We start from the raw sequence: 144179 nt of genomic DNA, 5'->3' as shown, positions 1-144179 counted from the left end.
CGTTTGTTTAGCCTTCCATTCAGGTTGATGTCTGATCTATGCCCACCCATACGTTTGTTAAGCCTTCCATTCCGGTTGATGTCTGATCTATGCCCACCCATACGTTTGTTTAGCCTTCCATTCAGGTTGATGTCTGATCTATGCCCACCCATACGTTTGTTTAGCCTTCATTCAGGTTGATGTCTGATCTATGCCCACCCATACGTTTGTTTAGCCTTCCATTCAGGTTGATGCCTGATCTATGCCCACCCATACGTTTGTTTAGCCTTCCATTCAGGTTGATGTCTGATCTATGCCCACCCATGCGTTTGTTTAGCCTTCCATTCAGGTTGATGTCTGATCTATGCCCACCCATACGTTTGTTTAGCCTTCCATTCAGGTTGATGTCTGATCTATGCCCACCCATACGTTTGTTTAGCCTTCCATTCACCGACGTATAGCAATCCACATAAACTTTTCGTGACGTCATATAAAACGTGTTCCTAAAGTAATTCAGTCTTTACTCATATTTGGCTTTCATTTTTTTTGTGTAGGCGTTTCTTGTGAATCTAGAAAGACGTATTGGACGAAACTAATTTATATTGTGTTATTCTTTATAAGTCCATAAGACTTAAAACTGTAATGTACAATTTACTTATGAGATGTAAAGAAATTTCTTTTAAGTTATGACCAAAATACAAATTAAATTGAGAATGGAAATGGGGAATGTGTCAAAGAGACAACAACCGGACCAAAGAGCAGAAATCAACCGAAGGTCATTAATGGGTCTTCAACACAGCGAGAAAATCCCGCTGAATAGTCAATGCAGTTAATGAACAAAAGTGTATCCAAATCATATACTCAAGCGCCTGTGGATATAACATTCCTAAAATGTACTATTTTATGAATACCACTGAACGCCTCATGTGGTATTCAAATAACAGCTCGAACAACAATGAAAATACAGGAAGACAAGTATAGTAATAATTCGTCTTAATCTTCAACGACGAAAAAAGTAAGTAACTATCGAATCAATGCAATACTTTGGAATGCCTTGGTTTGCCACAAGATGTTTACATGCACATCGTAGTCGTTGCAGTAAAACTGTTCAACCAATTCGAATATTTAATTGATGAAGATTGATCTATATCACAAAAACATTATCAATTTGACATTCTAATGTTGTATTGTCGTCATTAAAATAAAATGAGTCTACCACAATGAACCATCCTTTTAAGATTTTATTTCCGCCTCCTTCTACTGAGAAACTGTTTTTGTCCGCCGGTGTAGCGCAAGTAGCAATAGAAGAAGATTCAGTTTCCCTTTTTTCGGTATGACAATTCAAATCTATGTACAGGTCCGTAATAACTGTCCTTGCAAACATAGATGGTTATAATGTTAATGGCGTTATTGGTGCGGACAGAACAATTTTATACATCATACTCTTACACATTTCTTTACGTTTCCTATATTGTCAAAACACTATTGTAAATGAATTAATCTGCGTCTCTTTTAAATATTGTTTTTATCTAATATGAATATTACACGCCACAGCCACGTTGATTTTGAAGTGCATATAATATCTGGATTTTTTTTAAAAGTATATCAAAAATTGAAAATGCTTGTTGCTAATAGTCAAAGGGAGATAAGACATGGAACCATTTCCGAGGAATGGTTGTATTATACCATTTAGTCTATCTTTAATTAAACTGCAATGTTGTCTTTTCCTCTTTCTATATTTAGTTTTAACATGAGTATAATCAGTCATAAAATTCAATGAAATAGCATTTCTTAAAACAGTTGGATACACAGTTTAAGCCGAGACAAAAAACAAAACACTTTAATGTTTAAGCAAAAAAACAAAACACAATTAAAAACAAGTCCATTTACTGGTGGTTCAACATTGCGTGATATTGACTTTAATCTAACTGTTTTTATCCCTCGATGATTGACCGGAGTATAGAAATATGGTCATCCTTGCACATTTCTCATCCGGCATTAAAACTAAAGGAGGTGTATTTTTAACTGTGCGGGGTGTATGAATACGCAGTCACGTCAGATCAGAATTTGGAAGTCTAATCCGTTCCCTCGGAAAGGGAGTGTGTTTTTGAAAACCTATGAAGCCACTCTTTCAGGGGTCCGTATATTAACTGTTGAAATGAGGAATGCCTTCCTCTATCCATCATATCATATTCACTCCTTTTGTAAAGAATAGGGGATCGGATCGTAACTTTTGTCCATCGAAGATATCCCCAATCCAGCATGCCCTCTTCATATTGCAAAACCTACTTTTTTTTATTTATTGTTAATTTTTTCCCGAACTGAATGCACAATAATTGATCCAGAATAGAAACATGAACATGTTGGGAAGTAATATTTGTTAGTTATATATTTCAACCCTCATCCTTTTAATCTCGATCATTAGAATACTAAGTAAGAAAGGGTACATAAAACAACCATATTGATTCGGTTCTGTATTGTTTGCATTTTTTCGTTGTCGATTTTCTGGTTTCTATAGGTCAATGTTTGTTTGTCCAATTTATGAAAAGGTTTTCATCTTCGGTTCGTATTAACCTCTCTTAACGGTAATGTTATTACGAATTATAAATAGTTGTGTTGTAATGACCTATAATGACTTTACTTGTATGTCATGTTTAAAGGTTAAGCACCTTGAGTAAGTATTTTAAAGACATTTTATAGTAAAATCATTTTGTTGAATAAAGTCTCATCTTCACATATGAATACGTAAGAATTATTTATGGCGTGCCAAGAGTTTCTGGAGTTCTTAAGTTGATTTTGTTTCAATGAACAATTTCAAAGGAAATTTTCATGTTATATCACTTCGTAGCATGTTTTACCAATTGACCTTCAATTTGTATTTTTTTCAAGAAAGTTTTAATTGTATTATTCTTTTATCCGGTACACACGGACGTATTAGCTAAACTATTGGTATCATAATTCATGAATGAATAGTGTACCCATCATTTTTGTATCTTTGTATATTATTGTCAAGACATTCCTATTTTAATCTCATACAGATACACATATTTTGCTTTGTTCGCTTGATTACTTAAGGATTTGTTTCACCAATTTCAGACATGATGCTACGATAACTTAAACTGATTCAATGTAACATTGAAAGTAGCTATAGTTCATCTTTGTCAAGATTTTGTATGTCTGATGGTTATAGTGTTTTTTAATTAAATCACAACACACAAATGTTGTTATTAAATTGTATGCAACAATATTACAATATACGTTGCCGTTTTAGGTTTTTAGTCAACAAAATGATTAGGGTTAAGATGATTGAGTGAATATTTTTATATTTTTATATTTTAAGTTATTAATGATTGTGCAAAGCGGAATAACTCAATATTGATTGATGAAAACCAAAATAATGGAAAATTTTACTGTATTTATACGACTGAAGAAATTACACACCAATTGAAAAAAAAAAACAGTCGATTTTTTTTCTAATCTTTATGTACTTACAATCAAATGAAGATATTTAAGGCATGGAATATACCTACATATTACACTAAAATCCACCTCAATTAAATCTAACACGTCTCTTATTGTGTTGTAATTTGCCAGTTTTGACAAAACTGTGGACGTTTCTTTAGCATAATGTATAAATATGTTAATAACAAGTTGGCATCTTCCTGAATAGTATAAACATAAATTTTATTCTCGTTTCAGTTCGAGGGTTTACTTTTGGATAATTTCAGTTGTGAAGTATTATATTGGCCATCTATTTACAGTCTGAAAGACTAGGTCTTAGATGCGTAATTATTTTTATGAGTTGTTAGTGGATTTTAACTAGCATTCAGTAACTGACGAGTACTCTCAGATCTGTACTTAGTGTCTTTTTGTTGTTGGAATGTACAAGAACCCGTCAACGTCCGCTCTGAGTTTTTGTATGATGTATATCTATGTGTATCTGATGAGTTTTAAGCCGTTTCAACTGATTTTTATAGTTTGTACTTATGGTGTATTGTTACACCACTGTCCCAGGTTAGGGTGAAGGTTGAGATCCCGCTAACATGTTTAACTCCGCCACATTCTGTATGCATGTTCATGTTTCAATTAAGTTAGGAGACTGTAATACTGTAGTTGTCGTTTGTTGTTGTTTGAATACAAGTATTTGTTTTTCGTTCATCTTATGTACATAAATCAACCGAAAACACGACAAGATAGGCATAGTAGTGTAAAGGGTTTGGTATAAAATTAGAAAACTAAATTTTCACAGCAATTAATGATCAAAAGTATATCCAAATCCTGTACTCAAGCGCCTGTGGATATGATATTCTCAATATATTCTCTTATGAATACCACTTAATTCCTCATGCATTGCTTAAATAAAACATTGAAAATACGACATAAGTCAAGCATAGTAACAATTTGTCTGTATCTATTTTTTATAAACCACAAAACAGGAAGTAACTATCGAAACAATGCAACGCTTTGGAAAGCATCGGCACACCACATGATGTTTGCATGGATCGCAGTCGTTGCAGTAACACTTTTCAACCAATTCGAGTATTTGATTGAATAAGATTGATCTCAATCACAGAAACAGTATCAATTTGATTGAATAAGATTGATCTCAATCACAGAAACAGTATCAATTTGATTGAATAAGATTGATCTCAATCACAGAAACAGTATCAATTTGACACTATAATCTTGTACTGTCATCATAGATATAAAAAACAATGGACCATCCTTACACAATTTCATTTCCGACTCCTCTACTTTTAAACTGAGTTTCGAACATGCGTAGCACATGCCGTAGTCGAACAAGACTCCCTTTTTTAATGTTGTATTTATCTTGTATGAATATCAACATCCACTTTTATTTTGAAATACTTATAACATCTGGTTGGTTTTTCTAAGAAGTACTTGTTGCTAATAGTCTAAGGGAGATAAGCCATGGATCACATTTCTAAGGAATGGTTGCATAATACCATTCAGTTAGGGTATGTCCTGTCTTTTACGTTCCGTATATAGTTTTGAAATAAAGGTTATGATCACGTTCCCTCCTTTAATAAATAATAGGGGAACGTACCAATTGTCAGTGAAGATATCCCCTATCCAATATGCCATATCCACATTGCAGAACCTACTAATTGTATTACTAGAAGTTGATGATTTGTTATCGTACCAAACGTGCATGAATTATCACTGGTTTTAAAGAGATAATCGTAACTGGAATTACGACTATCCCAATATGGCGACGGCAGATATAGGTAAAATCTTTCCAGTCATTTTTCTCAAATGTAGCATGTTTTTGTTAATAGTTACTCAGCTGCAAGGTTTTTCCATACCATTACATCATTTTTGAATCGTAACGGTGCACTGGAATTGTTTAAGCGCTTTGAAAATTGCCGTTGAAAAATTCGGGATAAGATATGAATACGTAAGAATTAGTTATGAACTGTCAAGAGTTTCTGGATTTCTTAAGGGGCTCGCGGGTATAAATCAATTTTTTTAAATATAGGATGTCAGTATATTTTCTATAAATGAACTTAATCATATACTTAATAGAAAAACGAAATAAAAAAATGGGGTCACCGTTCATTTAACCTCACAATCTGCCTCCGAAAGAAGCATACCTTTTTGTTAATGTCCTTTTTTCTGTTGAACTGATAGGAGAAATAGAGGTAATATCGAAATAAAAAGGAACTAAATAACAGAAATCGCTTAAAATTTATGAAAATTAAGTTTATGTAAATTTTTATAGGTTTTACCTGTGTATATACCGCAGGGAATGTAAATACTTATAATTTTCATCATTATTTTATTTAATATTTGGTTGACTGTTATATTCTAGTATGTTTTTATGGTATTCATTGTGATATATATTTCCCCTTTCGATGCTTTTAACTTACGTCATTATTCTATTTAATTTCTGTTTCATTTTATGTTCATATATATATTTGCTATTATTGTATGCATTGTGATATATATTTTTCTTCAATTTTATATGTTAAAAGCGCTTAGAGTATTATGTTTATTAGATAGGCGCTATATAAAATCTATGTAATAAAATAAATTTATGTACAGCTTATTTGAAAACAACAATAAAAAATATAGGTTGCTGATGAGTTAAAATAATATTTCAATTTCAACGCCAAAAAATGGCATTTTGCATCAAAGGGAGATAATTTGGAGGTTTTGCAATGATATGAACATTTTAAAAGTCATCTGGGGCCAAACCGAATCGATGTTTTTGGTTGATTTTTGTACCATATCATAAAATAATTACTAATAGTGTGATAGATAAGATTTGAAATGAAAAAAAAACAAATGTTTAATTTTTTGCTGACATTTTTGTACCCGCGAGCCTCCTTAAGTTTAATTGTCTCAATCAGCCATTCCAGAGGACATGTTCATGTTCTATCACAGATATTTCGTAGCATGTTTACTAAATGACCTTTATTTTGTATTTATTCTATGTTACTGTATTGATGGTTTTCTGTTCGATCGGCAGTGTATTGATGTGGCATAAATAATAAATTAATGTGTAAAGAAAGTTTGAGAAACAGTATACATTTTATTAGGTATACTAGGACTAATTGATAAACTATTGGTATTATAGTTTATGAATAAATTGTGTGCCTATCGATTTAGTATCCTTGTATACTTTAGTCAACAAATTCCTATTTTAATTTCTTTAAGTTTTACATATTTTGTTTTGATCGCTTGTTCACTATAGGATTTTTTTTCATCAATTTCAGACATGATAAATAAACTCATCATAGATAACAGTATTGAACATTTATATTTACGCCAGACGCGCGTTTCGTCTATAAAAGACTCATCAGTGACGCTCAAATCAAAAATGCTAAAAAGGCCAAATAAAGTACGAAGTTGAAAGGCATTGAGGACCAAAAATTCCAAAAGGTTTTGCCAAATACAGCTAAGGTAATCTATTCCTGAAAAGCCTTAGTATAAATTCAAAAATTCAAAGTTTTGTAAACAGTCAATTTTAGTTATAAACATACCAATGTCAATGATAACCTGCCACGATAGCTTAAATTGATTTGTTATAACATTGCAAGTAGCTGTATTTCATCTTTGTCCAGATTTTCTATGTCTGATGGTAATATTATTTTCGAATAAAATTACAACATAGATCGTTATTAAATTGTATGCAACAATCTTAGAATATGCCATGCCGTTGTATGTTTTTAGTAAAAAACTGATTAGAATTAAGATGAGTGTATTATTTTTTTTTATTTGTATGTACAAATGTTGTTACATTTTGTTGGACTTGAATATGCTCTCTAGATGGGTAACGATTGTGTATAAAAAAACGCCTCATAATAAACATTTTAAGGTTGAATTTTCAAAGTTATTGGTGACTAAATGATTAGGTTAAAATTAATTTATTTTTTACAGATTGGTATCTACAACTGCTGTAAGATTTTGTGAAAATTGAACATGTTCTCTGTAACAATTAGGTATCCAAATATACGGTGCCTCGTTATAATCAGTTTTTAAATACTGCTTTTTTAGATTCAAATAAATGTTTTACCAGTGTGTTGTCGAATTTTCAAAGACATTAATGATTGTACAAAGCGGAATAACTCAATATTGATTGATGCAAACCAAAATAATGGAAAATTTCCAAGATTTATAGAATTTAAAAAACAATTGATTTTTCCATTGCCGACAATAGTAATGTTTCTTGCTGTACTGATTTTATTGAGTTGATTTTTATTATAAAACCTTTTTTAAAATAAAGAATATTTATTGTGGTAACATATTTCATAAAAAAATGATATGGTCGCGTTGCTTTTCTAGGTGTAATTTACAGTTGTCAAGGGTGACCGTCAATCTCGCACAAAAATAACAGTAAATTTTATGCATTCAACAACAGGAAGAAAAATTTTGTCATTGCTACAACCAAGAATCAATAAGGTTTCAGGGGAAAAAAATTATTTGTGGCATACTCCACCCAATCAAAATCTGCCATGTTTTTGTTTCTGAATACTATACATTTTCGACTGGTCCCAAAAGAGCTAATGGTAGATTATAACCTAAAAGTATACGACTGAAGAAATTAAAAACTAATTTAAAAAAGTCAACATTTTCCTTTAATCTTTATGTACTCACAATCAAATGAAGATATAAAAGGGGTGAAACCTACATATCACACTAAATCCATCTCAATTAAATATTAGTGGAGTGACCAACGAATTTTCAACTTTAATGGACCACCCTACCTGCAGGCTAAATTATGACTTTTTGGAAAGAGAAATGTTTATTCTTTAAATTTTGCCTGGTCGTAGATTTGAAATATGGTGCAATTTTTTTTAAATTTTAGGTCAAAGGTCACTGCTGGTGGACGTTTCGTCCCCGAGGGTATCACCAGCCCAGTAGTCAACACTTCGGTGTTGACATGAATATCAATAATGTGGTCATTTTTATAAATTTCCTGTTTACAAAATTTTGATATTTTCAAAATACTAAGGATTACCTTAGCCGTATTTGTCATAACTTTTTGGAATTTTGGATCCTCAATGCTCTTCAACTTTGTACTTGTTTGGCTTTATTAATATTTTGATATGAGCGTCACTGATGAGTCTTATGTAGACGAAACGCGCGTCTGGCGTACTAAATTATAATCCTGGTACCTTTGATAACTTTTTAGTGATTGAGTTTTTCACCATTGTCAATTTATTTCACAATAGGTTATAAAAAGTCTCAAAATAATATCTGAATTGTTACTAAAGAAGAAATGTATCATGAAGTAAACTGTGACACTTCTTTTTCAATTGAATGTAAAAAAAAAGAATAAACCACCAAATGCACCTTTTAAAGAGAATTCAGACTAGCAACAATAAGAAAATAGAAAATGGAACAACCGACTCTAAATTCATTTTTTTTTAATCGCATGAACTTCTAAAGATATATTTCTGAATTTTACGGCTTGTTAATAAAGAATCGAAGTCAATTTGGTTTTTGCTTTGATGTATATTTATTGCCAGTCACAAATATTTCACAAAGCAATCGAATCAAATGAGTTTAATGATGGACTACAGTTTCAGCGTATATTATATCTCTGTGAACTTTTTAGGTTTTATATGCCTTTGCCTTACTTAAATACAAATGGACCTATCAGAAATCAGTATGGGGTATTTTAACAACCAAAGAGCATGACAATTTCGAAAACTCCGACATAAGTCATCGTTTTCATCGTCGTCTTCTTCCAATATTGCTCGGTGAATTTATTAATTTCTACAACCATTAGACCCTTCACATGAAAAAAATTTGGTATAAGTTGATTTCTGTTGGTTGCATACACAGTTGTTATTGCAAGCTGGTTTCCACTGCCCGTACGGATACGTATAAACAAAGTTGTGAATGGAAATCTACTGAAGAGGTCCCTCGAAAAAAAACCGAGAGCAAACCATGTTTGCCTTCTTGCGAACCAGATTCTTAATACATTGTTGCAATGACCTAGAATGACATTACTAGAATATCATGTCTAAAGGTTAAGCACCTTGAGCAGGTATGTAAAAGACATTTCATGGCAAAATAACTTTATTGAATAAAACCTCATCTTCAGATATGAATACGTAATAATTAATTATTACATTCAAGACCTAGACATTCCTGTTTTTGGTAACACAGAGAATTTTTGTCCCAGGAATAGATAACCTTACCCGTAATTGGCACAACTTTTTGGAATTTTGGGTCCTCATTGCTCTTCAAGTTTGTACATGTTTGCCTTTATAACTATTTAGATTTGAGCGTCACTGATGAGTCTTATGAAGACGAAACTGGCGTATTAAATTATAATCCTGGTACCTTTGATAACTAATTAGAGGTTATAAGTTGAATTTTCTCAATCAACAGTTCCAGATAAAACGTTCATGTTCTATCACTGAAATTGTCACTGTTTTAAATGTTTCAGATCGATCTGTAGAATGTTGATGTTGCATAAATGATAAAGTTAGGTTTCAAGAAGGTTTGAATTGCATTACGCATTTTATTCGATACTTCTTTGAAGTTCTACATAGTTTGCTTTTTTCGCTTGTGCACTAAAAAAATCATCAACTTTAGACAGGATGCCACGATAGCTTAAATTGATTCCATATAACATTGCAAGTAACTGTATTTCATCTTTGTCAATCTTTTTGTTATGTTTCAAGTGTTTTTGAATAAGTTGACAACACACATATTGTCATTAAATTGTGTGTGACAATCTTACAATTTGCCATTCCACTATTGTTTTACTCAACAATATGATTTTGGTAAAGATGTGTGTACTTTGTTAAAGTATGTATAAATGTTGTTGTTACATTTTGTGAGAATTGAACATGCTCTCAGTCAAAAATGCGACGCTTCATTTTAATCAGTTCAACTGTCTTATCAATGTTATGTTTAACTTTTCAAAGTTATAAATGATTGTACAAAGCGGAATAACTCAATACTGATTGATGAAAACTAAAATAATAGAAAATTTCACTATTTTTCAAAGATTTAAAAAATTAAACGACTGAAGAAATTGCAACAGTGTATATGTTCAAATGAAGATAGTAAAGGAATGAAATATACCTACATACTACACTTATATCGATCTCAATAAAATCTAAGACGGTTGTATACCTTTCTTCGGAATTTTGAATAGATATGTTAAGAACAAGTTGGCAACTTTCAAGATACTAGTAATTCAAACATAAGTTTTATTCACTTTGCATTTCGAGGTATTTACTATGCTCAACCTATTGTATGATAATTTTAGATGTGATGTATCATATTAGTCATTTATTTACAGTCTGACATGCTTGCAAATGTTTAGTTTTGTATTTGTTGACGTAAAATTGATATCGTTTTGTCGCAATTTACATGTGCCTAAATTGTCTTGTCTTGACTTGTAAATATTGATAAATAACATCATTCATATAGTGTTATTTGCAGTATTTCATTTATAAGATTACAACAGTCGCAGACAAAAGTATTTAGCAGTAATATTATATAGTATATAAACTCATCATGAATTGAAGATTTTACTTGATAACCCATATATGTGTTTTTTGTTTTATATCAGTGTATGTAAACTATCTCGTTGAAATTAAGCTCTTGCTCATATATTATTTGACAAGAATCTATGTGTAGAACAACCTTGACTATACACATGCTGGTCTTGCGCAGCTCTAATTATATCTCCTCCTTTTATGTCATTAAAACGGAAGTGATAAAAGCAATTATATTTCAATTTCAAATAAAATTAAGTGCCAGGACAGGTTTTCGGGGATGACTATTTAAGTTTGAAATGTATTATTGGTCAGTTCTACTTTATTACTGAATATTATGATATACATAAGGAATATAGTAACGATACTGTTGTCAAGTGATTAAAGATGGCATTTAAAGAAAAACATTGATTCGCTCATAGTCTTTGAATTTGAAACAAACATATTTATTCTAAAGCAAGTTGTCGGCAAGATACAGGTTATGTTATTCTCATATAATCTTGATGGCATGATACTAAACTCCAAACGGGAAGGATTGAGGTTAATTTATATATGATAAAGGCATAATCTTTCGATCAGTTAAATTAGGGCTGAAGCTTGCATGTAAGTAACTGCTAGCAGTTAGGTTGTGTTGATAATTTTTCTTAGTTTCTTCTGTTACCTTGTTGAACAAATGAGCAGAAGCGGCTTTAGATGGGAGCCTAGCGAACCCGGCCTTAGTAGTGGAAAAATTTGATTGATTATTTAGGAATCACTGATACATGACAGGAGCGGGGCCCCTCTAAGGCATAATAATAGAATATGGTAACTTTTTTTCAATTGATATGCCCAAAAAACTATACTCAACCAAAACTTTAACCTAACCTTAATCAAACCTTGAACATATCCCATACCAAAGCTCCAGCCCTATACAAGATTGACGGACTGATGCACAGAACAGAAAAGCATAATGACCCTCTACTATTGTAGACCGGTTGCTCGCTCATGATACCCCCACTTTTGAAGTATTTGAAAAAACAGAAATTTGAACTAGAAAATTGGGTCTGAAACGCTGTATACGGCAAAGCATGTTCACATGAAGCCTGAAAACAAATTTTATGTTTGGCTTTCTTTAATTTTTTGATTATAGCGTCACTGGTGAGTCTTACATAGACGAAATGCACGTATGGTGTATTAAATTATCAGCCTGGTACATTTGATAACTATTAGACTGTCGAAATGTCCTATTATAATGTTTATTTGTGGATTTATTTGTCCTGAATGTTCTTGCATTTATTTGTACTGTAATCCTGTCATGTAATGTCATTTTAATATTATATTTAACATTGTCATAAAAGCGCGAGGTTTGGCTAGCCGCAAAACCAGATTCAACCCACTTTTTTTTAATCGAGCATCACTGATGAGTCTTTTGTAGACGAAACGCGCGTCTGGCGAAAATATAAAAGTTCAATCCTGGTATCCATGTTGAGTTTATTTCTTAAAATGTCCTGTACCAAGTTTGGAAAGTGACCATTGCTATATTATAGTTCGTTTCTCTGTGTGTTACATTTTAGTGTTGTGTTATTGTTGTGTTGTAGTTCTTCTTTTATATTTGATGTATGTACTCGAGATTCCGCCAATTTAGACGCACCCCTTGATTGACTGCAAGGATTTGATGTGTTTCTTCAGTTTCAGTTTGACACCGGATTTGTTTTTTTCTCAATCGATTTATGAATTTCTAACAGCGGTATACTACTGTTGCCTTTATTTATGGCGCTCATATTTGTAGGTCCGTAGAAAAGTATAACAAAAGTTACATCAATGGCCATCATGTGTTAGCATGTATTCGGTTAATTCAGAAAACGGAAGTTGATAAGAAATGAAACTGAAAACTATCTCACACAGTGTAGCATACTAACAAGAAGATTGATAACAATTTTCCGGAAGCTACTATTTGATCTTTCCCGGGGAAATGCGACAAACATCACATACATAGCCACAATATATAGATAAGGTAAGATAAACCAAGCCAGACAGACAAATACAACTTCCAATCAGTCTGTTGACCTATTACCAGTAAACTTAATAATGAGGTCAAATTTAGTTGAACCCTGCCATACAGATATGTACACCTTATAGTCGGCAATCTGATGGACAGCAATGTTGATCCATAAAATGAGATTGAGGTCAGATGGAACCTGACGGACATGTTGACCTTGCAAAATAAACTTATAACCAATCTAATTATCGCACAACTCATAAATGAAAGATGACGAAGTAACTGCACACAATAGTTTAACTTAAATTAAGCCACTGCTGCTGAATTGTAGGGTAGACAAATTGAATTTAAAAAAGAGACGAAAGATACCAGCAGGGGATAGTCAAACTCATAGATTGAAAATAAACTGACAACGCCATGGCTAAAAATAATAAGACAAACAGACAAATAATAGTTTAGAAGACATAACATAGAAAACTAAAGACTAAGCAACACGAAACCCACCGAAAAGTGGGGAGGGGGATGATCTCATGTGCTCCGGTAAGATAAGCAGATCCTGCTACACATGTCGTGTTGCCTATGCTATTACAAATTTCGGTAAATAGTCTAATTCGGTAGGTCACATTCATGAAAAGGAGAGGGTAGGTACGACATAAGCAACATATCATATCTGATAACATCTGTGAAACGGTTATTCCATAACGGTCAACCAACTCGTGATGGCGTTCATAAAATTTACGAAGGAATGATTTCAACTTTACCATTTGGAACTCTTGGTTTAATAACTTCCTTGTGAGCAGCAATCCTCTATCAAGGAAATCATTATAGGAAATACAAGCCCGTGCATATCGTATTAATATTGAAGTTGTTACTCCGTATGCAGGCGCTGCTGGAATGTTGCTACATAGAAATGTAAAGTTCTCTATTGGGAAGCTGAAATCATTTCTTTTGTTTTCAACCGACCCTCATTGTCAATTTCTATGAGTGTCACTGATGAGTCTTATGTAGACGAAACGCGCGTCTGGCGTACTACTGTTGATTCATTTATTTTCGTGGGTACCAATTTTCGTGGAGTGAGGAAAACTTACATTTTTGTTGATATTTAATTTCGTGGTTTTGGCGAAATCTGTATACAAGCCTGTAGATAATTTGGTATTCGTTTAACATTTAATTTCGTGGTTCATCTATTTCCACGAAATCCACGAAAATTGGTATCCAACGAATAATAATGAATCCACAGTAAATGATAATTCTGGTACCTTTGATAACTATTCTAGATGTATTCAAGATATGACGCAGACTTAACTGTATCAGTAGTATCCTTTTTCTCCAGTTCGATGGGATGGTTCGTTCAACATAAGTCACCAAATTGTGTATTATTTAGTGAGAGAACATCATCTATATAGCGGAACGTAAAGATAAAGGATATTGCTAACTTCTTATCTATCTTCCTAAGAAGTTCCTTTTGAGGTCAGCCCCATAATAATAAAGAAACAAGTCGGCAAGAAGAGGGGCACAATTGGTTCCCATTGGAATTCTAACAGTCTGTTGAAAAACATGTCCTCAAAACGTAACAAATATGTTGTCAATCAAGAAATCAAGCATCTTGATAATGTCAGTTTAAGATAATTTTTTGTTTGAATCGGTGTGATTCTTTACAATAGTTATCAAAGGTACCAGGATTATAATTTAGTTTTTTTACAAAATAGGATTTATCCCTCCCCAAGACAAGATACTTGTATCTACTTTCGTCATTTTTTTTTAAATGAAACAAAGTAATACCAACTCTTTTCATTTTGTCTTTTAGTTTGGAATGGGTAATACTTGTGTATAGTGTAGGAAAGTCAAAATGTTTTAATACTATGGCAAGATGAGAAAGTCTTAGATAGTATGTTCTCTAAAAGATATTTGGATTTTTATAATATTCACATCCGATTCATGCCACCTCTAGAATAGGCAGTTTCACAATAACTTTGGAGCCCAGCTTTGTTTGCTGATAAAATAGATATTAATAATTTAGAAAGAAGTTTAGTGGAGCACTTGAAAGACCCAGAAATATACCGTTGTTTGTAAGGACACTAATGTAGCTTAGGTATCCAATACAGTGATGGAAGATCCAGTTCTTCCATCTTTGGTTGAAATTCCAAAGGAACATATAACAGACATATGAATATCCAGGATTTCCTCTTTGGTAAGTGTCGTGAGGGTATAGGTTGAGTTTCCAAGTGAATTGTCAATAAAAACTTAGTTTATGACCAACTCATTGTTGAAGGCTGCAGGCCCTTTGACCTTTAGTTACTTACATCTACATCATTTGCTCTCTTTTAGATACTGTGGATTCATTATGATTTGTTTGAGAACAACTATTGTGGATTTCGCTGGTACAGGTGAACCACAAATGTTCTACAAGGTTTACTTTTATGGTTAATAAAGATATCACAGTACTGTATTCGTTTAATACTACTTTTTAAAATCAGTTTTCAGTCTGGGTAAATGAACAAGGGATGAAGTCTAACCTGAAATCTTGTATCAGTAATGTTAATTATGTCAACACAAAATTTAATGAAACAGTCTTCTAGTATCAAATAATGATGTGAAGCTTAATAAGAAATTTCAAGACGATATTACTTGATGCTACTCAGAAAATTGTCACACAAATTTTAAGGGACAGATTGACAAACAGGAATTTTCAGTATATAAAGCATGATAACAAATTTCAGTCAGCTATTGTTTATTCACGATCAAACAGGTAAAACAGTATACCAGAGCTGGTGTATTCTTTCAGTCAGCTATTGTTTATTCACGATCAAACAGGTAAAACAGTATACCAGAGCTGGTGTATTCTCAAGCTTATACACCAGGGATATAGGTCAAATATTTTACATTTTGTCCCAAATATAGACATACAAATTGCGACTCGGATGGAGAGTTGTCTCATTGGCATTCATAACACATCTTCTTATATCTATATACATGTACTGTTTAAATGACAGAAATAATTTCATTACTATTTACTTTTACACCAGATATATCAACATCTTCCATTGGTGAAAAATGTCTTCTTTTTATCACAAACTTCAACTTATTTAGGTGGAAGAAAGTTTAAGTAGCAAAATATGTTGGTTGAGGAAGGGAACAGAATATTTGGGCGTCACATTTTCAAGAGAAATGATTTAAATAATATTTGCATGAGAAGTGTGGCAGTATAATACCATTTACACTAATGACTGGCCAATGCTGTAGGATGGCCATAAAATTTAATATAAATGTCTGTATTGGTATCCATGTTTATTTTCTACAAAATACATAAACAGTTAACATATCTATGAGATTTCTACCGTGATATTAGTAGAAGTTTCATGGATATTACATATCTGATCAGTGAAATATCCACCATTGATGACTGTGGTGGAAACACCACTAATTCTACATCACATTCACTAGATAAATATACAAAACTCCCATCAGAAAATCTCATCATTACAGCTTCATGACAAGCAGTGTTATTAACATTGTAGATTAATATAGGCTAAATTAGAAGACATCTTTATTAGAACATACTCAAAATGACAATTCAATTTTTAAATACAATTGTATCTGGTCTGATATTGATGTCTATTATTTGAATTCTTCAGTGTATATTCTCGTCTGATATTGACGTCTATTATTTGAATTCTTCAGTGTATATTCTCAACTAGACAGGTGCTTGATGGAAGTGAGGCTATCAATCAAATTGTATTTCCATTTACAGTTCTAAACATTTAATGGGAACAATGGCAGTATATTCAATCCATCCTTTGTAAAAATGTTAACATAGAGTTCAAAGTTTTACATCAAATTAGAAATTAAATGCATGCTATGTTCTTAATTCATATAACCTTTACAAAAAATATTTTGACTTTTTAACAATTTATCTAATTAATAAGTTGAAAGAAAATATTCCCAAATGGATTAAGCAAATTATATGAAATATAAGGGATAAATAGTTTCACTTTAATACAGTTGTGTATTAACATACATCATTCATCCACTTGTAAAATGAAAACAAAAACAAAATGATAAATAAATGAATAATACAATATAAATCAATTTCAAAACTTAGTGAATAATGTCACAATACAGTATGTACATGTTTAACACTTCAGGTCCAGAACATGAAAGATTTTGTTCACAAATACTATCATTTGACTATCTCCAGATAAAATAAACATATGTTTTGTTTTTTGCTGAATGATAATGTACATGAGGAAAAATTGCACACATCCAACAATTGTTTGTTAAGAATTATATCCACTAGCAATAACAAATCATTGGATTTCCTTTATCTTAGTGTCCTGTATTTTATTATGTTCTTGTACATATTTGCTGTGTGAGAAATATTTAATATTTGATAAAACCAAATCAAAGTAGCAAACAACATTTTAATAGTAAGTGAAAGGGCATCCTGAAAAACTTTTCAGTACAATTAGGAACACTGAAAAGTAAGGGCCAACACCAATATTCCTTGGAATGTTAAATCTTTGAGGCTGAAAAATATTTCAGTTGGTTCTAGTAGAATATTGATAAGTGATAAAAACAAGATTCTTAGTGACCCTTCATCAAAACAATTCTGTCCATAAAAACACCTTGAAACATACTTATTATTTTATCCTCAACAAAAACTGATAATAAATTATATTATTCCCGACTGTTCATTTTACATATTTTTTTTGAGTGTATTTGATAACCAATCAAGTCCTTCATATAGTCCGTCACCACTTGTAGCACAGGTTGCCTGGATGTACCATCCACGTTGACGCAGACTATGGAGACCTAGTTTATCTGTCACTTCGGCAGCATTCATTGCATTAGGTAAATCCTGAAGAAAAAATGTTATTATGATATTTAAATGATCCTTTGTATTTCAACAAGACCTTTCAGGTCAGGTGAGCTAAAAAACAAATTTACCTGTGCGTAATGTGAGTTATCTTCAAGGTCTTCAGATCTTTTAATTACATAAATTTGTTGTCAAGCTAAATACTTTTGACATCAGAAATTATTTTTCATGAAAAATTAGTTAAACCGCCAAAACATGACTTTCAATTCATCGGGCTTTGCATTAGCAAAAGCCAATTTTGTTTGGTATGGAACCAGTCTATGATTGACAAAGGGAAGTATTTTGTTTAAAAAGTGTGTAATAACAGAATCCAATCGGTAATTGTTAAATGGACCATTTACAACGACAATCACATTCAGATATATATAATATATATATCAATATCAGACAAAATTATTGATTCTGACCTTTATATGGATTTTTTTTTACCTTACAAAGCTAAACAAGAGTTGTGTCCCTTTGTCAAACTTCTGGTAATTGTTTGATTAATCTAAAAGGATCTTAAAATATTTCTATGATATGATGAGAGTGGACTATAATAGTGTTTAGAAAATATATAATGGTGGCCGCAGCAAACTCATCAACAACAATGCAGAACTAAACATTACAAAATCTGTTTTTTTCCCCTTTAAATTCTTGATCTATATTGTATAATCGGCATCCCTGTCTGGGTATTTATTTTGATTAAGAGGTGACATTGGGGAATTTTACTGAAAATCAAGGTCGACATTAAAGCTTCTTTATACAATGTCTGCATAACTAAGAGGATAATACCTCCAGGGCTTTCCATTGAAGCCGGTAGCCGGCGGAAATCCGCCGTTTGCGGTGGCTTCAAGTGCCGGCTACTTCACTGACAAAAATATAAATTCAAAAAGAAAATAATATCTTTTTCAAATGTTTACAGGCAGCCGAGAGACGTATTTTCGCAAAGTCGCGGTCACGATAAACAAGGATGAAAAGTCAGTGTTTATTTACCTTGGGCTAAATATAGTTCACATGAATTCAGGTCACTGATTGGTTGTCTATTTAAAGTCAGAATGCATCGTTTCTTTTCAAAGATAACAAGAGAGACATTCCATTGGTCATTGAATGAAAACAATAGAGACGTTCCGAGGGTCATTAACTCGTTGGCCTTTTTAACTTTTAAAACGTGAAGACAATCAGATAGGATGACAATCTTATGTTATGGAATAATATCAGTCAAATTAAAGAAAGTGTAGTAGATCATATTGTTCAGAATCTGGAAAACAGTATCTTTTGAAGTTCATTTTTCAAAGCCCACGTGGTGTTCAGAGAATCAAGGTCAAAAACGAAAGTAGAATATTGTCGACTCGACCTCAAATAAATAACATTTCCAAATGATTTATGTATCCGACTTATTGAACAGTTTACAAAAAAGAGAAAATCAGAGGATATATCAATTTTCTGTCAATGCTTGAAAAATAATTGTATGATTTTAGTTACGCGTAACAGTCTTTAGAGAGAAAAGGGGGTCATTTGTTTACAAATGCACGTAGTTCTGCAAAATAAATCGATCAAGACTTTTAACAAACCGGATTATTATATAAATAAATCTTTTCTAAAAGTAAATGAATTTTAAGCATAAATAAATGAAAATAAAAAACTTTAACATAAAAAAAAAAAATTCTTTGAGATTTTTTTTTTTCTTTAATTTCATACATAAAAAATGGTCATTTGAAAGATGAAATTAGGTGCCAGGAGATTGCGAGAATGCAGGATTTTGCTATATTTATGGCAGAGCTTCTGGGGGCCTTAAGCGGCCCCCAGACCCCCTGCCGTAAGGCACCAAGCTTACAGCTTGGTGGACGTCCGGCTTCGCCGAACGCATGTTACAGCCGCCTATAATTTTAATTCAGCCTTCTACTTCAATTTCAATGGAAAGCCCTGTACCTCTACCTTTGAATATTACCCACCTGTTTGTTACAGAAGACTAATAAAACAGCATCCCTAAGTTCATCTTCTTGTAACATTCTGTGTAATTCTTCCCTAGCTTCATTAATTCTTTCCCTGTCATTACTATCTACTACAAATATCAAACCTGAAAGAAGAAAAAAACAGGGTTCAATTCATTCTGATTTTTTTGCAATTATATATCGATTTTCTTGCACACATTTAAATTGATTTACCGTAAATTAGTGATCTGAAATTGCATGTTTGTGTACATGTAGATAATGCCTGCAGATGTTAAGCTAACAAACAACTACCAAATGTTAGCTTGTAGTAGCACATACAACCAGGTGCTCTGCAGGGTGCAGCTTTATACGACCACAGAGGTTGACCCTGAACAGTTGGGGCAAGTATTGACACAACATTCAAGCTTGATAGTTGATACAGCCCTGAATTTGGATTGCGACCAAATTTTTGACCTTATACGAGTTTCTGACACAAAACAAATGTCAAGATCTTACAAATCTATTGCGCAATATTGTGCAATTAAAGATTTCTTCTTTTAACTTTTCAAAAATTTGAAGAAAAAAAAATTGAACACAACTACCACCCCCCCCCCCCTTTTTTTGCGCAACTAGTTTGAAACCTGACATTTCTTTATACATAATATACAAGTAGTGTAAGGGAGATAAATCCAAAAATACCCAACATTGTATGTTAAATGTTTTAGAATTACCTCCCTTACACTGCTTTTAAATTGTCCTATATTAATTGTCCATTGACCAGAAATATCTAGCTTTTCCCCTTTTTTGCCCCTAATACCTAAACACTTTGAGCCATAACCTCCCAAATTCAATACTAACCATCCCTTCATGGTATGGAAACTTGTGGTTTAAATTCAAAGAGATTCATACACTTAAACATAACTTATTGTTTAACAACTACAAATATTATTATTTATTGCCCCCAATTCCTAAACTATTGGGACCATATAAACCCCAACATCAATCCCAAACTTCCTTAAGTGGTATTGAACCTTCATGAACATATTTATAGAGATCCATACACTTAAACAGAAGTTACTGTCTGTAAACTAGAAAAGTGCTTCTTTTTGGCTCCTTATTCCTACTTATTCGGGAAAATAAACCCCAAACTATATCCCAGCCTTCCCTGTGTTATATGGAAAATTGTGGTACAATGTCAGAGAGATCCATACAGTTACACAAAAGTTATTGTCTTGAAACTAGAAAAATGCTTGTTTTTGAACCCTTTTTGACTCTCAATTCCTAGACTGTTTGCCCAATAACCCCTTAAAATAAATCCCAACCTTCTATTTATGGTATTAAACACTGTGCTATAATTTCAAAACAATTGAAATACTAATACACAACTTTTTATCCTGAAAGTAGATAAATGCTGTTTTGGCCCCTTTGAGCCCCTAATTCCTAAACCTTTGGGACCATAACACACAAAATCAATCCCAAGCTTTCTTTTGTGGTTATAAACATTGTGTTAAACTTTTATTAATTTCTTTTTACAAAAGTTATTATCCGGAATTCTAATATGACGTTCTTCTTCAGGTTTGGATACAAAGCCATGTTCTAATTCCAATAAAACATGGGCTGCACGTGATTGACGTCACAATCGAAATTGCAACGTCAGATGCATTTATAACAACAACGGAGATAAAATTTGACACTTTTGTTAGTGTTGCTCGCTAGGAAATTAAATAAAAACATTTCTAAAAGAAAGTTTGAATGTTTCTGTTCTTATTTTTTATTGTTAAACTGTTGATTTTCTATAAGGTTTTTGGTTCATCAAATCAAAATGGCCAACGCTCGGTATTAAGATATTGACAAATATAATGCCTACCAATGTTAAAATGAGCATTGAGCATGGCATGAAAGAATTATTTCTTAAACAATCCGTCTTCGGACAACGCTGAATAAAACGCAGACGAGGACATGAAACCAATATATGACCAAATTTTAAAAAATATTTGCGGTCGTATAAAAAGTAGGAATAAAAAAGGGGGATAATTTTTCATATTTTAGGGATATCATATTTTAATTCACACAAAATTGTATGAGCTGAAACCTATTTACTTTTTAATGTCATCCCAAATGATATCTTATTCACACGTTAGTTGTACATACCTTGTGTATTTTGGAAATAATGTCTCCATAAAGGTCTGATTTTGTCCTGCCCACCTACATCCCACACTGTAAAACTTATATTCTTATATTCTACCGTTTCTACATTAAAACCTGAAAAATATACACTTTTATATTATACATAGATTTTAAAAATAAAACTTCATGCAATCATTCCATACACCTTAATAAAGTTGACCTACAATATATTGGTTAAAGTATCTGACACACAGACCAATTCTGACAAATAATTATAAACCAATGAACCATAAAAATATGTTGGTCAATTTTAATCAGCAAGTCAAGATGCAGGGGTCGAATTTAAGCTTTTTTATTAACTGGCCAGTCTGACCAATGGACTGAAAAATCTACTGGTCCTGCAAAAATGACATTCATTTGACAAACACTAAATTACATAAATGATAGATGTTTACTTTTATTGTCATGCCATCTTTTACATACATTTGTATGTTAGACAAGAAAGTGCTTTCCTCTCCTTAATTCCCGTAGATGCTGTTCTTATTGTTCATGAGCAAGTACAGAATTGAACTTAAAACTTCAAGATTCTGTTACAAAAAATACATTTTTTATCTAGGTCTGTCACTGCAAATTTTTCACATGTTATACAATTCATTACACTGTGATCTGAGGTACAACAAAATGTATGGACTTGACTGCTTAAACAAAACCTTCATCATTGATCCATGAAATAAGGTCAGCTTATATTATAAGATATACATGTACATATATCTCAAATTCTTGGACTTTTGTCACAGATGGAGACAAAAACCTTAATCACCTTTAACAATACTGCTTAGTTTTATATATTATACAAATATGAAATTTAGGGTGAAATAAGCATATGAACCAATTAAATATGCTCTTTCAGTATGGTCAGCTGCAGTCATTTATTTGGAGAGGGTTTTCTGAGAGTAAAAAATATGTCTATCGTCAGTCTTCTTTCACAAAATTAATGCATACCAATACTAGTTTGTATCAACCAAAGACAAGAGAGGAACATCATTATCACTTGCCCTATGGCCAAAAGGTTTAATGAGTTAATGTTGAACCCTGTGTGTGCTGTACATGTACACAACATACATGTAGATTTGAGCACACATCACAAAAACAATGTTAGCAAATTGACAAAATACAATTATAGTATAGGACACAGTCACAGAAGTGACAGAACATTTCTCACTACATTGGTATTGATAAGGACATAAAATTCTTGGAAATATTTAAGGATTCATTTGCATGAATGCTATTCTTACCTATAGTTGGTATAGTTGTTACAATTTCTCCTAACTTCAACTTGTAAAGGATAGTAGTTTTACCAGCAGCATCCAATCCTACCATTAATATTCTCATTTCCTTTTTACCAAATAACGAAGAGAAAAGTTTTCCAAAAACTGACCCCATGTTGATGAATTATTTATATTAAAGCGTCTATATAGATTTCCAATGCTGTGTTAACTGTAATACAAATGTCATTATGAAATTACCATCTTAATTCTGAAAATTTTAGCATCACATCCATAACATGCATTACAAAATCTATAAGAAAACCACTTCTGATCATTGCATCACATTTAAGATAATAGCATCACATCACCATGATGTTAAAAAGCCCTGGGGAGAACACTGATATTACTGTCATAAATATCAAAAGGACATTGCTCGACTGTAAATATATCGTTACATGTACATTGTACCTATGTACATATAAAATGTACATGAGATACTTGACAAACACTAAAATGGTTGAAAAATACTCATTAATTAGAATCAAAAGTTGTAGTAAAGACATAATTGTGTACAGTAGATCCTATAAAGATTTACATTTTTACTGGTTATACTTAAAATCTTCTTAAGACACAATGTAAGATGGTGCTCTTGTGTCATGAACAAATACACATGTACTTCAAAAGTCTACTCTGTATTCCCGCAACTATTGAACTGTTGTACTATGTACATGTACAGTATAACAATTATTTCGATCTTGAAATGGAAAAATTTTGCTTCCTACAGTCCCTGTCCATTATTTTTTCCAGATAATATTGCTAATACAAAAATACAACTGTTAAATATTACATCTGATGAAACATGTACAACATTTGCAATCATACCACTAAATAATATGTGATGTTTACAGTTCCGCATCTGACATGTAGTCATGGTTATAAGAAATGACAGAAGAGTGTTCATGTATAAAATGTTGTAACAAATCACATTTAACATTTAAAGTGTTAAAAAAGGAAGAAGTCATTTAAAACAGACAAAACCTGTCTCAAATAAGGTCATACATGTATCTATCAATAAAAGCAATAATATCTTCAAGGAAAGTTTTACATCATGTCTAAAACTTGTATGACAGCCTCAGAGCCTCCCCTAAACGAATCATGTTAAACCAACCAGGCTAGTTGATTCATAAAAAAAAAGTTCCCTTTGCCTTCTTAATATTCACAAAAAAAATATTCTGCAGTCAATTTATAGCCAATATTTCAGGATTTGTTTGATCCAATCTAAAGGGGGTCTCATTGGGGGGTTCTGATCCAGGATCCCGCTTACTGTTTTGTCAGATTACCATATCCCGCTCACACTATGTATGTATGCAATTCTCTTCCCATGTCCCGCTAGACTTCGTTTCCTGTTTTCACTTCACAAATTATAATTTGACTGTCACCTGTAATGCTTACAAAAAATCGGCAATCCCGCGTCACTTTTACACCCAATGAGACCCACTCTCAAGCCCTCCTACAAGATTTAAGATTGATCACTTTTCTCAACCTTCACTGGTTTCTGTATTATTGATAAACTTCTGTCTCACAAATAATTTCCTTTAACATGTTTAAAGCAAATGCAATCGGTGAACAGCCAACTGTGTACACACCTTAATAATTCTAATATTGTAGCAAAAATTGACTGATTTTAATCTATAGTCGCCGTCAGCTGAAATTCGTAGCGGTTATCGGTAAAAATAATCTAAACTATCAATCGCGTTCACTCGAGATATAGTTTTTCACATTCCATTCATATATCGCAAAAAGAAAAACCACTACTGACCTACCTTATAAGTGATTGCACTGTAATAATCCTGACCTTCACTTTTTCATAGACAATTTTGAATGGTGGAATCAGCCATTGTTTTTACCAGAAGTGTTTCCGTGGAGTTCAATTTCATAAAATTTGCATAAAGCGCAGGAAACCTTATCACATCAATGAAAGGAACATTTCAGGAAACTGCGTACAGTGTCGAATGTCGTATGTAAACAAATTATCCTCATAGAAACGAAGATGGCGGAATTACAATGGAAAATATTCTGGAAAATGTGAAGGTCAGGATTATTACAGTGTGATCACTTAAAAGGTAGGTCAGTAGTGGTTTTTCTTTTTACGATTTATGAATGAAATGTGAAAAAGTATATCTCGAGTGAACGCGATTGGTAGTTCAAATGATTTTTACCGATAACCGCTACGAATTTCAGCTGACGGCGACTATAAACAGGAACAAACATGCTGGAGATGCTGAAAGTCTATCAGGAGAGTTTTAAATGATTTTTATGAAAGGAAATAATAGGAACAGATTTTTAACCTTGTCTTCAAACAGGTTCTAATTTCTGTCAACTCTAAAGTTGTTACTTTGAAGCCGGTAACCTCTAATTTAACAAAAATGTTGATGGGCGGAGGATAGTAGAATTTTATGTTATCAATGTTTAATATTGCCACTTCGACAAATTGTTTCACAAAAACAACCTTTATACTTGCACTGTTAGTATTTCGATTAAAAAGTAAGTCCCAGCTTAGAATTGTCTCTTAACAAATAAACTTACTAAATGTCACTTCGTTAATTTTTTCCTTTATAAACCGGAAGTTCACATTTTCTTTAGTTTTTCTGTGATATTAAAGTTATATTGTACATAAATATATAATTTTCATCAACAAACCTGTTTAATGTACCTGTCTGCCCAAACTGTTGCAATGAAAGAGTTTTAGTGACAATATATGCTTGATTTCGTATCTAAGACCTGTCAAAACAATGTAAAATGGCGGACGTGGAGAATATTTCGTTGCACATGCCACGTCAATATCCCGCATTTGGGTTATAACAATTGGTCAATACAAAGTACCCTGTCATGTGATCATTACCGTGATCAAAGTACTAAAAGTCCTTTAAATCAGTTCCTGTAGTGAATAACATAGGCCAATTTTTCATTCATTGATTTAGTTGATAAATTAAGTGGCCCCATGGCATTGCTAAATTTAATAAGGATGTCCGAGGGCCACCATGAGTGCATGGTTTTATAAAAAGCGTATCCTGTTGTTGCGTAAGAGGCATTATCTTAATTGCCGGCTCCTATACATTTCTAGGAATATGATTGGTTAAAATTGTCGTCTTTGAAACTGTGTATATTTAATATTAGGTTAGTTGGGAGGCGGGGCTTATTTCATACACGGTTAGTAGTGGAGTTGCGTCCCTTTATATTCCATATAAGATAATAAGGAGGCGGGGCTTATTTCATACACAGTTAGTAGCAATCGGAACAACTCGGCCTTTCTGGTTGCACGAAGAAATAATTATTGTACTGCATAGCGAGAGTGGCCAAGTAGTTACGATTGGGTAAGTAGTGGTGTTACGTTCCTTTAGAAAAACAAAACAGTACTGAGAAAAAATCTCAAAGGTTTCAACAGACGAAGAAAGTGATGATAAAGTGAAATAAATTCATAAAACACATTTAAATCTAACAAGTTGTCATTGTTGGCATCTGTTTTTGCAGGATCAAAGGAAGTAGTTTCTTTATCATGTTTATGCTAACTGTATTAAAAACTTGCTCATAAATGATTTTGATAGGTCACTAGTCTAAATTTTACACGTTAACATAGTCGGTAAGATAAATTCGTTACATAGTATGCTAGTGACGTAATACGGTATATATGGGGTCAGTAAATTCCATATAGGGATTCGAGCTTCGCTCTCGCCCCATATGGAATTTACTGACCCCATATATACCGTATTAGGTCACTAGCACACTATGTAACTAATATTTTATTTGAGAACATATTGTCAAATTACTTCGTATTTATACAATGTTTTATATTGCAATGTTTGTCAGTTTGAAATATGACACTGCTGTAAATTCGAGACTCACATAGATGTATCATCTTTTACATTTCATACTATAAACTAAACAGAATCTACGAACCGCACACCCATGATATCTCGGTTGAATCTGTGTCATCAGCAGGCCAAGAATAAAAGCAAAAACCCCCAAGATTAAACAGTTCTAGGGGCAGCAAAAGAAGAAGATTACAAAGTAACAAAATATTAAACTTAAACAAAAAAAGAAAGCACAGAGTACGAACAGTCAATTGCAGAAGCAATAAAGACAAGAATTCAAAGAGCAGTAAACTACATCAAATTTGACAAAATCTGTGGAACATTGTTCAATGAAGACAATAACAGGATTAAATCCAGCGAAGTAATTCGAGATGATTACAGGAACGACAGGAGAGAAGTTGAAGTTGGAATCTTCATACTAGTTCACAAAGACATCATACAAGTAGAACAAACTAGCATAGTCACGAAACAAATTGTGAAATAGAATGTGTAATCAAGTGTCATTTGGTCTCTTGTGGAGAGTTGTCTCATTGGCAATTATACCACATCTTCTCTTTTTATATGCACAGTAAATAAAAACAAAAGTAGAAACCATACAATGAGTCATTCTACATGCCACATAGAAGGATGAAATGCCTCGATCGATGTACTATAAAGATCTTTACAAATAACAATAAAGTAAAAACACCCATATCATGCAAACTGAAGATTTTTACTGCCCAGATAAATATAAGCTGGGAATCAATGTCTGAACCAAACAAATCTATTGAAAAGGATATTCGAAGCGTCAGGACCAATCTGATTAAAATTCAGATATATCTTATATCGCGTGCTCGTTTATATAAAGACATATGAGGATAACGAAATCGTAGATCTATATTTTAATTAGGTTGCATCTGGACAAGACAGTATATCAAATAGAATACTTAAAGAATCACATATATAACTTCGTTGTCCAACAGAAATAGCTTTTTTTTAAAGGAGAGACTAAAGATACCAATAGATATCCAAACTCATACGTCGTAAATAAACTGACAACCCAATGCAAAAAAAACGAAAAGAACCAAAAGAAAAACCATACAAAACACAAAACTAAAGACTGAGCATGACAAAGCTCACCAAAATCCGGGAATAATCTCCGGTGCTCCGGAAGGGTAAGCAAATATTGCTCCACATGTGTCACCCATTATGTTCAAACCTTGATGATATATAGGTCTAATTTGTTAGGTCACATTTGAGGAAAAGGAGACATGATTGTAAAGTTACTAAACTGGAACATGTCCGTCGTCAGCTATGAAACTGATATTCAATAGCAGCCAACCAACTCGTAATGGCGTCCGTACAATTTTCGGACGGATGATTTCAGCTTCAATATGTACTAAGTACTTGGAAATCTAGGATAAAGTGCAGTCTTTCAAACTTTGTATACACTGGAATAATGCTAAAAGACTGACTAAATGCAAACATCTCGTTTGTATTTTAAAAAGCAGATAACTCGCAAGTGAAAATGCCTGTTTCATTGACGTCGGTAAACCTTGCAAACTGAAAAACACATGACATGCAGGCACGTCTCAAAACATATTAAAAACACCGAGTATTAACACTACTCAACCATGGATTGTGAAACAAAAATACTCCCACAAGGAACGGTACTTGGGCATTTGAATTGTGAAACAAAAATACTCTCACAAGGAAGTTTCCGAACGGTACGTGGGCATTTAATATTTTATGTAACATTAATATAACGACCTCTCAGACGCCGTCAAATCTTAAGACCGGCCGTTTGTCGATTGTGGGGATGCTACATCATTAGTATCAATAACAAAAGCCATAGATTTATGCGTTCAATGGTAACAAGTATAGATCAATTAATCCATACCTCGGAGCGAAAGAGTAGAAGATATGAGGTAAACTATATGCACACAACAAATGTAGCAAACAATTTGGTCTAGGATGTTCTCGTATGGAACCTGAGGTAAGTTACCTGAGGTAAGTTATCCGAGTTAACTGCATGCATTTTACTATAGTACAAGCACTAATGGAATATACAGAAACAACAGTATGAAACACCTGCAGTGTAGCAGATACCAGCAAGATAGAAAGAATACAATTACAAGAGGCAGACTCACAAGTCGCGACAACAAAACAATATGGAAAAGACGGAACTAAGTTGAAAAACTTCTGTCTAATCTATTTGTTTTGAACAATAAAATATGTTTAAACTAACAAAACAATGGAAGATGGATTTATAACAAACGTGATAGCCAAACTAGAATTTCAAGAAGATTGATTTTTTTCCTAAGGACCTCTCGATATAACTTGTTGCTTAGGACCCATGACATTTAATAGACGACCGTGCAATTGTCATTATAATATAAATAGATACTAGTCCTCATATATCTATGTTTTTTTCTCCTAAGGATTTCTTTCTAAATTTGCTTTGTACCATTGACATTTAATAGATGACCAATTGTCATTGTAATATAAAAGCAGTTCAACATACAAATAAAGACTACCCACTGTCCTGCTTCGGTAAATTTAAGTGACAAAAAATAAGGAATATAGTCAAAAGGTGTCGATACAAGCACTTCTTCTCTCCACGTATAATACTAGTATAGAAAGGTCTTCTGCTTACAGTAATTCGGAAGAAATTCCAGAATAAGTTTCTATAACAAGGTTTTATTCCATTCTCAATTTTATTTCTTCATACAGTCACTGAGTGTTTTATGTTATCTGATTAAAATTCAGATCTATATTAACTCGCGTGCTCGTACATATATAAATTCCAGAATAAATTTCTACAAAAAAGGTTTTCTCCATACATTTTTTAGGATATCTGATTAAAATGCAGACCTATTATATATTAACCCTCGTGTTCGTTACGTATATATAATTTCATGAGTATAACGAATTATGAGAACTATATATGTTTTAATCAAATCGCGTTTTATATTGTTGACTAGGATTAAACTTGTTGTGAATTTTTGAGACTTTTGATTTGAACATATTGATTCCAGCAAGATATACATTCAGTGTAAATAATCACTTATGTTTTCAACATTGCAACTATATATATTAAGCTTCATGTTCTTGTGCGATTTCAAACTATTATTAAGCTCTGCATGGTATAATGAAACATTAATGAGTTTATTATGATATTTGACCAAGGACTTTCCGTTTTAAATTTCCCTTGTAAAAAGCTTATTCCTATACAAAAATTAGTTACGTTTACCAGTTAAACAAAATTGAGTGCACCAATCGATGTGTCCTTTCGTTCCTCAAAAGTTTGCTGCTTCCATTTGATCAGACAAGGATTTTATTTTTTCACTGTGCGCAGTGATGCCATACAATATATATGTATACCTATATAAGCTGTATTTATTTTGCAATAAAGAATATATGTTATATAATTCCTACAATAGGTAAATCATAGACACCTGCCAATTCCTTACTCTAGACTGAGGAATATACTTTTTGGGGGCTAAATTTGACTCAAGTCAGTAGCTACCATATATATACTAACTTTGCGCCCTACATATCGCACTTATTAGGCACGAAGGACTGAACACCCTTATGGTGCGTCTTTTCATCATCTGAAGGCCATTTAAAATGCAAGAACTGAATAGGTTATAATTGAAGCATGACACGAAGGTCAGATTTCTCTTACTTTCGCAGCAGACACTTATCTTTACACCACGTTATCGTTATGTGGTTGTAGTCAAATTGAATGTTTTTCATAGAAAATAAATGCCAATAAATCTTTGTAATTATACGAGACATGTATTGTGAACTGTAATTATTTGCTCTGTTTACATCTGGTCTATGTAAAATTGAGTATGTAAATGGGGAATATGTCAAAGAGACAACAACCCGACCATAGAGCAGATAACAGCCATTAGCCAGCAATGGGTCTTAAATGCAGCGAGAAAATCCACACCCGGAGATGGGGCTCAGCTGGCCCCTAAAACATGTGTGTACTAGTTCAGTGACAATGAACTTCATACTAAACTCCAAAACATATAAATGAACTTAAATTTAAAAAAAAAAAACAACATACAAGACTAGCAAAGGTCAGAGGCTCCTGACTTGGGACATGCGCAACAATCCGGCTGGGTTAAACATGTTTTGTGAGATATCAACCCTCCCCTATACCTATAGCCAATATAGAATAAGGGAATGGTCATTATTTATCAGCTGCGGGGGTCGGTTCAATTTTTCACATCAAAAAGTTTTGTTGGGACACCCCCCCCCCCCCAAAAAAAAAAATATTTATGAACCACATAATAACACCCCTTAGAACGATGTTTCATAAGTATGACCCTCCCTAAAAAAAATCCCTATTAATTTACAGTGGGCAAATAGCTATGAGGACTATGTGGACATTGACACTATCTGTTACAGAGTATGGCAGAAAGAGATTTTCCTTGATTGCAGTCATTTTCTTTGATTTTGTACTGATTTTTTATAGTACATGCTATAAATTATAGTTCTATTATTTCATATACGTATAGTTTGGACTTATTAATTTGATAAAGATAATTTAGTTTGTCGGCATGTTAGCGATCATTAATAATTGATATCCTCTAAATATTTTCAAATATTTTTATTGGATAAAGCGCATAAACTATATTAGGTAATTATTAGATTGCCTTGATGTTCATCATAATCTTCCATGTTCTTTGTTTTGAAGCTGACGGAACTATTTTTGGTTAATATTTTCCAGTTTTATTCTGCTTTGAGAAAACCCTGAATATATGAAATATCACATCGATTTTTCTCCTTTTTTTCTGAAACATGAATATCTGACACATGCAAGAAGAAAAATGGACAAAATAAGCTTTTAAATGAAAAACAAGTGAAACTGCGAGCTACTGCTCACTGATGATACCCCCGCCACAAGTGGATAATTTTAATAGTGTAAAAATATGCAAGTGTTCGGTAAACAGGAAGTTGTTGAGTGATGAATCTGAAAACGCATTACACGGTATAGCTGACTTGTATAAATCCTGAAACCAAATTTCAGAAATCCTTGTATAGTAATTCCTGAGAAAAATGTGACGAAAATTTTCAACTTGGCTATCATATGTAAAATCATACAAGTGTTCGGTAAACAGGAAGTTGTCGAGTGATGAATCTGAAAACGCATCACACAGTATTGCAGACTTATATAAACCCTGAAACCAAATTTCAGAAATCCTTGTATTGTAGTTCCTGAAAAAAATGTGACAAAAATTTTCAACTTGGTTATCATGTGTAAAATAATACAAGTGTTCGGTAAACAGGAAGTTGTCGAGTGATGAATCTGAAAACGCATCAAACGGTATAGCTGACTAATATCAAGTCTGGAACCAAATATCAGAAATCCTGGTAGTGCAGTTCATGAGAAAAATGTGACGAAAAATTTTCAACTTGGCTATCAGGTGTAAAAATGATACAAGTGTTCGGTAAACAGAAAGTTGTCGAGTGATGAATCTGAAAACGCATCACACAGTATAGCTGACTTATATCAAGCCTGAAACCAAATTTCAGAAATCCTGGTAGTGTAGTTCCTGAGAAAAATGTGACGAAAAATATTCATGGGACGGACGGACTGACGGACTGATGGACTGACGGAAGGACAGACAGAGGTAAAACTGTATACCCCCCCTTTTTTTCAAAGCGGGGGTATAATTATCGATTGCAATTTAACTTGTTACGTACCTTATTATACAGAATGAAGGAAAATGTCTCAGAAATTCATTAAATGCCTTTATTAAAATTTTAAAGTTTTATAAATGTTTCGTGGATTTTAATTTTCTAATCATAGTTCTAGAAAGTGCAACTTATGGTTCTGGTCCTTCCTGCTTCAAATATGGACATGCTTTGTTTGAGCTTATATTTATACATATATATATATATATATACGTAGGTTTATAATTATAAGAACATTCAATTTCATTTCAATGTGGAAATGTTTTACAAAAACCGCGAGTGTATTGTTTTGTTTGTGTGAATGCCATGCTGCCCAACAAAATTAAAGGCCCTTAATTGAAACATTAAATTATCTTTTTCTTAATCGATAACTTTGTAATAATTTAATAGATTAATAATACCTATTTACAAATGATTCTAGAATGTACACACCTTTTACAGTCCTGCTTCTATTATGTCTATCCTAAGAAATATCATCAAAATGATTTTAACACTTTAGAAAATTGAAATACACATGTTCCACTGCATGTTCAGAAATTTTTCATGTTTTATACCTTTGTTAATCTTAAGAATTTAAGATAAGTCCGGTTGTAAATTTACACATCCTATGGATAATGAACCATAACAAATGAGTGATTAGATACACTACCCTTGAGATATTGGACATCCTACTGGTGCTGTACAGGATCAAAGATTTAAAAATGACAGAAATTATACAAGCACGGTTTCTTCAATATCGTCAACAATTTATAAATGACAGACATAAAAACTTTCATTGTGTGACCCCCCCCCCCCCATAATAATTTTTTTTTGATAGCAACCCCCAGCTGTGTGATATTTTTGGTAATGACCCCCTCCCCCCTCTAAAATGCACCGACCCCCTCAGCTGAAAAATAATGACTGTTCCCTAAATAGTAGTTGTCTGAATCATAATCCTATTACATCACATTATTTTTATTTATAGTAGTGCAGCACCAGTAATTCATCTTTTTGTTTCGTATTCATCCTTCCCTAAGTTCACTTATTTACAAATATTGCTGGCCCCAAAAGTGGATGTGAAATCGGACTTGCAAGCAGATAATCGTCCAATGACCATTGGTATATTGCCCCCTATCTCCACTCACTTCAATCTGACAGACCACAGAATAACGATAACACATCATAATTTAATAACAAAAACAAAAATAACACAAAAAAAATATATCTGATTAGCATTTTAAGAATTGGCACAGAATAGACATAGTTTAATATAATACTGTATAATGACAAACGTGTATGTCAATATGTCTTCACAATAACCGTTACAGATATAGAGCAACAGAAAAGTGAAAAATCTTAATTAATGTTTCTTGTTAGACAAATTATATCAAAACCTATATCTTAATAAGAAAATCGCAAGGGTTCTGCCTTACCAGTGTCTCACCTACTTTTGCTGTTGTCTAAGTTTTCATAAACAAGCTTCTCTCCAAGTTTGATTTTAATAACTTTCTCGAACTATCCTGAATTTTTAACAGGAGCTTGTTAATGATCATAAGATTGTATCGAAATAGCATATCATAAACAGCTTAACCATATTGTTGAGTTCTAAAAAAGCAATCCTTATGTCTTGACCTTTGCGACTTTCGACGCATTGTATACGCAACACGGTGAGCACTATATCTTGATTAAATAAAATGTCCACATGAAGAAAATATTCCAATTTAAACATAATAAATAATTATTCCATTGGTTGTTCTTTTTTTGAAAATACACAAACTGTGAACTAGTGTACTAAAATAAAGTTATCTACACTGATTCAGTGCTAATGTTCTTAATTAAATAATTTCAATAAATGGTGAGCACGTTCAATAAAACTAATTCTACATTGCATATAAAAAACATATCAATACATAAACTTAAATCATAAAACATCTATTGTAAAACATTGCACAAGAGGAACGTGACTTGTGGACAGGTATTCTTTTCAACCCAAATGTAGAAGTACTGGGCATATTTAACAGGATTCAAACAGCACATTACTGATACCGACCGTGCAAGGGCTGTATAGCCAGTCAAGGTCGTTAAAAACTTCCATTTGCATTACTGACAACTGCTATATACCGCTTCAATAATATATACAAAATATTGTAGAACAGAAAAATCGAGTAAAAAGGAATATAAAAAGAGAAAAAAACTGAGGCAAAAAACTGGCAGTAAAACAGTATCAATATATTCCTAACATGAAATCTATAGTGGCTCATTTTTCAAGCTTTGCTAGAAATAAACAAACTCAAAGACGTAGTAGGATCCGTTTAAAAAGCTTGTTATATATAGACTATGGTTTGGTTAACACTCGGTGGCAAAAGAACTAATACATCGTCAGGACAATATACAACGACACTGCTACTTTCAGTGTAGTAAAAACAAAAGTTCGAACGAAATTTATGTCCCGAATGCTTAGATTTGATTTATAGGCCTCTTAATTACTATATATGCATACCGTTTGATATGGTACAATTTCCTACAAATAAATTTCCTACAAATGATTTTCCCAGACCCTTTGTTTTATAAATTTTACATAGACGAATCATAAATTAATAAAGGAAAAAGAAAAACACAAATGTGAATGGAATGGATATTTCTATTCATAATTTACTTTTCAAATTATTAGTATTTAAATGCATGTATGAATGTACGGGAAACAATAAGCTATTTTGAAATAGATTTATTGCACTTGAAAAATAGCTACTGAGGGTTCTATCTATTTTTTAGCTAACTAACTCTAGTCGTGCAAGAAACACATAACAAACCTTTGCTATAGAGTGTACAATCGACTAAGCTAATAGTATATAAATAACGTGCATATTGTAGCGAGAAACAAAGTATAGATGTATTGTGACGGACAATTATGATCCTTTTACCCCTATACTAGAAATACAACATTATGTACGTATCTGTGTGATCTAATGTATCAATACAGACATCACAATGAATTAATCATTGAATAATTTTGTCCAAAAAAAAATTGATTCAATATATGGATTCAGATAGCACTATATATATGACAAATTTTTTAAAAGGATAATGCTTTCAGGACCAACTGGTCGTACAACTCATACCTCATTGTGGTCTAACGAGCTGTTTACATAATTTGTATGATAAGTCTTTTTTCTGATAACAAACTTTATATTCACAAGCTGTATCCGTTAAAAAATTTGTATTCTATGGTTTTCTCGATCGCTAACAACCACATTCCCGTTTGCTAAGATGGCGACACCTTCTAACCCTTTGAATTGACCATTTCCACTTCCATAAGTTCCAAACATACAGTAGAACCGTCCGTCGCCATGGAAAACTTGAATACGATTATTGCCACTATCTGCCACCACAACAAAGCCTTGATCGTCAATAGCAATTCCCTTGGGGAACTTGACTTGTCCTTGCATTGTGCCTGGCGATCCAAAGCTAAACAAGAAGTCACCATACATACTAAAGATTTGTATCCGGTGATTACTACTATCGCTTACGTATATGCGATTGTCGGGGCTTATCGCTAGATAGTGAGGGTTTTCCATTTGACCAAACCTATGCCCAAGCCCGCCTAACTTACGAACAAAACTACCATTCGCTTGAAATACTTGTACCCTATGATTTTCTTTGTCACATATATAAATGAAACCCATTTTATCACATGCAACGCCCCAAGGATACAGAAGTTGACCATTGTCTACACCTTCCTCCCCGAACATATGCTGAAACGTACCATTGTGATCAAATACTTGGATTCTATGGTTATAGCGATCAGATGTGATTATTTGTCCAAAAGTGTTCACAGCTACACCAGCTAAGCAATCGAACTCGCCATCACTTTGGCCGTAAGATCCAAAAGTTTTAATGAAGCGTCCTACTGAATCGAAAACGTGCACTCTGTGGTTGCTGCTATCTGCAACAAGAATTGTATTATCACGACCCGAAACTGCAACACCACGTGGCCATGTGAACTGCATTTCATCACTACCTCTTGTTCCAAACCTTATAATAGCCCGACCTTTGTCCTGATAATTATTTATCGCCTCAGAAACCATTGTACTTTCATTTCCTTGAAAAGACACACGTTGCAAATTCATAATTGGTTCTTCTCCGGAATCCGAATCTCCAGAGCCATTAATATCAAATCTTACAGCAGGCCTTGATCTAAGTCTCGCTTCAGCCGAACTAACACGAGACAATTGATGTCCTGGCTCTTGACCTTCCTCTTCTTCAAAAGTCCGACTACGTGCATTAGCATAAACTTGCGAGGGTTCCTCTTCTTCAATTGAGTGTTGTATGGGCCTTTGGTAAAATCCAGATGCTCCTTGAATATCCATCAATGTCGCACCTGTGGTTAAACTTCTTTGTCTTCTTGGCTGAGTGGCTGTTCGATGATAAACGGAAGGAGCACTGCCACTCAACAAACCTGCTATTCTGCTATCAGTCATGTGGTGTCGCCTGCGCTCTTGCAAACTTCGACGATATGTTGTGCCACCATTTGGTGGAAGGGGTCTGAATTCTGGAGTCAGAGAGCGCCCAGGACTTGGTGTTTGAAAATTATCTCGGCCTCCAGATCGTATCAAAGCGATTGCGCGATCTACCGCCTCCATTGAAGGCGCCCATGACGTCGAAATCGATGAAGGCGTTGAGGTCATAACAGATGTTATTGTCGAAGAAACTGGTATTGCTGGTGACGAAGTGACGATAGGTGTTGACTGTGATGCTGGTGCATCTTGGGGCGATTCTTCTCTTGACGGAGTAGCAGATTCTGGTGGAACATTAGAAATAACCACCTCTCCGTAGTTAGTTATTGCATTTAAAAGCCTGTTTTCTTCAACAATGAACTGTAGATATCGCTCTCTGGGAACCTCGAAATTGCCATTCTCGTAGCCTCTTAGGGCTTCCATGTATTCTACACATTGTCTTCGTATATCGACTAAATCCTGAATAGGAATGTTTGCCTGCGACCGAGCGAGAGAAGAATCCGTCGTATCACTGAAACTCGAAATACTCGCTATTTCAACTTCAAGATTTTCAACATGCATTGACAATGATCTGGTCTCTCCTTGCAAAAACATTTCAACCTCACCATGAAGAAGACGTTGTCTGTTTCTAATTTCATTCATGTAACGTTCGGTTGCTTCTGAAATATCGGATTTGATAGCTTCAGTTCTCTGCCGAATTTGTGTAGACTTTCTCTCAATACTACTAATAGCGTTAGATATAGTAGGGAGACCGCGTCTTATCTGTCCCGTCAGACGGACAATATCTAGTTTAATTTGTTCAGTGTGAGAATTTTGACATGAAACACAGACAATCATGTCACAGTGATCACATCGAGCCAAAAACGCTTCGCGGCCACAAACTGCACAACCACTTCGTGATGCCGCAGCTACTGCGGGTGCCTGGTCATCAACTACGGCATTGATATATGCACTTGCGGCATCTGCTGCCGCTTCCGCTGCGGTATTCGCCCTGTGATGTCCCTGATCTACTTGTCCAATTGCTCCTCCCGTTTGTTCTTGGTGCCTGTTTTGGTTTCTTTGGGAGCGCAGATCAAGAAATCCTTGAATGGTAATGTTATTCGGAAATCCTCTTATTCCTTCGTACGGTACACGATGCTCTGCACGGCATTCTGGACATTTGATGTATCTCGTGATCGGATGGACGAGTCCTTCTAAGCATGGAGTAGAACAAAAAGTATGTTGACATGGTAATATTTTTGGATTGGTAAATCTATCGAGACATACTGCACATTTTAACAGTTGTTCTATTTGTCCAGCCGAGTATAAAAGTTCGTCATCCATGTTTTAAGTCTGAAACAAAAAGGAAAGTGTGTTACACGTAGGAATCTGTCACAAAGATGGCAGCTCGTCTCTTTCTGCGGATTAATTGCTGACACTGAAAACACACAAACTGTACTCCATGAAAAAGTCGATTACTTTCAGTTAGAGATTATGTTTGTCAAGGAACTATTTCTCAATTTAGCAAAATATACATGCAATACATATACACAAAAATCAGAAAAATTAATAACGAATTTATGATGTTTTATTTGTTTATCCGACTTCGTAGTTTGACAAACGATAACAACAAAATATATACCAATCACAATTGTTTAGAAGGAAATGTATTCCAATGATAAATAGTTCAGTAATATACTTTTTATAATAAATACATTCTGTAGTATAGACGAAGAATTGGCGTGTTACAAGTGCAACTGTCATGTCACATTCCCCTTTGCTAACCGTAATGCACGTGTAGGCGTCGAATGATATATAGTTGACTTGTATTATAAATCTAAGTAAAAGTATCAACCATCCATGTGCTTTTTCATAGTGTCTTAGATTACATAAGTTGATGTCTTATTTAAAACGAATATAGTGTGTTGGTACAGCAAAAGAAAGCTTATACTTTCCTACCAAATATTTAATGATGAAAAAGTATTGACAATAATTATTTTATTCAAAAATATATCTCACGTTTTAGTGATGTTCCTCATATGTAAAGATGACGAACACGCGACCATGGAGTTGCACTGCTTTATAATAGATCCTCTTTATGTCTTTGCACGTGGTTTGTTTCTGAAATGATATAGATCTGTAAGTCATAAAAAAATAACGCATATAATTCAAAGGAGTTTTACTAGTATTCCAAACAATTTATACCTTACTTAAAGCATTGGTTGTGATCATTATTGAAGGCCGTATGGTGACCTGCAATTCTTCACAGCGTTCTTTTTTGTCGTTATGGATAAAGCTATCTTAATGACAATCAATTCACATATCCTTATTTTTTAATGATGTTATAACAGCAAAATTTAAGGCTTCAGTACTGTAGGAACATCACATGATCATGCAAATGAAAGTTCTGACAGAGAAAAAAAATGAATGAACCCGTCGTGGTATGGTATCAAATAAATTAAAATTGTCTTCATTTTTATTTCATATTTATTTTATGCTAAACTGTGACTGCTGTTGTTTTCTCTTCTTCTTTTTCTGACTAATGGTTGTAACGAAAGAACCGACAGACAGCCTGACGAACCTTACACATAGGAAGCTGTACACACATTATGACACACCCTCTAGTGTTGGTTAACATAAAGGTCAAGTGTAAACTTTAAAATCATAACGGGTCTCAAGATACAGAGCGGACACGATCTTTACCATAGGACATGGGGTTGTCAACTGAAAGTTGTTTACCTTGAACTTTATGAGTCGACACACTCTCTGGTGTTGGTTAATATACATGTCAAGTATAAAGTATAAATTATAACGATTCTCTAGATTAAGAGCGGACACCAATTGACACGGACAGACGAACAGATTGATCACTATTGGGCGACCTGCCATGCATTAGGCGGGCCCTAACTAAAAGAACATTTCCTGTCAAATTCGTGTTCCCCCAATCTAATTAAAAACCGATCTCTCATCGCTCCTGTTTCTGATACGCGACATATCAGAAACAGGAGCGATGAGAGATCGGTTTTTAATTAGATTGGTGTTCCCAGATTGAAATCAATTTTCATATTCGATTTATAACATACTAAAACGTATATCAATTTATAAAAAGTCCTAAATAAACAATTTACGATGAATGGACTCGCTTATATCTATCAGCCTTTCGTGTGTAGTTTAGTCTAGATGTCATTTAATTAACCTATATTTTCATTTGTTTAAGGTGTAGAAATCAGATCGTTACAAATCAACTTTAAAACAAACCAAAGAATTAAAAACATATTTGATTCAACCTCGTGTACATCAATCTAGCAACTAACTGGATTACTTACAAACATTCTGCAAATGATGGTTTAGTGTGTACATGGTTTCAAGTGTTTCGTTGCGTTCTATTGTCCATGTAGACGCAATGGAATTGACCTTTTGGTATTTTTAAAGCAGATCAAATATTTCATTGATGCAGAATTATTACGCAATCTTTAATGATTCCTGCGCGTGCTTACACGTCTTAGCAAGATATCTGTAACTGTAGTCTATGGTAACAGAAGGATATACGTCTTTGTTGTGAAAATGTCAATTATAATCAATCCAATTAGTGAAAATTTATAATAAAAGAATGACTCATGTAGGATTTCTTCTGGGTGTAAAAAAATACTGCCAAAATATTTGCGGGCTTTGCATCAATATAGAAAGAGCACACAGAAACCAAAACGCAATTAGCAAACTTCCTTCTAAATCTCCTAAGAATTGTAATAATTTCTGCATTCAAACAATGAATATTAAAAATAATTAACTCGCCTAGTTATAAATAAAATCAAAATTATGTTTTATAGATCACAATAAAAAAAGTTGCATTTTAAAAATATATTAGCAAGCAACATATAGATATAAAATGGAAATCTTGGAAGGATGTAAAATTGAAAAAAATAGGATAAATCATAATTTATCATTGTTACTATCAGTGAATTAATATTAATTTGATGCAGGAAGAAAACATATTTATCTCATGCATAATCAAACATACCTGAACCTAGTTTTGTTAATGTACGCAATGTCCTATTTAACAATGCACACTTATCATCATTTGCATCTTTTGATAAAGCATACACACACATAAAAAATACAGTTTTTTTGATAATGTTTCACACAATCTTCAGGTAACAAAGGAATTCCAATTCACTGATTTAAAGACTATTTTTTTTTATCAAAATACTTCCATTCCAGCTCACATGTTTTTGTTTTTGAAAGATCTGACCAGGTCTGCAGACTTAATTAGCAGGTTTGTTTTCAAACTAATTAGAAAACTACAACTGAAATGTATACGGATGAGGATAAAGACTATACTACTGTGTTAGTAAACAATTGAGATATATATAAACGCACATCATATGATCATACGCAGTTGCTTTTTTGGCATCACAGCTATAATTTGAGGCTCTATATGCAACAGGGTAGTCACATGCAATGTTTAAGTTGATACACAAAACAATCGAAACAACTAATTAAAAAATAGACACCCAACTTGAAATGTTACTGGAACTAAATGTGTCAAACATATTTGAACTTGACGACAAACCAAACCACCAAAAAGGTTTATCTTTTCTAAAATGCAGCTGGAAAGAAACAACTTGAAATTGAGTACCACCTTTAAAACACCAATGAATCACATCAAATGAGACAGTCGACAAGGCAAACAAACTCAACCATCAATTACAATCAGTGTTTATTGAAGACAATAAAAAAGAAGTACCAGAAATTGGAAATAACTTTCAACTCTATGTGAATAATTGTTATAAATGTAAATAGAGTAGAAGCGCTGAATAAAAGAAAAAAAAACCCCACTTAACCCTATCAAAACAGTATGTCAGAAAACTCTACCACGAACACTGAAAGAAATTAGCCATTAACTAGCTGCAACAGTCACTTTTCTGTTCCATAAATCAGCATGGCATCAGAAGTTAGAGATCGTGCAATACTCGACTTACATGATCTAACATTTACAAAGTACAGTAAATTGTTAACCGACATGATAGCATTAGATTTTGCATAAGCCTTTAACCACTTTACGTAGCCACCAAAAACAAAATGTTTAGAGATGGTCTAAACATATTGTTGCCAGTGCGAAAAAAAGCACAAGGGATGTTGAAAGGAATCTCCAGGAAAGCCCCTCAGCAAACTTAAACCAATGCTGCCAACGCACTAGTAAGACCAAGAGCGCAGCCACGATGATTCCCTAGTACGAAGGAAAATATAGATAGAAAAGCGAGTACATAGAAGAGCAGATCGCTATATATGTTTTCAACAATTACAATATCGAATCAAGTGTCACTAGCATGATGTTACTGGATAACTCTGACTCTATAGCAACGTACAGAGATTGGAGAACGAGAGTAAATTGTAATGGCTTCTAACAGCAAGTCTAAATTCATGTAATTCATTCTCTGAAACTCCTTTAAATACTTGCAAACTACTATCAGTATCCCATTCAAATAATTAATTGACTCAAATTTCAATAGAGCTTGCCTTATTTTGAAATAAAAAACAATACAGCAACAGTTTATTTTTGTACAATTATAATACCGGCATATAGATAAACTAGCGAATACAAAATCTTTCCCTCATAGCCTCATCAACATATGCTTAGCAAAGTTAGGTTATCGACATTTAAACATTAATGTACAAAGTACAAATAAGAAAAGATAGGTCACTATGTTACTAGCTTGTTTCGCTATTTTTAGAAACTTTATCTCTGAAGTAAGTTTTTTTTATCAAAGCATGTCTTGTGCATAAATCTCTAAATAAATGCAAGAGTTACGACCACACACAATTATAAGTTTATCAAGCATGCAAGGCAATATACATTTGCATTATACTAGCTATTATATAATTTACATTTCGCAGATGTTCTGATAAAGGCTATCCATCCATGACATAAAATCAATGCATGCACAACACAAAACACAAAAAGCAAAGGAACAAAGTTGTATTGCTGTTCTTCATACCAATACAACTGAGTCTGCAACAAAGCACAAACTTACGATCATTAAGAAAACCCTAGTAGTAGTAGGAAACCTCTCAGAAAATGCAAAGTTCAGTTATTTTATTCCTCCCAATCAAACAAAATGTATATATGAAAATTTAAATAATACTATGATAAGGTAAAATGCAAGCAATTAAATGTTTAATATCTAATTCTTAATCAAAAATCATACTATAAAAATCTGACACAGGCAAATACGGTATGCCATGAATATGAAATTCTTTAAACTTTCAATTTCCATCAAAATTCAAGAGGCTTCTCAGTGTCGGAATTTTTCAACCTTATATTTTTATCTTTTTGATTTTGCCATTAATTGAATTGTTTTTGCAGCTATAACTATGGACCAATTATAATAATAATAATATTGATACATGCATTTTTACTTTTAAACACAGTACACAACAAAAACTACCAGTCGACTTTTTGTGGGATTTATTGTCAAGCTTAATGGACATTTGTTTGCCAATTGTTTGTGTTTATTGTTTTGTTTTGCCTTATATTATCTTGAAAACTATGAAAGAAACTGTATTGAGCTAAAAATCAAGATCTCCAAAAGATGTCATTCAAAGGGAACAACTTCTACAATGAGTCCACCAATGATTTTGGACATGTTGACTTATTTGAATATCTTGTCTAAATTTTGTACTCTTCTACCATAGTTTACAATAATTCAAAAGTTTGATCAAATACTATTCAGGGGCAATTTCTTCTAAATGGTCTATTGTCGATTTTGCCAATGATTACATTTCAGTAAATTTCATTATTATATTATACAGTGTTCTCTTTAGATATTTCATTTAGCATCCTGGTATACAGAGAAAATTTAAAGACATAAAGGTACCTACCATCTTGTTTCTGAAAATTATAGTATCACATCCATAAGGTAATCTATAAGAAAACCAACTCGGATAGCATCTCATTCAAGAAATATAACATCACATTCCATGGCGCTAAAATTACGGCCTACCTAAGGGAGAACACTAATATAGAGGGTTGTTTTATCTTACCTAAGGGAGAACACTAATATAGAGGGTTGTTTTATCTTACCTAAGGGAGAACACTAATATAGAGGGTTGTTTTACTATCTTACCTAAGGGAGAACACTAATATAGAGGGTTGTTTTACTATCTTACCTAAGGGAGAACACTAATATAGAGGGTTGTTTTACTATTTTAATTATTACAGTATGCATGCCAGTTTTCAAGAAGTTTATCCAAATTTGCTAAAATTGACATTTTGGGTGGAATAAACTCAAATCAGGAATGTCAATTTTTTCTGAACATTTCAAGGTAGATACTGTCCATCAAAGATACCTGCTAATCATTTTCACTCAGTCAGTTTTGTTCTAACTGCTTTAGTTATTTGGATATAAGGCAAAACCTACAGTTATATGCCTAATGCCAGCTGTCTTATTTTTACATGGACCACATCTCTGAATGAAATTTATCAACTAGAAACCCTAACAAAACATTCAAGGAAGCTTGGTCCAGTATTTCTAGAGGAGAATTTTGTTTAAAACTATTTCTAGAGGAAAATTTTGTTTAAAGTTTTAAACTTTAAAATGATGTGTGATGACCCCATAGTAATAAAAATAGCTCACATGACCAGGTGAGAAAAAAATTGTGAATTCTACGATCTAAATACTGAATCTGCAATGAAAATTTAAATTTTAACATCAGGACAATGTTGATATTTTCTGAAAGAATCTTTAATAATGATGCATTGGTAAAAAAAAGTTTTCTTTAAAATAACATATACAGGAGCTATTCAATAATGGCAAATGAAACTGGTGAAGTGGTAAAAAAAAATCAACTATTTGCTAGCAGACCAAATCTTCTTATTTTGCCTCATATATTATGACATTTTATCTCTATTTTTTGTGGAGATTAATGTCATGATATCTAAGGCAAAAACAAGAAGATGTTGTTCAATTTTGTAGAGATAAAATGTCAAGATATCTAGGCCAAAATAAGTAGATATGGTTAATTTTGTAGAGATAAAATGTCAAGATATCTAGGCCAAAATAAGTAGATGTGGTTAATTTTTATGGAGCTAAATTTCATGATATCTAGGCCAAAATAAGTTGATGGTGTTCATTTTTGTGGAGCTAAATGTCAAGATATCTAGGCCAAAATAAGAAGATGTGGTCTATTTTTGTTGAAATAAAATGTCAAGATATCTAGGTTAAAATAAGTAGATGTGATTCGTTTTTGTGGAGATTAAATTTCATGATATCTAGGCCAAAATAAGTAGATGTGGTTCATTGTTGTGGAGATTAAATGTCATGATATCTAGGCCAAAATAAGTTGATGGTGTTCATTTTTGTGGAGCTAAATGTCATGATGTCTAGGCCAAAATAAGTTGATGATGTTTATTTTTGTTGAGATTAAATGTCAAGGTATCTAGGCCAAAATAAGTTGATGATGTTTATTTTTGTTGAGATTAAATGTCAAGGTATCTATGCCAAAATAAGTAGATGGTGCTCATTTTTGTAGAGATAAAAAAATGTCAAGATATCTAGGCCAAAATAAGTAGATGTTATTCATTTTGCAGAGATCAAAAGTCATGATATCTAGGCCAAAATAAATTGATGGTGTTCATTTTTGTAGAGATTAAATGTCAAGATATCTAGGCCAAAATAAGGAAATGTGGTCTATTTTTGTTGAAATAAAATGTCAAGATATCTAGGCCAAAATAATTAGATGTGCTTCATTTTTGTTGAGACTAAATGTCAAGATATCTAGGCCAAATTAAGTAGATGTGATTAATTCTTGTAGAAATTAAATGTCATGATATCTAGGCCAAAATAAGTAGATGGTGTTCATTTTGCAGAGATCAAAAGTCATGATATCTAGGCCAAAATAAATTGATGGTGTTCATTTTTGTAGAGATAAAAAAAATGTCAAGATATCTAGGCCAAAATAAGTAGATGTTATTCATTTTGCAGAGATCAAAAGTCATGATATCTAGGCCAAAATAAGTTGATGGTGTTCATTTTTGTAGAGATAAAAAAAATGTCAAGATATCTAGGCCAAAATAAGTAGATGTGATAAAGTTTTGTAGAGATTAAATGTCATGATATCTAGGCCAAAATAAGTAGATGGTGTTCATTTTTGTAGAGATTAAATGTCAAGATATCTAGGCCAAAATAAGAAGATGTGGTCTATTTTTGTTGAAATAAAATGTCAAGATATCTAGGTTAAAATAAGTAGATGTGATTCGTTTTTGTGGAGATTAAATGTCATGATATCTAGGCCAAAATAAGTTGATGGTGTTCATTTTTGTGGAGCTAAATGTCATGATGTCTAGGCCAAAATAAGTTGATGATGTTTATTTTTGTTGAGATTAAATGTCAAGGTATCTAGGCCAAAATAAGTAGATGGTGCTCATTTTTGTAGAGATAAAAAAATGTCAAGATATCTAGGCCAAAATAAGTAGATGTTATTCATTTTGCAGAGATCAAAAGTCATGATATCTAGGCCAAAATAAATTGATGGTGTTCATTTTTGTAGAGATAAAAAAAATGTCATGATATCTAGGCCAAAATAAGTTGATGATGTTTATTTTTGTTGAAATAAAATGTCAAGATATCTAGGCCAAAATAAGTAGATATGATTATTTTTGTTGAGATTAAATGTCAAGATATCTAGGCCAAAATAAGTAGATGTGGTTCATTGTTGTGGAGCTAAAGGTCATGATATCTAGGCCAAAATAAGTAGATGATGTTTATTTTTGTAGAGATTAAATGTCAAGATATCTAGGCCAAAATAAGAAGATGTGGTCTATTTTTGTTGAAATAAAATGTCAAGATACCTAGGCCAAAATAAGTAGATGGTGCTCATTTTTGTAGAGATAAAAAAATGTCAAGATATCTAGGCCAAAATAAGTAGATGTTATTCATTTTGCAGAGATCAAAAGTCATGATATCTAGGCCAAAATAAATTGATGGTGTTCATTTTTGTGGAGCTAAAGGTCATGATATCTAGGCCAAAATAAGTTGATGATGTTTATTTTTGTTGAGATTAAATGTCAAGATATCTAGGCCAAAATAAGTAGATGGTGTTCATTTTTGTTGAAATAAAATGTCAAGATACCTAAGTTAAAATAAGTAGATGTGATTCGTTTTTGTGGAGATAAAATGTCAAGATATCTAGGCCAAATTAAGTAGATGTGATTCATTTTTGTGGAGATTGAATGTCAAGATATCTAGGCCAAATTAAGTAGATGTGATTAATTCTTGTAGAAATTAAATGTCATGATATCTAGGGCAAAAATATAAGTTGATGTGGTTATTTTTTGTGGAGATTAAATGTTATAATATCTAGGTCATAATAAGTAAATGTGGTTCATTTTATGGAGATTTAATGTCAAGGTATCTAGGTCATAAAAGGTAGATTGATGTGGTTCATTTTTGTTGAGACTACAGTAAATGTCAAGATATCTAGGCCAAAATAAGTAGATATGATTATTTTTGTAGAGATTAAATGTCAAGATATCTAGGCCAAAATAAGTAGATATGATTATTTTTGTAGAGATTAAATGTCAAGATATCTAGGCCAAAATAAGTAGATGTGGTTAAATTTTATAGAGATGAACTGTCATGCAATTTAGGCTAGTAATAAGTAATTTGATGATAAAATGTTGACTTTCTTTTTAGATGATAAATAAATTAACCAATTTTGACGAAATACATGTAGTGTTATTTTTTTCTCTCAAAAACGACAGTCAGGATACACATATGAGACGTATGACAAATCATGTTAAGAATATTTTTCTTACAGCAAGGTAAAATTTTAAATTTTAACCAATTTGATGCTGAAAATGAACCTTTGATGCCTGACAGTATATAAAGAGCATTACTACAGGAGCTCATTAGGTATAGAAGCAATCAACCTCATAACATTAAAGGTATGCAGTTTGCATAGTTGGAAAGTGTGTGGGACAGTAGACTAATTAAAATATGCCATCTGGTTGATTGTGTTATTGAGTTGCTGTGATAGTATCCCTTCATCTTTCATTTTTATATACTATTTAGTAGATTTACTTTTTGAAATATGGAAACGTATACATCCATTTTCCACAAACACTTATGAAAACACATTTACCAGTATTTTACTATTTGTAAATGAACTGTCATCTTCCTCAGTGAACTGTTAAATGTCCTCACATAGCATGCCATATGGATCCTGTTTGTTTACATTGGTTGCAATCGGTACCGTAAATAAATTTTACGACTTTTGGAAGAAATTCTTTGATAAAATAAATAAATAAAAATGCTTTTATTTTTTTTTTGCATGTTTAAGAAATAATAAAAAAGTTAAATTTTTCTTGAAAATGTTAATTTTTAGTGTTGCAAAATTATTATTTTTTTTCTGAATCAATTGAACGCTTAATGATATATTATAAATTTCTGTTGTTTAAAGCGTCATAAATACACTGATTTACAAAGACGTGAGGTGCGAGGGTACAAACTTTCTTTGGTAAGCTGGCACACATTATTTTGTGCATGTAATATATGTGCAAATCAGCGTAAAATAGTAAAATTTACAAATATGCAAGAGCTATAGAACATACAAAGCCTTACCTTTATATAGAAACCAAAACGTTCACGTTGTCTACAGCCCTAACAACTGACATAACATTATCTGGAAATATGGCTTGTAAATTATCAGGCATTTGCATTTGCAGGTTGACAACCAGATTAATTAATGAGGGTGTACTGCAGAAAACAGAATATATACTGACGAGTGTAGTGAGTTGATAAATTTAATACAAAAAAATAAAATTCCTGACCGAAGTCGCCAAAGGGTGGCGTCTGAAATGGCCCTGGAATGCATTTTGAGTCGTTTTGGCCATACATCCAGTTCATCCACAGGTGGTCTTGGCCACAGTTTGTTCAGCCCTCCTTTTTCGTTTCGTTCATATGCAATAACTGGTTTGACAGAAGTTTGTTTTGAGAAAAAGTTGTACATGTAGGTATTCCTGTGTAGTGTGGGCACCATTTGTGCTCCTTGAAATAGCAGACTTATTCCTGTATTGTTATGAATCACATTTTATGGCCAAACTCAGTAAACACCTGACTAAAAACCATTTAATTGATATTCAACAACTCTTATACTGTTATCTTGATGATATTCAGGGCTCGGCATAGCGCTTGTCTGATTGTCTGTACCAGATGGAAAAAGGTAAAAGCCATATCAATCTTGTCCAGCAGGACAAGTAAATCATTCTGTAGAAAATAAATCTACTTCAAATTTGATTATCAAAGTACATTTAATAAACAAAAATCATGGAAAGAAGATAAAAACAAATATCAATTTGACATTTTTACTTTCGGCAAGTAAGTTTTGAAATCTACTTGTCCAATTGGGCAAGTTGAGAAAAACTTATTGCAGAGGCCTTATATTTTTTCATTAAATAATTAAGAATTCTACAGTTATGGATATATTTACTGCCGTAATTTACCAAAAGGAACTGCATATAAATAAATTTAAACAGCTATAACAGTGTATTATTTTCCTTTCCTTGATTTATAATTTTCAGTTTTAAATTTACATCAAAATCTTAACACTATAAGAAACATTGGTGATATTCCTTTGCGCCAAGCAGGCAACATACACGTTTATATGTCATAACAAGTTTTGCTGTACCTGTAGAACTCTATTCAAACAGAAGAGCGGTGGTGTAGCTTGCATTTATGCTAAGATGCTTAACCCTTTCACCGATTGCTGCCCAGACTGAAGCTACTCTGAGACGATGGCTTCCCTGGCTACTATAACTTAAGTGGGAGATCTTCATAATAAATGTCAATAAAAACTTGTTTGTAGTTATTTATGTATTTATTTCTTTCACTAACACTATGTTCACAGTTTTGTTCATGTTTTGATAATTTTTTCTTCATAAAATATTCAAATTTTCAAATTTTCGGCATTATTGAGGTGAAATTCTTAAAATTCTGCTCTTTGACCCCAAATCGTAATTTTTTAGCCCAAAACGGCAAAATTTTGAAAAATTTAACGACGCTGTACAAATTCCTCACACTGAACGATGTCCATTCCAAGTGTTTTGTACATAAAACGACATTTTATGTCAAAAAAGTATACTAGTTTGGCTTCAATTCTTCCATATTCTTTCAAAAAAAAATGTTCCCTCATTTCAAATTCTCGTAAATTCCGTAAATTTCCTCTGATTTTGACACGGTTTTCAACAAACGGAATCGCCATGTTTACACTTTCATCCGGGTATTCATCAAAGAAAGATAACTCATGTTTGCACTGTTTTGAGCGGGAAATATAAAAGAGGTATTCCGATCCCGGTAAAACGGGACTCATCGTCAGCTGTCTGAAGCGTGAATCCCGGTAAACCGGGACTCATCGGCGAAAGGGTTAAGCATTCAACTCATTTTGATCCCCCCAAAAAGTATATATAACTGCATGTGTTCGTAGCAGAAACACACAGAGTTATCCAAATGTAACACGGGTGATGATATAAGAATAGCATCTTATCATTTCCGAAGAAGTATGGGTGGTCTTTGACTTTCATTTAGGATCATATAGGTTTATATGTAAACAAGATGGATAAATCGCAGAAAAGTGTTTTTGACATTTTTTCGTTAAAAGTTTTATGTCATAGCGCGTCTACGGCAAGCGTAGAGGATGATGATACGCAGACATGTTTGATCTGAAACCTTTTTATTCACCGTGTATCATCAGTACACCGGATATAGGTACTAAGCAAGCGGGCATGATCAATTTTGACCTTACACGGTAACGAAAATCTTTGTTTTGCTTGATCAATATTCAATGTACATTTCTCAACATTTGAAATTCCTGCTCCCAAATAATTTTTGCATCGATTTTTTCCTATTCATAAAACAAATTTGATATTCTAATAAGAACAATTAACTTGTACAAGCGGAAATAGTTGTGAATGTCAACACCAACTTTCAATTTCGATACAGTTGTTGAGACATTTACATGTTTTATCTGAAAGAAACCTAATACAGGGCAAAAGTAACAGTCACCAATCATAAACCTACCTGTGATTACTCATTCCTTGAAACATTTTGGGTAATAAACGAGTATAAAAATAATGTTTTTGTGTACGGTGTACAACAACATAACTATGCACCGTACATTAGGATTTATGTGGTCAGCTAAACACCGTACACAACACTTTTTTAGGGATAAAATATCGAAAAATAACATATATATGAAAGATTTCAATGCCAATTATTGAAACAGCTATACTTATTACACACACACATTGACCTTCTATCAGAAAAAGAGTTGCAATGAATATAGAATTATATCGGATGAGATGAGGGCCAACTTCTTTGACAAGTATTTGCACATGCATTTACAATGTTTTAGTAATCCCTCTTGTTTTGGGAAAATAATGAGACAGATCTCTAACCATCAACCTACGACCAAATCATTTCTTAAAATAGCAATTATGTTTAGATTGAAGTACACATTGATATTATGTGAACAAAACAAAGATTTTCGTTACCGTGTAAGATCAAAATCACTCACGCCCGCTTGGTTAGTACCTATATCCGCTGTACGATGATACACGGTGTTATTTATATCTCATGAGAATTAAAAGCTTCAGAGCTATTGCAATGGGATTTCCATTATAATTATATTTCCTAGGGGCATAACTGGTTAAAAATTTAAGATCTGGACTTATTTTTTATACGACCGCAAAAATGAAAAATTTTCGTTGTATATTAGTATCACGTTGGCGTCGTCGTCGTCCAAATACTTTCAGTTTTCGCACTCCAACTTTAGTGAAAGTGAATAGAAATCGATGAAATTTTAACACAAGGTTTATGACCACAAAAGGAAGGTTGGGATTGATTTTGGGAGTTTTGGTCCCAACATTTTAGGAATTAGGGGCCAAAAAGGGCCCAAATAAGCATTTTCTTGGTTTTCGCACTATAACTTTAGTTCAAGTGAATAGAAATCTATGAAATTATGACAAAAGGTTTATGACCACAAAAGGAAGGTTGGGATTGATTTTGGGAGTTTTGGTTTTAACAGTTTAGGAATTAAGGGCCAAAAAAGGGCCCAAATAAGCATTATTCTTGGTTTTGGCACAATAACTTTAGTATAAGTAAATAGAAATCAATGACATTTAAAAACAAGGTTTATGACCACAAAAGGAAGGTTGGGATTGATTTTGGGAGTTGAGGTCACAACAGTTAAGGAATTAGGGGCCAAAAAGGGGTCGAAATAAGCATTATTTTTGGTTTTCGCACCATAACTTTAGTATAAGTAAATAGAAATCTATGAAATTTAAACACAAGGTTTATAACCATAAAAGGAAGGTTGGGTTTGATTTTGGGAGTTTTGGTCCCAACAGTTTAGGAATAAGGGGCCCAAAGGGTCCAAAATTGAACTTTGTTTGATTTCATCAAAAATTGAATAATTGGGGCAGAGCTTCCAAAACGGTCATATATTCCGGACATTTGGTTAATGTCCGATAAAAGTCCGGCTGGGCAAAGCATGAAACGGTCATATACATTTTAGTTTTCAAGGCTTTTTCGGTCATTTTAACATAAGTCACGATCTTTTTGACCCAACCTTTGGGGCCCCAAGCTTTTGCCTTTAACATCTACACATTTCCGGTCATAAAAGTGACATGATGATTAATTACTATCAAAACAACCCCTACTGCAATACTTTCTAATTTTAATCAAGGCTAATTAGTTGTTGGACAGGTGATATCTACCTGTTCAGTTGACAGGTAAACTATGTTCAGTACCGGACATCGTATAAATTGATTGGTCTATTCAAAATTATTTTCTTACATTTCAGCGGTTTGTAGCTCATTGATTTAGTCCAAAAGATTAAAATTATAAGAAATTAGTTTATCTACATGATTTGATAAAAAAATTTAAAAGGTTATAAATGAAAAATCGTCAGAACTAGGTCGAATGAACTAGAACACGTGTGCGCATGTGCAAAGATTGGAAATTTAATTATGCATCCTTTATTTCTTCAAAATGCTAAAATTATCATTGATACCTGTATCTTAACGTTCATTTCAAGCATTTTGTTGAAGAAATAACGTGGAAAGAGCTTCTTCACTCAGTCATGCTTTGCAAACGTACACGGATTTTACGTATCCGTTTACGGTCCATGTTTTACCATTGTCAAGTCAACATCTGGTTTTAGAAAAATGTGATTTTTCAAAACGAAAATGAAGTTTTTGACATGTCATTTTGCACAAATAAAGAGTCTATGGCAGATATGAGCACGCTGATGTGCACACTTTGAATGATACACTGTCAATTTAACAGTTTACATCCAAACATCCAAAACAAAGTAAAGTTTAAAATCGTTTTTTAATCTAATGTCATTATCATTGGAATGGCCATCTGATTACCATAATTGCCTTTTGTGACTTAGTCTTAAGGGATTAAAATCGGGATCAGATATAAAATGTCCGGCTGGCTCAAATGTTTTTTGGAAGCCCTGAATTGGGGTTCTTTGATATGCCGAATCTAATTGTGTATGTAGATTCTTAATTTTTGGTCCCGTTTTCAAATTGGTCTACATTAAAGTCCAAAGGGTCCAAAATTTGAATTCTTGGGCTTTTTTGATATGCTGTCGCTGAATCTAAACATGTACTTAGATTTTTGATTATGGGCCCAGTTTTCAAGTTGGTTCATATCAGGATCCAAAATTATTATATTAAGTATTGTGCAATAGCAAGAAATTTTCAATTGCACATGTACAGTATTCAGCAATAGCAAGAAATCTTCAATTGCACAGTATTGTGCAGTAGCAAGAAGTTTTCAATTGCACAGTATTGCGCAATAGCAAGAAATCTTCAATTGCACAGTATTGTGCAATAGCAAATATTTTCAAATGCACAGTATTTTGCAATAGTAAGAAATATCTAATTGCACAATATTGTGCAATAGCAAGATATTTTCAATTGGAGTTATCATTCTTTGTCCAGAATAGTAGTTGAATCAACTTAAATCATTGTTTTATACAATATACAATGTATATTCACTTTTACTACCAACTGATAAATTAAAACTATCTTTACCATTCAGTGATAACAAGCACTTTATTTTACATTTTAATATTTTATGATGTATTTAAATGAGTAGTTATTGTTGCAAACTCCATTAGAAATTTGAATTGAGATCAGTTTTGGAAAAAGGGAAAGGGGAATGTGAAAAAAAAATTGGGGGGGGGGGGGGGGTAAATTTTTCTCATTTCAGATTTCATAATTAAAAATAAAATTTCTTCAAACATTTTTTGAGAGGATTAATATTTAACAGCATAGTGAATTGCTCAAAGACAAAAAAAATATTTTAACTTCATTAGACCACATTCATTCTGTGTCAGAAACCTATGCTGTGTCAACTATTTAATCACAGTCCAAATTTAGAGCTGAATCCAGCTTGAGTGTTGTGTCCATACTTGCCCCAACCGTTCAGGGTTCAACCTCTGCGGTTGTATAAAGCTGCGCCCTGCGGAGCATCTGGTTTGCAGGTGTAAAAGACATTGCTGATGACATAAGTTTCACAAAAATGGGCATGAATTATACACATGATAGAGCTAAGACAGGACAGACGGGAGCCTGGTATTTCCATGTCCCCTTCAATGTGTTAAGCCAAGTAATCAAAAAACACATAGAGAGGCTCACATTCCGGGAACGGGGGGTCATTTCAGTTCCTATGTTTTGAAGTTCCATATTCAAAAGTTGTGCTGTAATTGGTCCGTTTTTGGGGGATGTCAAATATTAGATTGGATGTGAAACTTTTACACCAAATAAATCTGAATTGAATGATGGAAAATACAAAATGTATATATAAATTGGTTGGTATTTTGAAATTAAACAAAAATCTAATCATTGTTGGATTCCAGGGAAATACAAATGCATACAGGGGAAATGTCAGAAAAAAAACCCAAAAAATTGCAACGCTTCGCACAGCCACAGTTTCGCATTCACATCATTTCATCCCTGGCCAAAATTTTAAGGTGATGTTGTTAACCACAAGGGATAAGACATTTGCTTTTTTTCTACAACATCAAAAATAAGTCCCAATTCAGTATTAAAGATATTTAGAATATTAAACTACAATGTAAAATGTTCTCTTGATAAATTGAAAACATTTTTAATTTATCTAATTTTGTTATTCTTGGGGCATGCATGTAGCTAATACTTTATTTTATAAGAAACGAATGCTCAGCATGCTCAGTGTTTATATTGTGGAACTCTTAATACTGAGATGGAGTCAATATTTCCCATAAATTTTAAATGAATCTGGCTCTGTGGTGACTCTACATGTAGATAACAATTTTTGTTCATATTCTTAGGACAATATATACAAAATGTATTAAAATTACCATACAATGATATTTTGACTTATGTTCTACATTTTTGTACTGACAAAACCTACATAGTATAATGTTTTGTTTTACAGATGACTATGTGAGGAGGTTCACTGGATATGGCAGCATTTTATGAAATAGATTTTGAAGATCTAGAATTCTATGAAAGGTGTGGTGGCGGTACTTTTGGAAGTGTATACAGAGCAAGATGGAAGTCAGAGAACTTGATTGTGGCAGTTAAAAAGTTGTTAGTACTGGATAAAGAGGTAATACACTATTTGAAGTCTTTTTTAAAACACATAGTCACCATAGTGTATACATTTGTTAATGTACCAAAATATTTACTCACAGTAACAACCCATAAAAGATTTGCCAAACGAAAACTTTCATCCATGGACATTCATTGATTTTGTGCAAAAAATTAGTTATGGACATTGATAAAATCTTTGTCAGTAGTTTATTACATATATATAGGTTCATTGTTATAATCTGTGGTGTTAAATTTGTTATATTTATAGGCCCAAGTACTAAGTGTATTGAGTCACAGAAACATTATCCAGTTTTATGGAGCTGTGGATGAAGAACCAAATTTCTGTCTTGTTACAGGTTTGTATGAGTTTACTCTAGGTCAATCATTTAACATATAAGTAATGAAGAGATGAAATATAATTATTAAGCATCATTTCTATAAAAATATATCTGCTTCATGTCGATCTAAAATAGAAAGCTAGTGTGTGAAACCTTAGTGAAAACTTTTATACATTGATTAAAGCCGTACTTGTATTGTGTGTGATAGCAACACACTAGCATCTTTTTGTGAACATTTTTACTATTCTGAAAGCCTAAATGTTTTGGTCACTTGACCATTTTTCATCAATAGTTATTCAAGAAGCATTCAATGAAACAAAACAATTCTGTTCTTTTTACACAACATCTTCATGTTGTATGTGCTATTTCTTTCCTTTTTTCTAGAATTCGCTAAGAATGGATCTCTATATGATTATCTGAAGAATGATAAAGATATGTTAGATTTTGCCCACATTGTAAGATGGGCCAGAGAAATTGCACAAGGTAATTGATTATAATATCAAATACTGGAGTTCATTGCTAAAGTTAAATAACAAAATAATTGAAGATTTTTTTTTTCACTGATACTGATAATAACATTATATCTTCTCATATTTAGAGCAAAATATACAATATTTAGAAATAGAAACATGTCGGATAAAAGCTCTACAGAGCGTATGTTGTATTGTTATATGTATATTAACCAACTTTAAATAAATCTTTTAAGCTTTATGTATGATACAAAAGTAGTTAATGTTCTGATAATTTTAGAACAGATGATAATATCTTACTGTAAACATGGTTAATGTGTTTTAAAGGTGTGAACCATTTATTGTAAATGTATACTCATACCTGCAGGAATTACTTCCTGTAAATTTAAATTGTTATAGGTTCAAAATTACTCTAATACGGTCAATGCATACTCTTATATGTACATTCATTACTGTAAATATATGTTTTATAGCATAAGTACAGGTATAAATTACTAACTATAAATATTTACTTTTTAGGCATGAATTACTTACATGAAGAAGCTCCAACCAAAATAATACACAGAGATTTGAAGTCGAAAAATGGTAACTATATATAAGTTTCTATAAAGCTAGAAAGTGTAGGTTATACTTTTATTAGACAGCAATCCAATGACACAAATAAAAAAAGTCATGTAGAGGGTAGCATAAAGTCTTCAAAAATCAGATCACTGTACAATATGTCCAAATAAAAAATAACATTATGATGACAAGACAATGATAGGAACATGACCTGGGACATACACAAGAATATGTGACAGGGTAAAAGTAGTGTTAAGGGGCCAGCTAAAGCACGCCTCCAGGTGCAGGATTTTTCTCACTGTGTTGAAATCCCATTGGTGTCCTTCAGTTTTTTTGGAAAATGACGCAGTCATTGTTCCATAACTGCCGACCTGATTTCTCTGCCTACCGCGCTTGGTTTCGTATTTACTAATTATTTCAAACTGGAATGTGCTTGTGTTATCATTATGCATGAGCATTGTGTAGTAATCAGCCAGGAACCAGTTTACAAACTAACTGGTTTCTGTTTGTATTCCACTACAGTCGAACAAAGTGTTGTAGTTTGACAGGAACCAGTCCAGAATTTTGTAAACTACAAAACGTAATCGGTTATTATCATTCCGTTTTGGTGTTTCATACCGACATATAAGAATAAGCTTAAGACCCTTCAAACATTAATGTGATAGGTATATTAAAGACTGTTTTACAAAAGGATGAAACTGTTTTGCTTTAAAAGTCGTACTATAGTGATATATGTTATGTACGGATTTCCACTCTCACCGGTTAATTTCTTCTTTTACATGTGCTTTTGAAACTTCCTGTTTAAACATCGCAAGATTTAAAATTGTTTTTTGAGTGAATTAAACTTATTTTAACAATCACGAAGCGTTCGGGAATCATTTCAAGCAGTTTCTTCTTCTCTTTGATGATGGAAAATAGGTTTTCTCAAGAAAATACCGCAAACGATCGCAGAGGAATTGAAACGTACAAGTCAAGTCGGCACCTGGTTAAATTGGCATCTAGTCAAATCGGCACCTATTTGACGTCAATTCGGCTTCCAATAATATTTATTATAATATTTTCTATTCAATTAATTAATAACTGTTACCAAGTACATAGTGAATATTAGGTAAACAACGAAACCAAAGTGAATATGTTGTTGTGTATAAAAGTAAACAACGAAGCTATTGTTTTAACCATTAGACAATTATTAAAATTAAATGGAAAACTATGAGTCCCTTTCAATAAATCAAACGTTCATGCCAAATAATTAGCAAATTTAAGGTTGTTTTTTTTTCAGTAATGTTTAAACAGCATTAAACAAACAATCCTGTAAAAGACTCAACTGGTTAAATAATGCATACAAATATCCAATATCTCATGTATTAGTCCAAACAATAATGACGTCTGACAAGGCTATTTTATTTTTTTCTGGGACGCCTTCCTAAGACGTTCGTAGGAAGGCTTCCTAAGAAGGCGTCCCAGAAAAAAATTAACATTGCCTTGTGGTCATAGGAAGGTGTCCCAGAATAAAATTTAAAAAGCCTTGCCAGACGTAATAATTATTTGGACTTCTCATATATATCATTAAAAATACACCAAAAAATTCATGTAGTTGAGAAAAATAAATACATACAAAATGTACATGAACATCCAAAAAAGTGAAAGTTAGTATTAACTCTTTTTGCTTTAAAAATTTACAACTGCATTTAAGTATTGAATGCTTTTTTTTTGTAAATTCATTGAGGTGTAAAAGCGTTGACCGAAGTACTTTTTGTATGAAGCGCATAAGCGCTTCATTCTAAAAATGTGCACACGGTCAACGCTTTTGCAACCCTATGAGGTTACAAAAAGAAACATTCAATACTTATAATTTCTTTTTTTAGCTAGGATCATGAAAACACGAATTTTATAACTTTTTTATTCAATTCATCTGTGCACTTTATTGTGGGACCACGTGTTATCATGAATGAAAAGTTTTATTGAGTGATGCAATTGCTTGAGGAATAACATGTGATGTGCAGTTAGCCAATCAGAATAAAGTATTATAATGAAACATATATCAAATGTAATTATAACAAAATACATTACGTTGTAAGAGTTATCTCCCCAAACACTGTTTTTCTTGTGGCCACCTCTCCTTCGTAACCGTAAAAGATTTTATTTTACCAAATTGCTCGTTACATATTTAGGATAAGAATATTCGTTTGAACCATAGCTCTATGGGGACTCCATATGAGAGTTATTCCCCCTTTTTCATTTGATTCAAGCGATATGCATTTTCAACTGGTAAACCATAACTGATAGAGACCTAGGGTCTTCATGAGGTCATTGGTACTAAAAAGGAAAATGAGGTCAAGGTCATATTATAAATTTTGATTTTGGCTTATTTTCACTTCTTTTCAAATACTGTATGACATTTTGACAAATAATTTTTCATAAATTATTAGTTGCGACATGTCCTTACTTGTATATTTTGGTTGAAAGGCTGCGCATACAATAAAGGGGAGTTTTTGTCCATCTTACATTTAAAATTACGCGTCAAGTGGTAGTACTCATTAACCAAACATATTAAAGACCTAGGATATTTTGATTCAAGGTCCATGGTTTGTGACCTTGAAATTGAGGTCAAGGTCATAGGTTAATAGGACGTCATAAAGCCATAGGAACTAACATTTTAAACTGATTTTTTATATTTCAATATAAAAATAGATCTTTTCTAGTGGAAAGACTTCAATTGTTCTCTGAACAATTTGTTTTTAATTTACTTCATATTTTGTGGGAGAAGGGGGTTCAGACTATGTGGTATCAGGTCTGTTTGCGCCCAATACACTTTCGCACCTCGCACATTCACACCCAAGGTCCGTTCGCACTCTACTCATTTGCGCCCAATTTTAATTCAAATTCAAGTTGAATAATTGGAAAATCATGATTGTTGTTTTAAATTGCTTTGGTGTAAATACTGAATGTATTTATAGCTTGGTATGAGTAAAACATTGAAGATTTTAAAGGAAAAACACAAAAGATAATTGTTTTTAAGCCCTTTGATCTGAAACAACGAAACAATAAAATATAGGAACCAAAATATAGCAATCCACTATTATAACCAAAACATGATAAAATTTATTCAACACACAGAAAAAAAAAATAGTCAGAATCTCACTTCATTATGAAAGAGGTCAATGAAACAAAGTATAGCAATACACTAACCAAAACATGATTAAGAGTTATTCAACGCTAAATAAAACGTTGACAAAATACCACTTTATTTAGAAAGGATTATTATTATCTTTAACAATACGCTATCCAAAACATGATTAAGATTTATTCAACACAAAAAAAAAATGCTGTCTCACTTTATTTTGAGACAATGACAACAATTATACTTATAAGAAAACACTTGCTTACAGAGTTATTAAACACAAAACCAATTAAGATTAGTTGCGAACATGTAGGGTGTGAAAGTGAAAGGGGGCGAACATGAGTTGGCCCAAACGTGAATGGGCGCGAACGGACCCGGATTCAGCCTATGTACCAGTGAGAAATATAGAAGCCTTTCTACGGTATTTATTTGTACAATTCAGGTAGTCTTGACCTATTCATTTGTCTTTAAAAAAAAAACCAGCCAGTTGGCACCTTCACTTCACACACACACATATACGAATATCAATTATATGCTTACGAGACATGTTGCATTGTTAAACTAATTACGGTTTGTGAAAATCCAGACTTGCATAAAAACTATCCCAATATTAGAGACAGTGGCGTCATTTTTCTTCAGAGCTTTCAGCTCTTTGATTCTGCCCTTTGGTCGGGTTGTTGTCTCTTAGACATGTTCCCTATTTCCATTCTCAATTTTATTTATGTATCTTCTGCAGTTGTTTGTAGTAATAGGATAGTCTATTCTCCTGCAATCACATGACATTTATTCTTGATTTTGCAGAATGTACTAAAGACACACTGTATTGATATCAAAATTAAATAGACTTGTAATTAACTTCATTACCTGTATCATAACAATAAAATTATTCATAAAATGAGATATTGCAATTTGGTATAAAGAATATATATACAATGTATAGTTTCCCTCGGTTTTAGTTTGTTACCCCGTTTTTGTTTTTTGTCCATGGATTTATGAGTTTTGAACAGCGGTATACTACTGTTGCCTTTATTTAGGTCAATGAAAGAAAAATATAAACTTTTTTGTATGAGGCTGAGAAACTGGGGAAGGGCGAGGTTTTACCGAGCCCTTCCACAGTTTTGCGCCGAGTACAAAAAAGTTTATATTTTTATGACATTGACCTAATATTGTTTTTATACTGCAACTTAAACTAATACATTGATAGCTTTTTAAACAGTAACACAAATGTCAAACTTATTTTCATCCCTTAATGAACCCCTGATTGTTGAGAAGGTGTTCCATGATGAAATTGACATTATACAAAATATAGCTATGTTACTATATTTAGGAAATAAACATAATTAGTTGCAGTATAAATAGCTTTATTTCTTATGCAGCAGAAATACTGCAATCTGATTGGTTAATTACCCTGGTGTAAATAACACCCCACCCTTGTTCACCCGGGGATAAATAAAATTTTGCCAAAAATAATTTTAAAATTATCTTGCCAAAAATTTTAAATATTAAAATTTTGCCCAAAAAATAAAAATAAAAAATAAAAATTTTGCAAAATTAAAAAAAATTAAAAAAAAGTCCAAAAATATTTTAATTTTTTTTATCCCCCAACAATTCAAAAGAACACAATTTTTTTTTCGAAATTCTCCCTAAAATAAACAAAAAAAGTAGTTGACAATGCACAGTAAGTTTGCCATTTAAAAATTGTTAACCTGGAAATTTTTCATTACCATTTTGCAATTATTACATCCTGGCTTAAAAATGAGTAATATAATTGTTCATAAGAAATAAATTCGTTATCTTGGTGTAATCAGGGGTGTACGGAATTTTACACCGTTGTTGAAAATTCATACACCCAGGCGCTGCGCCTCAGGGTGTATGAATTTTCAACAACGGTGTAAAATTCTGTACACCCCTGATTACACCAAGATAACTAATATTATTAACATTGTTGATACACTTTCATATAAGTAGATCATTAGATTTAAAAATAGATGTATAAATAACATGAAATGACTTTATTTTGTAGTTGTTATCTCCCATGATATGATCTGCAAGGTAAGAAACATAATTAGACTATAGTGGTAAAACTTAACTGATTATCTTATAATTTTTACACTGTCTTAAAAAGTGTATTTTACCTGAAAAACAGGCCACTTGAAAAAAAAAGACAAAATCTTATTGGGTGCAGACATAAATAAAATATTCAAGATGCCATATTTTGTGTGGTAAAATACAAGTCATATTCATCAACACTAGATGCACGAGTAGATCGGTTATGTTTTAAATTGAAATCTAATTTTTACAGCAATTGAAAAATAAGGTCCCTATGACTTGAATATTAATAAAGATGATGAATAGAAAAAGCTTGGACTTTTGGTTACTCAATTTATTTATTTCACTTAATATACAGGAACTTTAAAATCTTTACCAATATTTGTTTTGAACTAAAAAAAAAACAACATTCAAGTTCTATTTTATATAGCCATCAATCATGGACATATGCCATTGTATAAATGTATATTTGTGCTGATAACAGTACAAAATCATTACTAAAATGATAATACATGTAATGCAAAAACAAAATTGAAAGTATAAAGGACGAGGTCTGATATGGTGCCATTATCTGATACTTGAAAAAAGTGTATGTTAGTTTTATTGATGTTTTGATCTGGATATGTTAGTAAAGAAATGTCAGCTGAGATGGCATTGTTGAATCAAAAACATGTTTGGATGGACATGATGGACATGGTTGAACTACAGTGGACATTCTATTGCCAAGCTTGTCAAGGGTTCAAAAAGGTAGCATTATTATGCCTCCTCCTTTTGAATATGGTACACATTAGTCACTTTATGATGAAATAGTTAATGGTAACCGTTTTAATTCCAATTTATTCCTTGTTATTTTTGTGAGTTTATATAACTACCACATATATATTTTGTTCTTGTTTTGTATTTAGATCTGTGATTTTGGAGCATCAAAGTTTATGGGTAGTACAACTAAGATGTCACTTGCTGGAACATTTCCATGGATGGCACCAGAGGTTAGTTTTGTGATTCATTCAAACTCTTCAGATTTTATAGTGGTAGCTGAAAAGGAAATATTGATCCAAGCTTTTAACTAGTATACCAACTAGGCTATACAGCAAATATAGTTTAGCCTAACTCAACATAAAAGTGTATAGAAAATCTGTACTTAAATGCATATTTGAATAAATTGTTCAGCTTTACCCTCAAAATCCACAAGGAAATGGTATCTATCCAATAATAATGAATGCACAGTATATGATAAAAAATCTAATTCCACATTTTGTGTGCCATCTGTCTACATTGTACATTTAATGATGTGATTTTTTTAGGACCTTATTGTTCCTCATTCTTTATTTACAAAAGGCCACAAATGTATCTTTTTAGATGACCAATGAAACCAATTATTACTATGTTAACAGATTTTTTATCTATAAATATATCACAGGAGAATTTGTTGTTATTGCAGGTTATACAAAGTCATCCTGTGTCCCAGTCCTGTGACACTTGGTCATACGGTGTGGTAAGTTCTATATATACTCTTAGTAATTAGGAGAAACATAGCCTATTATCTGACTGTTGCTGTAGCTACAGATTACTTTGCACCTCTAAATGATTTAGCATACCTGCCAACTGTCACTTAGCGGGGGATTTACACCATTGAAAGCTTACAATTTTAAACAAAATTAATTTTACAATGGCTATAGGCTTTTAAAAGTATGAAGAAGCCAAAAAACAACATACAAACACATTTGAAGGCCCCTTTGAAGGTTTCTTAGGACTATAAGAGTTATCTTGCACGCAAAACCCCCATGGGCATTTTGAAAAGTTAGCAGGTATGATTTAGTAACAAAAAAAAGTCAGAAAGGCATCTTATTTTCACAGTCAACATTAGGCCGAGAAAAAAAAGATCCGTGTTTCCGGTAACCCGACCGACCCTATTTTTTTAGCCCCGACCCTAACTTTTTTATTGGATCTTCCAAAAAAAAAAAAAAAAAAATTTATCAACCGACCCTGTTTTTGACACAGGCTTCTGATAGATGACATAATATTTTTTCTCTCTTGCTTCCTCTTGCATAGAAAGCCAGTAAAACATTTTATTAATGTCAAAAGGTATTCCAAATAGGTTAAAATCCAAGAAATTTGCACAGCAGGTGCTTCAAAAACATTGCAAATGGCACACTTCCGGTTTTTGAAACTAATTACGGATCCGGACTTGGAAAAAACATGATAATTTTCCGGATTTCATTTACGATGTCAAAAAAAAAAAAAAAAAAAAAAAAAAAGAATTCCGACCTACCGACCCTATTTTTCAAAATGATGTTACCGGAAACACATATCTTTTTTTTTTAGGCCTTAATGAAAAATAATTCAAACACAAGTCATTATTTAGATTATTTTGGATAGTTAGGGCATGAGTCTGCTATACATGAGAAAAAAAGAAAAAAAAAACAGTTTGACAATGTAAAAGAATTGTATTGCTTATTATTCACCTCTTAAACATGTAGTGCTGCCAAATATATTTAGCGATCCCTGTCATTGGTTGTATATATTATTAAACCTTGCTTTAAACCCTTCAGCAAATAGTGGAAAAGGTCACAATTAAAGCATTTTCATGATGGTCTCTGGGTTTCCATAAGCAGTCTGTATATAGTGGGTCTCATTGTGGTCTAAGCGTGATGCATTGCCGATTTTTTGGTAAGCGTGACAAGTGAAAACGGGAAATGAAGTCTAGCGGGACACGGGAAATTATAAAAAAAAATGGGAATTGCTTACGTACATAGTGTAAGTAGGATATGTGAATCTGACACAACAGTAAGCAGGATCCGGGATCAGAACCCCCCCAATGAGACCTCCTGGATAAATCATATATATTGTTTTAAGCAAGCTCTGAAATCTGTTGTACTGTTTACATGCCTGTACACATTTCTTTTTTTAGGTTTTATGGGAGTTATTGACACATGAGGTGCCATTCAAAGGTATAGAAGGATTCCAGGTTGCATGGCTAGTTGTAGAAAGAGGGGAGGTAAGTTTTCATTTTTTGTCTCCCATATAAGTTTATGAAGATAAGATCATCTATTGCCTTCTTTAAATAGTGATTAAATCCTATTTTTTTTTATGAGTTCTTAGATGAAAAAGATGAGAAGTAAGTTTATTTTATCACCTGGTATCCATGATTGCTTTTTCTGTAATCCATTGGAAAAAAAAGCACTGAAATTTTCTAACATAACTATGTACCAATTTTTAACAGGATTTTTACTTTTGGGATGTACAGTGGGTGGGCTGCCAGGAGGTAGGCTGCCAAACAGTGTCCTTGCATTACCTCATCAACTGTTTAACGAAAGCTTTTCAAATTTTCATATGGTGTTACCGATGACAAAAGGGAGGTTAGGTTTAATATAAATGATAACACTTTTACTCTTAAGGAGTTATGGTCCTTGTGATATTGAAAAATGCCAGGACACAAATAAATGTTAAAAAATCTGATTTGCTGTCACTCTGACAGCCTCTTGTTGATAGTTTGAAACCAATTAGATAACAGACATGGTTACTCTGGTAAAAAAACAGACTTTTGATAGGCTAAAACTTCAGAAATATTTTTCTTTAAAGAGAAATTTGTAATAAAATCTATTTCACTGTATTATGGTTTATATTTAATAAAATTTGACCTTTGTTTATTTCAGAGGTTAACAATACCAAGTACATGTCCAGCATGTTTTTCCCATTTGATGAGGCAGTGTTGGGAGCTAGAGCCAAAGAAACGTCCGTCATTCAGAGATATCCTTACCAAGCTACATACTATATCACATGATGGTTTGTTTGATTTGTTTAATTAAAAACTTAGAAAAGATGTATCAGGGCAAATTGCAAGTGATATTCCATTAAATTGGATGTGGGAGGGTATGAGAAATGGTTAGATTTGACCTTAAAAGTCAATTTTACACATATATATGTAAAATTTATAATGAGACAATGTCTTGCGCAAAAAGATATTTAACACTCACTAAAATCTTGGTATAAAAACATCATGTAGCAAAACATGTTTTTTAATTAGGCCTAGGGTCTTCTGATAACAAGACTGCAATATTGGACTTTTTTGGAAGTTGTTGTGTGGAATTCAAGGAGTTTGAAGGCCCAATATCTGACAGGCTTATGTCTGGATATGATTTGAGTAAATATATGATACGTTTGGATTTTTGAATTCATGGGGCAAATGAGTTGCATTATCATATCTATTTTATCTTTTAGACTGTTGATGTTGGTAAACATTGGACACATTTCTACATCTCTTTATACACTTTTACTTCATTTACTTATATAAAGTTGTATATCTGACTTCTTATCTTTAATACTAACTGATCTATATTTAAATTTAACTATGCATGAATTCACTATTAATATGAACTTCATTTTTCTTTTCTAAAAGATTGTATACCTGACCAGACCAATTCATTTCTACAGCACAGAGAAGATTGGAAGTAAGCTGTCATTGATATATTAACAAGTCAAATGTCTGGTTATGTTGTACAGACTATTTATCCCCATCAAAACATTTAACAGAATGATACTTGAAATGATTTCTATGATTTTTATGCAAAGTCAAAAGTTAAATTTCCTATACAATCATTAAGTATAACCTTTGTTTCACAAAAAGGGGTAACTTTTGCTTTTTATGCCCCACCTACGATAGTAGAGGGGCATTATGTTTTCTGGTCTGTGCGTCCGTCCGTCCGTCTGTCTGTTCGTTCGTCCGTCCGTCTGTCCCGCTTCAGGTTAAAGTTTTTGGTCAAGGTAGTTTTTGATGAAGTTTAAGTCCAATCGACTTCAAACTTAGTAAACATGTCCCCTATGATATGATCTTTCTAATTTTAATGCCAAATTAGAGTTTTTACCCCAATTTCACGGTCCACTGAACATGGAAAATGATAGTGCGAGTGGGGCATTCGTGTACTGAGGACACATTCTTGTTCTATTTGTCTTTTAATACTATGTATTTCATTCTTTACTTAGTATCCAAAACTCATTCTCTTTAATAGTGTATTGACACTATCATAGATTAGAATAAGGGCATATTGTGCACAACAGATTGATATTTTGTGTATACGATGGTGTTCATGCAATCTAAACCCTTATTTGCAAGACTTTTTACTAGAAAGTAAAAATATATTCTGCATTGAGGTGAACTTTCTATTCATCTTATCTATATACATATAAACAAGAAATGTATCAAAAAAATATATACTTTGATGTTCAAGTTAAAAAATGATATGAATGTGTCAAGAAAATGACACAAGCTGTTCATATAAATGTCACTGCAGAATGTTATATTTAGAATTGGAGTTATCTTCCTTTGTTGTTCCTTATTTTGCTTACAACAAATTAAAATATTTAAGGTTGAGGTCTTATTTAGGCTTGTGTACAGTTTACATTCTTTATTTTTTCATAGAAAAGAAATTCAGGCAACTTTGGAAAGATTGAAGAGAGCAGAGAGGAATCTGACAGCAAAAGAACAGGAGTTAAGAGAAAGAGAAATGAAACTTAAAGAAAGAGAAAGGAGTTTGGAGCAACAGTTTAAAGTTGTTGTGAGTCTTTTAAGTTATTTAATCAGGGAATCAGGATTTAAAAAAAAAGTTAACTTTTTCTATTCCTTAAACATGTTAACAGAATACATAGTACTGAATATTCTTGTTTATTGATGTGTTGTTTTGTGCAGTGAAGTTTAAAGAGAAATTCAAAGTGTCTTACCTGGTAAACATATCGTTGCTGGGCTTCTAAAATATTGTATATGACTTTTTTGGCTAAAAATACTTTTTGACACCAATGGTCTGGGCGGGAGGAAATCTTTGGTATTACAAAATAGCATACAGTTAGACCAATCATAGTGTGAAATAAGACATATTACAAAATTGCCAATGGCAGTTGTTTGTAAAGTTTGCTTCCAAAATGTTGTATGAAAACTTGAAAATCGTTGTAGAATGGCTTTGGAAAAAAAATAATTGTACATTTCTTTATTTCTGTGAAAATAATTTAAGTTCTTGGATAATCCAGAAATGTCAAAGTTTGTATTTCACTGCTATTTACAAAAATGTTCAAGTTCACATACGACATTTTGGAAGCATGCATTTTGCCAAAATTTTCAAAGCCTGTTTTTGAGATATTTTTTCCTTGAAAAATTTGTAATTTACAACATTTTAGAAGCCCAGCGACGATATATGATTTAATGGAATAATCTAGATATTAAACTGCTGATTCAGGTAAAAGAAAATTGACAAATAGTTTTTCGTAATATTACTTTTATTTATTTTTTTAAAAGTCATACAGATCATCTTGCCCGAAAAAATGAGGATAGGCTTTGGAATAACAACCAGAAACAAAATCTAAATTGAACTAGTTTTGGTGTAGACTGCACATGTTAGACTTGTTAAAAGACAGAGAGCATTCAGTAATATAATAAAAAGGGTATATGTTAATGCAATAACTAGAAAATTATTATTTTACTTACAATACTACGGGGAAACTTTTTATTGTGATGTCAGAAGAATATTATTGTTTCTTGTTTTTTTCCAGCATTTGGAATCATTTGATGTGAACACTTGGAGAGAAGTTGATGTGGTAAGTTTATCATACAATAGATTCTGTCAGTTTTTCCCCCTGATATTAGAAGGTATCTAGAGTAAGCTTGGATAATCTTTAATGTGAATATATTTATTTGCTGTTTCAGAATCTAATGCATTCTGGGTAGTATTTTCAAAAGGAAACACCAAAACCCTGCAGTTGACTATGAATAATAAATAACGTTGAATTAATTTCAAGATGTACATGTTTTAGTCTGGCTTCAAAGCAGATTGATTTAGATGAAATACCAAAGATAGCCAAACACGCAATACAATTTCATCAAAAGTTACAGTAGACATGTAGATTTTGAATGATGCACTTATCTCTGTACATTGTTGGCATCGTTGAAGCATTTGTAAGAATGTCTAGGACATTTCTGTTGCTAGCTTGAATGTAACTTTTAGCATTTGGACTTCTACAGCACAAATCAGTCTGTATCTAATTCTGTCTATGTACTATTTTCAGTTCCAATGGATATTACAGATCAGTAACAGTAAGTATATTTCTTGGAGGTAAAGATTTATTTAACCAAATTTATATCTCAAGCATTGAATACATTAAATTGAGAATGGAAATAAGGAATGTGTCAAAGAGACAACAACCCGACCAAAGAGCAGAAAACAACCGAAGGCCACAAATGGGTCTTCAACATAGCGATAAAATCCTGTATGCAGAGGCAGGCTTCATGTGGCCGCTTAACAAAAATTTGGGTCAGTTCATTAAAAATGGATGTCATACTAAACTCCAAAACATATAAATGAACTAAAATTAAATATACAAGACTAACAAAAGAATATGTTTTAAGATGATTCATAAGAATATATAAATTGAAGTTTCTTGGTGAAAAAAAATTCAAAAACACAAACAAATCTTGAGGTCGGCAAGCAGTCCTCAAAAATGTATATCTTATCTTAAAAAGAGTAATACGTTCCACTTAGCTTTTAACAAACAGTGATTAGTCAATCAAATGCTTTTACATTATCATTCATTGTAAGGATTTCCTGCACAGGAGATTATCTTAACTTTATTTGGCAGTACCTTTAAGGATTTTTAGCCCTAATTCTATAAAACTTTGCACTTTATTATGCCTTTTTAAACCACAGAACATTATAATACAAGCATGGGTCCGGAAACGGTCATATATGCCAGTCATGACTGATTTGGAAACTCAAAAGTCCTAAATTATTTGTTTGAATTCAGCTTGGATGTCGTTATTGTCTTGATTAAAGCCTCAAAGGCGATGTTCACAGATCTCACCAGTAAACACCTGTTAAGCAAAAAAACAATATGGTGATTTCCTGTGCATCAAATTTAACATTTTAACCATTCTGACCTAGATTTTGCAAAACAAATATTATTTTATTTATTAAAGAAGACAAATGGCACTGTTGACTCGAGAATCTGTCTATTTTTATCCAAATAAAACATATAATCCATTTATAATCAATCAGCTGATTTGGTCAATGTTTGTTAAATATAGATTTATGTTTACTGAGTTTGCGCATGGAAACTGGGGATCAACATGGGTTAATTGAAAGATCAATTTCACTGTTAACCTTTTGGTAGGAAATGGTTGTTTAAGATATTAAAATATTTCCAAAAATTGGTAAAGCGTATAATTGATAGGAATGAAGAAAAAAAATGTTTAAAAAAAGAATTAAAACCTAGTTTTCCCTTTTTGATCCTCATATCGTAAACCAGGTGAATACACATTTATCTTGTTGTGTATTAGGTAATCACTTACACTCATCCAAACAGCAGCAATTTGAACATTACAAATGATATCTTGTACATGGTATAAGAAACTCAACACAGTTTATTAATTGGTTAACATAACTTTATTTCAAGATGATGCAACATGCCGTAATTATTTCCTCTTCTAATTTATGCAAATTTAAAGGGTTATGCATACGCCCTCAGTGAAGCAATACACAAGAACAAAACGTCTCCTCATGTAGATTCTAACTCAGAGACATCACTGTTACTGTTAGTTCAAGGTACAGTTACACTTGGTTGACCTAATATTTCACCAAAAAGGAATTTACTTGTCCCTGTGCAAGACTTGTCACTCTCAGAAAAAATGCATTATTGTGCATCATGATAATATAACATCACCAAAAAAGATGACTGAAATGACTTGGAATAATTTCCGGATCCTTGAATACAAGTATTAAATAGTATTGTAGACAACAAAATATATTTCTTGTATACTATTAGTGTAAAACATAAATATATTATTCATTGCAATTTCAGATTACTCAGATGACCTAGAACAGTATGCAGATTTATTTTTACAGCATAATATAACAGGAAAGAGGCTAATGAGAATGACTCATGCTGATATAGAAAAGTTAGGAATTTCATCCTATGGGCATATCTTAGATTTATCTGTAAGTTATGAATATCATCTTATGGACATGTCTTAAATTTAGCTGTAATTTAGGAATATTATCCTATGGATGACATGTCTTAAGTTTTCTATAAGTTAGGAATATCACCTTATGGACATAACTTTAGCTGTAACATTCAATATACATGTCTTAAATTTAGCTGTAAGTAGGAATATTATCCTACGGATGACATGTCTGCAATTTTTTATAAGTTAGGAATTTCACCTTATGGACATAACTAAGATTTAGCTGTAATATTCTATGGACATGTCTTAAATTCAGCTGTAAGTAAGGAATTTTATCCTATGGACATATCTTATATTTAATTGTAAGTCATGACATTGCACAGTACTGTCATATCTTTTATTTTTCTGTAAGTTAGAGATTTCATCATATGGACATATCTACTATTTATAGATACATGGACATATCTACTATTTATAGATACATGCTCATAGAACTATATTGGTTAATACTACAATTGAATTATAGAGAAACAATCTGATTTAATCAAAATATAATTTTATTGAATGTGTACAAATGTAAAAAGTACATTGCATTTTGAAATATTTTCACATCTTTTTTTACCTTTGATTAAGTTTTATAATTGAATGAGGTGGGATTTTGTCTTTTAAAAAAAAATGCTAAACAAAAAAAAATGGTTTACAATATTAAACAATGTTAGGAACAGTAAATCTTAGAATAGTTAAGAACAGCCAAATGAACTGGTATTTCAAATTTGACATTCTTAAAAAAAAATGTTTTCAGAAAATCAAATTCAGTGTACAAAATGTTTGAAAAGAAATAGAGTTATCTCCCATTTGCCAGTTTTGCTTACATTTTAACATTTCAACCTTCTTTCATTTTAGACAGAGATAGAGTTACTGAAAGCTCATAATCATAGACTGCTTAATTTCCCTCCTTTAGCAAAGGTAAGGAACTGTTAAACGACTTATTTTCACAAGATATGTCTTAACACCAACTTTATAAGTAGATTCAAATATGAATACTGAGCTGACAAAATAACATTTTCAAAAGGTATTTTAAAAATGTGGTAACCACCTTAAAGACAATTTGTTAATCTGTCTTACATTTTCCATTTTCTTTAACCCCTCCCTAAACAAATGACTCCTCCTGATAGCTGATATGGTGTTCCTTCCCTGTCCCACCTTTTAGGATAGTATTATGGAAATGTTATTACTAATACTGAATATGTTGGATACAAAAGTGGGAACTTTTACTTTTTAGTTCACCTGGCCCAAAGGACCAAGTGAGCTTTTCCCATCACTCGTCATCCGTTGTCCATTGTTGTTAACTTTTACAAAAATCTTCTCCTTTGAAACTACTGGGCCAAATTTAACCAAACTTGGCCACAATCATCACTAGGGTATCTAGTTTAAAAAATGTGTCTGGTGACCTGGCCAACCAACCAAGATGGCAGCCATGGCTAAAAATAGAACATAGGGGTAAAATGTAGATTTTGGCTTATAACTGTGAAACCAAAGCATTTAGAGCAAATCTGACATGGAGTAAACTTGTTTATCAGGTCAATATCTATCTGCCCTGAAATTTTGAGATGAATTGGACATCTGGTTGTTTGGTTGCTGCCCCCCTATTGGTAATTTTGAAAGAAATTTTGTCGTTTTTTGGTTATTATCTTGAATACTATTATAGATAGAGATAAACTGTAAACATCAATAATGTTCAGCAAAGTAAGATCTAAAAATAAGTCCACATGACCAAAATGGTCAGTTGACCCCTTAAAGGGGCACTAACTGTCAAATTCATGGTCACCGATTTTACTCAAATTCTCATATTTGATTTATAACAATGTAAAACATTTATCCAAACTATCAAAAGTCTTAAATAAACAGTTTACATAGCATGGGGTAGATAATATATAGGTTCATTTCGTGTGAATTTTAGTCCAGACGCCATCTAATTAACTATCGATTTTACCTCAGATGACCATATAAGCGATGTAAACATAAATAAAGATATGAATAGATTAAAACAACACATGCAATTGGATTTTTATAGGTCTGTTTGAATTTATTGTATAGATTAAAAATATATGTTTCTCATTGTTTTTAACCGTATAAGAATGATTTTATGTTCGAATTAGTAATCAAATGATTTACCGTAGTTTCACTTTCATTGTTGACGTTCTTTTTCTTTAAATAACCAGTACAAGTACAATGCATGCGTTGTCAATCTCTAGCTAGGGGTTAAATTGAAGTTCACATGAATACGAATTTAAAGAGGTTGACTCATTCAGTGAATAACTAATTATCAATGTTTCTTAGCGTAATTTGACAAAATTGAACCTTTTTGGCTGCAAAAATCAAATTGTTATTTCACTATTTCACTTTCATTATTGATTGAACAGAAAAAAAATCAAATTTAAGATTTTTAGCTCACCTGGCCCGAAGGGCCAAGTGAGCTTTTCTCATCACTTGGCGTCCGGCGTCCGTCGTCCGGCGTCGTCCGTCGTCGTTAACTTTTACAAAAATCTTCTCCTCTGAAACTACTGGGCCAAATTTAACCAAACTTGGTCACAATAATCATTGGGGTATCTAGTTTAAAAAATGTGTTCGGTTACCCGGCCAACCAACCAAGATGGCCGCCATGGCTAAAAATAGAACATAGGGGTCAAATGCAGTTTTTGGCTTATAACTCTGAAACCGAAGCATTTAGAGCAAATCTGACAGGGGTTAAATTGTTTATTAAGTCAAGATCTATCTGCCCTGAAATTTTCAGACGAATCGGACAACCCGTTGTTGGGTTGCTGCCCCTGAATTGGCAATTTTAAGGAAATTTTGCCGTTATATGGTTATTATCTTGAATATTATTATAGATAGAGATAAACTGTAAACAGCAATAATGTTCAGCAAAGTAAGATTTACAAATAAGTCAACATGACCGAAATGGTCAGTTGACCCATATAGGAGTTATTGCCCTTTATAGTCAATTTTTAACCATTTTTCGTAAATCTTAGTAATCTTTTACAAAAATCTTCTCCTCTGAAACTACTGGGCCAAATTTATCCAAACTTGGCCACAATTATCTTTGGGGTATCTAGTTTAAAAAATGTGTTCGGTTACCCGGCCAACCAACCAAGATGGCCGCCATGGCTAAAAATAGAACATAGGGGTCAAATGCAGTTTTTGGCTTATAACTCTGAAACCGAAGCATTTAGAGCAAATCTGACAGGGGTTAAATTGTTTATTAAGTCAAGATCTATCTGCCCTGAAATTTTCAGACGAATCGGACAACCCGTTGTTGGGTTGCTGCCCCTGAATTGGCAATTTTAAGGAAATTTTGCCGTTATATGGTTATTATCTTGAATATTATTATAGATAGAGATAAACTGTAAACAGCAATAATGTTCAGCAAAGTAAGATTTACAAATAAGTCAACATGACCGAAATGGTCAGTTGACCCATATAGGAGTTATTGCCCTTTATAGTCAATTTTTAACCATTTTTCGTAAATCTTAGTAATCTTTTACAAAAATCTTCTCCTCTGAAACTACTGGGCCAAATTTATCCAAACTTGGCCACAATTATCTTTGGGGTATCTAGTTTAAAAAATGTGTCCGGTGACCCGGCCAACCAACCAAGATGGCGGCCACGGCTAAAAATAGAACATAAGGGTAAAATGCAGTTTTTTGCTTATAACTTAAAAACCAAAGCATTTAGAGCAAATCTGACATGTGGTAAAATTGTTTATCAGGTGAAGATCTATCTACCCTGAAATTTTCAGATGAATCTGACAACCTGTTGTTGGGTTGCTGCCCCTGAATTAGTAATTTTAAGGAAATGACCGAAATGGTCAGTTGACCCCTTTAGGAGTTATTGCCCTTTATAGTCAATTTTTAACCATTTTTAGCTCACCTGGCCCGAAGGGCCAAGTGAGCTTTTCTCATCACTTGGCGTCCGTCGTCCGTCGTTGTCGTCCGTCGTCTGTCGTCCGTCGTCCGTCGTCGTCGTCCGTCGTCGTTAACTTTTACAAAAATCTTCTCCTCTGAAACTACTGGGCCAAATCAAACCAAACTTGGCCACAATCATCATTGGGGTATCTAGTTTAAAAAATGTGTGGCGTGACCCGGTCAACCAACCAAGATGGCCGCCACGGCTAAAAATAGAACATAGGGGTAAAATGCAGTTTTTGGCTTATAACTCAAAAACCAAAGCATTTAGAGCAAATCTGACATGGGGTAAAAATGTTTATCAGGTCAAGATCTATCTGCCCTGAAATTTTCAGATGAATCGGTCAATCGGTTGTTGGGTTGCTGCCCCTGAATTGGTAATTTTGAGGAAATTTTGCTGTTTTTGGTTATTTTCTTGAATATTATTATAGATAGAGATAAACTGTTAACAGCAATAATGTTCAGCAAAGTAAGATCTACAAATAAGTCAACATGACCAAAATGGTCAGTTGACCTGTTTAGGAGTTATTGCCCTTTATAGTCAATTTTTAACCATTTTTCGTTAATTAAAGTAATCTTTTACAAAAATCTTCTCCTCTGAAACTACTGGGCCAAATTAATCCAAACTTGGCCACAATCATCTTTGGGGTATCTAGTTTAAAAAATGTGTGGCGTGACCTGGTCAACCAACCAAGATGGCCGCCACGGCTAAAAATAGAACAAAGGGGTAAAATGCAGTTTTTGGCTTATAACTCAAAAACCAAAGCATTTTAAGGAAATCTGACATGGGGATAAAAATGTTTATCAGGTCGAGATCTATCTGCCCTGAAATTTTCAGATGAATCGGTCAATCGGTTGTTGGGTTGCTGCCCCTGAATTGGTAATTTTGAGGAAATTTTGCTGTTTTTGGGATACGATTGCTTTCAGGCAATCTGTAAACTTATACCGGTGGCTCAGAGCATTGCCCTCACGTCAATCGTTTTATTCTAAACATTAAGGAACATCTCAGATTCTTATGATTGTCTTGCTTTAAAAGGTAAAAACAAACAAAGGGATTGAACTTAAACAACTTTCCTATAATGTTCTTTTCATAATCTTCATGTTTGATAATTCCCTTGACTTATATGCGTGTTTTAAACAACACGGAAAATCAGAATTAAGCAGTATTTATATTTAGTATTTTTATAAATTTAGAAACAACGTTACACGTCAGAGGGAATTCCCAGTTTTGATAAAATGCGAGAGTTCTCTGAATTCCGATAAATCTATTTCTGTCATTTAAGAACTGAAGTGGAGTTTTTCTTATATGTTACCGTTATGAAACTGATATTTGAGATTGTACTTCCATAAAGAAATAGAGAACCATATAGGTCGTTTAATAAACATTTAATATACGTTCTTGCTCCAGGGTTTGTTTTGGAAATTATGCGCATGCGTATAGTTTTCTTGACTTAAAGGGGTTTTAGATTGAATGGTTGCTCTGGATTCTCCACTCAGGTAATTAATTTATAACTCATGGGATTTTTTCTATGTATGTCTGCTATTGAAGGTTATTGTTGCATAATTTTAAATCATATGCATCATTTAAATTTAAAAAAAAGGAATCCTTATCGTAGAACACCCCTTCAGGCGAAATGGAGTCTTCCATATTGTTTCGGAAGGGAGACAATTCGAAACGATAATATGGAAGACTCCTTCCGTGAATTCTGAATAACAACACGTCGAGTATTAGCTCGTTCTGTCAATAAACGTCGTATTATATTAAAAACGATCGCATTTTAAACCGATAAATGTGTACGGAAAGGAGTCATGATCACTGACCCAAAGGAAATTAAATATTTAAAGAGTTAGGAATGGGGTTCCTCCTAGAATTAACGTAGGAAAATAGGTGATAAGATACGAAGTGAAATACCTTCTCTCAGTCTGAGTCTCAGTGACTGCTGTGGAAAGTAAACTTGGAATTGATAGTACAAAAATAGAACATAGGCCTGATTACATTGTTCATACACTTTTATCCGTGATTGGCTATTTTGTAACTATTTTAAATGTGCAGTTGAATTAGTTTTGAAAATAATATTATCCAGCTACATGTATACATGTGTCAATGAAACAACGGCAATCGTATCCCTCAGAGCAATCTGCTCTTTGATTGGTTATTATCTTGAATATTATTATAGATAGAGATAAACTGTAAACAGCAATAATGTTCAGCAAAGTAAGATCTACAAATAAGTCAACATGACCAAAATGGTCAGTTGACCCGTTTAGGAGTTATTGCCCTTTATAGTCAATTTTTAACCATTTTTCGTAAATTAAAGTAATCTTTTACAAAAATCTTCTCCTCTGAAACTACTGATCCAAATTAATCCAAACTTGGCCACAATCATCTTTGGGGTATTTAGTTTAAAAAATGTGTGGCGTGACCTGGTCAACCAACCAAGATGGCCGCCACCGCTTAAAATAGAACATAGGGGTAAAATGCAGTTTTTGGCTTATAACTCAAAAACCAAAGCATTTTGAGGAAATCTGACATGGGATAAAAATGTTTATCAGGTCAAGATCTATCTGCCCTGAAATTTTCAGATGAATCGGTCAATCGGTTGTTGGGTTGCTGCCCCTGAATTGGTAATTTTGAGGAAATTTTGCTGTTTTTGGTTATTATCTTGAATATTATTATAGATAGAGATAAATTGTAAACAGCAATAATGTTCAGCAAAGTAAGATCTACAAATAAGTCAACATGACCAAAATGGTCAGTTGACCCCTTTAGGAGTTATTGCCCTTTATAGTCAATCTTTAACCATTTTTCATAAATCTAAGTAATCTTTTACAAAATCTCCACTGAAACTACTAGGCCACAATCATCTTTGGGGTATCTAGTTTGAAAAATGTGTCCGATGACCTGGCCATTCAACCAAGATGGCCGCCACGGCTAAAAATAGAACATAGGGGTAAAATGCAGTTTTTGGCTTATAACTATGAAACCAAAGCATCTAGAGCAAATCTGACCAGAAGTTAAATTGTTAATCAAGTCAATATCTATCTGCCCTGAATTTTTCAGATGAATTGGACAACTGGTTGTTGGGTTGCTGCCCTCCAATTGGTAATTTTTAAAGAAATTTTGCCGTTTTTGGTTATCTTGAATACTATTATAGATAGCGATAAACTGTAAACAGCAATAATGTTCAGCAAAGTAAGATCTACAAATAAGTCAACATGACCTAAATGGTCAATTGACCCCTTAAGGAGTTATTGCCCTTTATAGTCAATTTTTAACAATTTTCATCAATTTGGTAAATTTATGTAAATATTTAATTTTTACCAAATATAGTTCTCTGTTACTAATGGGCAAAGTTCATTATAGATATAATTGTAAGAAGCAAAATCGTTCAGTAAAGTAAGAACTTCAAACACATCACCATCATCAAAATACAATTTTGTCATGAATCCATTTGTGTCCTTTGTTTAATATGCACATAGACCAAGGTGAGCGACACAGGCTCTTTAGAGCCTCTAGTTCGTAAATCTTAGTAATCTTTTACAAAAATCTTCTCCTCTGAAACTACTGGGCCAAATTAATCCAAACTTATCTACAATCATCTTTGGGGTATCTAGTTTAAAAAATGTGTTCGATGACCCGGCCATCCAACCAAGATGGCCGCCATGGCTAAAAATAGAACATAGGGGTAAAATGCAGTTTTTGGCTTATAACTCAAAAACCAAAGCGTTTAGAGCAAATCTGACATGGGGTTAAATTGTTTATCAGGTCAAGATCTATCTGCCCCGAAATTTTCAGATGAATCGGACAACCCGTTGTTGGGTTGCTGCCCCTGAATTGGTAATTTTAAGGAAATTTTGCTGTTTTTTGGTTATTGTCTTGAATATTATTATAGATAGAGATAAACTGTAAACAGCAATAATGTTCAGCAAAGTAAGATTTACAAATAAGTCAACATGACCGAAATGGTCAATTGACCCCCTAAGGAGTTATTGTCCTTTATAGTCAATTTTCAACAATTTTTATAAAATTTGTAAATTTTTACTAACATTTTCCACTGAAACTACTGGGCCAAGTTCATTATAGATAGAGATAATTGTAAGCAGCAAGGATGTTCAGTAAAGTAAGATGTACAAACACACCAACATCACCAAAATATAATTTTGTCATGAATCCATCTGCTTCTTTTGTTTAATAGTCACATAGACCAAGGTGAGCGACACAGGCTCTTTAGAGCCTCTAGTTTATATATCTCGTAGCTAGTGCCCCTATAAGGAGTTATTGCCCATCATAGTCAATTTTTAACAATTTTCACTAATTTTGTAAATTTTTTGTAAAATTTTAAAAAATATTTTCCTCTGTATCTAAAGGGCCAAGTTTATTTTAGATAGAGAAAATTGTAAGTACCAAGAATTTTCAGTAAAGTAAGATCTACAAATACATCACCATCACCAAAACACAATTTTTTCATGAATCCATCTAATATGCACATAGACCAAGGTGAGTGACACAGGCTCTTTACAGCTTCTAGTTTTTAGCTCACCTGGCCCAAAGGGCCAAGTGAGCTTTTCCCATCACTTTGCGTCCGGCGTCGTCTGTCGTCCGTCGTCGTCCTGCGCCCGTCATCGTTAACTTTTACAAAAATCTTCTCCTCTGAAACTACAAGGCCAAATTTAATCAAACTTGGCCACAATCATCATTGGGGTATCTAGTTTAAAAAATGTGTCTGGTGACCCCGCCAACCAACCAAGATGGCTGCCATGGCTAAAAATAGAACATAGGGGTAAAATGCAGTTTTTGGCTTATAACTCAAAAACCAAAGCATTTAGAGCAAATCTGACATGGGGTAAAATTGTTTATCAGGTCAAGATCTATCTGCCCAGAAATTTTCAGATGAATCGGACAACCCGTTGATGGGTTGCTGCCCCTGAATTGGTAATTTTATGGAAATTTTGCTGTTTTTGGTTATTATCTTGAATATTATTATAGATAGAGATAAACTGTAAACAGCAATAATGTTCAGCAAAGTAAGATTTACAAATAAGTCAACATGACCGAAATGGTCAGTTGACCCCTTAAGGAGTTATTGCCCTTTATAGTCAATTTTTAACCATTTTTCGTAAATCTTAGTAATCTTTTACAAAAATCTTCTCCTCTGAAACTACTGGGCTAAATTAATCCAAACTTGGCCACAATCATCTTTGGGGTATGTAGTTTAAAAAATGTGTCCGGTGACCCGGCCATCCAACCAAGATGGCCGCCACAGCTAAATATAGAACATAGGGGTAAAATGCAGTTTTTGGCTTATAACTCAAATATCAAAGCATTTAGAGCAAGACGGAGTGAAATTGTTTATCATGTCAAGATCTATCTGCCTTGAAATTTTCAGATGGATCCGACAACTGGTTGTTGGGTTGCTGCCCCATAATTGGTAATTTTAAGGAAATTTTGACGTTTTTTGTTATTATCTTGAATATTATTATAGATAGAGATAAACTGTAAACAGCAATAATGTACAGCAAAGTAAGACCTAAAAATAAGTCCACATGACCAAAATGGTCAGTTGCCCCCCTAAGGAGTTATTGTCCTTTATAGTCAATTTTTAACAATTTTCATAAAATTTGTAAATGTTTACTAACATTTTCCACTGAAACTACTGGGCCAAGATCATTATAGATAGAGATAATTGTAAGCAGCAAGAATGTTCAGTAAAGTAAGATGTACAAACACATCACCATCACCAAAACACAATTTTGTCAGAGCCTCTAGTTATTATTTTAAAATTGTTATTAAGGAGAATTCTTGATGTGGTGAAATATTTTGCTGTATAACTAGCTCAGCTGTCCAAACTGAAGCATGAGCTTTTATCTTCACTTGGCATTTATAGTTGTCATAGTTGTCTGTTCAACTTTTTCAAAGATCTTTTCCTCTGAGACAACTTAGCCAAATCTAACCATACTTGGCCACAATCATCAATATGTTGTTTAAAAAATGTGTATGATGACCCTGTCTGTAAAAAATTATGCCAGATGTGGCTAAAAATAAGAACAATGTAGTAAAGTGCAATTTTTATGTCCCATTTATGGGCATTATGTTTTCTGGTCTGTGCGTCTGTCCGTTCGTTCATGTTCATATCATTTTCTATGTTCAATGGACCGTAAAATTAGGGTCAAAACTTTAATTTTGAATTACAATTAGAAAAATCATATCATGGGGAACATGTGTACTAAGTTTCAAGTTGATTGGACTTCAACTTCATCAAAAACTACCTTGACCAAAAACTTTAACCTGAAGCGGGACAGATGTACGAACGGACAGACGCACAGACCAGAAAACATAATGCCCCTCTTCTATGGTAGGTGGGGCATAAAAATCAGCAAGATATGGGGTTCGTGTTGCTTATTCTTTAGTTTTCTATGTTGCGTCATGTGTACTATTGTTTGTTTGTCTTTTTCATTTTTAGCCATGGCGTTGTCAGTTTATTTTCGATTTATGAGTTTGACTGTCCCTCTGGTATCTTTTGTCCCTCTCTTATACAAATACGTCAACATGACTTGAATTGTCAGTTAACTCTAAATAGAGCTGTCCCCTTTCAATATCGATTATTACTCAAAAGTGGCCATTGTTGAAGATGTAGGTGAGTGACACAGGCTCTTTCAACTGAATAAAGGGTATTAAATGATATATTTAAGAATGCAATAATAGAAAGACTTAAAGTATGAGAACTGCCATTCTCAGTGTATGAGGAAACCAAAAATTAAACATGCATGTATTTTGATATATAATTTTAGGATGCCTCTCCAAATACAAAAGATACCTCACCATTATACAAGAAAGTGACCTTGACCTTTATATTTGGACATCACCATAGATTATCACCATCAACAGGGGTATGTAATCATCTTTTATCACCATCAACAGGGGTATGTAGTCATCTTTTATCACCATCAACAGGGGTATGTAATCATCTTTTATCACCATCAACAGGGGTATGTAATCATCTTTTATCACCATCAACAGGGGTATGTAATCATCTTTTATCACCATCAACAGGGGTATGTAATCATCTTTTATCACCATCAACAGGGGTATGTAGTTATCTTTTATCACCATCAACAGGGGTATGTAATCCTCTTTTATCACCATCAACAGGGGTATGTAATCCTCTTTTATCACCATCAACAGGGGTATGTAGTCATCTTTTATCACCATCAACAGGGGTATGTAATCATCACCATCAACAGGGGTATGTAATCCTCTTTTATCACCATCAACAGGGGTATGTAATCCTCTTTTATCACCATCAACAGGGGTATGTAATCATCTTTTATCACCATCAACAGGGGTATGTAATCATCTTTTATCACCATCAACAGGGGTATGTAATCCTCTTTTATCACCATCAACAGGGGTATGTAACCATCACCCTCATCAGAGGTATTTAATCATCTTTTATCACCATCAACAGGGGTATGTAGTCATCTTTTATCACCATTAACAGGGGTATGTAATCCTCTTTTATCACCATCAACAGGGGTATGTAATCCTCTTTTATCACCATCAACAGGGGTATGTAATCCTCTTTTATCACCATCAACAGGGGTATGTAATCCTCTTTTATCACCATCAACAGGGGTATGTAATCCTCTTTTATCACCATCAACAGGGGTATGTAATCATCTTTTATCACCATCAACAGGGGTATGTTATCATCTTTTATCACCATCAATAGGGGTATGTAATCATCTTTTATCACCATCAACAGGGGTATGTAGTCATCTTTTATCACCATCAACAGGGGTATGTAATCATCACCATCAACAGGGGTATGTAATCATCTTTTATCACCATCAACAGGGGTATGTAATCATCTTTTATCACCATCAACAGGGGTATGTAATCCTCTTTTATCACCATCAACAGGGGTATGTAATCATCTTTTATCACCATCAACAGGGGTATGTAATCATCTTTTATCACCATCAACAGGGGTATGTAATCCTCTTTTATCACCATCAACAGGGGTATGTAATCATCTTTTATCACCATCAACAGGGGTATGTAATCATCACCCTCATCAGGGGTATGTAATCATCTTTTATCACCATCAACAGGGGTATGTAATCATCTTTTATCACCATCAACAGGGGTATGTAATCATCTTTTATCACCATCAACAGGGGTATGTTATCCTCTTTTATCACCATCAACAGGGGTATGTAATCCTCTTTTATCACCATCAACAGGGGTATGTAATCATCCTTTATCACCATCAACAGGGGTATGTAATCATCACCCTCATCAGGGGTATGTAATCATCTTTTATCACCATCAACAGGTGTATGTAATCATCTTTTATCACCATCAACAGGGGTATGTAATCATCTTTTATCACCATCAACAGGGGTATGTAATCATCTTTTATTACCATCAACAGGGGTATGTAATACTCTTTTATCACCATCAACAGGGGTATGGAATAATCTTTTATCACCATCAACAGGGGTATGTAATCATCACCATCAACAGGGGTATGTAATCATCTTTTATCACCATCAACAGGGGTATGTAATCATCTTTTATCACCATCAACAGGGGTATGTAATCCTCTTTTATCACCATCAACAGGGGTATGTAATCCTCTTTTATCACCATCAACAGGGGTATTTAATCATCCTTAATCACCATCAACAGGGGTATGTAATCATCACCCTCATCAGAGGTATGTAATCATCTTTTGTCACCATCAACAGGGGTATGTAATCATCTTTTATCACCATCACTGCTTGAAAAATGTGAAATAATTTTGTCACATTGATTTCACACTTGTTGTGAGTTATGGGATATCTATACTTATATATTGAGTATATTGTAAAGTTGTGTATGTCTGTCAGATATGGTTTACCTGACATTGACCTTATTTCAGGAATAAGTGATCACATAGTCTGTATTGTATATACTATAAACAATATATAGATAGATTTAAGGTGTACATGTCTGGCAGGTTTCATCCTACTTTAAAATAATTTTCTTGGTTAATTGGCTAAAGTTAAGGTTTTAATTTTGAGATGTACATTATAGTCTGGCAGATTTTATCTGCATAACTATAACCTCATTTCAGACCCACCCATAATGTTGGCCAATGGTAAGTTTTTAGTTTTTTTTGGTTTTTTTTAGTCCACTACAGTCAAATTTGTTTTAGTCCACTACAGTCAAAATGACAAAGTTCGGAGGCCACACTGTCTGTTCTTCACTTTGAACATTCGCTTAAATAATCAGTTTTCCACACTTGTTTTTCTTGATGCTTGAAGATAATGACTGGAAAATAGTAATATGGTTTTATCATGACAAATAACAGATCAAATTTGAATTTTGTTGTGGTCTAATGATTTTGTGCAGAGTTCAGGGATCTACATGGATGAAATTGAACGATGGAGGAACTTTCACCATCACAAACCGTGTCTACGCTGTACAGTGTAGCGTGATTGAAACTATTTTATCCCTCCATGTAAGGAATGATGAACAGGCTGATACATTGCTTATCTAAATTATTTCATTATAGAAGTTTCAATATTATCATTAATTACCATTTGTAACCATTCAAATGCCAAGCCTCTATGGTCCCCCCTTAGTAGAGAATGACCAAAAGCTGTAATGAAGGTTCCCATGTAGTTTTCTTGCTATTTTTGGTAAATGTTAAGGGGGTTAAAAATCATGTACACTGTCAAATTAGGAAGTCATGACCACATGACCAGTATGGCTGATTTGCAGCAACAACAAAACGATTTGTACGGGTTATGTAAAAGGTTGAAGAGATTTTTAGGGCAAACCTTGACAAATGAAAAGATTTTTAATGACTTTATCTAGCTAATTGAGGCTATACAAAATGTATCTTTCAAGTCTGAATGTAAACCGGAAATGCGGATGTATCAATTTGATTGTAAACTACGAAATGAATTCAGAATTACGATATGTTATTTCTTTGGGTGAACAGTAAATATTTTAACAAGTTTTTACTGTTTTACTTTTAAAGTAGTTCTATATTATCGTTACAGCAGTACTGGAGTTATTTAATAAAATAATGTTAATGTTTTACATCTTATTTTGTACTTCTTAAATAAGGGGGAAGTATTGCGTAAGTTGATATAAAAGCATGTGTTCTACTTGTTAAACTGTTTTCTTTGTAACTGGATTATAAATTTATTTATTTAATCTAAACAATCATTAGCATTTGCTAAAACTTAGTTGAATAATTCAATAAATCAATCGTCTATCTTCAAAAAGTGTTCTCCTGTCAGGTTTGTCCATCTTCCTGTACAAGCTCAGGTAAAAGTGATTAGCGATCTTCATCTGGACATTCCTCAGGCGTTGGAACTGATTGAATTATAATACAAAAAGCGTAAGAGTTATTCAATTACATGCTTTTGATTATAATTACTAAAAAATGGCCTCAGGCAAAATTAATTTGAACGATGGTGGAAGACAATTTAATGATGGTGCGGGTCATTTGACGATCACAGAAGATATTTGAACAATAGTGGGGCACCATCATTAAACAGGTCATGGAGATCCTTGGAGTTATGGTCCTTGGACAATTTATTAACATCATGCTTGATGATATTGCCTATTTATTTGTTATAAAGATTACACCATGACAATTTATTGTTCAAGTCAGAATTTGGTTCCAATGCAATGATTTTTTAACCAGTACTAAGGTTGACTATGTATGTATTGCGTGTTCTTTGTTTTCAAAAGCTATACGCAACAGGTCAACTATATTTGGTGCTTTGATTGATTGCAAGGTGAATATGTATGTCAGTCAAGTAACATTTGACCTTGACCCTATTTCCATGATTCATTGGTCAATGTTAAGTTTTTGTGTTTTGGTCTATTTCAATTACCATAAGCAAAAGGTCAACTTTATTTGGTGTATGAACATGATGAAATGATTGTAAGGTGTACTTGTCACTAAGTATATATGACTTTGACCTCATTATAATGTATCTTTAAAAATGTTAAGTTTATGGGATACTTGTCCTAATACAAGTTTATGTGATGCTTGTTGATAGACCATTATCTTTGGAACCTTCAACATAAACTCAATGGTCAGTATCTCAAACATGCAACACATTTCAGCATATGCACCCTTGTCTCCATTATAGCTCACCTGACCTCAAAGGTCAAGTGAGCTTTTCTCATCACTTGGTGCTGTCGTCCATCGTCATAGTTGTCTGTTAACTTTTACAAAATCTTCTCTGAAACTACTGATCATCATTAGGGAATTAGTTCAAAAAATGTGTACAATGACCTTTCCAGCCAACATACATGGCTTACATGGCTAAAATGCAGTTTTTGGCTTAGATCAATTGTAAATAAAAATATCAGGTGAGCGACACAGGCTCCTTGGAGCCTCTAGTTTTATGTTAGCATTTTTATTCAACCTGTTTAGTAGTTTTGTAACACTAAGTAATTTTGTAAATTCTTCTTGTATTAAACTTGGATATAATCTTTTTCATGATTAAGAGAGCAGAATTATGGAAAATATTTTTTGTATTTTAGTTTTAATTTTTACATTATGTCTGAGGTTTAAGTAATTTAAACATCAAAAACTGTGACAGAAATTTATGGTATTTTACAACCCAAAAAGTATTTTATGTGACTGGATAAGAGACTTTTGTTGTTCAGTTATCTTATAATTTTTGTGCCACATACTCAGAAACCAAATTTTATCTTAATGGCGAATGTGAGTTTTGTATTTAATTCTGTTACAGATCTATTAGTTTAATGAACTAAAATATTCATCTTTCATAAAGATATAGTCCTTTTAACAAGGTTAGAAAGTGCAATCTTTTTAAACTGTCAGACTATTCTGTAGACCTGTTATTGTAGTAGGGTAGTGTTGCACTTTATTTAATTGCTGGTATTTTACCTGTGTTTGTTTAAGGTAACATTGAAGGTCAGTTAGGGTTAATACCTGTCCATCATCATAATGGGCTTGTCAATTTCTTATCCATTTTACTTTGAAGCCTAAAACGAAAGTGACAGTGTTGAATTGATTTTTAAGAGTTGTTCAAATAGAGGGTGGAATGGAGGGAGGAGTAGTTATTTGAACAAGATTTTTTTAATAAAAAATATCAATCACTTTGGTGAAATAATTACTATACATATGGAATTTTAATAACATATTTCAGATGTTGAGAAAATTTATTTACAATTACATAATTCTGTGTTTAGGTAAAGTTGTTAAATGTTAACATTTGACTTTAAATGAAGTTTAATGATTGGGTTTAATACACTAAGCTTCAAAGTTTTGTCGTGGAAGAAGTAGTTTTGTAATGAACAGTAAAAAAGCTTTTACTTTTCTACACTGGTTAGAGGTATAGGGGGAGGGTTGAGATCTCACAAACATGTTTAACCCCGCCGCATTTTTTGCGCCTGTCCCAAGTCAGGAGCCTCTGGCCTTTGTTAGTCTTGTATTATTTAAATTTTAGTTTCTTGTGTACAATTTGGAAATTAGTATGGCGTTCATTATCACTGAACTAGTATATATTTGTTTAGGGGCCAGCTGAAGAACGCCTCCGGGTGCGGGAATTTCTCGCTACATTGAAGACCTGTTGGTGACCTTCTGCTGTTGTGTTTTTTTTATTTTGGTCAGGTTGTTGTCTCTTTGACACATTCCCCATTTCCATTCTCAATTTTAGATTTTATGTTACTTAATTATAAGATCTTATAATACTAAACATGGTGGTTTCTGGAAAAAGCACTGAATTACTGACTACTTCGATATAATGGTATTTTGTTTTTGATACTGACTTTATAAGAAAACATTTTAAGTGAGCCTGTTTAAGTGAGCTGATGTGATGAAGACAGTATATAAAACTAAGTGCTGTTAATCTTTGATTGGCAGTTTGTCATAACAATCATGGTTTGGTTGGGTTTTTTTTGTCGAGCCTGCAACATTAGTTGCAGAAAGCTTAACATAGGGATAGTGATCCAACGGCGGGGGCTTTAGCTCACTTCTTAAAAACTTTATATTGACCTCATTTTCATAGTTCAGTGACTACTTGAAAAAGTCAAGATTTTTTGTAGTGTTAAATTCTCTCTTATTATAAGTAATAGGATAACTATATATGGTATGTAAGTACCCTGCAAGGTCCTCATGCCCGTCAGACAGTTTTCACTTGACCTCTACCGCATTTCATGGATCAGTAAACAAGGTTAAGTTTTGGTGGTCATGTCCATATCTCAGATAATATAAGAAATAGGTCTAGTATATTTGGTGTATGGGAAGGTCTGTAAGGTGTACATGTCCAACTGGCAGGTGTCATCTGACCTTGACCTCATTTTCATGGTTCAGTGGTTATGATTAATTTTTTGTGTTTTGGTCTGTTTTTCTTATACTGTATGCAATAGGTCAACTATGTTTGTTGTATGGAATGATTTTAAGGTGTACATTCTAGCTGGCAAGTGTCATCTGACCTTGGCCTCATTTTTATGGTTCAGTGGTCAAAGTAAAGTTTTCGAGGTTTTTTTGGGGTTTTTTTTAATACTATATGCAATAGGTCAACTATATTTGGTGTATGGAAATATTTTATGATCTTTATGTCTGTCGAACAGGTTTTATTTGACCTTGACCTCATTTACACGGTTCATTGCTCAGTGTTAAGTTTTTATACGCCCGTCGTCTTTTAGACGGGACGTATTATGGTATACCGTTGTCCGTCCGTCCGTCTGTCCGTCCGTCCGTCCGTCTGTCCGTCCGTCCGTCCGTCCGTCGTCCACACTTCGGACAATAACTCAAAAACACTTCCACCAATTTCCATGAAACTTAAGTGAATTGTTTATATCTATTGACATAAGCTCCCTTTCGTTTTTTTTTAATTTCAGATTTTAAGTTTTGGATTTATGGGGCTTTATTCATAAAAAAGGGGGGATTTTCAACACTTCGGACAATAACTCAAAAAGGCTTTCACCAATGTCCATGAAACTTTGGTGAATTGTTTATATCTATTGATGTAAGCTCCCTTTCAATTTTTATAAATTTCAGATTTTAAGTTTTGGATTTATGGGGCTTTATTCATAAAAAAAGGGGGATTTTCAACACTTCGGACAATAACTCAAAAAGGCTTTCACCAATGTCCATGAAACTTTGGTGAATTCTTTATATCTATTGATGTAAGCTCCCTTTCAATTTTTATAAATTTCAGATTTTAAGTTTTGGATTTATGGGGCTTTATTCATAAAAAAAAAGGGGGATTTTCAACACTTCGGACAATAACTCAAAAAGGCTTTCACCAATGTCCATGAAACTTTGGTGAATTCTTTATATCTATTGATGTAAGCTCCCTTTCAATTTTTATAAATTTCAGATTTTATGTTTTGGATTTATGGGGCTTTATTCATAAAAAAAAGGGGGATTTTCAACACTTCGGACAATAACTCAAAAAGGCTTTCACCAATGTCCATGAAACTTTGGTGAATTCTTTATATCTATTGATGTAAGCTCCCTTTCAATTTTTATAAATTTCAGATTTTACATTTTCGTGTTATGAATTTTTATGCTTAAAAAAGGGGGGACTTTCCAATTTTGGGACAATAACTAACACTTTCACAAAATTTTATGCAACTTTGATAAATTGTTTATATCTATTGACATAAGCTCCCTTTCCATTTTTATAAATTTTAGATTTTACGTTTTCTTAAGTAATGAATTTTTATACTTAAAAAAGGGGGATTTTATGAAACTTTGGTGAATGTATTAATGTAACATCCCTTTTGATTTGTATATATATTTCTAGTTGATCAAATAAATTCATTTAAAGCATAAAAGACAAGTTAAAAGAGCAACGGGCGTATCATGCGCTAAAGCGCAGCCCTTTATTGTGTTTTGGTCTGTTTTTCTTAAACTATGAGCAATAGGTCAATTTTATTTGTTGTATGAAAGAATTGTTAGCTTTACATGCCTGCCTTGCATGGTTCATCTGAGCTTTACCTCATTTTCATGGTTCATTGGTCAATGTTGAGTTTTCTTGGTTATTTTTTAAGTTTATGTGACTGTTGTAATAAAGCTTTAAAATATTTAGGACTATCAACTTAATATCAAGGATTAGTAAAGAAGGCGAGACATTTCATTGTGTGCACTCTTGTGGGGGTAGGGGTAATATGAAATAGAAATGAAATAATAGTAAGTAAAACTATTTTTTAGCGTACAAAACATTGATCCTTGTGGTAGGTGTAAGTAGAGGTTGTATGATTGAAGCTGTGAACATTTCACTGATAAATAAACATGGATAGATATATGCATGAGTGATATTGTTGCACTGACATGTGACATAATTGCCTAATATATTTGAGTATCAGGTCTAAAAATTTCCAAGAATGTGTATCATACTCAGACTCAGACATCAACCAAACAAAAAACTGGATATGGTGTTTCTAGTTCAAAGGAGTAGGTTGGATAAGGCCTAAGGGCCATATTTGTCCCCGATTATAAAGTTCAATGTAACAAGATGGTAAATGTTTTAAGTTGACCTTATGACATGTGAGAAAGTTAAATAGAACTATTTTTGTCAAAGTTTTATTCTAAAGCATTGATTTGTACATCCGAAATATGTCAAGATAAGAGATAATTTTGGCAAATTTTGATAAAATCTGCCAAATTTCAATTAAATTTAGGACCAGGAAACATGGAGAACAGGAGTTGACACACTAAATATTCAAGTTGTACATGTAAAATGTCTTTAAAAACATTATATTAAAAGATTTTTGTGTTCCACATATGTGCTCTTTGTTTCCTGTCCAATAATCAATTGAAATTTACACATTTTCATTGACTTTTTCGTAGAAAATCAAATAAGTACTATTTCTGACATCTGACATGAATAAAAAAGCAGGAATGTCAATTTTCCACAAAGGGCTTACTTCCTATATAGTCAGTGTATTAGCTATGATTCATTGTGATATTGGTCAATGAATCCTAATTTGAAATTTAAGCTTAAACAGGGGGCCATTTTAGGACCTTACCAAACCAAATCCTTTTGTATTCTGAGTACTGAGTAGAGTTCATTGACGGAAAGTTTTGGTCCTGTTGAAGTTCTAGAAAAATATAAGACAGTAAGATTAATGAGAAAAAAGTACAAACTGCTGATTTTTAAAAGGAAGTATTAACCATTTGCACATTTTCCTGTTTATCCTACTCATTGAGATCACAGAGATTACATTGGTTAATTGATTGGTGTTTAAGGCTTCGGTACTTTCAACACTGTTGTGCTATTTCGTGGTGGTCAAGTTTATTGGTGGAGGAAGCCAGAGTGCCCTGAGAGACCTTTGTAGGAAAACTGACAGTCCTATATTTGTAGCCCATCATTACAACTTTTGATATTTCTTTGAAAATTGGTATAGAGAAATAGACCTAAACTTGCTATGACATGTATGAGAAAGTATGAAGCCGTCAATTGTTTCTGTCAACCTGTATTAAATAAAGTTACTATGACCTACATTTCAGTCTACAGTGACCTATTTTTCAGTCCTTTTAAATAATTTTACAACTTTGGTGTCAATTGAAGGATAGAACTGATAGTTAGTTAAAAGAACAAGGTAATTGTAATTATGAATTGCCTGTGTTCTTTATGTACTGTTACATAATTATTGTAGTCATTTGCCCTAAATAGGGGCCATAATTGAAAATTAAAAAAAATATTTGGTACATTTCCCATAGTAGTCCTGAGATTTACAGGAGTTTATGAAGTAATGAAGATACACTCTTCTAAAAATATGTCTTACATCATTGTCAGGTATGATTTGATGAGGTCTGTCTCTTTTCCACCCTCATTCTTCTTTTTTTATGAACCCAACATTTCATGGGATTATTAGCTTAATCAAACATAAGTGAATGTTGTCAGACATAATACATGTCAAACCAGGGGGAAATTAACTTGTCCTCTTTGTTTATATATCATTATCTGCCAAACATGACATTCAAATTTAAATTTTAAGGACTTTTTAATGGAGTTATGTTTGTTTTTCAATATTGTTTTACACTAATTGAAACTTTAGGAATCCATTACATATAGAAAATCCTGATATTGATAGAGGATATCTTGGATGCTGGAAACTCTATAACATTACTTTAAAGGATACCATCAATGTACACTTACTATTTTTTTCTTTCTAAAGATTGCCAAGGAAATCCCTGTTTATGTTAAAAAGTCTGATTACACACTTAGATGAATATTCTTCTTCGTTGTAAATTCCTTTACGTTTTATGGTATTAAAGTAACTTCAAATGGTCTCTTCTACAACAGCTCACATATATAGTCTAAGCTATAGCATATAGCCTGTAGGGAATAACTATTGGTACAAAATGAAGATCATTTTCCATGCATATTAGTTTTGACAAACTCCATTAAATTTGTACATGATAGAAATTGGTTCCAGGACTAAGAGGTTTTATGCTGCAATTTCACAAGAACATTTGTAAGCCCTGAGGAAATTCAATAGTTGTTTCCAAACTATTTCATTGAATATGAAGGAAAGAAAATATTTTTTAACTATAGGACATTATAGATATGAATATATGTGTTGCACATGAGTTAGTTGCATGTCTCATTCGTTTTTGACATTGCTTTATTAGATTTGTTATAAGTATCTGAATCTGACTTTGCATTCTTGTTTTAAAGTGAAATTTTCTAATCTTAAACTGGATTAATTTTGTTAATTTTAGTGTTGTTTGTTTTGTATTTTATGATACTCGTTTGTATTACATCAAAACATCAATTATCTACCTTGCTTGGTTTTTATGATAATAAACAGCATACAATAATTGTTATGCTGAAAGAAAATACTTTTTATTTTTATACCAGCTCTTTAGAATGGCAACTAAAGATAAAAAAAGGTGTCTACTAAAACTAGGAATGGATAATTGGCTTGACTTTTCAAACAAATATACTTCCTTTTTTAATGTTTTGTAGCATTATAAATGATCTTATGTCTGGTATACTGTAAATTCAGAAACTATTGTGTACATTTATTATTGTGGTTTTATCATTTTAGACAACATGGGGATATTTATTTTTGCCATACTGAGAAAAATTCTGTTTCATTCATATTAAAAAATCCAAAATGGGAGTTTAGATCATAAGGATTACAACCCTGTTGCATGTTTTGCAATAACAAAAACATTGCAATAATTTCGAACTTTACCATGTTACAGTAGTAGACTTTTCTTCCCATCTTATTAACATCCTTATAATCAATGAAATTTTACACCAACTGTGTAATGCATCAGTTCTGGAAAAGTTTTCCTGAGGGATGCTTTGGATATTTTATTTAGATTTACAATAACATCATAAAGTTATAACGACATGTACTATATCTTTGGTAATTTCATTTGTTTAATATGTTTTAATTAGTTTACATAACATTAAATAAAACAAAATTAAGAGATAATCGAACGACTAGATAGTTTCCTATGCATAGTAGATTGTATTCAGGATGCATTTGTACAGTATAAACATTTCACAAGTGTTGGTGAATCTAAGACTGACATAACTAAATCTCTATATGTATAAGATACACCCATGTCAGTGTTAACCCAATTGGCTGTACCTGATATTTACCAAGATATTGGGGTAAAGCAAAATGATAGAGTTCAGTAATTTAGGAGGGTTGACTTTCCAGTTTCACTTTTTTTATGGATGAGTATGAGAAAGACAGTATGTCAAATTACATTTCATAAAATCTTTTTGTAAACATAATAGTACTCCATAAAGTATTTTTAGTTCTATGTTTTAGTAACCTTGTTGATAAAGAGAAATGATGTCATTACTAATTATACTACACTGCATAGGTTTAATCAGCCTTTCTGTATGTTCTCCAAACAGTATGTCTAGTTCCATGTTATAGTGTATGCCTTGTTGATAAAGAGAAATGATGTCATTATTAATTATACTTGTAAAGACACAGAGATGTAAGAAATGTACACTACATAGGTTTTAATCAGCCTTTTCAGATGTAGAATTTCTACTGGATTGGAAACATGAATTCTAGCAATTATTTTAGACATCAAAAGTCAGGCTTAATAGGAAGAGAAGATGTTCCTAAGTCTGCCACTTTCATAAGTAATTATTATGAAGGTTAAACTGTGTGATCACAATATGTAACACTCACGTTCTCATAGAAATTCACATGCATCCAGTACTTTTGTATAGGTATCAGAGATTGAAACCTGTTACAACAAATCTTTACATTTTAAAGTTATATGAAAATGGGTATACTTTATTTGAACAATCTGAAAAAAATGAAAATTCCTCTGAATATGAATTATCCCTTTAAGAATACACCTCATGGCTATTTGTCCACCATTACTGTACATCATGAAGTTTACTGTAAAATTTTAACGATGTAATATTAACTATCTGATACCAAATGGAAAAGTGATTGTTGTAGGACATCAATAGTTTAAGAGACTCAGATTCTTAGTCCAAGAGATGCAGATTTGCCAATATTAATAAGGTCTATATTTTCTATATGTGGAAACAATACCAGAATTGACCTCAATAGTTCTTCACATGTAAAAAGATATTTTTGAATTAATGAAAAATTCTCACAACTGTTTGAAAGACTGTTTCCAGTGGAACAATATTAAAATAAGATAAGACCATGTTTTAGTTGTACATTGATCACTAAAAAGTAATGCATTAAGACAGCTCAAAACACCAACTTGAATATATTTTCACAAAAGGAGTACTTAACCCAATCTAAAATTCTACCATCATATGATTTGGAGCTATATTGCAATCTTCTTGTCTCTTTGTTTGTACCACCGCATTGTCCAACAATATTTGTGTCACACTTCTCTCAGGAACTACTGAACAGAAGGACGTCTTATTTGGTCAACAGCTTAACATTGATGATTTGGAATGTGTCTGTGCTTTTCAGATCTGTCAGACTACTACTTCCTGTTGGCCATTACTTTAGATTAGGAGTGGGGGGATACCACATATACATAGTTGTTGGAAGGGTTTGTTATATTTAGATTAGGAGTGGTGGTATACCACATATACAGAGTTGTTGGAAGGGTTTGTTATATTTAGATTAGGAGTGGGGGGGATACCACACATACAGAGTTGTTGGAAGGGTTTGTTATATTTAGATTAGGAGGGGGGATACCACATATACAGAGTTGTTGGAAGGGTTTGTTATATTTAGATTAGGAGGGGGGATACCACATATACAGAGTTGTTGGAAGGGTTTGTTATATTTAGATTAGGAGGGGGGATACCACATATACAGAGTTGTTGGAAGGGTTTGTTATATTTAGATTAGGAGGGGGGATACCACATATACAGAGTTGTTGGAAGGGTTTGTTATATTTAGATTAGGAGTGGTGGTATACCACATATACAAAGTTGTTGGAAGGGTTTGTTATATTTAGATTAGGAGGGGGGATACCACATATACAGAGTTGTTGGAAGGGTTTGTTATATTTAGATAAGGAGTGGTGGTATACCACATATACAGAGTTGTTGGAAGGGTTTGTTATATTTAGATTAGGAGTGGGGGGGATACCACACATACAGAGTTGTTGGAAGGGTTTGTTATATTTAGATTAGGATGGGGGATACCACATATACAGAGTTGTTGGAAGGGTTTGTTATATTTAGATTAGGATGGGGGATACCACATATACAGAGTTGTTGGAAGGGTTTGTTATATTTAGATTAGGAGGGGGGATACCACATATACAGAGTTGTTGGAAGGGTTTGTTATATTTAGATTAGGAGGGGGATACCACATATACAGAGTTGTTGGAAGGGTTTATTATATTTAGATTAGGAGTGGTGGTATACCACATATACAAAGTTGTTGGAAGGGTTTGTTATATTTAGATTAGGAGGGGGGATACCACACATACAGAGTTGTTGGAAGGGTTTGTTATATTTAGATTAGGAGTGGTGGTATACCACATATACAGAGTTGTTGGAAGGGTTTGTTATATTTAGATTAAGAGTGGGGGGGATACCACACATACAGAGTTGTTGGAAGGGTTTGTTATATTTAGATTAAGAGTGGGGGGGGGATACCACATATACAGAGTTGTTGGAATGGTTTGTTATATTAAGATTAGGAGTGGTGGTATACCACATATACAGAGTTGTTGGAAGGGTTTGTTATATGTTGAGAGTGTTTTAGTCCATCAACGTTGGACATCAAAGGTTACTATCTCCATGATAACATGCTACATAGTTAATAGGACAGTTTTTCTTAGCTATCAGACATATAAAGTCTAGGAAGCCCATTCTTAATAAACTCTTGTGGAGAGTTGTCTCATTGGCAATCATACCACATCTCTTTTTTATAACTCATTTCTAGGCCTTTTTTATATCCAAGAATGGTACTTTGATTTTTATAGCCTAAAAAGAAGTAGATACTCAAACCAGTAAGAAAGAAGGGACTATTGTTAATGGATTTATATTAAAATATCTACTGCAGAAGTTATTTACTGAAAACATGGTTTAAATAATCTAAAAGAAACAAGGGTTTTTATGTCTGCAATGAATAGTAAAATAAGTTTTTTTTTCTTTTTCTTTTTTTCCCCCTCTTTTATTAAAAGATATGATTGAATGCCTTACTTTATGGCAGTTTTCTGTTTGAAAGTTAAGTTGTAGATTACAAAATGAAGTGAAGTAATGTGTTTTTAATAAGCTGGTAGATTAATGTAGTTATGAATTGTTTTGACTAAGATCTATGAGCAGTAAAATTGAGCATGTCAAGAAATGAAGAAAAAAGTCAGATTTATTAATGGGATGGAACTAGAAATAAACATACACAATTTCTTTATCTTCTGATTTAGTTAACAGGGAGCACTTCTTTTATGTCAAGGCTGCTGCATGTTGTATTAAATGGTTGGAAGAAAACTTTGATGCATTATGTTAGCAAGATGAGATTACATTAAACAAGACTTCAAAATCTTCATGCATTAGTGTATTAGGATTAATAAAGATTTTTATAGACAGTTTTAACTTAATGATGATGTTTCAATGATTAGAGCTTTACTGCCAAAGATTTCTGACTACAGTTTTAATTTGATTATAGTTTTCCTTGTAGTTTTGATATGATGGCTTGGGGACATATAATTATGTGCAGCTGCTCAGTAATTAGTTTGTACATTTTGTTTATGTGAAAAAATGAGTTCTCCTGCACTATAAAATATGAATTTCCTGCTAACTGAGATAAACAAAATCCAATGAAGAGGATTTTTGTATTAGTACATGTTATAAAAGATGTCAGATATATTGGATACATATTATTGCTGTAAAAGAAGAGATATTCTGGTCCATTGAAATGACATAATTTGTAGTGTATGTAGTATGCAGTTGTCTGTCTTCCATGTTTACAATCCCCAACCAAGGATTTGTATACAAACGCCACTTCAATCAATATATACCATTTGGTCTCAGGTGAATAGTTGCCATGCCCCATCTTCTAATTTTACATCTATATTAGCTGTGAATTGATATATACTTAATTCAATTTGGCAAAATTGTTCTTAAAAATACACTACCTCTCTAGTTTGCTGAACTAAATTAAATGTTATGAAACATAATATACAGGTCAGGTTCAATTTAGATTTTGGTTTTACCATTTTCTGTTGAAGAGTTTCTGCAAGTAGGGGTCTATTAATCTTTGAATTCATGTTGAGCATACAAGTACCTGTTATCTTATTTATACACTACTACATTTTGTAAATTTCCTTCAATTGAATCATTTATAATAAGTTAAGATTAAAAAGCATATTATATTATTAACTTTACATGAATATGCTACAAAAACTTTCTTCATCAAAAGTCTAGTGACTGCAGAGTTTAATTAACATTTATAACAATATTAGCTTTTACATATTTAATACAAAAATTGATTAAATTAATCCTCACTATCAGAAGACTCAGAGGAATTCTTCAATTAACTAAATTGAGTCACTGCATGAAACCAAGAAAACTTTGTTTTTATGTGAAGACTTAAACATCACATGAAATACATCCAGGGCTTTGACAAAATCTAAAAATATTCATTTCATGCAGTGCAAAGTACTTTCTGCTATCCTGCTAATTCCCATGTCTGCAGGATACAGAGGAAATAAATTCTTCCACAAATCTGTTTACAGCTTTAGAAAGCGGTTAGTTTGATCCCCGTGGCTTAGTTTTACATCATGGTATAATTTCATTATCTTTCTTGTAAGTAGTAAGTATATTGAAAATATGAGGATCTTTGCAGGTTTCCTTAAATATTAAAGTAAATTGGCATGTCAAGAAAAAAATAAACAAAGAAGTTGTCAGAAAAGCAATGGTAGATTCACTTCCACTATTCTCTGTAGGTTGGTGTACATCCATTTTGTTTATATCAGTTCGTTATTCTTAATCTGATCTCATTGAAATTCTGTACAGTTTGTCATGGGCATTGCACATGCTGTGTCTCCCTGTACAGTTTGTCATTGGCATTGCATATATTGTGTCTCTCTGTACAGTTTGTCATTGGCATTGTAGCTATTGTGTCTGCCTGTACAGTTTGTCATGGGCATTGTAGATATCGGGTCTGCCTGTACGGTTTTTCATGGGCATTGTAGATATTGTGTCTGCCTTTACAGTTTGTCATGGGCATTGTACACATTGTGTCTTCCTGTACAGCTTGTCATGGGCATTGTAGATATTATGTCTCCCTGCACATTTTTCATGGGCATTGTACACATTGTGTCTCCCTGTACAGTTTTTCATGGGTATTGTACACATTGTGTCTCCCTGTACAGTTTTTCATGGGCATTGTACACATTGTGTATTCCTGTACAGTTTTTCATGGGCATTGTACACATTGTGTCTCCCTGTACAGCTTGTCATGGGCATTGTAGATATTATGTCTCCCTGTACAGTTTTTCATGGGCATTGTACACATTGTGTCTTCCTGTACAGTTTTTCATGGGCATTGTACACATTGTGTCTCCTTGTACAGCTTGTCATGGGCATTGTTGATATTATGTCTCCCTGTACAGTTTGTCATGGGCATTGTACACATTGTGTCTCCCTATATAGCTTGTCATGGGCATTGTAGATATTATGTCTCCCTGTACAGTTTGTCATGGACATTGTACACATTGTGTCTCTCTGTACATTTTTTTATGGGCATTGTACACATTGTGTTTTCCTGTACAGTTTTTCATGGGCATTGTTCACATTGTGTCTCCCTGTACAGCTTGTCATGGGCATTGTAGATATTATGTCTCCCTGTACAGTTTTTCATAGGTTTTGTACACATTGTGTCTCCCTGTACAGTTTTTCATGGACATTGTACACATTGTATCTCCCTGTACAGTTTTTCATGGGCATTGTACACATTGTGTCTCCCTGTACAGTTTTTCATGGGCATTGTACACATTGTGTCTCCCTGTACAGTTTTTCATGGGCATTGTACACATTGTGTCTCCCTGTACAGCTTGTCATGAACATTGCACATGTTGTGTCCCCATACAGTTTTTCATGGGCATTGACAATATGTATGTGTCTCCCTGTAAAGTGTATTTTGATGCTGTATGTACCAGTATTTTTTTCTAATGAATGAATCATAGAATGTAGCACTTTTTGGAATTTCACTGACTAACAACTACCAAAAAAGGGGTTACAAAAGAATATTTCAGCCAAGTATTTATTATTCTTTTAATTAAGCCATATGAATTTCATATATATGTTATTAATTCCAGGACTTTAAATGGAAGATGTACATGGAGATAGATGAAGATGAAGAAATAGAAGAATTCAATGCAGTGACATGTGTAAAAGATGTAACATTCTCATGTTCTAATGGAACCTCATATAAAATCTCACATGTAAGTATTCTCATGCATGTTCTATTTACATCATATAAAATCTCATACGTAAGTCAACTCATGTGTTAATGTAATATTCTCATGTTCTGATGGAACTTCATATACCATTGTGTTTTTCTTATGTTAATCATCATTATTTATATTTTAATTTAGAAGAGACTACATGCAGATTGTCATGTATCAACCAAGCACAAACTTAAATGTAATCCAAGTCATCTATATGTAGATAGGAAGCATGGCAGACAATATAAATCAGTATCAACTTCAATTAAAATTACAGACTGTGCTTTTTTTTATAAAGATTTAAATATAAGAGCCATTTATTCGGTGATGGTTAAGTCCTTGAGGGTTAAGTGACAGATCCATCCCATATATTTTCTTGTTATATACCAAACTGATCTTCAGGTTCGACAATACTTTGAATTTTTCAAAATGTTGAATGAACCTCAACATTGTTGTCACATTTCCCCCCCCCCCCCCCCCAATATTACTGAACAGAATGACTTCACATTTGGTCAGCAGATCAACAGTGATGAGATGTAACATGATTTTGGAATCTGTCTTGACACCTACTTCCTGTTTTCTAAAACTTTGAACTACAAGTGGGGTGTGCTTATAGGAGGACAAGACTGTAATCTTATTCAAATATATAATTCCACCAAGCTTGTGATAGAAACTTTTCTTATTATTTAGTGATAGATACTGGTTGATCATTTTATGTGTTGTGCTTTAACTGGTTGATCATTTTATGTGTTGTGCTTTAACTGGTTGATCATTTTATGTGTTGCGCTTTAACTGGTTGATCATTTTATGTGTTGCGCTTTAACTGGTTGATCATTTTATGTGTTGCGCTTTAACTGGTTGATTGAAAATGGCCAACAACAGTTTTTTGGGGAAAGTGTTTTAAAAATTTCATATTTATATTTTTTTCTCTTTTCTTTTCAGCCACCATTTATAATGGAGAAGTGGGTTACAGGCTCCCCACTAAACATGAATATAGATTGCCAAGTTAATTTTGAGGTACAGATTGCTTTTTTAAAACAAATTATAATTATTGTTTATTCAGTTATTTTTATTAAAACTATTTTTAAATTGATGAATATTACTGTAAATGTCACATAATCTTGTAAAAAATGTCAACATGCAAACGTAGATTTTATAATGTAAGTATCTGTTAGTGAGACAGACACCCAATGACACAACACAATACAAAACATCTACAGTCAAGGTCAACATGAAGACATCAATAGACAAGTGTCAAGCTGTAAAGTCTAGACCAGTTTTGAATCTATTTAACAAAGACCCCAAAGATATGATTTTTTTATGTTGGACAGGCACATGAGCATGAAAAAGGGTTCTATACCATTTTTATACGACTGCAAAAATTAAAACATTTTGGTCGTATATTGGTGTCAGCGACGTCCAAAGACGGATGGTTTCTGAATAATAACTTGAGTATAAGTAAATAGAAATCAATAAAATTTTAATACAAGGTTTATAACCACTAAAGGAAGTTTGGGATTGATTTTGGGGGTTATGATCCAAACTGTTTAGGAATTAGGGTCTAAAAAGGAACCCAAAATAAGCATGTTTGTAGTTTCCAGACAATAACTTGTGTTAAAGTGTATGAATCTCTCTGAAATTATACCATAAGTTTCCATACTACAAAGGGATGGTTATGACTGACTTTGGGGGCTATGGCTCAAACCAGCTAGGAATTGGGGGCAAAAAATTGGGAAAAACAAGGGTTTTTCTGGTTAAGGTGGCTCGGGACAATTCGACTGCGCATAATTTCACGCATGAATTACAAAATTATTTGTCGTTAATTTGATATAATTTTTTTAAATATTTTGATTGATTAGAAATGTTAAATCATTGTAGTTATGTGAATAATAGAATATTTTTGTTATTATCCGTATTTGTTAAAGGGTCAAAATGACATTTCACCCATTTTCACCCTTTTTCCCGCCAAAATTTGGGTTTTCAGGCAAAATATATTATTTTCCTTATCGGTGACCTATCTTTTTTATTTGCTCATTCTTTGAAGCTATATTTTAGCTTTTTATATTACAGTTTTGGACCATGTGTCATAGAACGTTTTTTTAATAATCCGATAAAAATATGTCAACACCTCTATTTTCCCTATCATTTCATTGAAAAATGGTCCCTTTTACATACCTGTTTAAAAGTAAAATTTTGAGCTTAAATGGTCCGTGACCTCCTATATTTTTCCTACCAATTTGATTCAATTTCTGTAAAGAATAAAATAACAAAAAATACGGCACTTCTGATAGAAACTTGGAATAGGCCCCGAGCCACCTTAAAGAACAATTATGACAATTTAAAAGCAGTGTAAGAGAGGTAATCCAAATCAATGTAAAGAACAATTTTTAATTACCTCCCTTACACTGCTTGTAAATTATGTATTACGAAATGATGATTGTCTTTCGTTATTAGATGTCAATTTATTTTTAGCAGTTACTATTTAAGAAATAATTCCTTCATGTCATGCTCTATGCTCATTTTAACATGGGTAGGCATTATATTTGTCGATATTTTACACTGAGCGTTAGCATGAAGGAATTATTTCGATTCTAATAGGACAAATACAATACTTTTATAAGGCGAAGCGTACGAAATTACCGTAAAAATGTTTGGCTGTTCCCGTTTCCTCCTGGAGGAGTCTGTGCATTGCATTTCATATTTGATAAGTTTAAAAGCTATGAGCAGGGTAAATATATGTTGTTTCATAAAAAAATGTAATAAAAGTTTATGTTAGCTGCTTAAATGTATATATTTTAAAGGATAACGATGGAAATAACGTTAATATAAACAGTAAGTTCGTGCGCATGTGTCAAACATATTTTGTGCTCATTAGAACACGGCTTTGTTTACAAAGCGTAATAAGGACGTCATATTAGAATTATTAATATTAATTTTAGCCAAGAATATGTATGTCATTTTATATTTTTAACTTTTATGGTGTAATTAAATGGGTAATTATGGTTGGAAACTCCATTATAGATTTGAATTGAGATACTGAGCATATCTTGATGGAAAGAATATTATTTTGAATAAGGAAAAGGAGGGAGATAAAAAAAAAATTGAGGGGGAGGGGGGCAATTTTTCTCATTTCAAATTTCAGAAATTAAAAGAGAATATTATTTTTGGGGTTAATATTCAACATCATAGTGTATTGCACATATGCAATAAAACGGGGTAAAACTATTTTTTAGGGGGAAGGGGGAGGTCAATTCGCAACATAGTGTATTGCACAAAAGCAAAAAATTGAATACAAATTGGCACTCATACCACATCTTCCTATATCCATATAACCAATTTGATTTCTTTGACTACAGTTATTCTGTGTCAGAAACCTATTATGTGACAAAAATTTAATTACAATCCAAATTCAGATCTGTGTCAAGCATAAATATTGTGTCCACTTTGGCCCTAACTTTATAGGGTTGGACATTTGCGGACGTATCCAGCTGTGCTCAGCGGAGCAATTTATTACAATAAATTAAACTTATGTTTGTTGAAGTCAAAAACTACATTCTCCTTCTATTGATTAAACACTTAGTGCTAGGAATCCATTTTAATTATTTATTTTATCTTTGTGTGTATTTCCAGAAATCTGTAAGGAAACCTAAAATGATACGATACCAACACACTCTGGATCCACAGGGAACCAGTTCTGGTCAACATGTTGTGACTCTTACCTTGCAACAATTAGAAGGAACAGAACTATTAGAAAGTAATACCTCACCAAGCCATAAAGTTGTACCGGTACATCAGAGTCAGAGCTCCCCTGATTTACAGGGTGTGTGGTCTCAAAGAAGTTTATTTCCAACTCAGACTTTACCTGAAAGCAAAGGTTAGTCAAAGTCAAAGTTCTACTGATTTATAAGGTGTATGACACAGAATAGTTTTCTTACATTTCGGACATTACCTGAGTAAAAAGATTTGAGTTTTACATCTGTTACAAAGAATATTTTTACAGATACTCCATTTATGTCTGTTTTTTGAGAAATGCCATGGGTCATCAAAAATATCTTTACCATACTTGAGGGGCGTAAAGGGGGGTATTTGCACGGAAGAATGCCAAATAAAATTGCCATTTCACAATGAACGAACATTTAAAAATTTCTTGCACGTTGATGTTTTTAACGATTTCACGAAACACACAGAATACCCAACCTTTTTCAAGGCTGCACGTGAAATAAAAATGGCAAAACATGTTGGACGAAAACAACCCTTTACCACCCTCATACATGTACTTGATTTATGTCTTTCAAGATATTGTTTTTTACCATGCTTAATTTAATAAGTCCCATGCAGAGAATGAGGAGGAAACTTATTGGTTTTAGGGTCAATATGTCAAAGTTCAAGTTCAAAGTAGCAATGAATAGACTGAAATTTGTGCAAAATAGCCAAACTTGGTTTTACAATGCCTTTCTAGCCCATTTTGCAGCAATGTAATTTAGTGATCTTCCTATTATCTTGATATAGTAAAATAAGGAAAGATCCGAGCTTTACAGAATAGGGAAAATAAATCACTTGCAAAAAGTTCATAGTTGGTTTACAGTTTGCTGCATTTCAATTAATTTTCTTTCTTGAAAATGTGCACTATGAAGTTTTAGTTGATTAGTGAGGGGACCTCAGTTTGTGTTTCATTGCCTATGAACATTTTATTTTAGCTGAAATCCTTTATATTTATGTTTACTTTCTGTTATAGGAACAGTTTCCAATTGGTCATCAGTAGTGACTGGTAGGAAATCCTCTAATGCAGACTTATTTTCTGTTCCAAATATTATATATCCTTCACCCAAGCCTATTCCTGGAACTCCTCACCAGTTATACCCGTCCCCAGGGTCTCCATCGCTCCAACGGTTTGCTTCCTCACCTCAGCAGAGTTCTCCAGGAATGATGTCATCAGGATCAGGATCAAGTTCCTTGTCCAGTCACAAATCTCCATGGTTCTCAACTAACCCCAAATCAACTAACCAAAAATCACGTAGGGCGTCAGGCTCTAGTGCTGAATCTGCTAGAAACGCTCCAACTCAGCCATCAGACAAGAAAGAACAGGGGAAACAGGGCTCATCAAAGAAAAGATTTCCATCAGGGGAACATCAGAAAGAGAGCAAGGTAACCTTTGCCCTTTCAGGGTCAGAATCGTCAGTTAATAGTGGCAGTGCAGAGTCAGGATTTAGTGAGAAACCTGAAAAACCAAAGGGGGCATCCTATGCTGATGTTTGTAACAAATGTTTGGAATCCATGGAAACGAAGCCACACAGTGAGTCACATAGAGGTAGAGGTCATCACTATAGTTACCAGACTAATCGAGGTCATCACCAAGTAACACATCAGCCACTCCCCTATAGAGGACCATATAGGGGTAACCAAAGACCTCAAAGTGCAGATGTATATAGGAGAGGTAATCAAGACTATCATCAGAATGAGAGTTACCGTGGTTATAGAGGTCGAGGTCAAAGTCAGAGGAGTGATAGAGGTTATAGAGGTAGAAACAGAGGTAATTTGAGAATAAATAGTGGGCCAAGGGATAGACGATTCAGATCAGGAAATGACTATCATAGAAGTTTCAGTGATCCAAAACCAGACATTGATAAAATGACAAATAGTTTAAGTTTAGATGACAGGGCAAGGACAAGTAGTGCTAATCTTAGACATTCTAGTGGACAACAAGATAATAGTAACAATGAAAGACATTTAAGACATTCTAGTGGACAAAGAGATACTAGTATAAATGAAAGACATATGAGACATTCTAGTGAACAACAAGATAATAGTATCAATCAAAGATATGCAAGACATTATGGTGCAAACCAAGACGACAGTGATAAACAAGAAAAGAGTTTTTAGTAAAACAAGAAAAGTAGTTCTTAGTAAAAATTATGATGTGGATGATTTTATTTGGTTATAAATTGATGAAGAACTCCTCTATTGGTGCAGCTCTAATTAAGTTTTTCCCTGTGAGATTTCTGTAGATGTAGCCAAATCAAGAAATCCAGTCTTCTCAGGACATATGCTTTACTAGGTGTAAATGGATTCTGTTGTGTACTATCTTTATCCCTTTAAGAGGCCACTTTAAGTTCAGTGACTGAAATATGTAAGTTATATATATATCATTTAATATCAAATTGTAAAACATTTTATGAAATCATTCATTAATTCAAATGCATTTTTTCCTTTCAAACTAAGCCAATATGTTACTGTACATCCATAAAAAAAAAAATGAAATAGATTTAGTTCTATATATATATTTTCAGGGTTCTCGTTAAGGATTTTTGAAGGCGAGTCCAGGGACTCGTTATTTTTGGCCATGGTGAGTCCAACAACAAGGAGAAGATATTGTATTGCAATATAATGTAATATTTAAGTCTCCATGGCCTAATAGAGCAATGAAATGACATTTAATTCAGATTACTTTTAAACTTTTGCTATAAAATGATGATATTGTGTTTAACTGTGTTTAGTTTATACAACATATTTCTATCTTGATGTATCTGTGGACTCACTAGTTTTGAAAATGATGAGTCCAGACAAATTTTGACCAGTCCAGGACTCATGGACTCGCCTTAGTGAGAATCCTGTATATTGATGAAATTTTAAACATGATCAAAATAATTATTACATATTTGTATGTGCCATTGAAATTTTTGTTTGAAACATATGGCCTCCACTTTGTCTGTCCCAATGAAACATGCCAAACAAAAGGTCTACAGTTGCTTTGAAGGGTAATAACTTCAAATTCCTAATTTTTATCTTGAATTAAAGTCAGTTCTTGCTGCTGCCCCATTTCCCATTTCATGTTCATGCTACTGGAATTGTCTCCAAATGGTAGAAACCAAACCATGAGTCAGGACCTTATGATATTGCTGTATTAAAGACCAAACAGCCTATTTATTTCTACCAGTGATTTTTCCTTAAAATTTTGTGTGAAGGTATTTCATGATTTGAAGAACAAAAAATGATGAAAAAAATTGGGGGTCACCGACTTAGTTTTGTCACTATAGCAACCTCAGTTTCGTGTTTTCCCGAATATTAACATAATATTTGCTTGTTATCTAAACTCTCAAAAAAATGCTTTATATCAAACCAACAAGTATAATTCTTTTTTCACGTTAAACAGTAGATTTGTATCTTTCAAATACAGGTTCAAGAGTTTAAGACTCATATTTATTTGATCTTTAAAAATATGATTTATTTCATTCCCGCCAAAAATTATGCGTAAAACTGAAAAACATTTCCAGTATTAAAAAATATCTACCAGTGATTTCTTCATAAAAATTTAAAGAAGGAAAGTGCCATATGTACTCTTCAAAATAAAGCAAGAAAAAGTGTATGTCACCGACCTTTCAAAAAAGATATGAGTAATTTTTATGTTCTTTTCTCGTTCGTTTTGAAGAAAAGAGTTGTCTTTCTTCAGAACAATGCATCTGACGTCATAGTACGAACTTTCCTTGCTGGCGCACTATTTGAAAAAAAGAAATCGCAAATTGGACGCCGTTTGAAACCCACATTTAAATTTCCAAGAATAACAACTATATTCACCTACTTTATTATCCGGTAATACTAGAAATTAAGCATGTATCAGTTTCAGATCTTTATGATTTTGTTGCCGCACAATATAAACCTTCAAAAACACCATCCACCGGAATGGAAAATTGTTTGAAATAACCTTTCACGCCACTTTTGTATTGAAAGTCTGTTTTTGTCCTCTGTCCCACATAAGCAAAATTATTGAAATTAAAAAGAAATAAAAGATGGCACTGGTTGACTTACAGAGTATTTGAATATACCAGACTAGATGTGCTTGTTTCTTTTTCGCGTCAATTTCAGAAGTTTGCCGTAAAGAACTCATTCGGTACTGTTGAAAGACGGACATACAAAAGCATGGACGGAGTTCTTTATACCATTATTTTTCCCGACTAAGACGAACGTTTAGAAATTATTGCATCGAGTTTGTGAATTCATTATTTTTGAATATTTTTAAGATATAAGGAAATTAAAATTATAGGTATAATATATCAATGAAAGTTTTGATTCTAAAACGTTATACATCTATCTTAAAATACAATCATTTTATTACTACCTTACGTGTTTTCAATAAACGAGACAGTAAATATAAAATACAAAAAGTTTTTGATTCAAAAATTAATATTTAGAAATAATTTTCCGTTGAAAACTACAAAGTAAGATTTCTCCAACAGGATAAAATATAATAAATCTAAATTGCTCATTTTGGAAATTAAAACAAAGAAAAGGTTGTTGCCGGCATTGAAAATCGAAATTTGTTTTCAATCTTTCCGGTCACAGTTGTAGCTAAATGAAAGGGAGCGATTTTATGTAAGATATTATTCTTGGAGCAATTGTTTTGTCATATTAAGTTAAATTTACAACAATTTAATTTTAAACACCAAAAATTTTGATTTTAATTCACATTCGCTGAGTATTAGTTTTATTAATATTTTTTGCCTTACAGATAATTTTCTAATGCATGTAGGGTAAAACTGTTCCTTGCTTTGTTTGTATTAATGTTTACTCAAGCTCTGTAATTAAGATTGACATCTTTATATATAGGTATGTAAACCTGTATATATGCTATTTAATTGAATTGGGCGTTATCAAAATATACTTATACAAAATATACAAACAAAGCAAGCAGGCAAACCAAAGTGTTGATCTACATACAGTAGGAAATTAGCTGTAAGTTTCAGTGAGATTAGACGATATGTTAATCATTTCTCCTTAGGACAATTTGAAATGAAACAAATGACAAACAAAAATAATTCTTTGTCATCATTTTATTTTTACGATAAGATTTTGTCACATAAGCAGTATAAATAAATTTTAACTTCATTGCAAGATCGGACATTATTTTACGAGAATCATCCAGATTTTAGTTACATGCACATGTTGCCAGTATGTCAAAACTTTGCGGAATAATTGATTATCGGCCTAACCTTGTGAATACTCATTTTTTGAATTTTTTGAAAAATTGACACTAAAATTAGAGGGATCATTGTATAAGGAACATGTATACTAAGTTTTAAGTTGATAGGACTTCAACTTCGTCAAAAACTTACTACCTCGACCAAAAACTGTAACCAAAAACTTTAACCTGAAGCGGGACAGACGAACGAACGGACACACTGACCAGAAAACATAATGCCCATAAATCGGGCATCAAAATAACTTTCACCTAATCTGTACACAATCGGCAAGTGAAGAAGAAAAAAATGAAATGCAGATCGACGCAAATATAAGACTAAATCTACGCATGTGAAAGAATAAAAAAAAATGAAATGCAGAACGGCGCAAATGCAAAAAGTCGAGATCAAAATTTATATTTTATAATTTTTATTAGAACGAAGGTTAAATATAGTGTAGTATCTTATTGCGTCCATTTGTGTTAAATTTCCACAGGATATAAAAGTAGCGCGACACATAATAGTTTCTATTTTCTTGGGAGACGTAGCGTACCTACGTAGCGTACACCATGTTGGAATCCGTGAAAAACGCGAAATAGGACGTTATAATTTGACGTTTTTTCATTGCTAGAAACAACGTCATAGAGCTTTTATGTCACTACCAAGATGCGTTAGTTGATGCGCATAAACAATAGGCTGTTTGGTCTTTAAGTTTGATTATCACTTATCACATCTACTGTTTTAGACTGATTCCCTGTATATTGTCTGGACATGGTACAATTGATTGTTTTTAAATGATAAATTGTTTTGTTTTGAGATCTCAAAGGCTTTATCCTTAAGGAGGCTTGCGGGTATAAATCATTAATTATTTTTGTAATATAGGATTTCGCTATATTTTTTTTATATATGGACTTTCATATACTCAATAGAAAAATGAAATAAAAAAAGGGGCCACCGTTCATTTAAGCTCACAATCTGCCTCCGAAAGAAGCATACGTTTTTGTTAATGTCCTTTTTTTCTGTTTAACAAATAGGAGAAATAGAGGTAATATTGAAATAAAAAAAGAACTAAATTACAGAAAACTCTTAAATTTTACAATTATTTAGTTTATGTACAGCTTATTTTAAAACAATAATAAAAAATATAGGTCACCGATGAGTTAAAAAAGATATTTCAATTTTAATGCCAAAAAATGGCATTTTTGCACCAAAGGGAGATAATTTGGAGCTTTTTCAATGATATCAACATTTTAAAAGTCATCTGGGGCCAAACCGAATCGATTTTTTTAGTTGATTTTTGTACCATATAATAAAGTTATAACTAATAGTGTAATAAATAAAATTTGTAATGAAAAAACAAAGGTTTATTTTTTTGCTAAAATTTTTGTACCTGCAATCCTCCTTAATTGGGTTTCTGTCAGAATGTGGCATGGAGAGCACCTGTTGCCTTTACCAATAGATTATAGTTCACTAATTTACCATGCTACAGAAACTGTTCAATTTAAACGTATTAATTTTCCTAAAGTTTCCCACTTCTGTATGCAAATAGATAATATGCTGGGTCTAAAGAGGAAGTAATTTGAATAAGAAATATTAAACCCTTGATTTGACAATCATTATATATAATTAATGGAAAATAATCATTTGTCACAAAGATTAGAAAACTTATTCCACTGGATGAAGAATTGATATGAAAAGCTGTAATTATTGATTGAATAATTAAAACCCTGAATTTTGACAATCCTTTAACTCCTGAGATCACTTGTCAGATAAGTTTTGTCACCACAATCACTTTTTGACAAATTAATCAGTTTTTGTAATGATTTGTATAATTATTTGTGTTCAGCGTAGAGGCTTTTACAGGGGTATTATGGATATTTAAGGAAACAATTTTAAGAAATATACTAGTAAAAAAAAAACTTAGCTTGTTCTTTAAAATTCCATTTATTATAATTGTATTAGTTTTTTATTATGTTAAATTGAATTACAACATATTAAAATACATCAACATTAATATGTGAATATTTTGTGAGTTAGAATTAAAAGGTGTAATTTCAAAGTAATAAATAATGATTTTATTCTCCATTTCTTAACAATCAAATTAGGTTTTCCACTAATTTTGTGACTATTTTCCCTTTGGACCTCCTTTCATTCCACTTAAGTGATAGAATAACAAAAAGATTATGGTGCACTGATAACATTTGTGTTTTATTCCTAATAATTACACAGGAAACAAACCTGCTTGGAGACATGGTGTCTTTTACTTCATTTGATTACAGACATGTTCAGTGGTTCTGAAAGATGCACTGATAATTCCACAGGAAGATAATTTATTGAATCATAATTTTATGAAATTGACAGACTTTTAAAATTTTCTTTCAAAAGACTTTGTAAGAGCTGTATTCCCTTTTAAGATCTATGATAAAGACACATAGAATTATATATTTCTTTGTTAAAACAATTTTTTTACCATCTGATTTTTTTTTACAAACAATGTTCAGAAGCATATCCAGAAATGGCATTTACATATACCTTATATCTACTTGTCAACGTAACTATTATTTAATTCGCATAACTGAAGTTCTCAATGAAATGTTGTTATAAACAATTCTATGAGTATGATATTTGACTGTTCCTGTTGGAACAAATATTACATATCCTTTATTCTGTAAGGAAAAAATACTGTAATATTTGTTCTAGTGGAAAAAATACTACAGAATATGTCATGAAATCCCGAGTTAATTAGCAGGAAATTTTACTTTGGCTATCCTGTTTTACTTTTAATTTTTTTAGGGGGTGGGGGAGGGTATGGTGGGAATGGTGTTTCCTGGTCGTCTTATATGAAATATGATTATTAACCAACTCTAGTAAATTTTTGTTGTTGTGAGGAGTGTGAGATATATTGTTGTTGCTGTCTTCTTCACAAATTACTGTACTAATTGTTATGATTTTGGATGTTTATTTTATCTGTTGATTATTTTTAATTTGTATATGGAATATATATATTTGTGAAGATTATTTTTGAAGATGATATTTTATATATGTATACATTATTTTAAATCTAGTCTTTATATGGCATTCTGGATATTATGTATCTTTATTTTGTTTTATATACATTTCAGGGCTATAAAAAGGGTATTTAAATTATGAACCTGCTACTAAGTGGTAGGGCATATAGTGTACCCCTGTCTGTTCTTCTAAAATCAAATAATGTTTTTGAAAATAACATTAAAACTACCTCTCATTTTATTTTTATTTCTAAGCTTTCATATAAATTTCAGAGAAATGTACATATAGCAAAAGGCAGCAGACAAATGAGTGGGGGAGGGGGGACAGGCGCTCCAGTTATGCTTCAGTGATTCCCTATATAATCAATTAAATTTTTCCCATGAAAGGTAAGGGCCTGGCCCCCTGGATCCGCCTAGTCATTCCAACAATCAGTACTTCAGATATTTAGTTAAATTTCATGTAGTCTACATATTGTGATAACCAGGATCACTGATGTTTGGTGAATTAAACTAGTCATTATATAATTTAACATGAATAAAAAAAAATTATGGTTATCACTGTCTTAATCAACAAGAATTTTCAGTTTTCCTGCCTAGTGTTTGTAGTTCTCTTCAGATTCCATGGCTTCTTCGGACTACAAAAACTGACCATGATTTAACCAAGGGTGCTAGAAGTACCTTTAAACTCAAACAAACCAACCAACATTTAATGGTGGTTTTTTTTGTTATACTCAAATCACCTGTATTAATATCCATTTGACGCCATTTGTACATGTATATGTTTTTTAAAAAGGCATTCAAGTTTGTTTCAATTTAAGACAATGTAAGGTTCAGAATAATGCTATTGACCATGTTGACTACTTAAAAGATATGTACTTTCAGAAAACCATGTCACATGTGGGATTTTTTTGAAAATGAGAATTAAAAGTTAAAAGACTTCTATGTTCTTTCTAATGCCGATTGAAATAAATCTGATATACAAAAACAGCACAGAAAATCTAGCCATAGACTTTCATGACGTTGGTGTCCTGTTTTGATGAAAATATTCATAATGTGACTGCAGTGAGACATCAAAAATTGTCTTGTACAATTGTTTAAGACATGTGTAATTACTAGCAGAGGAATAAACCAGTGAACTATATTGTCCTTAGCACAGCTTGAAAAAAGTAAACATTACGGAACAGGATCTGTGTTGATACAATAAAACACAATGTAATGGAAGAAAGATGGAAGATATTTGTGGAGGTAAAATGAAGTATTTAAAAAAAAAGCATTGAATAAGAAATAGCATATGCAAATCAACACAATTATACCTTTTTTCGTCCAGTGACTGTTTTATGCATATCAACACAATTATACCTTTTTTCGTCCAGTGACTGTTTTTATGCATATCAACACAATTTTACCTTTTTTCGTCCAGTGACTGTTTTTATGCATATCAACCAATTATACCTTTTTTCGTCCAGTGACTGTTTTTATGCATAAAACATCAAATGAGTGGTGGGACATTTTTTTTTATATCAGATAATTGTATTTTAAAATTATAAAGTAATAATTGATAGTTTGAGAGTTTCCTGTGAGAAAGGGAAACCACAGTACAACTTTATTATGAAAGTTCTCTTAGTTTTATTTACAATAATCAGATTGTTTTATTTTCCATGAAGGACAATAATTCACTTTTGTGGGGGATAACTTAATAGATTTTAAAAAGTCAAATCAATTTAAAATCCTAAATTTAAAGATGTTAATTGAATGATAAACTTTTAAACTTTCAAAAAGCTTTTTATAAGGAATTTCATTAGAGGATTATAAAAGCAATTTATCTTCAAGTGAATAAAAACTATATCTTCCAAAACAAAAAAGGTTTCAACAAATAAAATTAACTAAAAGCTTGAAATGACTGATAAAAGGAAGTGATATGGAAATTATAAATTAGCAAATGTTTAAGAAATCCCACTTACATTACTTTGATAAGTTTGAAATCAATTTAAGCCAGTGATTAAATGGAATAAGTTACTTCAAATACATTAAGTGATTGTTGTCAGATCTTTGATGTTGGTACAAATTGTCCTTAGATTTGATTGAAATAGAAAATTTATAGCATTTGTTTAGCCAGCATGGTGTAAAGGAAAGATTTTAGGTTAATGCTTTCAGTTGTTAATGCATAGAAGTATTATACAGATAACTTGATAGTTAATACCATATAATTTTTAAGTAACACCAAACGTAAAGAAAACTATCCTCTGATGTATTGTAAAACTGACAGATATTACACTTGTGGTTTCACCACTTGTAAATGCTGATGAAATAGATGCAACAGAAAACAAGGTTTTGGGGTAGTATTCTCACAGTTTCAATATTTGATGATGCCACATCTTCTCTATTGACACTTTTCAATGTTTGATGATGCAACATTGTCTGTATTGACACATTTCAATGTTTGATGATGCCACATCTTCTGTTTTGACACATTTTAATGTTTGATGGTGCCACATCTTCTGTATTGACACTTTTCAATATTTGATGATGCCATATTGTCTGTATTGACACATTTCAATGTTTGATGATGCCACATCTTCTGTTTTGACACATTTCAATGTTTGATGATGCCACATCTTCTGTTTTGACACTTTTCAATGTTTGATGATGCCACATCTTCTGTATTGACACTTTTCAATGTTTGATGATGCCACATCTTCTGTATTGACACATTTCAATGTTTGATGATGCCACATCGTCTGTATTGACACATTTCAATGTTTGATGATGCCACATCTTCTGTATTGACACATTTCAATGTTTGATGATGCCACACCTATGATTGTAAAGGAGCTGGATGTTCTATTTGCTAGTCTATGTATCTGTTTTGGTTTCAGGTTGTTTGAGATCACATCTATGTGAACATTGGTACACAAGTTTATTTTGAAGTGAACTGTATACTATAGATGCCAAATTAGGGTTTAACTATACTTGGTGTATGGAATAATGTGTATAAATCCGTCTAGTATGGTGAATCTGACCTTGAACTCATTCATAGTTCATTTATCAATGTTAAGATTTCGTAGTTTGGCAATTCTCTATGATACTTTAAGCAATAGGTCAGCCATATTTGGTGTGAAAAATGATTATAACGTGGGCATGTTCATGTTACTTTGACCTCATCTATGGTTCATTTGTGAACATTAAGTTTTCGTAGTAATGCCAGATTGTTTGATATTCTGAGCAATATGTCGCCATAAATTGTTATAATACATTTACCAAAAGATTGAACGGTCCAAACCTAACTATAGTTTAGACATAAGAAGTAACATCCGTCTGGCATTATAATCACCCAAATTGGAGAGTCAATATGTCCACACATGTGGTGGTAAATCACCTATCTTGGAGAAACTGTATTTCACTCATATGGTGATTAATCATTTAACTTGGAGTAAACTGTGTCTTACACATGAGGTGATAAATCACCTAACTTTGAGAAAACTCTATGTCCCACACATATGGTGATAAATGACCTAACATAGAGACACTGGATGTCCCACACATATAGTGATAAATCATCTAACTTGGAATAAACTCTATGTCCCACACATATGGTGATAAATGACCTAACATAGAGACACTTAATGTCCCACACATATAGTGATAAATCACCTTACTTGGAATAAACTCTATGTCCCACACATATAGTGATAAATGACCTAAAAAAGAGACACTAAATGTCCCACACATATGGTGATTAATCACCTAACTTGGAGTAAACTCTATGTCCTACACATATGGTTACAAATGACCTAAAAAAGAGACACTAAATGTCCCACACATGGTTATAAATGACCTAACATAGAGACACTAAATGTCCCACACATATGGTGACTAATCATTTAACTTGGGAGTCTTACAAATGGGGTGATGAATTACCTAACTATGAGAAAATGTATTTCACTCATATGGTGATTAATCACCTAATTTGGAGAAATTGTAGTTCACTCATTTGTTGACTTATGACCTAACTTGGAGTAAACTCTATGTCCCAAACTTGTGGTGATAAATAAAAAAAACTTGGAGTAAACTCTATGTCCCAAACTTGTGGTGATAAATAAAAAAAACTTGGAGAAATTGTATTTCACTCATATGGTGATTAATCACCTAATTTGGAGAAATTGTAGATCACTTATTTGGTAACAATCATTTAAATTGTAGAAAATGTAGTTCACTCATATGGTGTGATTAATCACCTAACTTCGAGTAAACCTTATGTCCCATACATGTGGTGATAAATCAACTTACTTTAGAGAAATTGTATTTCACTTAAATGGTGATCAATCACCTATCTTGGAGACACTTTATTTCACTCATATGGTGATTAATCACTTAACTTGGACAAACTGTATTTCACTTATATGGTGATAAATCACCTCACTTGGAGTAAACTCTAGGTCCCACATATGTGGTGATAAATTACCTAACATAGAGACACTGAATGTCCCACACATATGGTGATTAATCACCTAACTTGGAGCAAACTCTATGTCCTACACATATGGTGATCAATCACCTTATTTATGTGGTGATTTTTAACATAAATCGGCAAAACTTTATGTCACGCACATAATGTGGTTAATCACATAACTATGGAGACACTATATGTCTTACATATATAGTGATTAATCATCTCACTTGGAGTGATTCTAAGTCCCACACATATTGTTAAATCACATAACTTGGAGAAAGGCTGTCACACAAACATGATGATTAATTACATAACTTGCAGAAACTTTGTCACACACATATGGTGACTAATCACTTAACTTTGAGAAACTCTATGTATCGCACAAATGGTGATTAATGGCCTCACTTGGATAAACATTCTGTCGCCAACATATGGTTATTAATCAGCTTACTTGGAGAAACTCTATATCCCATACAAACTGAGATTATCAACTTACTTGGAAAAACTCTATGTTCCACATTTGGGTGATCATCATGAAACGTATGTCACACACATATGGTATTAACTTGAAGACATCATAATTATGTCCCATACAAATGGTTATTAATCACCTTTCTTTGAGAAACTGCATGTCATACATATATGTTGATTTATCATCTAAAACGTGGAGAAATAAAATTGAGAATTGAATGGGGAATGTGTCAAACAGACAACAAGTCGACCAAAGGACAGAAAACAACTAAAGGCCACCACTGAGTTTTCAACACAGCGAGAAAATCTCGCACCTAGGCGGGATTCAGCTTCCAACTATGTCATTCACATATGACGAGGTATCACTTTTCTTAAAGCAACAGGTGTTTGGTGGTTACTTAACATGGAGAAATTCTATAATAATGATATCTTGTGACGATTAATCTTTGCATTTTATTTGTTGTCATTTAGCGTTGATTCCCTTACGTTACCCATGCGACTGTTTTGAAGCTGTCACGATCGTCACTCCCTCCCACGAATACCAAACGATCATCCCCTTGCAATTTAGAAGATGTAAATAAAATGGTCAGACTCTAGCTCTAAAATACCAATACTCGACATTCTGATAAAGCGTACATGGTTAACGTCCTTTACTTTAACATATTATCACAAGATAAAGATTGATTTTCCTCAGATTTCCTGGGAAAATATAACATGGAGTTGTGCAAATATATCATTCTCCATTATCGATGATAAATGAAAAAGACTACAACAAAATTTATGTTCTATCGTCACAGCAATCTGTCAATGTTAAACCGACTAAACTAACAAGATTCTAACAAGTCAAATGTTATCCGATATTTTGTTGTCTTACTAAACTCTCAGCATTTAATATATCCTTGGGTTTGAAACTTTCAATTAGGAGACTAAACATACTATACAGAGGATTTATGAAACGAAAACACAATGATTCCAATCCGACATGATATGTCTGTGTTGCGATATCTTGTGATTTTGTCTCTTTTTTTATATAACTTTTGCATTTGGTTAGGTCCCTTCTATAAGGATTTCTCAGTGAAACTATCTATGCTGGTACATTCATTATGAGGGTAGTATTGCAGGATTTGTTTATCCCATCAGGTAATGTTTTTACCTCACGCAAACATGCTGATAAAAACACGTGTTGAGACGTTCTCATATTGCGTAATGGTCTTTCATTCAAGTTCGTTTTGTGACATTTTGTACGGGAAACATATTAAAACATTCTGTTTTATCAATCTAGTTAATGATTTCAACATTGACAGGTTACGGAATTGGCTTGCATTCTAATTAACAATTTCTAATGTAAAATAAAGCAACTCGAATGACTATGACATTTGTAGACAGAAACTGGCTATGGAATGCAAAATAAAAGTCAGTAGATGACATTCTATCGCTTTTTCTATGAATACAATAACCAGAAAATGTAACCTTTTTCTTTATGACAACTGGATACTTTACAATTGTCTAAATGAGGATGTTGAAGGAAAGTCTTAATTTATACATGCGACACGATGACAGACACAGATTCAATGAAAACAAAGTAAATAGAAAGCGTGTGTATTATATTTTTTGACACTATCTGTCAGTTGCAAAAATAGCAACATACTTTTATTCGACATGTTATATACTAATGGTATACTTAATATTCTTTCAATATGTCCTACTACGTTGCTACTAATTAACATGTTTTGTACGTATTAAACTTGTATCTCGTTCATATCATATATATGTTCCTTACTGACACCTTTCATTCTCCCAGACACTCCTCGTTCTTACATATACCCCACATGTATATATCGAGTCGATGCCATCCCAAATATTTATTGCTGTCACCTTTACTTCTTGTTGATACCACATGGGTTGCTATCTAACATATCTGAGCGTTTTCCTGATATCCAACATATTTTTTTATACGGAAATTACGTTTTTATTGATATTCTATATTCCTATTACTAGCACAAAGTTCTACCTGATAATGAAGGTGTTTAATACGAAAATGTCTGACATAGAGGACCTCACTGTTATCCAATATTCTTTTAACTGACACCACGTTCTTTCTAATAAAACGAATGTGTTTCATATGAAGATTTCTGACATCGCAGATCTTACTGATATTCAATATGTTTTTAAAATACTGACACCGATAACGAGTATGTTCCATACATAAATGACTAATACCCAGATGTATATGACTGATAAATGATACCAGTATGAGTATAACTGATTACTCAATACTGATACCCTGATGTACATGACTAATAAATGATACCAGCATGAGTATAACTGATTACTATACCCATATGTGTATTACTGATTACTAATACCAAGATGTATATTACTGAGTACTAATACCCCGATTTATATAACTAATAACTGATACCCAGATCCGATTACTAATTACTGATACACCGATGTGTATTAATGATAACTGATACCCTGATGTACATGATTGATTACTGATAGCAGCATGTGTATCACTGATTACCGATAGCCAGATGTACACTAATAATTACTGATACTCAGATGTACATTACTGATTACTGATACTCAGATGTACATTACTGATTACTGATACTCAGATGTACATTACTGATTACTGATACTCAGATGTGTATGACTAAAAACTGATAACATAAGGTGTATCACTTAGACGTGTAATACTGATTAATGATACACTGAATAGTATTACTGATTACTTATACCCAGGTCCGATTACTGATATTCAGATGTGTATTATTAATATTCAGATAGGTATAACTAATATTCAAATATGTATTACTGATTACTGATAACCAGATGTGTATTACTGATAACTGATTCCCCATTTGTATAACTAATTACGGATAGCACGATGTGCATTATTGATTACTGATAACCTGATGTGTATAACTGATTAATGATAGATACCCCCATATCTATAACTTATTACTGATAACCTGATGTGTATAACTGATAACTGACACCCCCATATCTATAACTTATTACTGATAACCTAAAGTGTATTTCTGATTACTGATACCCCTATATGTGTAACTTATTACTGATACCAAGATGTTTATAACTGATAACTGATACTACGATCTTAATTACTGATTACTGATACCGAGATGTGTATAACTGATTACTGATACCCTGAAGTGTATTACTGATAACTGATTTCCAGATGTAAATTACTAATTATTAAAGTACTTATATCCAGATGTATAAAACTGATTACTTATACCCCGATATGTATAACTCATAACTGATACCCTGATGTGTATTACTGATTACTAATACCAAGATGTGTATTACTGATTACTGATACCAAGCTGTATATTACTGATAAGTTGATAACTGATACCCCGATGTGCATTGCTGATTACTGATACTACGATGTGTATTACTGATTACTGATACCAAGCTGTATATTACTGATAACTGATACCCCGATGTGCATTGCTGATTTATGATACCACGGTGTGTATTACTGATTACTTATACCCCCATATGTGTAACTTTATCTGATACCAATATGTTTATAACTGATAACTGATACTACGATCTGTATTACTGATTACTGATACCAAGATGTGTATAACTGATTACTGATACTACGATGTGTGTTACTGATAACTGATTTCCGATGTAAATAACTTATTACTAAAGTACTTATATCTAGATATATATAACTAATTACTGATACCCCGATATGTATAACTGATTACTGATACCCTGATGTGTATAAATGATTACTAGTACCCCGATATGTATAACTGATAACTGATACCCTGATGTGTATTATTGATTACTAATACCAAGATGTGTATTACTGATTACTGAAACCAAGCTGTATATAACTGATATCCAGATATGTATTACTGATTACCGATACCCAGATATATATAACTGATAACTGATACCCTGATGTGTATTATTGATTACTAATACCAAGATGTGTATTACTGATTACTGAAACCAAGCTGTATATAACTGATATCCAGATATGTATTACTGATTACCGATACCCAGATATGTATAACTGATACCCCGATGTTTATTACTGATTACTGATACCAAGATGTACATCACTGATAACTGGTTCCACGATATGTATTACTAAAACTGATACCAAGATGTGTATTACTGAAAACTGATACCCTGATGTGTATAACTGATTACTGATACCCTGATGTGTAAAACTGATTACTGATATCCCGATATGTAAAACTGATTTCTGATACCCCGATATATATATTACTGATTACTGATACCTAGCTGTGTATTACTGATTACTGATACCAAGCTGTACATTACTGATTACTGATACCTAGCTGTACATTACTGATTGCCTGATGCATATTGATTATTAATGATACTTAGTGGTATAAAATATATAACTGAACCCAGCTGTATCAGAGACTGATTGAGAGGATTTTTTCAGGGGGCCTGCCCCCCCCCCCCCCTTTTGTGGGAAAATAATTGGTTTAATTATAAAGGTAAGCACTGAAGCATGACTGGAGCGGGACCCTCTTAGACAGCCAGTGGGCCCCAACTTATGAAAATTTCTGGATCCGCCACTGTGCATATCATTTATTAATGATATTTGAATATATATTTTAACACACCCCATATGTCTATATTACACAACAAGTTTATTACTTCTAATGTCGAGAGTGGATACACGAACTCATACAAAAATAGATATTTAAAATTCATGAATAATTCATAATACAAATATGTTGATTAAACCGAATTGTCTTGCTTTAAACAGATGAATGTTGTTCATCACCCTGACCTGATACAAAATTAACTTATTTTAAGAAAAAGACATCTATTTTTTTTCATTATCTAGTTTTTTTATGATGTCACATTTTCATGCAAAACGTGCGTTAATCTCAATTGGACATTTTCAATTCATTTACCTATTAACAATAAGATATAATATGTTTGCCAATGCATAACATTTGCATCAAAGATTTAAAGGGGACAACTCTCTCAGCTGTTTGTTCTATCCACGGTATAGCCATATTTATATTTCTATCGTCGGGTATAGAATCTACCTATCAACATACCGAATCTCAGATCTGTTAGTACAGTATAACACTTTCAGTCACTTTTGTATTATATTTCACGTTCGGCCTTCAAACTACTGCTCCGAACAATTCGAAATCTGATTGGGATTTCCTTTTGATTTTATCATGTTTAACGATTTTTTCTAATGTAGTTTTCGTTGAATACATCTTAAGAGTCCTTTATTCGGTTTTGGTCAGAGTTTATTTGTTCTTTAAAAGATAAAAACAAACAGTGTTTGATGTCACAGACAATAGTAGTTAAGATGTGTAAACTAACACTTATGAATCGTCATATACAACAAAGAACATTAACCGTTGCTGATATCTATCATTATCCTCTAATTTTCGACTTTTGGTCATAAGTTCGAAAAAAGATCGTAAATTTAAACTGCTTTCCTGTGGAACGAGTTATATGATTAAACTGATCCATGAAAAGGTAAAATAACAACAACAAAAAATAATTCTGAGGAAAATTCTAAACGGAAAGTCCCAAAGCAAATGGCAAAATCAAAAGCTGAAACACATCAAACGAATGAATAACAACTTTCATATTACTGACTTGGTACAGACATTTTCTTGTGTATAAAATTGTGGATTGAACCTGATTTTATAGCTAGCTAAACCTTGGCATAAAATTCCATTATATTGAAACGATGTGTGAACAAAACAAACAGACATAAAAGGTAAAAATATCAAAAATAGGGATACATCAGCTTTGTTTAATATTTTTACATACTAAATATCTTTTAATTATACCATTTACGATCAATATATTAATGGGTTGCTGTCATATTGTTGTAAACCACACTCCTTCCGTTATTCATATATATCCAATTGTATCCATATGGAGATTTCTTTGTTTTCCTGTTAATATGTCGCTGTGTTGTGTTAATTAGTTACTAGTATAGTTCATGATGCCATATTTTACACGCACAAAATAGAAGGCATTTATAGCCATAGTTTACACAGTGCAAAAACGGTTAATTTTATGCTATTCGCTTCATACTGTTTACGTTACGCTAATTGCTACATATATAGCAACCTAAATGGTAGTTCTCAAAATGTCAATTTATATATTTTGGTATAGAAGTATAACCTTGATACTACTTTTGTAATACTCGACACGGGACATTATACATTAAGTAAAGATATCAATTTTATTTTGTTTTTCTTGAAAGTTTTGACGATTAAATACTCAGGATAAGCAGATCTTGCCTTCTCTGGTGGCAACTGTCGTGTTGCTTATTGCAATTTTACGACAATCTACTTGCGTGTGGCTTGCTATGCTAAATGTTTCGTATCATACCCTAGGTGTACTTAGAATGTGACTCATACTTTGTAAGATTGTTCGTAGATCCTCTAGTGTCAGCCGTTATGTGACTTACGGTTAGTCAAGTTGTTGTCACCCGTCATGTGACTTAATATCCTAAGTAAAATTGTTCGTAGATCCGCTAGGGTCACCCGTCTTGTGACTTTTGGTTAGTAAGATTGTTGTCTCCCGTCATGTGACTTACGGATAGTAATATTGTTATCACCCGTCATGTGACTTACGGGTATTAAGATTGTTCGAAGATCCTCTTGTGTTACCTGCCATGTGACATTTGGTTAGTAAGATTGTTCGTAGATCCTCTAGTGTCATCGGTCATAGGACGTGTTGTTAGTAAGATTTTTCTAAGATCCTCTTACGTTACCCTCCATGTGATTTATGGTTAGTAAAATTGTTCGTAGATCCGCTAGTGTCGCCCGTCAAGTGACTTGTGGTTACTATTAAATTGATTCGTACGTTCATGCGATTTTGGCATCTGCAAGTGTAAGTTATTGTGCGTTCTTTTCTTACCTTTTTTCTACATATAAAGACTGAGATGTAAAAGAGAATAATCATAACACAACTCCCCTTCCCTATCCTACTTAAAATGGTTACTGTTTCACATTCGCATATTCACACCTCTTCCTTATGAAAACCTTTCTAGTTTCCTGACAACCCATTCCACCGATACACTAAGTAAGCTAACCAGCTAATCATTTTGTTTTTCAAGTAAAAAAGATTTTATCAAAATACTTGAGGTTTCTGGTAAACAACTTCATTAAAGCATATTAACATGTATAGTGAATTACGAATGTAGTAGTCTGTATACCAATGTTTTTGTCGTTAACTATCTATTTCACCTTTCATTCATTCATTTTTGCGTTGCTTTGTTTTTTAATAAGCTGAATAAACGGTGCAATGTGCTTCTAGATAAGCTACAGAAAGATGAGCGAAAAAAAATCTCGAGCATGCATGAAATATATCAAGCATAATTGTATTTGTTCTGACAAGATTATTAAGATAAGCAGGAGTTCTTTTCTTGTTAAATATTTTTGACAATTATTAGATATACATAGACGATTGGTTATGATAAAAATGTATTTTGGATCAGTGTTGCTGCCAAACACTCCTCAGAAACACCTCATACTAGCCAGTTTATTTTTCTGCTTGAATATTGTCGTTTTAATTATGCAAATGCCTGTCGATCGTCGTTTTTCTGAAGAGGGAGAATGAATATAACTGATTTATTAGGTGTGTTCTTTTTATCTTTCATATAAAATGGTTGTTTTAACAATAAGTGTTGCTGTCTGTTAAGTACAGTAAGACATTGCTTAACTGTTTTTTATTGGTGGTTCCCTGTGTTTTGCCAGGAATAAATTTTCGGATTGTCCCTTTTTTTTGGTCCTAAATAGATTATTTACTTTTTACGTTATAAGATTGTAAAAGTACATGTATAGAGTTATCAGACTTAAGAGAAGATAAAATTTCTTTTTTAAATAAGATGTTTTCTTGATAGTATTTCAAGCCTATTATTCATATTTATCCATTTCGATCAGATCTTTATGATAAAGTTACATGTCACAGTTGAAACCTCAGATTGCATTTATGCAGGGGCAGCTCTAGATTTGTTTTAAAGGAATCGTAATCTCAAAATAGGGAAACTAATTTGCCACGTTTAGCAAAGACACAAATTATTTTGGACGACTTTCTGCTAAAACAAATTAAAAAGAGGGGGGAAAATATCCAATTAAAAGGGGATTAAAATATGGATATGAAATATACAACAAAGACAATATAGCGCTATAATATATATCATAGTTTCCGTTCACCAATTTATGTCCATTGTTACAGTACAAACACAATCTAGCTCTTTATATCATCGTTTCCGTCCGCCAATCCATTACTTTATGCAGGAACATATATATACTAGTAGTAGTCCATGATTTCAATAGAAAGGCAATCTAGCGCTATATATCCTTACTTCTATCCACCAATCCATAATGATTACTAGTAGTCCATGATTAAAATACAAAGGCAATCTAGCGCTATATATCCTTACTTCCGTCCGTCAATCCATTAGTCCATGATTTAACTCTGGTATAATGTTCTTGATAACTAACTTTTATAATATTGATAATAAGTTAATGAATTCTTGAGAGTTTATTATATTGACTGGCTGCCAAAGATCAAAACATCGTACAGACGATGTAGCAAGTCTAGATAAGTCTTTTCGATGCACCAATCTATCTTGTATATTAGCTTTTAATCCTTCCTGCCGCCGTTTGATGAATCTATGTATTTTTTAAAACAATTATGGATAATTTTTATATTGCATTGGCGACGGTTTGTCCATACACTACTAATGTTTACTTGGAAGTGCAGAAGTGGTAGCAATTATAAGTGTCTTTCTCATGTAACATTGTTGATGTAATCCAATAACAGGTGCTTTGCACTTTATTCCAGAACATTGATTCCCCATTACCAACATAAAGACAGGATGTACTTCATTTTACATACACATTGTCGAAAGATTCAACGAAAAACTATTAGAATTCAGAAAGTTTTTAAAACGACGAATGCTGGCATATTGTGAATAATATTTACTATGTACAGTGGCGGATCCAGAACTTTTCATAAAAGGGGGGTATTGACTATAAACCTAAGGGGACCTCTCCAGTCATGCTTCAGTGATTCCCAATATTAACCGTTTTTCCCCACAAAGCCCCGCCACCACTTCGCCCACGATTCCGTCTATTTTGTATCTAGTGCTTATTATATAAATAGTTGAATGGTGTATTTGTAAGCATCGCATATATTTTATCAAAACCGTTTCATTTTAATAAGAACACCACTATTCTTTTGTATGTAAACAAAAATTTAGGGATTTTCATAGCAAGTTAGCAAATGGCCATCTTTTAACTTATTTTGTTGGTTCAATTGCCGTAGTCTCCAATACACAAAGTATAGAACCATTCAATAATAACATCGATCTGTTATATAATTGTTATCATATAGAAAATAGATTGCATGTTTATTCTTTATTACCACAACAAACATGAATACGTCCAAACTATCTGCAGACTTGAAACAGTACTGAACAATCGCCTGCAGTTACAAACTCTCTAGATATTTCCTACGATAAATGTTAAAAGAGTTACACTGAAAAATAACGCGGAAGGATTGCAGTCAGTATTACGGATTGCAATGGTATACCTAATGTTTGCAAACGTATTTTGTTTGATATAAGAGTAAAGAGCCATGATATGATACCCAAAGAGACAAGTGCCGACCAAAGGTCAAATGACGTGACTGAATGCAGTTATAAGCAGGACTCCTTCTATTACCGATTTGGGTGAAAATTGCTTGTAAGATATCGGTAAAAGATTGCAAACTTGCCTGAGAAACCTACATGTCGTACCAGCGTGTTCTACTATATTTACATGTACAAAAGCAACGGAAATATGTCCTTAAATAACCTGACTGTTTATAAATTCCGAACAGTGTTATGTGCAGGTGTACTGTCACTGAAGACAAAGTGTTAAAGATGACTGTAATTAATTATCTTCTCGTGTAACACGTATATCAAAATGTTTCAAACTGTATAATTTATTTTTCATGTCTTACACGACCTTACACATCATTTTATGTCCTACTTTTGGTTAAATTATACAAAAGCATCAGTATAAAGTATAAAAACAAACGAGGATCCTACGATCTTTGGAAAGTATGCAGTTTTAAACATGTCGACGCTAAATTAACAACTTTAAAGAGCAAACAACAACAACAACAAAAAATACAGAACATAAAAATGTAATTTTCATTTTCGTCAAATTGTATTCTGATTAAATATCTATGTAAAAGAAATAAAAGTACTAGTAGATATAAGACGATGTGGTATGAGTGCCAATGAGACAACTCCATCCAAGTGACAATTTATAAAAGTAAACCATTATAGGTTCATTCAAACGGGAAAACCAACGGTCTAATCTATATAAAAAAAAACAGAAACGAGAAACAATTATAAACCACATAAACAGACGACAACCACTGAACATCAGATTCCAGAATTTGGACAGGTGCTAGCAATTGCAGCGGGATTACACGTTTTAATGGTACCAAACCTTCTTCCTTTTCAGAACCAGTAGTATAATATTACCACATAGAAAGGCACACTATAAAATATCAATTGCAATGGCTGAACTCAATCAAAAAACGTATTAACACAAAGTAAGTACCTTTGATATTATGAATGAAGATAAATACAAATGCTTAAACTAGCAATTTCGTTCTGTTTCGATAATATTAAAATTGAAAATTATTTCAAAATTCTTTGGAACATGTAGATGCTAGCCATCAAAGACAAATTATTTTGAATTCTGCATGGTGGACATCATTTCTCAAATCTTTATTTACACTCAGACACAAAATATGTGTTACATGAGGACAAATTACAAATCAAATTGAAATACAATAAATGACAGAATAGACAGGTAACTATTAACAAAAGTGTAATTCTAAAGATAATAAAACTTTTAAGATACATGCATCTTTCTTAAAGAAGGTAGATAGGTTCTAGATAAATATAGCTAGATTATACAATAACTGACAGTGACACAATAACAGCATATTTTGCATTTTCAGTCCAGATGGGTATATGTTGTATAATATCTCGGTATATATTTCTCCCGAAGTTCAGTAATAGTACTATTATTACATACATATAAATAATGATATTCATCACCAATACATGATTCATTACATAAGATACATATGCGATCTGTTCTAGCGATGTTGTACCATCTGCCAGTTTCCATAGGAATTTTTAGTTTACATGTTCTCAATTTTGAATTCCATATTCTTTTATCCTCTGGTAGACGTAATAGATAATTTTCAAGACCTAACTGAGATTTAAATAACTTATAATATTCGCCACGAGACGCGTTATCGAGAAGAAACTGATCTTGAATAATCTGTTTTATAACGGGTAATAGTTGAACAATCAATGTATTGATTGAAAAACATATAACCTAATCCTGGGTTGTCAAATATAGATTTTACAAATGACACCCATTTAAATTCACAAATATCATCAGCATGTAATTTGAAAATAAGCTTATACAACTACTGAGTTTGTTTTCATTTTCAGCCATTCTGCTCCAAAACGATAACATTCTTAATTTTACTTTAATTTCTAGTGGAAACTTTCGGCTTATTCTCCATATACCATAACATTTGGAGTACTTGATCTCACATGTAAAATTCTCTTGCAAAATTGTAGATGAACTTTTTCAATTATATCAATGTTTTCAAATCCCCATATTCCTGATCCATACTATACAATAGGTTAGACAAGATAATCAAACAATTCAAGTTGTAAGTCAATAGGTAAATGTAAATTTCTAATCTTTATATAAACAGCAAAGAGTGTTTTTTGTGACTGTTCTACAGGCTTTTTCTTTGCACAAACAAATGACCCATTATAATTAAGTAAAAGACCAAGATATGTTTAGCTATCTACAATTTCAAAAGATGTACCATCAAGTTTAAAATCAAAATCCATTTTCGTTTTTCTTTTGCTAAAAACCATCACTTTAGTTTTACCAATATCCACATTAAGTTTCCACATTTTACAATAGTTTTCAGAAACCTTGAGAGCATTTTGCAATTCGTCATAATTATTAGCAAAAATAACAGTGTCATCTGCATACAACAAAACAAAAAATTCTAAAAATACATGTAATTCATTATAACATTTTCTTTAATTAATTATAGAGGTAAACATGAAGTTCTCTAAAGTAATCTTCTAAGTCATTTAAAAATATGGAAAACAATAAAGGGGAAAGGTTTTCACCCTGACAAACTCCAATCATACAAGGGAAAATTGTTGTATTGAACACATGATTTGATATTAGTATCTATAATACTAAAATTACGAGGTCCAATTTGTCAGCCGTCATCACGTAAAAACGACGAATCAAAGAATTCAACTTTATATATTACTAATATAGTACAAAGGTGTAGATTAAAAATTACACCACTCCAGGCCGATTTGTTTTCCACGTAATTAATATTGCCAATAATTAAGAAGTTCCGGGTTGAGTCCGATACCGATACCAATAGTATATTCACCTGTTACCTATTACCTTATTTGTACGTTCCACATCTGACAGGCGCACCACCAAACGGTGTATTCAGGATTAATATGCTATATACACGGGTCATATTCACAGGGTTGACACTACTAGATTGTCAAATTGTTACCTATTGTAGCATTTTAATCAGTAAAACTTTCTAAGATAACAATACGAATACTAAAAATCTGGACTAAAATAAGGCGTATAGGTACAGTTTTCAATTTGTTAGCGGGCATGACGTAAAACAGCGAATCAAAGTATTCAACTTTATAACTAATATAGGACAATGCTGTTGATTAAAAAATATTCCATTCCAGGACCTTTTGTTTTCCAACTAATTTATATAACCAACAATTGATAAGTTCCAGTTCGACGGATTCAAACAGACAGATTTGAAAGCAGAGAAAACTGCGTATCTTATAATCGGCATGACTTTATCAGATGACAATACTAATATCAAAATAAGGATTGCGCATAGTTATATACTTTAATTCAGTCACGGACCCGCGATATCACGGGTGTGTTCTAGTACATATTATATATATCATAACAGGTATTCTCATGACGGGTTTTGTAATCAATAAATTATAACATAACTAATAAGTATTGGTACCACCAAAACTGGTAAATGCCTTGTGGAATAGTTCTCATTAATTTAACAAATATAGGCACCACCAAGATGGGTAAATAACAGAAGAGCTTTCCATATTATTAGTATATTGACTGAGGATTGACACAGAGAAAGCCATAGCATGTAACACTTTATTATATACTTAAAACAGATGCTTTCCTGTTGGGGATTGATAGAGCATTTAGAACCGTGACTGGTCACGGCGATATCACCACGGATCATGGGTAATACAGTGTGGTAATAATTGATTGCCTTACAAATAAAAGTTACTTGTATGAACAACATTTTTTATTTTGTTTTATATTTCAGTTCAATTGTCTTCTGTCTCCCTTTTTTGTCCAAATTTAAAAAGGCTAATTACGTCATATGACTCAGTGAACCACCAATAAGATTATGGTATACTTAAACTCACTAATAACCAAACAAAACACGTATGGTACAGCGCATTCGGATAACTTAATTTAAGTTTAAGACTTTAATTCTATTATTTTTAAATTACTGTCGGCAAATAAACCGCCACATTTTGACAAATTGCAGTCATTTTTTTACAACTTTATTTCAAATTTATCTAAAATTTACTTTCCATTTTTTTTTTAAATGTACATAACATTGACGTGACTGCAACCATGTGTGTATTTGAATAATGAATAATCGAAAGAAAAAAAAACGTTACCCAATGGAACATCTTCATTTAAGATTTAGAAAAATTAACTACAGGAAAAGAAAAGAAATGGAATGGACAACTGATTCAATCCTCACAAAGTTATATTATTTTATTTTCAAAATATAAAACGTTGAAACATTTCAAAATTTTGTGTCATGCTATCTTAATTTAGTATTGAATATTTTTTTCGAATGAAAAATCAGGCAGGAAAATACAGCATGTCTATCGAAACGCAATAATAAAGCGACAATGATTACTTATGTAAGGAGTGAGTGTAAAATTATTAAGCAAGCATGCTTTTGTGTATGATGACAGCACTATTAATTAAAAATGTTATATTTTCCGCCTTTTAAAATAAGTTTGTACAAAGATAAAGAATGCAAACAACACCGTTTATCCTTCAACACATTTGAAGCACATGATAAATGGCATCAGTTATGATGTATATATGCTTTCAAAATCGATTTCCATTAAATCAAAAGATACAAACTGCATTAATGTTTCGCTTTATTGGAAAAATGTCTATCAAACAACAAAATTTTGATTAATAAAGAATAATTTTATTCATCAAATCTTTATTGAAACTGTGTACTTCTAGTATCGCACTATCCCGTGATGAATTGGAAAATTATTACTGCGTTTCTCAAAATTGTTGCTATCACAGAAACTGCCAAAAGATAAAATAATTGATGAATTTGAAATAAAAATTTGATTGTGTTCCCATAACAACGAATAAAAATGATTTATTTATTTCCCAAATGATCGTTTCTGTTCGTTGACATATTATGTCAAATTAGCGTTTCATCTGTCAATATTGGAAAAGAATATACATATTTTCCTCGTCTCGTTTAATATGTAAACATAACCACTCGAGAGTTATAAACACACGACCAATCAGCGCGCCGGAAACCGGGTTGTCGTCTGTCGATTAAAGACCTCCCAGTTCAAATTACACGGCGCTCCGTCAGTCAGAAAAAAACATAACACTTTAATAACCGAATGAACACACAAAAACAACACGTTGTCAGTCGTAACAAAGAGAGTGTTTTACATTAATATTTCTTGTGGATAAATGTAAAATCTTATGAACATTGGATTTTTTAATTGGATTTATTTACCGCCATGATTTGGTGGCTAAAAATCTTAATTTGTACCTGTATTCATAGTATACTATTTTCCTTAATTACAGGTAAGTTACGATAAATTAGATGTTTGATTCACGTTAAAGAGTTCAGTTTGCTCGCATCACCACTTCTCGATGAAGCACGTTGCCAAGTAGAATATTGCGTTTCCACCACATGTCAAATTTTGTTGATATATTTTACCAGAAAGCTTTTAACATCATTTCCATAAGATTTTTTTTAGCAGTGCTTCACTTGCTTAAGTTAAATAGAGAATAAAATATGTGGTTTTGTGTATTTTTGTATTAAGTATATTATATCTCAATGATAAAGAGCTTTTAACGTTATTTCATTCGTGGTGATATTGGAATTTTTATAAACAGGAAGGGGAAATATTTTCACTGTCGCCTAAATTGTTTTAAAATTGTTAAACCTTTTTTTAAATGGTTTTAAAATTGTTAGCCTTTTAGTTCTTTCATATTTATATCAAGTATAAGTCGTGATTTATCTAAATATGTATTAAAGTAACCATTAAAATATAAGTATCCATGAACATTCAAGTTGAAGATTTTTCATATATTTTAATTAAAATTCTTATGATAAGACACCAGTAAAGATAGTTCCTAAAAGACGTTCTGTCAGAAGTTATTAAAATAGATAACAAGCAGAGCCAAGCCCTTAAGCAAAAGCATCGTTCAACTATGCTATGCAATGAATGTGTATTTATTTGCAATAAAATATTAAACTTATTAGAATATATCCTGATACTTTGATCGTGGTAATGTCGGCTGAATTAAGTTAATGAGGTTTAGACGCCAGTAAGCTAATCTAATTTACCTATACATTAGAGAAAACAAATGCTGCCGTCGTCAGCCGCAATCATAAAGAAAAAATTACACGGTTTGTCATAAAACGGAACATAAAAAATAGAAATGAAAGTGCATAAATCCTTTGAAATTCTCATAACTTTAAACAAGCTTTCACCATTTATTAACACTACAGTTTTTTATTTTTTGTATTTCGGTATATACTTTCAAGGGAAACTTGATTCTCAGTATATAATTAAGACCAAGTATTACAAGTTTTAAACAATTCACTGTTTTTGGAGTCGGAGTTTGTTTCTTCCAATATTTTAAACAAAATTATCCCTGATACATATAGACAAGAGCTGTGCATTTTATATGTATTATTTATAGGGGTTCTCTTTTAATATTGAGTTTACCAACTGTGTGATACTCCTCAGGCTATATTATTAGAAGTGTTGTTTATATATAGAGAAAGTCATGTTTTTGAGATACTTTTGTAACAAATCACAAGTTAATTTATACAGATGTAATTATTTAAATATGAATTTATCAGTAAAACCTGACGTTTGAAGTCCAGGTCATTAGTCTTGTTCAGAAACATATATTAAAGATAAAAAAATAAGAGCATGAAATGTATTTGGAAACAGAATTGACTAAAATTCTGTATAGAATAGATATATATGTTTGGGAGGATATGTACATCCAACTCGTGTGCCATAGCACAAAACCAGTGTGTAATTCTTCCCCCTTTCTAGAACATGACCAACAACCCATGCTCAATATAATATACATATGAATGTTCCCAACTTTTAACTTAAACTTATAACCCATGCTCTATATGATAAACGTATTTGAATCCCCCTATATTTATTTGGCCATGTAAACAATTATCTCTATAATAAAAATGAATAAAATGTCTCCTTCTTTTTATTTGGCCATCATATCCATGCTCTATATTATAAAATGAATGAAATGTCCCCCCACTTGATTTTGCTAAGAAATCATGCTCAATATTTTAAAATCGATGAACTGATTCACCTCTTTTCGGTTGGCGATCCAAACCATGCTCTATATTATAAAATGAATGAACTGGTTCCCCTCTCTTGATTTGGGCATCTTATTTATGTTCTATTTTATAAAATCGAGGTTTCTCCTCTTTATATTTGTCCCTCTAAACAATCATTCTCTCACTTGGGATATGGTACTATAGTGTGTACTCTACGATACACTTCTAGTATTGAAACACCCCCCCCCCTTTTTAAGATGCGACTATCTAAGTTGAATCCACACTCGCTCTTTAGTATAAGAATTTAGGAACTCTCCAATTATTTTATATGACCTATGCTCTATGTTATATGATCCTCACTTTTTTTGGTTGCTTATTACATTTCTCGTTTTGTTTTAAAACAATTTAAGGGGGATAAATATATCAAACTACATGGGTAGATACTTGTATGGGAATATTAAATGTCAAGAAAACGACGTGTGAGCAAACCTTCCAGTTTATATTTCACTACAAGACAAGGTATTCATTTCAAACAAAGAAATTCTACTTTTGTAATTTTACCAGCCTTCAGAATACCTCATTTTACTTATCGTACAAATCCAGTCTACGTGGGTTTTAAAACATTAATAGTGTTTCTTGATCGCTAATCTAGTTACTAAACACAATGAAACACGCTAGCTCGGTTCGTTGCCTCTTATTATAGATGAACTTTGCTGATAAAGTATATTTACCGTGGATTTGCACTGTAAAAACCTATTTTCGAACTCGTACCCTGTGTTCTAAGGTATTGTTACCAATCTTTCATGTCGATGCTTATTATCCGCACAGCAATTATCCAACAAATTATACAAAATCGTTCTCCATTTATAATTTTTTTTAAATGTCTGTGTAAGAGGGTCATATTCGTAATCAGACATCAATTTGAGATATTTTGATATTTTCTTTTTAATGTGACTAAATTAAAACATCTACATAACATTATACGAGCCATTAAAGTTGTAAATCAAAACATATGAAAAAGAAATGTAAAAGTATTAAAACATACGTCACATGATAGTAAAATAAAGTTGTAATGTTCCTTTAAGCTTCTGATTGATGGCGCTATTTTGATCTCTAGTTCTTAACACCTGTCGATATTTTGAAAAATGACAACTAAATATAAAATCTAAATGTCGACACATCTTTGTTTGATACATTTATCTTTTTTTATTATTCTACATTTTCATACTGAAAACCATGACTTTCTATGTTAAATTTACAGAGATGGTATTGTACCATATATAAAGTAGCTCAATTATGTTCTGCCTTTTTATTTTTAAAGATAAACCATGCATGTACATATTTTGCTAATGTATCTTTCCTAATAATGGACTGATATAAAAGAAGTTATTTGACCTCTTTCGTTTTATTCCGTTTGTGCAAGTACAAAGTCACATGTCATAGGAAGGTATAAAGCTAATACATGGTCTGTTTCCAAGAGATGGTCGTCAGATATCATGTCACTATTTCTATTCACAATATTATCAAAACCTTTTAACATTTAATTTGTAAGTGTCATTATAATATTTGGTAGTCATTTATCATTTAAACTACTTTTCCTTTTCTGAGGCTAAATGTTCCCTTTTTGACCTGGACTATTTATTAGATTGATATACATTTTTAAAATCTACAAGAAAACATTAAAGTAAGATAGACTGTCTATAATTCTCAAATTACTAGTTAAATGTTGACTTTATATTAAAGTGATGTTATAATCCCTTTATCCAGTCTTTCATCCCCGCTTGTATGTATTGAAATTTAAACTGCGATGTCAATAGCAGGGCGGATCAATGCGTTTAAAACGTTTACCTTACTAGAAAAACAAACATTTAGTTAGGCATACAGATTTGTAAAGCTCTGCACAGCAGTTGGTCGAATTTAGGTCTATAAAAGGCTACATTAAAAAATAATAAGCTTTTTCACAGTGGTGAAACATTTATCTTGATCCCATATGGTTTTTAAAAAAGGCGAACAACCTGTCGATTTCGCCGTATTGCAGATCGGTCAATATACTGGCTCAGTATTTACCAAATTTACTACAGTACTCTTGTCTTGAGTGGTATATGAAGTATTTATACAAGATATAGTATCCCTAATACAAAAAGAAAGAGCACATAGCATATTTGTAAATAATAAAGATTTAACAAAATGAAGTGAACAAACATGTTTATATATATAGTCACATGAGCTCTGACAATATTACACATTTGAAAGAATCTATCCTATCACTTAGCTTTCTCTTAACGCATGCTTTTAATTATAAGAAAGTTATGTTCACTCTGTCTCGAAGTAGAGAGGAAATGCTTGTTTGTGTACTTAAAATGTTCATTGATGTTGGAGGGGTAATAGAGGGCAATAAATACGCCATCGTACTGGGTAAAATACTCGAGAACAGTCATTTTTTATTTGTTCGAATTGAGGCAATAAAGTATGAAGCACACATTTTGTTTGCTTTCCTTTGACCATCATAGTAGTATAACACGATATATTGTGAAACAACAACACATTTAAGCTTTCGGCAACCATAAATTATCCAATCACCTCAAGGTTATTGTGTACTTTAAAACAAAGGACGGTGTTTGGTAGGAATGCAATGCTAAATATTTCCAAGGTTCTATGTTTCCATTTGCTTTTGATAATTTGGTATAAATTCAGTTTTATCCTACATACAACTGTTATATAAAGAAAACATAAGATATAAACACATGATCGATTTTTACCAGAGGGAGAAAGAAAGTGTTCATTTATCAAAATATGACAAATATTTCGAGCATTAGCTTAAAATATTTGCATTTTTTATAGTCAATTGAACACAGTTTATGTTTTTGAATACTGGAAGGTGTGGTATTTATTTTTTCAACCCCTTCATGGTCGACGAACACATGCTAGTATACCGTCATTGAGATCGAAGCGCCACATTACCGCAAGTTATATATGATTGGTCACAGACCTGACAATCCACACTGTGTCACATAGGCACTTGTCTCTGAAAAAAATCATTTATTAATATGTTTATAGTATTTTTTCAGAGACAAGTGCTTGTGAGGCCGATTAAGATTGAGAACATCACATTTTGTGTGCTTTGTTTTCTCCATGGAACTAGTGCACTTATATATTTTGTTTATGCTACTTACCATAACTTAATAACTTAAATATTTGTTTTGGCATGGCGATTTGTCATTCTATCAACGATACCTTTCGTTCTGCCATAATCAACTTGCACTGTTAGTTTATATAAACATGATAGAGATGCAAACTGGATGCCATGCATTGCGATTTGTCTAACAAGATCTTTGTATTTTAACAACATAAGAAGAACATCATGTTAAGCCACAGTAGCAAGAACAGGCTAAAAGAAATGCGGTAGTTGTATAAAAAAAATATACTACATGTAACCTTGCTTAGTTATTTCACTCTCGACTCGTGTACACGTATTCAGGATATTACATATAAGTAAATTAATTAGACATTACATTTTTCAAGTTCAGTTATAACGTAACGAGTGGACAGCATCATTGCTTTCAGCTTTGCCGGAAGATGTATAAATTATCATTACGCTATGTCAGCATTTAATACGTTTTCCTCTTTTTTGTCCGCAACCGAAAAAAGAAAAAAACAAAAGAAGGGCATGCATCTGAGTTTCCCCATTTGTACTGTAGGATCAGTGATTTGAAATATACTCTTTATTGCAACTTGAAAAAAGTATCCATTTCATATTTCATTTGATGACGATTTGCTAACATGTAAACTGTTGCTAATCTCTGAACCAGATTTTTTTTATGACCAGTACCCTCTTCAAGAAAAAAAAAGTTCAATTATTGTGTGTCTATCCTGTGCCATGCGACTAGAAATGGGAATTCGAACACGATCCATTGTTTTAATCTAAAAAAATAATGAACGTTTTAGCATACAACAATCCAATTCAATTATTTATTTTTATATTCCCAGACATAATGAATTCTCGTCTGTAGTAACATGACTAACGGTTGACATATGAATATTGAAAAGTTACAAATATATGCGTGTAACTGTATGACAAGTATAACCTTTTCATTCTATAATGTTCTTTAGATATGTTTTTGTTCCTCAATCTTTTGGTTTCTTTGTTGTGTTTTGTGTATACATGTTTTGTCTTTTCCTAGTTTTCTTGCTATGGCATTGTCAGTTTTGTCAGTTTTGCTTTATGAATTAGAATATCCGGTTGGTGGCCTATCACATATACCCTCATATTGATGTGAAATTCCAATTTCTTTTCCCTTCTACCCACTAGACGTAAACCAGTTGCTGCAAACAGCAATCAACCAATCAGATTAAACCGGTGAGGTCATCAGACGAAGAAAACACCGAGTGGTCTATGGTGGTAGACACAGTGCGGCTGATGATGTCGATGATGTCTCAAGAAGTCAAGCTAGAATCCTGCTGATGGAAAGATAAAAACACAATATATGTGTTTGCGTGAGGCTGCAGATTACTTTCAAGTTACTTTGTATTTTGATTTTAGACCCCTTTGTGGTTATGATACACAACTACATCGACAGTTACTTAACAGTTATATAACCTTCCTAACACCTTGATCGAGGTAGATAAAGAGTTTGATTTAATATTAAGCTATAATTCAACATTTATTCTGGGTTTCTTCACACGTTTGACACTACAGGTCAACTCAGCACAACAACATAAATACTGATAACACTTTTGGTATACCTTAAACGACATCTGTCATAAATTTACCTGCCTTTCAGGTGGCGTCCTGTCGATTTACATGTGTACAAGATACACAATCACGACAGTGGCATTTTTAAAACTCCAAAACTCAGCACGAACTTTCCCAAAAACCAGATCAGTTGTGAAGTTTCATAAACTCTGTGAAGATTTTGTTTGACTTTGCATTTCTGTGTTGCGATGTTGATCGACTTGATAAAACACGGAATGCAATCTTAATAAGAAACTTGTTTTAACTTTTCTGATGATTTTAAACTCTTATCTACTTTTTATCATGTTATGCAAGAGTTCAGTGAAGAAGCTATTATTAAGATAAAGTTTAAATAGGAAATGATCATGCATCATTGTCTTCATAAAGTTGTACTTTGTTTAACTGGATGGCAGTCTGGATGGCAATGTAATTTGCCTTGTGTTAAAATAAAAATTGTCGTTAATGAGTAGTAGCATTAATAGTACATATTATTTTTTTTGTATTCCATTCAAAGCGAAATCTTCAATTTAAAACTATTGAAAAGACTAAAACATGAATAATCCGTTAAGTGCAACTTGCTTCTTAATCCGTTTGCATTATTTTTGCAAATGAAGTATGTTTAATCTCAAAAGTTTCCTTTGCACACTGCTTTCAAATAATTTTTGTTCCTTTGACCTCGTATATTATTGCTTCATCTTATGAACTAGTCCATACTGAATTATCTCGGATTAGCAAAGTCGGCATATATTCCACGCTGGTGTCAAGAGACTCACCAAAAACGAATTCAAAAGCACAGCTCTGTTTTACGTTCATTATCTTCTCTCGGTTAACAGTTGTCACTGTTCAAAGTCAAGTAGCATCATTGTGTCGCGCAGAAGTTTTACATTTATTTGTTTCAGCAATGATAATATTCCCACATTGTCATATATTTGCTTCGATATAGTATCTAGATTTTCTTTGGTTTCAGACTAATTGTCTCCATGTTCAAAGCCATAATAATACTTTGAGACACTTAGCCATGATTTTATAAGTCATATTGACTATTATGGTAACGTAGATTGACAATCCAGACAAATCACAGACTTTTTATTGGGGTAAAACAAAAAGTTGTTTGGATCAATTCTCTACATTTGAGATTAGATAGAGCATAAAATGAAACAGTGTCTGCAGAGTGATGATGAATTATTAATAGTAAAACACTTTTAGTCCTAGACAGAAATCTTGCTAGTCCTTTGTCTGGGAGAACCAAAGCAAAACCTTTATCAAGTATGTTTATCATCTTTAATAAATTCAGATTTCTCAGCAAAACAGTTAGTTTATAGAAGCAGTCAAGTATTGCTGTCAAAGTGATTATAATATAGCGAAACTCACCATGTTTAAGAACTATTGCATTCTGAGCCTGGACTACAATTATATATATGAAGACTCAGATCGACGTCGTCCGGTCTCTATTCGACGTCCGTTCCTCAAATCGACGTCCGGTCTCTATTCGACGTCTGTTCCTCAAATCGACGTCCAAGTCTGACGTCACAATAAAATAACATTCCAAATCGACGGCCAATTTTACTGTTATGCTTATCTAATTCGCCGTTTCAGAATATAAAGCATTCTGGGTAATATTTTCAAAAGCGTACACCAAAACGCTGTGATTGGCTAACAACGTCCAAAACAATTTTAAAAATTCAACCAATGACGTGACGTTGTTTTCTTTTTGGGGTACGAACAATGAAATTACCCAGAATGCATTAGAATCTGAAACGGCGAATTGACGTCCATGTTTTTGCTTCTCTAATCGACGTCCAATTTTTAGCTTCTCTAATCAACGTCCGTGTTGGACACAGAATACAAAATTGACAGCAACTGAAATCTTTAGACCTTTGAACATATTATGTGTGACAAATATGATCTATTTAAAAATAATGTGGTTTTCTTTGTCTTTAGGTTGTTTTCTCCTTGACATACACTTCCATGGATGTCATTTATTAACATGAATAGGAATGACACACTATTCAGATTCGATTAACTTTTTATCAAGATAATCTTTAATATGCATGATACCTATTTCGGGTTGACAAAAATCTATATGGAAATTATGTATAAATGTTTAAACCATACAAACATGTACATGTATAAGTGTAAGCAATTATGTCCAGTACTTTATATTAATTATTGATATTGGACATTGATTAAAGACGACTACAACCAATCGGACGTAGTTTTGTCAATACATACCGTCACATTGGACGTCGATTAGCAGATTTGAGAGTATCAAAATATTGGACGTCGATTTGAGAATGTAACGTTAGATTTGGACGTCGATTTGAGAAACGGCCGTCGATTTGAAGAACGGACGTCGATTAGAAGCCGGACGTCGATATGAGTCTAACATATATATAGATAAAGGTTTCGAATAACATTCAATTATTTTCCAGACTGGTACACAATTGAGAACCCTACCCACTTTAATTTTTTTTTTTAAACCGGCTAAGACATTTTACAGAATGGTCTCGTATCCTTACATCTTAAAATTCTATTTTCTGTTCTCACCAGGTTGCCATAATGTAAAATAAATCGAGAAACATACAGCATTAATCTTTCCATAACATAAAGATTCTATATTTTATTATCCTCATTCAACTTGTAAACATGCTATGATAAAAAAGTTTGAAGCCAACATTGGGTTATAAAGATAAGAAAGATATTGTTGAGAAGGGTAATATTAAAACACAGTCTGTCGCGTGCACTCGTGAAACCATGCTTCCCGTGTTGATTTAGATACTGTAAAAGCGTGACACTTTCCTGTCATAAATATCAATTTGAGAAAAAAAGAACATAACTATTTTTATATTCTCTCATATAAAAGTTTGTATACGAATATATTGTTTCTAATGATTTTTATTCTTGAACCGTGATGTAATATAAAACAGAAGGATCACCACAGTCTGCAATAAACAAATATGTCTTCCTCTGAAAATATCTAGAAACTTTTCGCTTGTGTTCATTGTCCTATTCTATGTTTCGTCGTATACAACACCAATCGTGTGTAACGTCTGTTGTTTTCTGTTATGTCGTACACAACACCAATCGTGTCACGTCTGTTGTTTTCTGTTATGTCGTACACAACACCAATCGTGTCACGTCTGTTGTTTTCTGTTATGTCGTATACAACACCAATCGTGTCACGTCTGTTGTTCTCTGTTTTGTCGTATACAACACCAATCGTGTCACGTCTGTTGTTCTCTGTTATGTCGTACACAACACCAATCGTGTCACGTCTGTTGTTTTCTGTTATGTCGTATACAACACCAATCGTGTCACGTCTGTTGTTTTCTGTTATGTCGTACACAACACCAATCGTGTCACGTCTGTTGTTTTCTGTTATGTCGTACACAACACCAAGTCGTACACAACACCAATCGTGTCACGTCTGTTGTTCTCTGTTATGTCGTACACAACACCAATCGTGTCACGTCTGTTGTTTTCTGTTATGTCGTACACAACACCAATCGTGTCACGTCTGTTGTTCTCTGTTATGTCGTACACAACACCAATCGTGTCACGTCTGTTGTTCTCTGTTATGTCGTACACAACACCAATCGTGTCACGTCTGTTGTTTTCTGTTATGTCGTACACAACACCAATCGTGTCACGTCTGTTGTTTTCTGTTATGTCGTATACAACACCAATCTAGTCACGTCTGTTCTGTTATGTCGTACACAACACCAATCGTGTAACGTTTGTTGTTTTCATCTTCCTTTATTTTCTGGCTGAATTGTTTGATTTTCCATTAAAAAAAAATATGTAAGCGCATGCGATTTCAACAGTGATCTCACATGAACAGAAATGTGGGTACATGTCCATGAGACAAGACCTGACACAAAAACGTTTTAACAAAAAGGCACCATTTATCAAACCTAATACCTTCTCGGTCATCATGATTAGCTATATCGTATTACTATAATTAGCTCCAGATAGTAATACAAGATAGTACAGAAAAGTTGTGAAATTTTAGAATACCAACTTATTTTATTCCAATAATTGAACTTTAACGTGGAAATTTAGATCTTACAGAAGAAGCTTAGCCAATGTTCATTCGCCTGTCAGAATCTCGTAATGAGTCTTCTTTAGATTAATCTTTATGTTAGGTGCTTTAGGGAATTTTGTAAGATGACATGTCTTTGACAGTCTCCCTAACTTTTTTCTAAACTCTTGGCTTTTTGGGGTATAAAATATTGTAAAGACAATTGTCCTTTATTAAAAGCTGTTTTAGAGTTACCTTTTAGATGTGTTATAGGTTTGGTTTCGTTGAGGTGTGTGCAATCCCTCCAGTTCATTTAAAACATAGAAAGCCTGTCGAAACTGCAAGAATCACCAGTAAGCACATTATGAAAAAGATGCCATCATTGTCACGAAAAGGGAAACAAATAATCGACCTGTCGCTAAGTGCTGAAAAGTTTCATATGGCCTGTGTTGGACAAGGCTTGCTGTGATAGCTGAAATGCTAAGTTGATTAACGATTGGGTGGATAAAATGTGGATAGCCGACATTACAATTCATATATATCAATTGAGGTTCCGATAGTTCCTCAGAGTTTGACCTTATATGTAAGTCAAAGGTTGTCTAGAGCGAAGGATGTCCATATTGGAATACGAGTAAGATGGCGATAAACTTTATTTTGGAAATTGAAGAATTAAAACCAATTGCTTTGATCACTCCATCTGTATATTAAAGTCATTCTAAACATAAGTTGGAGGGATCTCTTTTCGAAAGTGCATATCTATGTACAATCAATAAGCAAATAATATTGCATATGACAGATGATTCATTACACGGTGTGGAGTTAAAAGTAGCCAATGGGGACTTTACACTTGGGCAAATATCATAAAGTACAAAAGTAACAGAAGGCGAGAAAAGGTGAACATTTGCAATGTTTCTGATGTTAAAAGGATTTAAAAATATCTCGTGGTTAATAGCATAGAACAATCTTTAAAATGTAGAACGTATGATTAAGTATTTTCCTCCTGGTAACTGGTGTTTCTTTTAATATTATTTAATGAAATAGAGATATGTATCATTTCTAACAAGGATAAAGTCGAATGTCTTTTGATTCACTGTACAGGTAGTTATGAGCGAAAACATATATAATGTTTGTAGTGTTATAAATTGCTATCATATAGATCATCTTAGTCGTTTATACGTGTTGAACTTTCTTTATTTTACTTTCTAAATTATGATAAAAATCCAACCATACACGTTTGAGCTATCATAAAGATGCATATAAAACAACTTTTCGACTGGCCCTTTTTACATAAAGAGGTAAATGCAATATCACTGATTGTTTCTAACACCAGGGCCATTTCTAAAAAGTCTTCAAAATTAAGTTTCATAACTTCGTGTGTATATACTTTGATATTCAAACAATACCATGGGTTATTTCAAGGCAAAAGAACAAATCGTAAACGCTTAAAGGTATAGCTCACTGAAAACAAGACTTTTTACAGATATTGACAACTGTTTGGTCTGTATGAAAACACATGTACAAGAGGACATTCTTAACAAAAACCAAAATTCCGTTGAAAGTAAAGTTATGTATTATCTTTTAGATACACATTAATTCATTTGGGTTTCCTTTGATTCAACAAGTTTGAAAAAAAAATCGCAATTTTGTGAAAT

At 32.7% G+C, this 144179-nt stretch overlaps 4 protein-coding genes across 9 annotated transcripts in view; 2 read left to right on the top strand and 2 right to left on the bottom strand.

The window, feature by feature from the left end:
* Positions 1-16220: 16220 nt before the first annotated feature.
* On the bottom strand, positions 16221-26002 carry LOC139513609 (ADP-ribosylation factor 2). Of its 3 annotated transcripts, none has more exons than XM_071302266.1 (5): positions 25830-26002; positions 23157-23358; positions 21886-21996; positions 19756-19880; positions 16221-17803 (listed from the first exon to the last, which is right to left on the bottom strand). In XM_071302266.1, the coding sequence occupies exons 2-5, from the start codon at positions 23302-23304 to the stop codon at positions 17642-17644; spliced, it is 546 nt and encodes a 181-aa protein (XP_071158367.1). In that variant the 5' UTR covers positions 23305-23358; positions 25830-26002; the 3' UTR covers positions 16221-17641. The 3 variants fall into 3 exon arrangements, with proteins under 3 accessions (XP_071158367.1, XP_071158368.1, XP_071158369.1); XM_071302267.1 differs by having other exon boundaries at positions 25843-25996; XM_071302268.1 differs by having other exon boundaries at positions 23157-24818; positions 25382-25963.
* Positions 26003-35296: 9294 nt separating this feature from the next.
* On the bottom strand, positions 35297-48409 carry LOC139513608 (RING finger protein nhl-1-like). Of its 2 annotated transcripts, none has more exons than XM_071302265.1 (3): positions 48304-48409; positions 39184-39285; positions 35297-38517 (listed from the first exon to the last, which is right to left on the bottom strand). In XM_071302265.1, the coding sequence occupies exon 3, from the start codon at positions 38506-38508 to the stop codon at positions 35878-35880; it is 2631 nt and encodes an 876-aa protein (XP_071158366.1). In that variant the 5' UTR covers positions 38509-38517; positions 39184-39285; positions 48304-48409; the 3' UTR covers positions 35297-35877. The 2 variants fall into 2 exon arrangements, with proteins under 2 accessions (XP_071158366.1, XP_071158365.1); XM_071302264.1 differs by lacking the exon at positions 48304-48409 and adding an exon at positions 41183-41391.
* Positions 48410-48625: 216 nt separating this feature from the next.
* Positions 48626-106425, top strand: LOC139513648 (mitogen-activated protein kinase kinase kinase 20-like). Of its 3 annotated transcripts, none has more exons than XM_071302327.1 (21): positions 48626-48678; positions 55650-55823; positions 56076-56163; positions 56530-56628; positions 57135-57200; positions 62321-62349; positions 63252-63335; positions 63788-63841; positions 65258-65344; positions 66003-66132; positions 66746-66797; positions 67766-67901; positions 68887-68931; positions 69400-69427; positions 71188-71324; positions 72194-72256; positions 82045-82143; positions 100002-100127; positions 101073-101147; positions 103761-104004; positions 104866-106425. In XM_071302327.1, exons 2-21 carry the CDS (start codon positions 55677-55679, stop codon positions 106008-106010), a joined length of 2934 nt encoding a protein of 977 aa, XP_071158428.1. In that variant the 5' UTR covers positions 48626-48678; positions 55650-55676; the 3' UTR covers positions 106011-106425. The 3 variants fall into 3 exon arrangements, with proteins under 3 accessions (XP_071158428.1, XP_071158429.1, XP_071158431.1); XM_071302328.1 differs by having other exon boundaries at positions 48678-48950; XM_071302330.1 differs by lacking the exon at positions 48626-48678 and adding an exon at positions 54714-54839.
* A 25299-nt stretch (positions 106426-131724) lies between these two features.
* Positions 131725-144179, top strand: part of LOC139513607 (uncharacterized) — a 22361-nt gene continuing 9906 nt past the window's right edge. Inside the window, exon 1 of the mRNA XM_071302263.1 lies at positions 131725-132030. Coding sequence (XP_071158364.1) covers positions 131964-132030 — 67 coding nt within the window. The 5' untranslated portion in view covers positions 131725-131963. The remainder of the gene's footprint in view (positions 132031-144179) is intronic.

The sequence above is a fragment of the Mytilus edulis genome, chromosome 2, assembly GCF_963676685.1.
Source record: "Mytilus edulis chromosome 2, xbMytEdul2.2, whole genome shotgun sequence".
NCBI classification, from domain to species: domain Eukaryota; kingdom Metazoa; phylum Mollusca; class Bivalvia; order Mytilida; family Mytilidae; genus Mytilus; species Mytilus edulis.
The sequence above is the reverse complement of the archived record's forward strand: the minus strand, read 5'-3'. Positions and strand labels throughout refer to the sequence as shown.

Bases quoted from the DNA above. Each gene is read 5' to 3' on its own strand.
- LOC139513609 (XM_071302266.1), bottom strand. From the start codon at position 23,304: ATGGGGTCAGTTTTTGGAAAACTTTTCTCTTCGTTATTTGGTAAAAAG. The intron at 21,997-23,156 runs GTAAGAATAGCA...TATATTTTTCAG, and splicing joins AACAACTATACCAACTATAG to GTTTTAATGTAGAAACGGTA. The intron at 17,804-19,755 runs GTGGGTAATATT...TTTTTTCTTCAG, and splicing joins TAGTCTTCTGTAACAAACAG to GATTTACCTAATGCAATGAA.
- LOC139513648 (XM_071302327.1), top strand. From the start codon at position 55,677: ATGGCAGCATTTTATGAAATAGATTTTGAAGATCTAGAATTCTATGAA. The intron at 67,902-68,886 runs GTGAGTCTTTTA...GTTTTTTTCCAG, and splicing joins AGCAACAGTTTAAAGTTGTT to CATTTGGAATCATTTGATGT. The intron at 101,148-103,760 runs GTACAGATTGCT...GTGTATTTCCAG, and splicing joins ATTGCCAAGTTAATTTTGAG to AAATCTGTAAGGAAACCTAA.
- LOC139513608 (XM_071302265.1), bottom strand. From the start codon at position 38,508: ATGGATGACGAACTTTTATACTCGGCTGGACAAATAGAACAACTGTTA.